The sequence below is a fragment of the Molothrus aeneus genome (assembly GCF_037042795.1).
Source record: "Molothrus aeneus isolate 106 chromosome Z unlocalized genomic scaffold, BPBGC_Maene_1.0 scaffold_55, whole genome shotgun sequence".
In the NCBI taxonomy this organism is placed as follows: Eukaryota; Metazoa; Chordata; class Aves; order Passeriformes; family Icteridae; genus Molothrus; species Molothrus aeneus.
Window position 1 is genome coordinate 641,395 of NW_027098762.1, and position 124,606 is coordinate 766,000.

The 124,606-nt window shown below is 44.4% G+C and overlaps 1 protein-coding gene across 1 annotated transcript; it reads left to right on the forward strand.

Annotated features, from left to right (window-relative positions):
* Positions 1–26,927: 26,927 nt before the first annotated feature.
* TCF4 (transcription factor 4) lies at positions 26,928–121,212 on the forward strand (the record flags this gene model as incomplete). Its single annotated transcript, XM_066569915.1, has 9 exons — positions 26,928–27,146; positions 28,743–28,815; positions 67,140–67,201; positions 68,708–68,804; positions 101,476–101,540; positions 104,856–104,982; positions 107,066–107,115; positions 119,207–119,312; positions 121,024–121,212. Coding segments are annotated over exons 1-9 (871 nt in total), but the record flags the coding sequence as incomplete, so codon positions are not given.
* Between the last annotated feature and the right edge of the window lie 3,394 nt (positions 121,213–124,606).

Sequence of the window (124,606 nt, forward strand, 5' to 3'; positions counted from 1 at the left end):
AGGCTTTTGACATTTAATCAAAGGGGGGTTCAGGTAGGGGCTGGCAGGAAAGCAGGTGGATCCTATTAGGCAGCGCCATGGTTAATTTATTTGGGAGTGATTGGCTGAGACGTGCAGCCAAGCTTTGACATCCCCGGTGTGTCTTGGTTCGCGTCCCGCTGCCGAGCCGGGGCGGCTGGCACCGCGGGGACACTGGGGACACTGGGGCACCCTGATGGGGACACCCTGCTGGGGACACTGGGGCACCCTCATGGGGACACCCTGGTGGGGACACTGGGGCACCCTGGTGGGGGCACCCTGATGGGGACACCCTGCTGGGGACACCCTGCTGGGGACACCCTGCTGGGGACACTGGGGCACCCTCATGGGGACACCCTGCTTGGGGACACCCTCATTGGGACACCCTGGTGGGGACACTGGGGCACCCTCATGGGGACACCCTGGTGGGGACACTGGGGCACCCTGGTGGGGACACTGGGGCACCCTCATGGGGACACCCTGGTGGGGACACTGGGGCACCCTGGTGGGGACACCGTGATGGGGACACTGGGGCACCGTGATGGGGACACCCTGATGGGGACACCCTGCTGGGGACACTGGGGCACCCTGATGGGGACAGTGGGGACACCCTGATGGGGACACCCTGATGGGGACACCCTGCTTGGGGACACTGGGACACCCTGCTGGGGACACCCTCATTGGGGGCACCCTGCTGGGGACACTCTGCTGGGGACACCCTGCTTAGGACACCCTCCTTGGGGACACCCTGCTGGGGACACCCTCCTATGGGATGGCACCCTTCTCTAGGATGGCACCTTGCTCGGGGACAGCACCTTCCTCTGGGATGGCATTCTCCTGTGGATGGCACCCTCCTTGGAGACACCTTCCACTGGGATGGCGCCTTCCTATGGGATGGCACCCTTGTAATGGGCACCCTCATAATGGGCACCCTCCTCGGGGGCGCCCTCTTGTGGGATGGCATCCCCTGTGGATGGCATCCTCCTGTGGATGGCACCTTCCACTGGGATGGCGCCTTCCTATGGGATGGCACCCTCATAATGGGCACCCTCGTAATGGGCATCCTCCTTGGGGGCGCCCTCCTTGGGGGCACCCTCCTGTGAGATGGCACCCTCTGTGGATGGCACCCACTATGGATGGCACCCTCCTATGGGATGGCATCCTCTGTGGATGGCACCCTCTGTAGATGGCACCCCCTGTGGATGGCACCCACTATGGATGGCACCCACTATGGATGGCACCCTCCTATGGGATGGCACCCTCTGTGGATGGCACCCCCTGTGGATGGCACCCGCTGTGGATGGCACTGTCCTATAGGATGGCACCCCTGGCATGGCGTGTGGCCCAGGCTGGTGCCAGGGCAGGAGGTTGTCCCCAGCCATCAGCTGCTCTGCACAACCCCTGTGGTTCCTGGCATTTCCTGGGGCAGGAGCTTTGCAGGGAACTCCTGAGAAATTTCTCTTTAGTGGGGTTTGTTCCACACTTTGGAATGACAAGGACAGAACAATCCCACATTTCCCTTTCCTCCCTCATTTCCAGCATCCAGCAGCACAAACCTATTGCCCCGCTCAGGGTAATTTGATTTTAGCTGCTGTGGCTTTTATTATTCAAGTTTTTCCGTTTTTCCTTCATTTCTAGCCCCAGGCTTTGCAAAACTCTCAGCTTTTTCCAAAGGATTCTGAATTTTTCCTTCCTGGAAATCCTGATTCGGGTGTTGCGATGAGATGATCTTTACGGCCCTTCCAACCCAAAGAATTCTGTGATTCTGTGTGGAAACAAAACACAGCTTGCATGGGGAGAAAATCCTTCAGCTCTTGCAAGGAGTTTGTTGTTCCCTGGCAAATATTTCCCGGAGGTTGGATGTGGGAAGGGGGGGAAGTTATTAATGCGTGTGGTTCAGCTCAAACTTTGCCTCCTCCTTCCCTCCCTTCTTTCAAAAGATGATATTGCTATTTTTTAGATGCAAACTCTGTGGAGAATATTGAATTTGGTACATTAAATACCAGAGATGAAGGTCTTAGTGCCTTTTAATGAAGAGGATAAATTCTCCCAACTCCATTTCCCTGTGTATCATCCCCAGTCCCCCTTTCCCAAGCCTTTCCCTTCATTTCCAAACTCCAAAGCTGCCAAGAAGTTTGTTAATCTCGGTGAAATGCTGTTCCTACTGTAAATATTAGTGAAGATCAACTAATCTGGGCTGGGAGAGGGCTCAGTGGCAGCCTCAGGGTATCCAGGCTGGATCTCTGCAATCCCAGCGGGGAAGCAGAATCCCAACCACACCGGAACCCCACACGATCCCCCGGGCAGCCCCACTGCTTTGTGCTCTGCTCCCCAGAACGAGCCAGGAGAGGGACACAGGTGAATCCAGGGATCCTTCCCGGGGATCTGGAGCTCTGGAGGATGGAGCACTGCAGCTTGTGCTGCTCCATGAAATATTCAGGAGCTGGGCTGGCAGAACATTGTCTGCGTTCGCAGCCAGAGCCGCCTGCGGTGCCGTGTTTGGGATGATGGGAGTTCCTGAGCTCCCAGCGTTTCCTGTGCTGCAGCACGGCACTGACAGGTGGCTGTGGCAGGGGATGGAAGGGGCTCTGCAGCACAGCGCTGCGGCCTTCTCCCGAAAACCCCGTCCCACAGACCCCAGACAGCACCTCCAAAAACCCCGTCCCTCAGATCCCACAGCCAGTGCTCCTGACTCCTGAAAACCCCGTCCCACAGACCCCAGCCAGCATCTCCAAAAACCCCGTCCCACAGATTCCCCAAAGCCAGTGCTCCTCACTCACAAAAACCCCGTCCCACAGACCCCAGCCAGCACCTCCAAAAACCCCGTCCCACAGATCCCACAGCCAGTGCTCCTCACTCACAAAAACCCCGTCCCACAGATCCCACAGCCAGTGCTCCTCACTCACAAAAACCCCGTCCCACAGATCCCACAGCCAGTGCTCCTCACTCACAAAAACCCCGTCCCACAGATCCCACAGCCAGTGCTCCTCACTCACAAAAACCCCGTCCCACAGATCCCACAGCCAGTGCTCCTCACTCACAAAAACCCCGTCCCACAGACCCCAGACAGCCCCTCCAAAAACCCCGTCCCACAGATCCCACAGCCAGTGCTCCTCACTCACAAAAACCCCGTCCCACAGACCCCAGCCAGCACCTCCAAAAACCCCGTCCCACAGATCCCAACCAGCATCTCCAAAAACCCATCCCACAGATCCCAGCCAGCACCTCCAAAAACCCCGTCCCACAGATCCCAGCCCCATCCCACAGATCCCAACCCCATCCCACAGATCCCAGCCCCATCCCACAGATCCCAACCCCATCCCACAGATCCCAGCCCCATCCCACAGATCCCAGCCCCATCCCACAGATCCCAACCCCATCCCACAGATCCCAGCCATTGCTCCTGACTCTGAATTCCAGTGCAGCTTCTTATGGCAAAGTCTTTGGCGGTTTATAACCAAATTTTCCCTTTTCCATGGAGAACTTTTCCCAAATATCCAAGCTAAACCTCTCCTGCTGCAGCTTGAGGCCGCTTCTTCTTGCCCTGGACTTCAGCAAGGATCTTTCCCTGCAGGAAAAGCCTCTCCAAGATTCTGGATATTCCATGATTCCCATAAGGATCAGCCCTGCATATTCCATGGTTCCAGAAGGATCAGCCCTGGGTATTCCATGATTCCTAGAGGGATCAGCCCAGAAGGATCAGCCCTGGATATTCCATGGTTCCCTGGATATTCCATGATCCCACAAGGATCAGCCCTGGATATTCCATGGTTCCCTGGATATTCCATGGCTCCCAGAAGGATCAGCCCTGGATATTCCATGGTTCCCTGGATATTCCATGATCCCAGAAGGATCAGCCCTGGATATTCCATGGTTCCAGAAGGATCAGCCCTGGATATTCCATGGTTCCCTGGATATTCCATGGCTCCCAGAAGGATCAGCCCTGGATATTCCATGGCTCCCAGATGGATCAGCCCTGGATATTCCATGGTTCCCTGGATATTCCATGATTCCAGAAGGATCAGCCCTGGATATTCCATGGTTCCCTGGATATTCCATGGCTCCCAGATGGATCAGCCCTGGATATTCCATGGTTCCCTGGATATTCCATGATTCCAGAAGGATCAGCCCTGGATATTCCATGGCTCCCAGAAGGATCAGCTCCCTGTGCTGCTGTTTTCCCCCCACACTGGGCACTCTCCCTGGCACAGGAGGATTTAGGGAAGCTGGCTGGAGCTCCCAGCCCTCTGGAAAAGGCACGTGCAGGATGCAGCCATCTGCAGGCTGCTGTAAAATCCCTGGAAAAGCGACAGAAGCACTTGGACAGGTGGGATGGCTCCATCCCCAGCCTGGGCAGCGCAGCAAATGGAGTCAGGGCCATAAAAGAGAAGGGTGGGATGGATGGATGGATGGATGGATGGATGCATGTGGAGGTTGCTTTTCATGGAATGTTGGCCTGCTAAAAGTGATTTTGGAAAGGGAAAATGGGGAGAATGTAAAATCCGTGGAGTTTGGGCCGTTTGTCAAAGCTGGAAATGTCTGAACAGAGCCCCAGCAAGGCAGAGTCTTCCAAAGCATCCGCTGGAGCACCTGGAGCTGCTCACTGCAAGGGAATCGGCTGCTGGCAGGGTCTGGGGGGCATTTCGGGGAAGGAAATGCTGAACTACCCACAGAAAACACAAACATCTCTGAGGCACGGGCCCAGCTAGCCCAGAGAAACTGTTCCAAGCCAGGCTAAAAAAGGATGAAAATCAGGCTGAGGCCTGGAATTGCCTCTAAATATTGCAGCTGAAGGCAGGGATGAAGCTCTCCATGAGATGATGCTCATTGTCCACGTGTTGCCATAGGACAGGACCCAGTGTGGAGCTGGGAATGAGGGTGGGCTCGGGGCCCTCTCCAAGTCCTTTCAGGCTATTTTTGGGCAGAAACCTTGGGAAGGTGACTGCAGAGCACCGGGGCGGGTGGCTGGACAGAGCCCTTGCCTCTCCCCATTTCCCTGCTGCGTTTGCCCATCCCAAAGCCATTCTCAGAGAGCTGCAGAGCACGCACAGGAGCTGGGGTGGCTCCAGTGCCTGGCTGGGACGGGGCTTGGAGCAGCCCAGACCGGTGCAAGGTGTCCCTGCTTCCGGCACAGCATGGGATTTAGGGTCCCTGGTGAAAAATGCTTGTATTTGATGATTGGCTTTGGGCAAATATTCCAATTCATATTGGATGTGTTGTGTTAGAAGGTGATGCTGTGTTCATTCTCTTAAATGTAGTTTTAGGTTATAACAAAATGTTCAAACAGAAACGATGCTATGGAGGGTGCTTTTCTGAAAGAAAGGACTTGCACAGGACACCTGAATCTTTCAGAGAAAAGGAATTTATTGCCCATTATCAGAAGAAACGAGGGCGCTGTCAGGATTGGGAGGAAGAAGCTGAGGATGCCCAGACAGAATCCTGTGTTTGAATGGAATTTATGCACCGTGGATGAGGTGTATGAATGTGCAACAGGCTGTTGTTTTTAAGGGTTAATCCTCTGTGAATTCCGGGCTCGTGCTGCCCAGAAAAGGCACCCAGACATCCATAACTCTTTGTCTTTATTGTCTCATATTGGCCTAATTCAAATTGTCCAAATTGTTGTTACTCCAATTGTATTCCTATTTTTCTAACCATTTGATTATTATGAAACTTTTCTAATTTTAAAACCAAGTGAGTGGCGTTTTTCACACCCTTAAACCCAAATCATTGAGGGATTCCCCAGTTCCACTAAACCATTCCATTGTGTTCAGAGCCTAAATTCCCAATGGTCACTTGGAAGTGAATCCCAGTGCCTCAGGAGGCTTTTAGGAATTCCCAAGGATTTGGTTTAATCAGTGATCTGCAGTAATTTAATATATTTGCAGTGCTCTCTTCTTTAATACTTAATGAGTGATGATTAGGTTTGTGTATCAGAGCTGAAATCTGCAAGTTAGGTGGCAATTAATGTTTGAAGTGCTCCGTAACTCCAGATATAATGATCCTATTTGCCAAGTAATTATGGAATGGATGTGCCTAATAAACAGCAACACTCCTGTGCTCACCTGAGGGGCTCCCCATGCAAAAACACAGGTACAGGGCGGGCTCTGCCCCCTCTTTTCCATCACCCCCACTTCCTCTCTGCTAACTCCAGGCTGGCCCGGGTGCTTCATTAGCAAAAAGAGCCATGACATAACCGAGGCAGGCAGCCCAAAGAAAACAGCCCCAGGAAGGCCACCAGGCCCAGGAAAATCAGGAATCAAATTCCACTCCCTGAATTCTTTACGATATTCCTCCTTGCCAAAGCCAAGCAAATATTCCACTTGCAAGCCCCAGCTCACAATGGCTCTTTCAGCTGCACATTTCACATGAATAAATATTCCAGGGGGATTTTAGTATTCCAAACCCAAGGTTACATGGAGTTTTCATGAGTCAAATACCCCGAGAGTGAGGCTGAACAAGGCATTTCCTCCCAGGCCATGGAGTTTAGGAGCAGCTGAACTCCTGCATAAACACAACCAAGTTAACTTGCTGTTATTTCCATTTCATTCCCACCTTTTGTCGCAATATTTTATTTATCCTTTGCAATATGATTATAAAATAGTGCCCACTGCTCCCTGTGAGTGTCTGCTGTCCCTGCACATATCCTGATTTTCAGCAGTTAGCAGAGCTGCCATCCCTAAGGATCATCCCCTATTTAAACATTTCAGTTAAAGACTGGCATGGGTCTCAGAATCAGGGCCACGTCCTGGTTTTCTTCTTGGAAAAGCAGGATAATATTTGCCTGCACCACAGGAAGCTCCTGAGGGCTGACTCTGACCATGCACCAAGGAAACCACGGGATCAGTTTATTCTGGAGCCACAGAGCTCTCACAGCATTGATTTGGTCAGAGTAACAACTTCCAGCCTCCTCTGGGTGTAAAAACACGGCCTGAGCAGAAATTCCACCTGCTCCAGGCCTGACCACTCCTGAATGAGGGAAAGCCAAAGTGCTCCTGCCTTTGCAGTTGGCACAGGAGTGTTTTCCCTGCATCTCCATCCTCCGGGTAGGTATCCCAAAATAAATTCCTGGGTGCAGCTCCAGGCAGGAATTGACAGCATGAATCATGCCGGGCAAACGTCATCCCAGCCATGGGAACAGGGATATGTGGGAATTCAGAATACAGCTCAGCGAGGAACAGCAGCTCTGCCAAACCCTGGGCAGCTTCTCCTGGCCCTTGGTGCCTCCCTGCACCCAATTCCCAGCTGCAGTCACAGGGTGAGGAACAGCAAACCCTGGGCAGCTTCTCCTGGCCTTTGGTGCCTTCCTGCACCCAATTCCCAGCTGCAGCCACAGGGTGAGTGAGGAACAGCAGCTCCTCCAAACCCTGGGCAGCTTCTCCTGGCCTTTGGTGCCTCCCTGCACCCAATTCCCAGCTGCAGACACAGGACAGAGCTGCTGGGCTGGCAGGGACCTCAAGGAACTTCTCCCTGCCATCAGAGGGACACTTTCCACTATTCCAAGCTGGCCTTGAATAATTCCAGGGCTGGAGCAGCCACAGTTTCTGTGGGCAGCAGGAGAGATGCAGGAATGGCTTCCCCCTCAGTGGGAACACGTGGCAGAGCAGCCACCTTGGAAGGTTTTATTTGGGGAAGCCTGGAGAGTTGATCCAACCTGCACAGACACCCTTGGGAGCAAAGAGAGACGAAGCAGGAGACACCTGCCAGAGGAGCAGCTTGTGGCCCATGGGATCACCAGGCTGGGAGCAGTGAGGCAGCTCCAAAGCCAGGGAATGGATCTTTGTCCCGTGTGTGCTGAAACCCCCAGAACAAGGGTCACAATGCCAGGTGCTCCAGAGCCACCCAGCTGCCATCTGCTCCTGCCCAGAGCCCTCTGAGCACCTCAGGAAAGCAGCACGGGATCCTGAGGCAGGTTTAGCTCCATGCTGCCACATCTGGGAGCGGTCCCAACTCTCCCCTTCCCCCTCGCCGAGGTTTTCACCTACTTGGCTGTGTCCCAGAAAGAGCCTGCACACAAGTGAGAGACCCTGGAGCTCGAATCCTCCCTAAAGCTGGCAGCAGCACTAAGATTAGAGAGCGAGAAGTGTGAGGGAGCTGAAAGCCTGTGAATCCTGCTAAGGATAGAAAGGCACGAGTAGGAGGCAGCCAGAGCCCATCCCAAGAAAGCTGAAGTTGAGCACTGAAGTTGGATGGGATTTCGGGATAGGCAAGGTAGTGCCTGGCAGGCAGGGATGTGCTGCTGGGATCTGATAGCCTGCTCCCAAAATAGGCATTTCCTGTGGCAGGGAGCTCAGGGAGAGTCCTGGCTGCCCTGGAGCTCAGGCACACACGTTATCCTGGTTATCTTAATTGATATTGAATTTGCCTTCTATATTTATATTCATATTTATATAATTATAGTGTATATTATATTCTATCTTTATATATAATTATATATTATATATAATATACACTATATTTCTATTTTATTTATATTTTAATATATTATGTATTATATAATAATATATAATATATATTATATATTTATATTCATAACTATATCTATATTTCTATATAATCATATATAATATATTTATATTTTATTTACATATTCTATATTCATATATTATAAGCTATATATAATTATTTCTATTTCTAGTTCTAGTTCTATTTATATTTATATTGATTCCTGGGCCTGCTACTGCCTGTCCTGGCTGGGAGCCCAAATCCAGGTGAGATGTGGCCCTGCAGGTGCTCCAAGCTGCTCCTGGGGGCACAGGCTGCCCCAAGGGAACGCTCCCAGGGAAGGGATACAAATGTTCATGTATCAGAACGTGCTACTCTAACAGCCCCAAATTACTGCAGCAGGGAGGGATAGAGACACAAATTGTGGGGAAAAATCAAATTTCCAGCAGAGCGCCTTGGACTTGGAAATATTTTGAATGTTGGAATGAGGTTAGATAAAATATTGCAGTGGAAAGCAATACAAGGAACCCCTTCCCCAGGAGAATGCCAGGGTGTTTTTGGAATATCTGAGGGCTGCTGCTGGCGGCCCTTGGGAAGGGCTCCCAGGGAAGCTGCGCTCCTCCTGCTCCCGCTGAACTCGGGCAGGGTTTGACTCCAATGGAGCAGAGTTCGGTTAATGCCGAGTGTTTGGAAAGCCCCATTCCCAGTTGCCAGGCTGCCTCCTCGGAGATCTCCCCATCATTAGTTTAATGCAGCCATCAGTGCCTGCAATGGCAGCCGAGGGATCGGACGCTGCCTTTGGAAACGGGCTCCGCTTCGTTGTGTGCCGTGTAAAGCTTGTTCTGTGAACCTTGCTGTGACTCGCCGAAACCCCACTCAGCAGTGCTGCAACTCCCCTTTCCAGCCCTGAGCAGGAGCTGGGCCTCACTGAGGGCCCCCCAATCCTTCCCCAGCGGTATTGTTTGCAAAACGTTGGATAAAATATAAATGATGCTTTCAATTGAAACCAAACCTCACACTGTTCCCAGCTTTAATAACAGTTTTGACAGATGAGATTTCCATCATCTGTTTTTGTCTTTGTCAAGGCTCCTCCAATAAATGCTCTAAACTAACAGATGTGACTATAAAGGCTGAGGCATCAGGAGCTGAGCTTTGTCAAGTGCTACCAGAGATAAATTAATTCCTAGTTTAAGCTTCCACTGAGCACTGGAACGTCCCTTTCCCTTGCTTTTGGGGCCTGACCTTGTGTAGGTTCCGCACCCAGAGACAAAAAGATCCTGGGAAACCACAACAGGTACAATTACAGTGATTGGGGCACCAAGTAAAGCACCAGTTTAGCCAGGGTAACAAACTGGGAGCCAGAAACCTGATATCCATCCAAAGGGAACCTTTCCCAGCTCTGTTGGAATTCACAGCGCTTCCAAAATACAGGTGAATTATCTGAATGCTAAAGTAGCTTTTAGGTGAGACGTGGAGATCCTGCAGCCTGATTTCCTCCCTGTGATCTCTTTATTCCCTTCCCTTACCAACCCCACATCAATTTAGGGCCATTTGGGTGCTGGAGCAACAGGTAAGCCGTGGTGTTTCTAGCAGCAATTAGAATTTCCAGTGGGAGGAGGAAAACACATCCATTGTTTCATTTGTGTCTCCAGATTTTACTCTACTACACCAAATAATAAATAAGACATAATTGGGTCTGGCCTCCTGACTCCCACTCTTGCAAAGACATGAATAAATGAATTAATCACAGCCACCAGGGTGAGGAGAGCGAAATCCACAGGGGAAAAAAGGGCGGACGGAATAAAAGTCCCGATGTCAGAAAAATTCCAGGATAAAGTTATTTGGGAGTATTGATTTGATAAGTGCAAACTTAACTAAGACTCGGGCAGAGAGACGCGGCTCCTCGGAGAGCGCGGCTGTCAGGGGTGGAGCAAGGAGGAATCCTCCAGCTGGGGAGCCCGGGACGGGCGCGGGGATTGCTGGAAGAGCCCTCCAGGCTCGCTTTTATTTGATGTCTCCTGCCAGAGGGCCAGGGACTCCCCTGGAATAACTGCTCGCTATGGGCCCGGCTCCGAGCCTCTCTCCAAACTCCGAGCTCCGTTCATTAAATCCCTCCTTCTATGGAGCCATAAATGGATCCAGATAAGGGCTCTAAAGCTATCCCATAGGATCCTTGTGCTTGGAACTGATGGAACATTAGTGTCAGGCAAGACTATTATTTGAGTCTCAATATAATTAATAAAGCTTTTCTCTCCCCCCCAGGAACGCGCTAAATCTCCGAGTCTTGTTTGCGTTCGGCGCGAGATTTCCCTACCTCGCACGGCAAAAAAAAAGATGAAAAAGCCTTTAAATATTTAACAGTCGAAACCCGACATAAATTGGAGATTTGAATAAAAAATCAGCCCAAGTATATTTGTATGAAACTGGTGAACAGAAGGAATACACATGCTCCGAGGAATAGATTTTATGCCAAACATCAATCAATCCCGGCTCCGAAGCCTATTTATAATACTGTGGGGGTTCTGGACGGTTGCACTTCACACTGGGAGGACCAATCCATGACATTATCTGGTGAACAATTGAAAGCTTTTACAAATAATTAAAACTCTGCTTGGAAATGGGGATCTTGCCGCAGCTTTTGTGGCCACGCACCGGCTTGTGGCGATGGCGGAGTGTAAATAATGAGTAGTTAATGTCGGATTTGCTCCACCATCCTCTGCCTGACGGGGCTCTCTCCCTGCTTATTGATTTTTTGGGCACAAATGGGGATTTATTTCCAGTTTTACCTTCCCTGTCCCGTCAGCTCTGTCCAGGACAGCGGGCGTAGGTGGGATTTTGGGAGGAAATTTTGGGTGGGGATCCCTGGCTGGCTTGGACGGGGTTTGGAGCACCCTGGGACAGCAGAAGGTGACAGGGGGTGGAATGAGACACTTTAAGGTCCCTTCGGAGCCAAACCAGGCTGGGACTGCACGGGTGCTCGGTGGCAGCAGGGGGAGCTCAGACATCCCATTTGGCTCTCTCCAAATGTCATTCCTTAAGACCTTCTGAGCAATTAAACCAAATTTAGCAGGAATCAATCATACAGACGCGAGGGTGGGAAATAATGAAGATGGATGTTGTTTAAAGCCTTCCAAGAGTTCCTGCCGGAGCTAGATATCATCCTGAGCAGGATTAGATTATCCAAGTGACCTTAGAAGTGTTCAAGTGTCCTCCCAAGCCCCGCCGGTCCCTTTGCCCCTGCTCTGGTCTGTTTTGCCCAAGGTGAGTCCTTCCCTGGAGCGCTGCTGGCATGCCTGGGATGCACGGAGGCAGAGAGGAATCCCTGCCAGAGCAGGAGGAACACTCTGTTCTCCCAGCTCTCCTTCTACAAGCAAAAGAAATCTCTGCTTTGAGACTGAAAATCCTGCTCAAAATCCCTCTTCCCAGGTGTGGGGCCAATATATTTCATTTCCCCTAAAGTTCCCACTGGGCTCTGCCTCTCCTCCCAGGAAACAGGTGGGTTTCGAACCTTCTGAAGACACCAAAGTGCTTCTTTACAAAGTGACTTGCAAAGCAAAAATATGAAAAAAAAAAAAAAAAAAGAGAGATTTTTTTTTCCCCTATTCCCCAGGGATTTTTGAGCATATGAAGCACAAAAATAATCACAGAAATGACGCAAAGGAAGAAAAAACCCAAGGATTTAGTCGGAGTCAGCAATCCAAAGGCAGCTCCCTGCTGCTGCTGCTTCACCCCCACGACACAGACCGGATTTAAGGACTCTTCTGCTGAGCAGCAGCCAAAGCCAAGACCTCAAATCCCTGGGAGCTGCTGGGAGGCGGGAAGGTGATGCTGCTGAGGAAGAACAAGGCTTGTTTTAATTAATTAAAGAGAAGGAGTGGTGTAGCTGTGAGGGCACTGCCACATCCCAGTGCACCTTCCTCCACGGGTCCCCGCGTGCTCTGCTCTCTCTTGGACACACACAGCCCTGAAAGCCAACACGTGTTTTCCAGACAAAGCAGCCAGGTCTGCAACTGGGGGATGGCTGTGTCATCTCCAGCTGTTTCCCTCCTCTGCTGGAGCTTAAAGAAGTAAATATTGAAATAAAACCCCCTGGGCTCTCCTAAACCAATCCAGATCCGTTTGTCCCACCTCTGGGAAGACACGTGGAGCATCATGTAAATCCCTTGGCGCTTCGCTTATCTCCTCCCAGGGCTTGAAACCGGGTTGTGCTCCAAAAATCGGAATTTTCATCAGGAAATCTTTAAATGGGGAGCAGCAGGCAGGATTCCAGGCAGGGTCTGTGAGCCGAGGTCCTTGTGTTTTCCCCCTCCTCGGCTCCTGCCCACAGCCAGGGTGTGCTGGGAGTGCCTGGAGGAGAAGCAGGGCTCGGTGGCCAGGCCCAGGTTTGGGTTCCAGGCCATTTTTACACGGGATTTTCACAGAGCTTTTGGCTTCAGGTGCACGCTGCACATTTCCCAGGGGATTTGGTTGTTTTGTGTGGAGCTGAAACAAAAGTGGCAGAAAATCAGCTGAGCTTCTGCGCTCTCACTACTGTGGTGGGAAAGGAGGAAACTGGTTTTTCCTTGGGAGGAATGCTGCTGCTCTTCCCTAATTTCTCTAATGACATTTGATATTATGGTGATGAGTGCCTTGGAAAATACATATGATAATCATTATAATCAAGCACATGTGTCTGGAGAGTGTAATAGGTACATTCTAGAAATTAGAAAATAAACATGTGTTAAGGAACGACTTTTAATATTAATTTCCATTTTTAGAAAGCCAGGCCCCAGATCCAACTGGGGATTAAGCAGCCAAAAGGGGATTTTCTAGAATCCTGGTTTTGCAGGCCGGGTTGGGCTGGGAGGGACCTTACAGCTCTGCAGAGGTGAATGTTCCTTTCCAAGCCACCCCATTCCATGATTCTGGGATCCCATGGCTTTGGAATGAGGAGAACAGCAGCACTGGAAGGTGCAGAGTGACTCCTGAGAAGCAGAAATAACACAGCAGCCAGGCCCTGGGCTTATTTGGCATCCTGAACTGGGGAATGGAACCATTCCCAAAATGCCAACCCTGGTTTTGTACCAAAAAAAAAAAAATTTGTACAAAAAAATAATTGACCAGGGAAAGAAAATCCCAAATTCTGGTTTGCTGCAGCAGTGTGCTGAATCCACTCAAACATCATCTGAAAATGAGGATTGATCTCCCATCCCCTCACATTTCCCTCTTGGATCTCCTCTAAAGTCCTCTGACTTCAACTCCAAATTGTAACTTTGCCCAAAATGTAGAGAGCAAAATTCACAACCAATAGCAAAGAAATCTCTTCACTTTCCCACAAGCTAAAGGTCCTTGCTTTGTACAACAACTCTGAGCAGTTTTCCAGGCAAATATTTCATGGAATGCTCCAAACCAGCACCTCTAAAGGTGCTTGAGGGACTTCCAAGGGCCCTCCTGCCACCCTGCCCTGGAATCACACAATCCAGGAATGCTTGGGCTCAAAAGGGACCTCAAAGATGAACTCATTCACACTGGACCGGAGTGCCTCTCCCATGGAAGCCTCTGCCACTGCACAGCCTATTGATTTAGGGAGTCATCAATGGATATCGTGTGCCTATAGCAGGACCAGGACGAGCAGGAATCATTCCATGACTCTGGGATCCCACTACAATTCACTAATATCCATGACTCTGGGATCCCAGTACAATTCCCTAATATCCATGATTTTGGGATCCCAGTACAATTCCCTAATATCCATGACTCTGGGATCCCAGTACAATTCACTAATATCCATGACTCTGGGATCCCAGTACAATTCACTAATATCCATGACTCTGGGATCCCACTACAATTCACTAATATCCATGACTCTGGGATCCCAGTACAATTCACTAATATCCATGACTCTGGGATCCCAGTACAATTCACTAATATCCATGACTCTGGGATCCCGGTACAATTCACTAATATCCATGACTCTGGGATCCCAGTACAATTCACTAATATCCATGACTCTGGGATCCCACTACAATTCACTAATTTCCATGACTCTGGGATCCCAGTACAATTCACTAATATCCATGACTCTGGGATCCCAGGTATTATTCATTAATATCCATGACTCTGGGATCCCACTACAATTCACTAATTTCCATGACTCTGGGATCCCAGTACAATTCACTAATATCCATGACTCTGGGATCCCAGGTATTATTCACTAATATCCATGACTCTGGGATCCCAGGTATTATTCATTAATATCCATGACTCTGGGATCCCAGGTATTATTCACTAATATCCATGACTCTGGGATCCCAGTACAATTCACTAATATCCATGACTCTGGGATCCCAGTACAATTCACTAATATCCATGACTCTGGGATCCCAGGTATTATTCATTAATATCCATGACTCTGGGATCCCACTACAATTCACTAATTTCCATGACTCTGGGATCCCAGTACAATTCACTAATTTCCATGACTCTGGGATCCCACTACAATTCACTAATATCCATGACTCTGGGATCCCAGTACAATTCACTAATATCCATGATTCTGGGATCCCAGTACAATTCACTAATATCCATGACTCTGGGATCCCAGTACAATTCACTAATATCCATGACTCTGGGATCCCAGGTATTATTCACTAATATCCATGACTCTGGGATCCCAGTACAATTCACTAATATCCATGACTCTGGGATCCCAGTACAATTCACTAATATCCATGACTCTGGGATCCCAGGTATTATTCATTAATATCCATGACTCTGGGATCCCACTACAATTCACTAATTTCCATGACTCTGGGATCCCACTACAATTCACTAATATCCATGACTCTGGGATCCCACTACAATTCACTAATTTCCATGACTCTGGGATCCCAGTACAATTCACTAATATCCATGACTCTGGGATCCCAGGTACAATTCACTAATTTCCATGACTCTGGGATCCCAAGGCTTTAGAACAAGGTGAACAGCAGCACTGGAAGGTGCAGAGTGACCCCTGAGAAGCAGAATTAACACAGCAGCCAGGCCCTGGGTTTATCTGGCCTCCTGAACTGGGGAATGGAACCATTCCCAAAATCCTAGCTGGGGAATGGAGCTGTTCCCAAAATGTCAGCCCTTGAGTGGAGTGCCTCTGCCACTGCACAGCCTATTGATTTTAGGAGTCATCAATGGATATTGTGTGCCTATAGCACTACCAGGACAAGCAGGAGGTGCACAGAGTCATTTGCCTGTTGTCCCATGCTGTGCCCTATGGGAAGCCACTGATTCCTACACTTGGAGCAGGGACAATGCAACTTAATCAGAGTGACAGGAAACAGGCAGCAATTACAGTGTGCAGCTACATCTGCTGGGTTCCACTTCACTGAAGGAAGAGTTATCTCAATTTTAATGTACAGCCCTTTTTCATGTTTCATTTAACCTCTGCTGTATTATTAACCACATCAAAATATAACGACGGTCGTTAGGAAAAAACCGAGAACCGAGAACATTTGGGAAAATTTGGACTCTTCCCCCGTTATCTGTAATTTAACGCTCTCGGTTTTACTTTCGTGCCCCATTCCACAGTCTCATTTAACTGAGAGGTTTGTTTGCTTTAAATACCAAGCACAGCCCCGACGCTGCTTCCTCCAAACTGCACGGCAAAACAATTCCCCATGCACCGGAAGCAAGATGTGACCTGCTGATATTCCTTGGCCTTAATTGCCACGCTGCAATGAAGTTTGCTCCTTTGCCCAAATTGTGTCTCTAACCTCGAAAAATTCTCATTGTTAGGGTTTCCCTGGAAAAGCAATCACTGGGAATTCGTCAGAATCTGAGGAAAACTGGGAGAAGGGCTGGGACCGGGTTTCCCTCCTGGGGAGCTCAGGGATGGAAAGCGCACCCCAGTCCTGTCCTCATTTTACCACCAGAGACAAAACATCACTTGGGAATCACTGGCATGGAAACAGGAGCAGGAATCCTGGGTGCAGGCTTTGGGGCACGGAAGGCTCTGGAAGGAATTCTGGAGTGGTTTGGGCTGGAAGGGATTTTAAGGATTGAACCCCCTACCGCAGGCAGGGACACGTTCCACGACGCCAGGCTGCTCCAAGCTGGCCTTGGGTCACTCATAGGAACGGGGCACAGGAAACACCAGCACTGGAGCGGATCACAGGGATGCATTTCTGCATTTCTTTCCCACTGCAAGGAAGTCTCAGGGCAAGCTCACACAGGAGCAGCTCAGCAGCAGTGCTGGGAATGTTCTACTTTATTTCAGAACCAGTCCCGGTGCATTTTCTCATGTGCCAATCTGAAATTCCTTCATCTGAGCGGACTCCCCTTCCCTGGAAGTGTCCCGGGGGTTGGAATAGGATGGTCCTTAAAACCCCTTCCAACCCAAAGCGTTCCTTAATAAACCAGGACAATCCCAGTAAGCTGTAGCCTAAATAAAACATATAAAAGGACTCGTGAGTGTGGAGAACAATGAAGAACCCACCCGGAGGGGGTAATCAGCATCTGAGGAGTCTTTAATCTAACAAGGACATCTTAAGTGAAGTTGCTGAAAAAAAGGTGCCGTGCAATTGCCAAACAGCTCCCCTGTACTGCGAGGATTCCTCTGAAGCACCGAGTGCTAATTGGAAGGAAGTTGGAAAGCTTTCTGCCAGGATCCTGTAATAAGCTTCATTAGGCCGTGGGACGGCGCTGAGCTGAATATTAATAAAAAGGCAGGCAAGGGAACCGGAGGGTGGGGAAACTGGGGAGCTCGGGCTGGGATACCGGGAGGGTGGGGAGGCCCCAGCACAGCTGTGGCATCCCTGGAAGTGCCCAAGGCCAGCTTGTGCCACCTGGGTTAGTGCAAGGAGGTGATATTGAAGTGCCCCAACCCGAGGCAGTGTGGGATTGTAGGGAATGTCTTGTCTAAATGTCATAGGAGAGTCTGCCCTGGTGCCATCCCATCCCCACACGCTTACAAGTGGCTGTGTGCCAATAAAAGGGAAACTGAGGAAAGAGCAGCTCGGCTGGAGGCGCTACAATAAAACAAAAATGGACATGAGAAATCCCATTCCCTTAGGATTTTGGCAATCACTTTTGGGATCACTTTTGGGAGTACAGGGCCTAAAGATGCTGTCGGTTTGGGCTCAAACACCTGTGAGTTGTGCTAAGAACTGAGCACAACTAAAAGACTCCTCCTGTTGAGCAAGCCCATGGATTAGCTATGAATTATCCTGTTTACATTTCATTTAGTTTGATTTTCTCTCTATTTCCTATTTTCTAAATTAGATAACCCTTGCTTGATTTAAGGTAATTCGCCTTTACTGACTATTACTTAAGGCTAAGCATTTGCAAAGCCATTCCGGGAGAGGAGGAAAATTAAACCGTGCAAATTTAGGGTTTGGAGAACAAAAGGAACGCAGGCATGGAAGGGAAGTGATGATGAATGGGGAGCTGGCAGCGCCTCAGCCCCAAGAGCTGCCTTTGACCGATGCCACGAGCTTTTCCAGACACTCTGGAGCTTCCTTTGTGCATCCTGTGCTTAAAAATTTGATGAGCCGAGCTCCTGGTGTATTTAGCACCAGTACAGCAACAGGGACCCATAAGCAGGAAAATGGAGTTGGATGATCCCCCCTTTTTCTTTGGGAGAGATTATGTGCTCTGATAATTTAACTGCCTGCTTTTATTTCCACGTTATATTGCAGTTGCATCTGGAAATCGGGAAATTCGGTTTGGAAACCAAAAGGGGGAGGAGGGAAGCGAGGAGGGAAGTGGGGAAAAACACAAGACGTGGGCAGCAAAGCCTCTCTGTGACACTGCACCCTGCAAACCTCTCCCAGATGAATGTGGGATCTCTCGAGGAGCTGCTAATCTATGCAAAGCAAATTGTTTTGGATTTGCCCGGCCCATCCCTGCCCACCCTGTCATTTGTAACTGCTGCCTGCGGTGACAGAAACTCTTCATCAAGCGCAGGGCTACGCGTGCACACACCTCAAACTCATTAAAAGCAGCCAGGTTTGGGAGGACACAGCACCTCGGTGCCCGATCCTGGGGGCTTTTCCCTGGGACAGCCCTGCCCATGGGTTCCTGGCCCTCTGCCGTGGGAGAAGGGCTTGGATCCGCTGGGCTGGGCCCTGCGCTGCCCTAGCACCCTCCTGCTGGAAATCAGGATGTTCCACCCCGCACACAGACAAATCCTGCTCAATCCAAATGTCTCTGAGAACAATTTTTGCCTGGAGAATGTTCCTTCATTCCCATCTGTGCAGATCACAGTTTGAAATGCTGCCTGCACTTTCCAAACCCTTGCTTCACCAGAAAAAAATAGCCAGAGCAAACTATATTGAAAAAAAAATAGAAAACAAGGAAAAATCCCAACCTATCAAATGAATATGGAATGAAAAATAATTTGTTTTGTTGCCAGAGCCAGTAAGGTGTCCCAGTTCCCAAACTGGAGTTCCACACATCCACAGCCCCGGGCATACCTCAGGAATGGCACTGAGTCCTCCAGTGGTATCGCTGCTTTCCCAAATAAATCTCGGGGCTGCCTTAAATTAATAAACTGTCACAGTTCCATTGTTTTCCCAGGGCCTTGCAGCTGCATTCTTTCACAGGTGCTTGGCAAATCCGAACGAGGCTGGTTTGGGGTTTCAGGATAGGACCAAATCCCTCTTCCAGCGGATTGCTGGGGAGTTATCCATGTGGAAAACATGGCTTTATTTCCTCTCCTTTACCTTCCCTGCTCTACCTCACTCCCCTTCCCCTGACCCTCACCTTCCTCGGCTGCCTGGGGATGAAATTCCAATCTCGGAATCCAGGAACGGTTTGGGTTGGAAGGGAGAGGCTTTCATGGACCGGCCCCGAGTGGCGGGAGGTGCCAGCTGGAGGCAGCTTGGCTGTGGATGGACTGGAACGAAGCTCAGGAATCCCAGATGTGTCCCCTGGAGCCTCAGACCAGGCCTGGAATGGCCCATCCTAGGGATCTCCTGGCTGCTGCACCTTTCCCAATGACAGGCACGGGGCCGTGGCCCTGCCAGGCGGGGACAGGACAGGAGGGCAGCTCGGTGACAGCTGAGTTTTCTTAGAAATGATCTCATTTATTACAGGGTTGGATAAATCCCTGACTCCTTTTTCCCTAATCTCTCATTTCTTTGCAACCCTTTCAGCTCCCTCTCTACAGACAGCACAATCAATGGAGCTGAGCAGGGCCCTAGAATTCCTGCTGGGGACCAGGAGCTTTTAGGGACAGCTCCACACATTTCCCTGGCTGCTTCCAAACTGCGCCTGGTATTTATTTATTACACGTAGTGCCTGATAAGGAGTGAGAACGTTGCTGAGGGAAGGGATCCTGTGTCTCCTGTGTGGGAGGCGGCCCAGAGACGCTGCACAAACGCGTCTGTGTCTCCCAGGCTCCACCCGGAATGGGGACTCCAGCACCTCCTGCGCAGCCCCGTCCGTGCAGAAATCCTGCCTGAAACTCCCGTGGCACAGCTTAAAGCCGTTACTTTGGAGAGGAATTTGTTTCCCTTCAAAACATTGAAACCAGTTTGCCATGAAAATGAGCTCAAGTCCTCATGTTCATTCCAAATAATCAACTTCTCCTGGACTTGGAAATGACATAACTGTGTGTCCAGTTCACAGGATTTAAATCCAACCTCAAACTCTTCACTAAGCACAAATACTTGTATTTTTTTGTGAAGTTAGATTATGTCCTAGGCTGCTCCCAGGAAAACAAAGGTTGGCATTTCTATGGTTTAATAAAAGGAGATTAATATGGAAGTGAAACAAATCTAGTGTTAGAAAAATGAGCAGAATCAAAATCCATTTAACTGAAACCTGCAGCTCTTTATATTGCAATCATAATGCACTTAGAGGAGCAGCTTCCCTAAAAACTGGCCCTGTCACCGATAGCCCTTTATTCTTCCCTCAGTGTTCCTTGTCAAGGAGCTGATTCAGGCAGCTAATTGGGACAATAACTAATCCAGCCACGTACTCCCCAATTATTTCCTTCTTCATCCCTCTCCTATTCTTATTCCCATGTATTTTTTACAGCAACTTTTAATTCAATTACAAGGACAAGCAACGGGACTCAGCCCGAGGGTCCCCAGCCACCGACGGGTCCAGGCTCAACAGCAAACAGTAATAACACAAATAAGATACGAAATCAGATATAAAAACATTTATAACAACGACAACAAATTTTTGCCAACAGTGGAGAGCCTTCAAAGAACACTCAAGAATGTAAAGAATACCACAGAGAGGAGTAAACTCTTAAATCCCATCAACTCTCCCAGAGGGTCGCTCCAAATGATATTCCCAGAGAAGCTGTGGATGCCCCGGCCCTGGAATTGTTCAGGGCTGGGCTGGAGGAGATTTGAAGCAAGGGATTTGAAGGATCATCCCCCCTGCCACACCTTCCACTGGCCCAGGTTGCTCCAAACATTTCTCCAGATTTACAAAATACCAACAATTCCTGCTGAAATCTCGATAAGAGATTGCGTTATTGTATTCTCTGTATTCCTGTCATCACCACCCATGGATTTCCATAATGACCTACATATGCCCATCACAAACATTGAAAATACATGGAAAATCTCTTTACATCCCCTGCACCTCTTGGCCTTTTCCCAAATCCACTGTTTTCTCCCTAATGGACTGCAGTATTCCATAACCATTAGTACAACAGAAAATGATGACATTTCACTTTAATTGAAATCAAACATCCTATTTCATTAGGGAATTAGAAAACAAACCAAATTTTAATCGGAATTCAGGCAAATACAGAAGAATATTTTCCCTCCTCCAGGAGTACCTTTCCACGGAAATCTGCAGTATTTCTGAGGCAATGAGCGAAACACTCTTTGCAAAGCTGTACAGAAATTAGCAAGTTTACATTCCCCTCTAAGCCAAACTAGCCTCATGTTGACACCATAACAAGGAAGCACAAAGAGAGAAACTGCATGACAATTACAAGGTTTTTCTTGCTCCATTTTCCCACTTGTTTATTTTCGGGAAGTGGAGAAACAAACACTTTGGTGACTTGGGGGTTTACCCTATAAAATTTATCAAGTTCAGCTATGTTCCACTTTGGTTTTATCCCAAAACCCAGTATGGCAGCTCCGGATCACATGGACTCATTCATGGCATCAGCTACTGCAGCTCCATAACATCCATCAACTTATTTTCACAATCACCCTGGTAGAATCGGGGAATGGTTTGGGATTCTAAGGACTGTCCAGTTCCATCCCCCTTGACCACTTGTCCACGCCCTATCCTAACTGGCCCTGGACACTTCCAGGGGAGGGGACTCTGATAAAATTTCCCAGGTCTGCTTCCTGTGAATTCTGAGGCAGCCAAAGCCCCCCTGCTCAGCCAATTGTCCATATGGAATTCCTGTGGCCTGCTGAAAACAGGACATATGGGGACAGTATAAAATCCAGAGGATTAAACCTGGAAAATTAATAATACCGGGGCCAGGGTGGCAGTTGGGTTAGCCCTTTTCCTACTTAATTTCCAAATAAAACCGCACAGCCCGTTATTAACCAAATCCATCATTAATTTGAAGGCAGCATCCCTGGAAGTGTCCAAAGCTAGGCTGGATGGGGCTTGGAGCATTCTGGTCCAGTGACAGACCCTTCCAACCCAAACCATTCCATGACTTTATATCATTCCCCCTCTCTTTGCTTTTCCCCATTCCCTTCTTTATTTTCATTTCCACCACCTGCTCGTGCACCAGGCCCACTGCGGGCTCAGCACTCCCAAAAAACATTTAAAAAATGTATATTTCAAACCTACCTTTTTTCGCGGGATGCTGAGGGCTGAGCGGGCTGAAAACCTTCGAGGGTCTGATCACGGCTGAGGCGCTGAAATCCCTCACAGAGTTTGCGGCTGCTGAGGGGGCTGGAGCCCCTCACGGCGCCTCAGCAATGGCGCCAAGGCGAAGGCGGGAAACTTTGCTGGGCCTCTGAGGGACCAGGTCTGGGCCAGAGCCCTAAGGAAGCCTGCCCGAAGTTTCAGCCCCTCACGGCGGAGGGGTGCGGGCTCCCTCACGATGGAGTCGCGGGATTCCCCTCACAGAGGAGTGGTGTGGGCTCCATCAGGGCGGAGTGGTGTGAGCTCCATCAGGGCGGAGTGGTGCGAATCCCCTCACGGCGGCGGAGTGGCGGGATCCCCCTCACAGAGGAGTGGTGTGAGCTCCCTCAGGGCGGAGAGGCGTGAGCTCCATCAGGGCGGAGTGGCGGGAACCCCCTCACGGCGGAATGGCTCGAGCTCCCTCATGGCAGCCTGGCGCGAGCTTCCTCAGGGCGGAGTGGCGGGAACTCCCTCACGGCAGCCGGGCGCGAGCTCCCTCACGATGGAGCGGCGCGAGCCCCCTCAGGGCAGCCTGGCACGAGCTCCCTCACGATGGAGCGGCACGTACTCCCTCAGGACGAGTGGCACGAGCTCCCTCACGCAGCCGGGCGCTAGCCCCCTCACGGCGGGGCGGCGCGAGCTCCCTCACGATGGAGCGGCACGAGCCCCCTCAGGGCAGCCTGGCGCGAGCTCCCTCACGATGGAGTGGCAGGAGCCCCCTCAGGACGAGGGGCACGAACCCCCTCAGGACAGCCTGGCACGAGCTCCCTCACGATGGAGTGGGCCGAGCTACCACAGGACGAGCGGCGCGAGCTCCCTCAGGCGGAGTGGCACGAGCCCCCTCACGATGGAGCGGCGCGAGCTCCCTCACGATGGAGTGGCACGAGCCCCCGCAGGACGAGCGGCGCGAGCTCCCTCAGGACGAGCGGCACGAGCCCCCTCAGGGCAGCCTGGCGCGAGCTCCCTCATGGCGGAGTGGCGGGAACTCCCTCACGGCAGCCTGGTGCGAGCCCCCTCACGATGGAGTGGCGGAAACTCCCTCCCTCAGAGCAGCCTGGCACGAGCTCCCTCAGGACGAGCGGCGCGAGCTCCCTCACGGCAGCCTGGCGCGAGCCCCCTCATGGCGGAGTGGCGGGATGGCGCCCCCTCACTCCAGGGCGCCCCCTCACGCTAGGGCGGAATGGCGTTAGCCCCCTCATGGCGACGAGGAGCGAGCCCCCCACGGCATCGGCTGAGGGCCGGGAGAGGAGAAACTCTTGGAGGATCTATGGGAGCCGAAACGCCCTCACAGAGTCTGATCATGGCAGAGAGTCGTGAAATCCATCGGGAGTCTGTGGGACCTGAAGCCCTGCAGGTAACTGCTGAGGCGGATGTAACCAGTTGTGGTTTGAGGGCACGTGAAACCCCTCACAGTGTTTGCTGTGTTCTGGGTGGGATGAGGGCGCCCTGGAAGCCCTCATGGTTCTGAAACCTCTCATGGGGTTTGCTTAGGGGACCAAACCCTTTGAGGGTAGTCTAAGGGGTCTGAAATCCTTCAAGGTGTTGTTTGCTGAGGGCTCTGAAGCCCTTCACAGGTCTGCTGAGGAGGATGGAAACCATCCTAGGTCTTGCTGAGGGTGCTGAAACCCCTTACGGGTGTGCTGAGTGTGCTGGAACCCCTCATGGGTGTGCTTAGGGTACTGAAATCCCTCATGGGTGTGCTGAGGGTGCTGGAACCCTTCACGGGGGTGCTGAGGGTGCTGGAACCCTTCACGGTGGTGCTGGAACCCCTCATGGGTGTGCTGAGGGTGCTGGAACCCCTCATGAGTGTGCTGAAGGTTCTGGCACCCTTCATGGGTGTGCTGAGGGTGCTGGAATCCCACATGGGTGTGCTGAGGGTATTGAAACCCCTCATGAGTGTGCTAAAGGTGCTGAAACCCCTCATGGGTGTGCTGGAGCCCCTCCCGGGTGTGCTGAGGGTGCTGAGAATTCTCCCGGGTGTGCTGAGGGTGCTGAGAATTCTCCCGGGTGTGCTGGAGCCCGTCTCTCCCGGGTGCGCTGAGGGTGCTGGAGCCCCTCCCGGGTGTGCTGGAACCCTCTCGGGTGTGCTGAGGGTGCTGGAGCCCCTCCCGGGTGTGCTGGAACCCTCCCGGGTGTGCTGGAGCCCCTCCCGGGTGTGCTGAGGGTTCTGAGAACCCTCCCGGGTGTGCTGGAGCCCCTCTCTCCCGGGTGTGCTGAGGGTGCTGAGAACCCTCCCGGGTGTGCTGGAACCCTCCCGGGTGTGCTGGAGCCCCTCTCTCCCGGGTGTGCTGAGGGTGCTGGAACCCTCCTGGGTGTGCTGAAGCCCCTCCCGGGTGTGCTGGAGCCCCTCCCGGGTGTGCTGGAGCCCGTCTCTCCCGGGTGTGCTGAGGCTGAGGCACGCAGCCGCTCCGGCCCGCTCATGGCCGAGCGCAGCCGGAGCCCCCCGGGCATTGCCGCGGGCCCGGCCCCGGCGGGCACCGATCCCCGGAGCTTGCGCGGGAGGGAGCACGTGAGGGGCGAGGGGCGGCGGGGCCCCTCCATCTTGTGAGCCCCGCCGCGCCGTCCCGCCCGCTTCCTCCCGCCCTCCTCCTCCTCCTCCTCCTCCTCCTCCTCCTCCTCCTCCTCGTCATTGTCTGCGAGCGGCGGCGGCGGCGCTTATAAGGCGGCGGGCATTGCCCGGATGTGAGCGGCGGGCGATGCGGCTGCCCGGGCGGGATGCGATCGGCCGCGGCTCGGCGGGGGAGGCCGCGCTGCTGAGCCGGAGGAGGCGGCGGGCGCTGCTCTAAACTTGGACCAAGTTGGGGAACGGGCGGCCCCGCGCTCCCCCGAGGGGGGAGTCGCCTGGGTTTTTTTTTCGGGATTTGGGTTTTTTGCTTTTGGCTTTTTTTAAGGAAGGACAAGGAGGGGGCAAGTCCCCGAGAGCCGCGGCGCTGCGAGCCCGTCACCATGTGTCTGTAAAAACAATAGGGCAAAAGTTGTCGGACCTTCTTTTTTTTCCTTTTGCTTTTTTTTTTTTTCCCTTGGTTTTGAATTTTTACATTTTTTAAATCTAATTTATATGATTTTTGTGGCCGGTGGCCGGGCCCCCCAAATCCCAACAAAGCCAGGTGTAGTGTGCCTGTAAAGCTGTGGAATAACCCGGAGCAGGACTGACACTTTCCCTACTTTTTGGTGGTCTTGGAGGGTCACATACGTGTGAGACAATAAAGCACTTTGGCAGAAGATTCCTCTCTTTTTATTTTGCTTATTTTTTTACTCCTTTTTTTTCCTTTCTTTTTCCCCCTTGGAATATTGTGAACATATTTGTGGCCATTTAAGGTAAAGTTCCAATTTGCTGTTAGACTAACTTGTCTGTGTTTTTTTTTTTTTTTTGCTTTCATTTTTATTTTTTGATTGAAATTGTCGATCCCGATGTGTTATTTAAAAAAAAAAAAAAAAAAAAGGAAAGAAAAGAAAAGAAAGTGCAAGTTCCGGGCTGTGTAAATCGATACATTGTATATACATTGCATAGATAAGATGTAACTACACGTGTGGGAAATACACCAAGGTGCAGACGCGGGGACTCGCCGCTGCTTTATTTCCTACCGGAAAATGAACTCCGAGGAGTTCTTTCTAGTGGTGTCCGGCCTGCGAGAGGAAAATGCGGAATAAAAGTGGCGGAGGGGATGAGGGAGGAAGGAAGGGCGAGGGGAGAGGGGAGGGGGGGGCTGGCAGCATCCCCAAAAACTTGCGCGTAAATCCAAGGGGCTGCTTCGCAAAGTTTGCAGCGATGCTCTGGGAAAATGGCAAAGCTGGGCGTTGGGAGTAAGGCGACCAAAACAAAGCGGGATTCTAGATAAAAAATCTAAAAAAACCCAAAAAGACGAAGGGAACGGGTAATCCAAAGGGGAAAAAAATATTGTTCCTTTCGGCCAAGTGCCCGCGTCACGTGCGTCCGCGGCCCCGTATAAACGCGCTTGGCCATGTGTGCGCGCGAGCTGGGCGAATCCAACGTGGAATCCTTGGAAAAGTGCGGCGGGAGCGGGCGGGAGCCGAGCGCGGAGCTCCATGAGCGGCGGCGGCGGCGGCGGCGGGTACGGAGGCGGCGCCGGGGCCGGCCGGGCTCCTCGGGCCGCCGCGCTGGGCTGGGCTCCGCGCCCCTTCCCTCTCCCCTCTTCCCTCGCTCGCCGGGCTCCCCTCCCCCCGGGCGCTGCCTCCGCACAGGCCCGAGCCGCTGCCGGCTTCTGCTCGGCCTCATCCCCCCCTCCGCTCCGCAAATTAGGAATCGGGGCTAATTGTCCCCCGCTGCCCCCCCCGCCCCCGGAACCTGCACTCCGCATCTCGCCGTGGCTTTTTTTTTGCTCCTCGCTCTTTGCCGTTTGTGCCTCCAAACGCTACTTTGCGTGGAAGAAGGAGAAGGGAAAAAGTTGGGAGCGGATGGCTGTAGTTTCTTCTCTGGGATCCTCATTCATTCCTCGCTGAACCTCCTGTTGCATAAATGATGCTCCGGGAGAGAGGCTTTGCCTTTTTTTTTCTCCTCCGGATTTGGGTTTAAGAGTGGATGTTGCCGGGTTTGGCTCGCCTCTTTGGAAATACAATATCGCTTTTTTTTTTTTTTTTTCCTCTTGTTGTTGTGTTTTTTGGGTGTTTTTTTTTTTTTTGCTGCCCCTCCATCTTTTTTTTTCCCTCCCTTCTTCTTCTCAACCACCCACTCCCCGACCCCCCCTTGAAAAAGCAAAATCCGACTGTGTTTCCTGCAAGGCTCGGGATTTCTGATTGCGGTTATTTCCATGTTTCTAGGTTTGTGTGATTTTGCTAAAATGCATCACCAACAGCGAATGGCTGCCTTAGGGACGGACAAAGAACTGAGTGATTTACTGGATTTCAGTGCGGTAAGAAACAACGGTGGAAATTAGCAACAGCTGTAAAAAAAAAAAAATTCTAGCTGCTCTGTTAACAAAAAGAAAATCCAGCCAAAAAAACCCTAAAGCAACAAAACCAACCCCAAACTGTGCTCTAAGTACATTGGGCAATTTTTAATCAGCAGCTAGAAGCATGGTAAATATTTTTTTCGCTTTAAAAAAAAAAAATCCAAACTGAGTATTTTTAGTCTTTCTGATTGTGTGTGATGGGAGATGCAGGCGCGTTCGCAGCTTGGTTTCATGTCTCGGACGGCTCAAATAATTCCTGCCAAAAGAAACGCCCCGAAAACTGACCATTTCTCATCATTCCATCGTACCGATATTGCACTTTTATCGTGCTTTCGATTTTCAAGCGTCGTTGGCACACGAACTAATTAATTGCTAATGACTCGCTGATATTCTCCTTTCGGTTCTTCCCTTGTTTCGATTTTGGCACATGGAAAGTGCAAAGAAATCCACGACCGTCTCAGTTTAAAGTTTTCCCTGAAATCTCCTATGGCTTCTGCTGGCATTAAAACTGCTGCAACCTTCTCCTCCCCGCCCTAGGCAGGACTCGGGAGTGATTTTCGAGGCAAAGAGGGATTTTTGTCCCCCTGGGCTGGTTTGGAGGCCGAACGTTGCGCCGGACGCGTGCACTTGTCTAGTTTTGTCAGGCTCCCCCTCCCCCTCCAGCCCCTTCCTTCCCCTCTCTCCCCATCCCCTCCCTTCCCCCCAATATGTCAGGAATATCTCTCTATCCACTTAGTTCTTTATTTTGGGCAGGAGCTTGTGCTGCGAGAGGCAGGTCTGCTCCTCAAGCCCCCCCCTTTCCCCTGTGTGCTCCAGGCTGGTGCTGCTGCTCCAGCCTCGGCTTCTGAGGGATGGCTTGGGGAAGTTTGGCCAGCAATCGTAGCCTGCGGCAGCTTCGCAGCCCCCTCTCTGCTTGTTGGTGCACTTTTCCCATTTGTTCCTTGGCTTTTTGCAGGCTCTGACTCAGGGAAGGTGCGTATTATCCACTAGACACGTCGGAGAAGGGAGAAACCAATTAGGGTCGAAATAAATGCTGGGAAGAGAGAGAGAGGAGTGCGAGAGGGAGGGAGAGGGGGCGAGGAGCGAGCCTGGCTTCCAATTGCTCGGTGGGAGAGACGGAATGAGAATTTAGGGCAGGTGGCACTTTGCATTATTATTATTTGGGTTCCCACATGCCAGGCAAATCCTGGAGCGGGATGGAAATGGACGTTGCTACGTTGATGACCAAGGTTGCGACCCATCCCAACTTTTTTTGCGCTTTCGCATCCCAAATTTTGTCGGCGCTTCCCGGCGAGGAGGAGAACGCTGCTGGGCTCAAAGGCTCCGGCAAGGGCAGATTGTTTGGGAAGCTAATGAGCCTGAGAAAAGCGGGATGCTGGTGCCGAGGGGCGCTGGGGGATGCGAGCGCTCCGGAATCAGCCTCTGCAGGGCTGTGGGGGCTGACGGTTCGGGGGAGAGGAACTCCGAAGGAATGTGCCAGCAACTTTGGACTGCCACTGCACTCGGGAATTGCTTGTTTTGCACTAGTAATGCTTCTTTGTTTGTTTTTTTTTATAGATGTTTTCACCTCCTGTGAGCAGCGGGAAAAATGGACCAACTTCCTTGGCAAGTGGACATTTTACTGGCTCAAGTATGTACCGTTTTTTGTTCCATCCGTAGCGAAAACGTTGGGATTTATTTATCCATAGGCATTACCTTTGTTGTGGTGCTTTAATCTCTCGTGGGGAGCAGATTCGTTCGGATTGCAGCGGAATTATTCCTAAGCGCCGGTTATTCTGATTCTGATTTTTATTATTATTATTATTATTGGTATTTCCACAAGCCTGGGAGGTTTTTAGAGCGTCGCCACACATTTCTGATTTTTTAAAAACCCCTGGACTTCGCCTCTGTTTAATCATTGCTTAAAATTGTTCTAGTTTTACAGTAGATTTATCTTTTTCTTTGAGTGATTTGAGCCCTGGAGAATTTTTTATTTCCAATTCCAAAGCCTCTCTTTGTCTGTCGGGGACTATAGTCAAAACCTCTTGTGTGCAAATTAATTTTGTGCATTAGAATTGAAGCAGAATTGAAGGCTGTTGCAGTTAAATAAATAAAACAAGTATCTGAGAATAAACACCAGGAAAAGAAAGTCTTTAGGATTAGAGAGGGCTGTTTGCTGCTGGAATATTTTTGGGAATTAAATTATTCAAGTGACTTTCTCTCGCTGCCTAAGGGCAGGGCGTTTTGGTTTTAGACGTGAGAGTGTTTTGGAAGACTTTGCTGCAGCTGAGGTGGCAGTGCCAGGGCTGGTGGGCATCTCCCGCGCTCCCTAAAAACAGCGGTGGGATGACAAAAGCGGCCTCGGAGCTCTCCGCAGTACACCATGTGTGGACAATAATTGTCTGGCAACCCAAGTTTCTAGAGGGGCTTTTATGTGCCTGGCAAATGAGGGCTCCCAGAGATCCCCAGTGCACGTTTCCTTGCTCTGGGGTGCAGCTGCTTTTCCGTGCCTCCGCGGCCAGGTAGGGAGTTGCGGTGTTTGCAATTCCCAGGCAATTCCACATGCCAGCACGCCGTGCAGGGAATTTGGGCAAGGCTTCCCTGAAATTCACAGAGAAACCTCTCTTTGCAGGGAGTTTCACACCTGATCTTTGCAGCTTTGCTCATTTCAAGACTCCTCTTTATTCGGTGTTTTATTAAATGCGCTGGGGCATCCTTTAGGTTTTTATTTCCAGAGCGGGATTTCGGCTTGGAAGTTTGGTCAGGTTTTCTTCAGATCAACCTCCACCTAAACTCCCATTTTGTGCCTTTTATTCTATCTAGGCTCTCTAAATAACAACCTGGGTTTCTTTTACCTTCCCAAACCTGCTCATATTGTGAGCTAGCAACTTGGAGAATTTTGCTGTTGGGCTGGGATAACTTTCCAAACATGAGCTATAGGTTTGAATCCCAGTTTTTGTCCTTTTCTGCCATAATTTTGGAAGTGATGAGGCCGGGTCTAGAATCTCCACTCTATTTGTTTTCACTGGAGAGGAGCGCGGAGTGGTTGTGCCAGACAAATCAATTTGTCATGCTCAGAGCCCAGTCCATGCAGCAAGCACCACTTGGGCTGACAGCAAATGACTCCAGAGTTATATTTAATAATTCCTCCTAAACCTCATCTCTGGAGTCATTGGGATCAGGAGGACAAATGGGAGCAGGGAGTGATTAAATTGTGTTAAAGAATCGAAAGGATCGGAGCAATTTTGGTAGCCAGGAGGGCGATTTCATGAGCTGCAGGAAGTTAGGAATGAGGAGATAAAACCCACTTCAAACAACACCTGAAGTGTGGCACGGACAGAATTCCCAGAGAATTCCCTGAAGCACCGGTGGCTGGAGGATGAAGGAAAGCTCGGCGGAGCGGCGGCGGTTGCGCGCACAATGGCAGCAAAGGGTGGTTCTGGAAAGGAAAATCGAGGCAATTTCCCACTTGCACTATCTATTGCTTGCTCATTAAACAGGGAATTGAAAATAAAGTTGGGGCTTCATTCCCCCTCTGCTCCCGGCTAAAGGGCGGGTTTGTGGCCTTGAGCGTGGACTTGGTGGCTATTGTTTGTCCAGGGCTTGGAAATTGGGGTTGGATCTGTGAATAAATACCTGGATGCTGCTCCCGTGGCAGGATTGAAGGCAGCTCCATGAATAACAGCGGACATAGGCTGTTATTCTAATTATGCAGATTGCTAACGGGGAATTGCAGGCAGCGGGCTGCATCCTGCTTTTCCTTCTGCAAGTTGTCCCTCTGAAGTTTGAGCTGACCTTTAAATATTCCTCTTTAAAACCAGATTTATGGAGATTGTCTGCCTTAAGCCCAAAGTTCTCTTCCAGAGGGGAGAAAAACGGAGATTAAAATAAAAACCAGGCGCCTCAAAGTAATCCCAAGCAGGGAAGTGAAACTAAGTGGACTTTAGGAAGTGTGGGAATAATTCCTGCTTAAAGTCATCCCCGTGGCTTTTTGCTCAGCTAATCCGTGATGCCGTGTTGTGATTTGCGACGTGCGAGGGAAAAGAAAGTAAAGCCCCGTTCCCTTTGAGTGTTGAATTCCACAAACATGGCTTCTCCCCATGTTCCAAAGCGGGGAGGGCTGCGAGGGAGAAAGGAATGTAACCTGAGCTCCAGCCGTGACATTCCCAGGGAGCATTTTTCACATGAAAGGCTTTTGTCAGGCCGGGAAAGGAGCAGGAGTTTCTGTTTGATGTTCGCAGGTGTTCGGCGCAGGGCACTGAAGCACGGCTGCAGCCTCTGACCTGCACTGGGAGAACTGGGGGAGACTGGAGGCATGGGGAAGCAAACTCCCCTGGAGCTGCCTCCAATTTAGATCGCATTTGGAAAGTGATTTAATAGCTGTTACTTCAATCGAACAATGCACATTCATTGGGGCTGAAGTGGGGGGTTGCTTTTTATTTTTCCTGCTTTGTTTGCCCTTTTTTTAGGACGCTTGCCAAAAACAAATTCATTTTCTCACGTCTACTAAAATTTTGGGTGGAGTTTGCCATCTCTTCCATAGTAAATGTATCTGAAATTGATCCCCATTTCAGTGTGAGGCACTATAAAATGAAGAGATGATCGCTGGGGATCACATTTTGGAGGAGCTTTTCCCCCAAGAATTCCCCGGGTCTGTCACATTTGACATATTTCACTTTTTTATCTGCTAATCAAAGCCCACATCTTCCTGATTCCCTTCAATTTTTGCTCCTTCTATTTAAAGGCTGGAATTTTACCTCCGTTTGGGAGCATCTGCTCTGGATTGCCCACTCTGTAGCTGTTTCAATAGCGTGTGGGTGGCAGCAGAATCAGAGGAAAGCGGAATTTTTATCATTGGCCATTCCCGTGGCCCAGAAAAAAAGGGAAAAAACCTCCAATCTTTGCCTGACCAAATCAAGCTAAGTCCCTTTAAAGGATTTAAATCCTCGCTTTTCATTTTGCCATTAGTTTGATTAGGGCTTGGCCTGCATTAGAGCAACAAATTAATACATCTCTAACGAGGGAATGGCAAATCCAGCACAGTTTCAATTCCTGCGTTTTGTATTCGGGGAGGAAATCGTAACGAATATTGCGGGGTTTTTTCAAGTACGGTCTGGGTTTGGAGAGTGGGAAAGCCGCAGGATTTTGTTCTTATTGTTTGATCATCCCAAAAAATGGAATTAGGAAGATGTTTTGGAGCTGCTCAGGTGAGGCACACCTGGGATGCCTGCGCGGATCCCGCTGCTCTCAGCAGGAGCAGCGAGTGTGCCAGGGAGGGCTTGGGAAACCAGGGCTGTGTTTGGTGCAGAAATACCATTCAGAAGAATAAGAAAGAGGGGAAAAAACCCCTCTAAAGGAGATTTTGGAGTAAAAACCTGGCTTAAAAAGGAAGCTGCTGCCGTTCCATGGGCGGCTCCCATTTTTCACGGGATATTCCAGGAAAGAGGGAGAAGGATGCTGGAGTTTGGGTGTTGGCTCTGTCTGCGTCTCCTCACATTGCCGCCTTTGCCAGGCAGAATTCCAGGCCTCTGGAATTCCATTCCCTATTTTCCAAGGCTAATATTTCAGAGATTCAGATATTTCAGTCTGGGAGCTCCCGTGGTCATTAAACAGATCAACCCAGCTCACTCATTCCCCTTGGATAATGGAGATGGAGATTTTTAGGGGCTTTTCTCCTCCTCTTTCCACGCTACCTTAAATATATTTAATAATTCAGAGTTCCCCGTCGGAGCGACTGGAGCCAAATGTCACTCGGTGTGGGGACACTCTGCCTGTCCTTGCCAAGTTTAGCAGGAACAGGAACGATGCCTCATTCCTGGGAACACGAATTTTCATCTCTCACCGCTTATTTCTTATGCTACTGCAAAAAGAAAGCGATTGAATTGGTTTTTTTTGAAGTTTAGCAGGAACAGGAACGATGGCTCCCATTATTCCCTGGCTCTCAGGGATCTGGGAACAAAATTAAACCAGGGAACTTAGGCCTGGCTTGGAGTTCAGGGACAAAAAACCCATGTGAGGTACAATTTGGCTTTTTCCCATTGGATTTGTACTCGTGCCACTCCCAAATTCATATGGATTTTTGTCAGAATTCTTTGGGAATTTCGTGGCCTGAAATCCCAAAGAACACAAAATAGGCAGAAATAATCCCGGGAACACCAAATTTTCACCTTTCACGACTTATTTTTGCAAAAAGAAAGTGATTTCAATTTTTTTGAAGTTTAGCAGGAACAGGAACGATGGCTCCCATTATTCCCTGGGTCTCAGGGATCTGGGAGCAAATTGTGGCCTGAATTGCCAAGGAAGGCGAAATAGGCACAAATAACACCAAATTTAATCTTTCACTACTTATTTTTTTTGCTACTGCAAAATGAAAGTGATTGAATTTTTTTATCTCCCTGCCATTATTTAAAGAGAATTTGGGCATTATTTGGATATTTTCCTTATGTAGGAAGTCAGAGGATTCAAGCCCCTGCTTTGGGATCCCTGGAATGTTGTGAGGAAGCTGCTTGAAGATTTATTTTTATAGGATCAGCAAATCTCGTTGCAGAATCGTAACGGGGAACAACTCAAATAGCGCAGGAGCAACTAAACACTGCACATATAGAACAGAATTAAGTTATGGAAGTTTGTGCTGTTAATTGCTGAAATCTCTCTGGAATCTTGGAGCACTACAAGCTGTCCTATAAACAGTTTTGCTTTGAGCTTCAAATGATTCCTTGAGCTTTTTTTTTTTTTCCCTTCATCTGCTCTGATAAACAAAGTCATTTTGGAAGCTTTACAGCTCAAACATTTACTCCTCGTGGTAAACTCCTTGTAGCTGGAAATTTGGGGCTCTGCAAATGGCAGGAAGAAGGGAGGACCCGTTGACCTGTGGTTTTCATGCTGGGATTTAAATCAGCCAACACCAGCGCTGTCATTTTATAAGGAGCGATTATGGCTTAAAGGTCTTTCCCCAAAATATCCCCAGCTCCCAGGGTGGTGGACACCAGGGAGAAAAGCTGGGATAACCTGGGAATGTTTCAGCTGATGTAGCACAGAGAATGAATATAGATGCAATAGGATGTGCCATCTGCCAGCGGCTACTGGAGGAGTTGCTGCTGCACCAGCTCCGTCCCGCTCCCTGCAATAATTGAATTTGCCCTTATTGATCGGGAAAAGCCCGTGCCAAATTTCCCCCTCCCGCAGCTGATGCCGTGTGCAGGGGCCTGCACCGATTTCTGCTTCTCTGGGAGGTGTCCTGTGCCCAAAATTCACCTCTGTGTCCTTCCGAGGTTTCCAGCCGGGAAATTCGGGCACAAATTCCCATCTCAGAGCTGTTTGCAGGGAAAGCTTCCTGGCAAAGCAGAGGAACGCCCAAAATTCTTAATCAATGCCCAAATTCTTAATTCATTGTTAAATTTTTGGTAAAGGCTGCTGTGGAATTTCTTTTCCTAACAAACTCTATTAGGAAAAGCCTGGGGAGAGGTTGGAGCGTCCACTCTTTCCTCCATGGTAAATGGCAGGCAGTGGAGCTTCATCCAGCCAGGCAGATGGAAAAGTGGGATCATTCTGGGTGCATTGTTGGTGTGAGAGCTTTGTGGCAATGGCCACCTCCTTCAAGACTACTCCTGCTAGTAATGGCAGTAGTAGCTGTGTCCCATTGTTGTGTGTGCTGGTGTGCATCCAGTTTGGAGCCGGCGCTGCCGGACTGCGGGCTCTGGACAATGCTCCACGGGATTGGGCACGGTGGGGTTCTCTCCCGTGCGCTCTACTCAGGGTTTACTCCGGCTCTGTGGCACAGCAGGAGCAGAGGAGGCAGGCTCCCGGGAGAGGGGAAGCGGCCATGGCAGGTGCCACGCAGGATGCGGCATTGACATTCGGGCACAAATTTCCATCTCAGGGCTGTCTGCAGGGAAACCTTCCTGGCAAAGCAGAGGGTCGGAATGCCCAAATAAATTCTTAATTCATTGCTAAATTTTTGGTAAAGGCTGCTGTGGAATTTCTTTTCCTAACAAACTCTATTAGGAAAAGCCTGGGGAGAGGTTGGAGCGTCCACTCCTTCCTCCATGGTAAATGGCAGGCAGTGGAGCTTCATCCAGCCAGGCAGATGGAAAAATGGGATCATTTGGGTGGATTCTGGGTGCATTATTGGTGTGAGAGCTTTGTGGCAATGGCCACCTCCTTCAAGACTACTCCTGCTAGTAATGGCAGTAGTAGCTGCGTCCCATTGTTGTGAGGGCTGGTGTGCATCCAGTTTGGAGCCGGCGCTGCAGGACTGCGGGCTCTGGATGGGATTGGGCACAGTGGGGTTCTCTCCCGTGTGCTTTACTCAGGGTTTACTCCGGCTCTGTGGCACAGCAGTGACCCTGGCACAGCAGCAGCAGAGGAGGCAGGCTCCCGGGAGAGGGGAAGCGGCGACGGCAGGTGCCATGCAGGATGCAGCCGGCATTGCTGGCAGCATTCCCGGCCTTCCTGCCCTGTGCCCAGCTTCCCGATGGCAGGGCAGGGCACTGCTGGCTGGCTGCGTGTGGCTGGGGATGGACAGGCTCCTTCTTTGTCATGCGTGTGCGTGACTCCCCGCGTCGTCATGTGTGACGGTCTGCCCTGTCACGCGTGTGCGGGGCTCCTTGCTTTATCCTCGGTGTGTGTGGCAGTTCTGTCTGCTGCTTTGTCATGTGTGCGTGTAGGGTCCCTTTGGGCACATGGATGTGTCTGTACAGGCACCTGCTTTGTCACACATGCGCGTCCCTTTGTCATGGGTGCGCATCTCTTATCACGTGTCTGTTACCTGCTCCATCCTATGCGTGCGTGTGTATCCTCCATGCTGTGTGTATCCTCCATGCTGTGTATGTATGTATGTGTGTGTATCCTCCATGCTGTGTGTGTGTATCCTCCATGCTATGTATGTGTGTCCTCCATGCTGTGTGTATCCTCCATGCTGTGTGTATCCTCCATGCTATGTATGTGTGTGTGTATCCTCCATGCTATGTGTGTGTATCCTCCATGCTACGTATGTGTATCCTCCATGCTATGTATGTGTGTCCTCCATGCTATGTATGTGTATCCTCCATGCTATGTATGTGTGTCCTCCATGCTGTGTGTATCCTCCATGCTATGTATGTGTGTCCTCCATGCTGTGTGTATCCTCCATGCTGTGTGTATGTGTGTCCTCCATGCTGTGTGTATCCTCCATGCTGTGTGTGTCCTCCATGCTGTGTGTATCCTCCATGCTGTGTATGTGTATCCTCCATGCTATGTATGTGTATCCTCCATGCTGTGTGTGTCCTCCATGCTATGTATGTGTGTGTGTATCCTCCATGCTGTGTATGTGTATCCTCCATGCTATGTGTGTGTATCCTCCATGCTGTGTATCCTCCGTGCTATGTACGTGTATCCTCCATGCTATGTGTACGTGTATCCTCCATGCTGTGTGTATGTGTGTCCTCCATGCTGTGTGTATCCTCCATGCTGTGTGTATCCTCCATGCTGTGTGTATCCTCCATGCTATGTGTGTGTGTGTGTATCCTCCATGCTGTGTGTATCCTCCATGCTGTGTGCATCCTCCATGCTGTGTGTATCCTCCATGCTATGTATGTGTGTATCCTCCATGCTATGTATGTGTGTGTGTGTGTATCCTCCATGCTATGTATGTGTATCCTCCATGCTGTGTGCATCCTCCATGCTGTGTGTATTCTCCATGCTGTGTGCATCCTCCATGCTATGTGTGTATCCTCCATGCTATGTGTGTATCCTCCATGCTATGTGTGTATCCTCCATGCTATGTACGTGTATCCTCCATGCTATGTATGTGTATCCTCCATGCTGTGTGTATGTGTGTATCCTCCATGCTGTGTGTATGTGTGTATCCTCCATGCTGTGTGTATCCTCCATGCTGTGTGTATCCTCCATGCTATGTGTGTATATCCTCCATGCTATGTATGTGTATCCTCCATGCTGTGTGTATGTGTATATCCTCCGTGCTATGTACGTGTATCCTCCATGCTATGTGTACGTGTATCCTCCATGCTGTGTGTATGTGTGTCCTCCATGCTGTGTGTATCCTCCATGCTGTGTGCATCCTCCATGCTGTGTGTATCCTCCATGCTATGTGTGCATCCTCCATGCTATGTATGTGTATCCTCCATGCTATGTATGTGTATCCTCCATGCTATGTATGTGTATCCTCCATGCTATGTATGTGTATCCTCCATGCTATGTATGTGTATCCTCCATGCTATGTATGTGTATCCTCCATGCTGTGTGTGTGTATCCTCCATGCTATGTATGTGTATCCTCCATGCTATGTATGTGTATCCTCCATGCTGTGTGTGTGTATCCTCCATGCTATGTATGTGTATCCTCCATGCTGTGTGTATCCTCCATGCTATGTGTGTATCCTCCATGCTATGTATGTGTATCCTCCATGCTGTGTGTATCCTCCATGCTGTGTGTATGTGTGTGTGTATCCTCCATGCTGTGTGTATCCTCCATGCTGTGTGTATGTGTGTATCCTCCATGCTATGTATGTGTATGTGTATCCTCCATGCTGTGTGTATCCTCCATGCTGTGTGTATCCTCCATGCTGTGTGTGTGTATCCTCCATGCTGTGTGTATCCTCCATGCTGTGTGTATGTGTGTATCCCCCACCCTATATGTGTGTGTGTGATCCATGATCCCAGCCCAGTTATGTTAGAGCCCCAAACCAAAACCCTGTGGGACATCATGGACACAGAGATCAGCATTTCTACCGGTCCACAAATGGCAAAAATCCCTGGGTTCATTCCTAGCCACAATCCCTAAAAAACCGGGATTGGGTTCTTTTTGTGCATCCTACATGTGTGTGCATCCTCCACCCCTCATGTGTGTGTGTCACCCCATACACCTCAAATTATGTTAAAACCCAAACCAAACCCTGTGGGACATCACGGACACAGAGATCAGCATTTCTGCCGAAAATCTCTGAAATCCCCGGGTTCATTCCTAGCCACAATCCCTAAAAAACAGGAATTGGGTTCTTTTTGTGCATCCTACATGTGTGTGCATCCTCCACCCCTCATGTGTGTGTGTCTCCCCATACACCCCAAGTTATGTTAAAAACCCAAACCAAACCCTGTGGGAGAATCAGCATTTCTGCTGGTCCACAAATGGCAAAAATCCCTGGGTTCATTCTTAGCCACAATCCCTAAAAAACAGGGATTGGGTTCTTTTTGTGCTGTTGTATCGAAAAATCAGATTGTTTTCCTGCCCGTGGTGCTCCTGAAATTTGGGATTGTGGGGTTAACGCGCTGTTCCGTTGCCTGTACATTTAAATGCGCTCGACCTATTTGATAAATAACTGCTCCCAAGCTTTGGTGATATTAAATCCAGCTAAATAAGATTCCCCATGGAATATCAAGGCTCTAATTGAATCTCAGGGGTTCTGGGCCCGTTCACAAACAGCCTTTGAGTTGTTTTTTGTTCCTGACGTCAGCCCAAGGCATGATTGAATTATGGCCTTGGACTGCAGGAGCACCTGCTCTGAAGAGTCCGGCAGCATTTCCAGGACAAACCTCGGCGGGAAGTTTGTGGCTGGAATACAAACTTCCAGCCTGTTTGACGGAGGAGAGGCTGAAATATTTGGGATTGATGAAATTACCCAGAGCAGACTCGTTTCTTTGGGATTTCAGGAACAAAGAGAGCCAGGGAAGAGCTTGGGACAGAGCCAAGCGCTGTAATTCCGGTGGCACGGGGCTGTTTGGGTGGATTTTGGGAATGGCTGGGAGCACAGTCTGTCTCTGCTGAGACTTCCATAGGGCACAACCTCATTTTAATCCTGTTTTAAGGGACGAGCGACAGCAGGTATTTTGGGAGAGGCCACATCAGAGATGGAAGTGGCCCGAGAGCCTGACAGCAGCAGCATGGCCTGGGTTGCTGCAGCTTTTCCTGCTTTTCCCAGCTCAGTTATTTCCCTTGGATTGTGCACAGGAGGATGTGTGAGGGCCCGAGCAGAGCCCGGGCCATTCTTTATTCGGCGGGCTCCGAGTTGTCAGCGAGCGTCGCCTCACTTGGGTTTGCTGTCCCTAATCCCTTTGTTGATTTTATACTCTTTGGAAACATCCACTTACTTAGGAAATCCTGGGTCTTGTTGGATAAACAGAGGAAAATTCCCATTCCTAAAATTAGCTCTTTTGTAAACACCACAAATTAGAGAATTAATTTATGAAGCAGAACGTTACCGAATGGACATCGGGCTTTGCCCTCTCCTAAAGTTCTCATTTCTATTTCATAAATTATTTTGTTTTATTTATATACTATATTTTCTTGGGGTTTTATTCCATGTATTTTCCCCACTTTTCCTGCATGGATTTGTGTTTCCACGCTGGAATCTCTGCCTTATGGAAGCCATTGGACATCGGGCTTTTCCCCCTCCTAAAGCCCTCAATTATATTTATAATATAGATATAAATTTTTTATATAAATTATAAAATTATCAATATAATTTTTAAATCTTATTTATATACTATTATTTTTTCTTTTATTCCATATATTTTCCCCATTTTCCCTGCATGGATTCATTTTTCCATGCTGGAATCTCTGCCTTATGGAAGCCATTGGACATCAGGCTTTTTCCCTCTCTTAAGGTCCTCAATTATATTTATATATAAATTTTTAATCTTATTTATATACTATTATTTTTTCTTTTATTCCATATATTTTCACTATTTTTCCTGCATAGATTCATTTTTCCATGCTGGAATCTCTGCCCTATGGAAGCCATTGGACATCGGGCTTTTTCCTCTCCTAAAGTCCTCAATTCTATTCCATAATATATATATAAATTATAAAATTATCAATATAAATTTTAAATCTTATTTATATACCACATATTTGGTGTTTTTATTTCATATATTTCCCCCACTTTTCCTGCATAGATTCATTTTTCCACACTGGAATCTCTGCCTTATGGAAGCCAATGGACATCAGGCTTTTCCCTAAGGTCCTCAATTATATTTATATATAAAGTTTTAATCTTATTTATATACTTTTTTTTTGTTTTATTCCATATATTTTCACCATTTTTCCTGCCTGGATTCATTTTTCCACGCTGGAATCTCTGCCTTATGGAAGAGATTGGACATCGGGCTTTTCCCTCTCCTAAGGTCCTCATTTATATTTATATATACATTTTAAACTTATTTATTTTTAATTATTTATTTATTTATTATAATCTTATTTTTAATCTTATTACTACCGTATTTTTTTTGTTGTTTCTATTCCATATATTTTCCCCACTTTTCCTGCATGGATTTATTTTTCCATGCTGGAATCTCTGCCCTATGGAAGCCATTGGACATCAGGCTTTTTCCTCTCTTAAGGCCGTCAATTCTATTCCATAAATTTGTTTGGTTTATTTATATACTATATTTTTTTTATTTCTATTCCATATATTTCCCCCATTTTTCCTGCATGGATTCATTTTTCCATGGTGCCTTATGGAAGCCATTGGACATCGGGCTTTTCCCTCTCTTAAGGTCCTCAATTATATTCCATAAATTTGTTTGTTTTATTTATATACTATATTTTCTTGGGGTTTTATTCCATGTATTTTCCCCACTTTTCCTGCATGGATTTGTGTTTCCACACTGGAATCTCTGCCCTATGGAAGCCATTGGACATCGGGCTTTTCCCTCTCCTAAAGCCCTCAATTCTATTTATAATATATATATAAATTTTTATATAAATTATAAAATGATCAATATAAATTTTAAATCTTATTTATATATCACATATTTGTTTGTTTTATTGCATATATTTCCCCCACTTTTCCTGCATGGATTCATTTTTCCACGCTGGAATCTCTGCCTTATGAAAGCCATTGGACATCGGGCTTTTCCCTCTCTTAAGGTCCTCAATTATATTTATATATAAATTTTTAATCTTATTTATATACTATATTTTTTGGGGTTTTATTCCATGTATTTTCCCCACTTTTCCTGCATGGATTCATTTTTCCATGCTGGAATCTCTGCCTTATGGAAGCCATTGGACATCGGGCTTTTCCCTCTCCTAAAGCCCTCAATTATATTTATAATATATATATAAATTATAACATTATCAATATAAATTTTAAATCTTATTTATATATCACATATTTGTTGGTTTTATTGCATATATTTCCCCCACTTTTCCTGCACGGATTCATTTTTCCATGCTGGAATCTCTGCCTTATGGAAGCCATTGGCCATCGGGCTTTTCCCTCTCCTAAGGTCCTCATTTATATTCCATGAATTTGTTTGTTTTATCTCTATGCCACATATTTTTTGGTTCTATTCCACATACATTTCCCCATCTTTCCTGCCTGGATTCCTGTTTCCAGGCTGGAATCCCTGCCTTATGGAAGCCATGGTAATTAGCAGCGGCGCCGGCGCTCGCTCGCTGGCGGAGCTCTGACGAAAAGCTTTGGTCAGTGTGGAGCGGCGATGCTGCCCGTGGCTGGAGCGCACAGCAAACCCTGGGAACGTGCTGCTAAAATAGGAAATTCAAATCAGAATTTCACCTGGACAGAAAGGCAGAGCTTGGATTTCATCCGGCTCCATCGCACAGGTGCTGCTCCCCTGGCACCAACCTCCAACCACGGAATTATTGGCATTAAATTGGCCTTTTCTTTCAGCCACACGCCCAATTCAGCTGAAGCACCAGGATTTGTCCCACTGAAAATCAATTCCTCGATAATGTGCACAAAGTGACTCGTTTAGGACGGGAAAACGGGAAAAGCCCTTCGTTATCTGAGCACTGCGGCGCTTCTGGGGGGCAAAATTGGGGACAAAATGGAGTTTTTTTGCAGCACAAAGGCAGAATTGAAAGCTTTGCCACTGCTTTGTGAGTGTGGTATGGGGCACTGGTGAAACACATTCCAAAACCAGGGACGCTCCTGTGTCCAGCCCGTGGATGGGACTCAGGCAGCGGCGCCAGCCCCTTTAGTTTCAACCTTCTCTTGTCTTGTCTAAGGTGCATACAAAGTTCTTTTTTGAACATTTAGGAGGGGAGAAAGGAAGTGAAACCCCTGTAAGTCCAAACTGAGCAGATAAAGTCATTTTTATTTGCATTTTTCCACTCCCGGAATCCCCCTCCCTGCAAATGCTTGTAGCCATCAAACCGCAGTATCTGACTAGAAGGGGAGGATGAGTTTTATTAAATATTCTATTGAAAGTTTACATCGAGATAAAACTGGTTTCTAGCATCTTTTGAAGTGTGAAATCATTCCTGTGGCTCTCGGGTACAATTGTGATGTCGATAAACAGGGCAGGCCCTAATGGAGAGTTGTTCTTTCCTTAATCCAAAAGAGCAGGAGCTTAAATAGAAAGTGCAGGATTATAAAAGAAGCAGCTTTATTTCTTTTTGATTTTTTTAAAAGAGAAAGTTGTTTCCTCTTATTCAGCACAGCGCCAGAAAAATCAACCCGTGATGGTGTCCAGAGGGGTGGGATGGAGCTGTGTGTTCACTGGAATCGCTTTGGAATTTTATGAATAATATTTACAAGGATATTGATAATATTTACAAGGATATTGATAATAATATTTACAGGAATATTATTAACAATATTTACAAGGTTGTTTTGCTGGTTTAAGCCCCTTTCTGTCGGCAAGACCCGGCTCAGGAGAGAATTGCAATAATCTGTCGAGCAGGACCCCGTTTGCTCAGAATTCGGTTGGAAAAGGGCAAAAAAAAGCTGAATAAGGCCAGGAACGGATTCAGGCAGGGATTGGAGGCACAGCAGTGTTCCCGTGCTGGGAGAGGGAAGGGAAGAAAAGAAGGAAAGGAAGGGAAGGGAGCTGCTGGCTCGTGTCACAGATGGCACCCATCTCCCTCAAACAAGGCATCTGAATAAGATAAGGCAGCTTTATCTCCCTTGAAGATAAGGGTTTAAGGTGATAAGGGTTTAAGGTGTCTCTTTCAAGGGATCTTTCTTCATCCCCCTTGTACAACCAGCTCGGGGAGGGCGGCCCTGCGTTGAGGTGCTGCAGTCAAACGGGATCGATCCCATCCCGTCACGCTGACATCCCCATTTTGTGCAAGTCCCTGTTGGTTTTTAGATCTTCACAATGAAATCCCCATTTTGTGGAATTCTCTGTTGGTTTTTAGATCTTCACAATGAAATCCCCATTTTGTGGAATTCTCTGTTGGTTTTTAGATCTTCACAATGAAATCCCCATTTTGTGGAATTCTCTGTTGGTTTTTAGATCTTCACAATGAAATCCCCATTTTGTGCAAGTCCCTCTTGGTTTTTAGATTCCTGCTGAAATCCCCATTTTGTGCAAGTCCCTGTTGGTTTTTAGATTCCCAATGAAATCCCCATTTTGTGCAAGTCCCTCTTGGTTTTTAGACCCTCCCAATGAAATCCCCATTTTGTGCAAGTCCCTGTTGGTTTTTAGATTCCCAATGAAATCCCCATTTTGTGGAATTCTCTGCTGGTTTTTAGATTCCCAATGAAATCCCCATTTTGTGCAAGTCCCTGTTGGTTTTTAGATTCCCAATGAAATCCTCATTTTGTGGAATTCTCTGTTGGTTTTTAGATTCCCAATGAAATCCCCATTTTGTGCAAGTCCCTGTTGGTTTTTAGATTCCCAATGAAATCCCCATTTTGTGCAAGTCCCTGTTGGTTTTTAGATTCCCAATGAAATCCCCATTTTGTGCAAGTCCCTGCTGGTTTTTAGATTCCCGCTGAAATCCCCATTTTGTGGAATTCTCTGTTGGTTTTTAGATTCCCAATGAAATCCCCATTTTGTGCAAGTCCCTCTTGGTTTTTAGATTCCCAATGAAATCCCCATTTTGTGCAAGTCCCTGTTGGTTTTTAGATTCCCAATGAAATCCTCATTTTGTGGAATTCTCTGTTGGTTTTTAGATTCCCAATGAAATCCCCATTTTGTGCGAGTCCCTGTTGGTTTTTAGACCCTCCCAATGAAATCCCCATTTTGTGGAAGTCCCTGCTGGTTTTTAGACCCTTAAACTCTCATGCTGTCTCTGCAGAATGAGGAGCCCACCTGCTACAGCCCAGCCTGTGGCGTTTTCTGTTCTTATTTATGGATTTCTTCCATTTCTCCCATTTACTAAAGACTGCCACGGCGCTCGGCGTTGTGCTTTTGCGAGGGTTAATTGGTTCCAGTTGCAGAATTAATTGATTTCGTTTGGCTCCCAAGGAGGAGATGTGAAATGGAGGCTCTTCCAAGGGTGACACTTCCCAGGAGAGGCAAACACCTCCTCTCCCCTTCCTGCCAGGTACAATTCTCCTTTGCACCTAACGAAAGGGAATATTTGCCACCTCACTGTTTCATCTCATCCTAGAAAATTCCTTCCAAGACTCTGCACTCCTCAACATCCCCAGCATTAACAGCTTTGGCTTTGCTTCCAAGGCAGTGACTAATAGCAACAGATTCCAACTCGTTATTCCGACACTTTTGACTCAGTCCCAAATTCTGCTCTCCCAAAATCATTGTGACAACTTCTTTTTCCAGCTTGAAAAGGGATCTTTAGAGGACTTGCAGGAAAAACTTCTCGTTTAGTGGTGCTTATGTATGGAATTACCAAAAATTTGGGCAGCTTGCTGCCGAATCCTGCATTTAGGAATTTTTTGAAATTCCAACAAAGATCTACTTCTCTTTGTCATTAGAGGCAGCTAATTAATAAATAGCATGGAGAATGCTGTGTGGGCACTGCAGCTTGGGAACTTTGATTTCCTTTCCTTGAGTCCTGGCATGGTTTGGGTTGGGAGGGACTTGACCACTACCCCAGGTTGTTTTCTGGGAATAAGCTGTGCTCCAGCTCCACAACTTCCTCATCTCCTTCCCTTTTATCCATCAATGGCAGATGAAATCTCTCATTTCCTGGTTGAAGCCTCCTTGAAGCACACATGCCATAATTTGGCTCATTCAGTGCTTGTGTTCCATGGATTGGGGAGAGGGGAAGGATGAATATGGATGAGTAGAAGGGCTGGGAGTGGTTTCAGCGCTTCTCCTGTTCCGTTTGTCAGGCTCCATGGAAAGCTGGAGCTTGCCCAAAGAACCACTTTTTGTCCTCTTCCCTTAGGATTTTACTGGGATATTTACAGGGATTAAAAAGTTGGTTCCTTCCAGCATTTTGAAGTGATTTAAAAATGGTTTCCTCCATTAATTTGTAAGGATGTGGTAAACATTTTTCCCTTTAAAAAAAAAAAATTCCCTGCCATCTTTCTCACCAGTGCGTGTTCCTCATTTCCTTGGCCTACAGTTAAATATAAACATCTTTAAAAAAACCAGGGATATATTCCCACACACCACATTATCCCGATCCGACGTAAGCATCTGTGCTCGTAAGTGCACTTCATTTCACCTAATTAAGTTATTTAGTCATTTACACATTAACGATGTACTACAGATTCCACTCTGACAGGAGCGTGTGTAATTACAGCCCGGTTCCCCGTGTGGGGCAGGATGGTCCTGACCCCAAAGCCCAGAAACGTGAGGGGTTGGTGAGCACACACCCAGGCAATGGCCCCAGTACCTTCTCCCAGCATGGAGCTCTTCTGGGTGAGCCAAAGGCCAAGCACCCTTCCCTAATTGCTGCTTTCCAAGGCTGGAATTCCTGAAATTAATTAGGTTTGTGAAGGCACAGCTATACTCCCTGCATTTTGGTGCTTTCTCGGTGGAAACCGATCTTCCACAGCTTTGGTGTCCATCCATTGCCTCCTCCACCATCCTGCATTTTGGTGCTTTCTCGGTGGAAACCGATCTTCCAAAGTTTGGTGTCCATCCATTGCCTCCTCCACCATCCTGCATTTTGGTGCTCTCTTGGTGGAAACCGATCTTCCACAGCTTTGGTGTCCATCCATTGCTTCCTCCACCATCCTGCATTTTGGTGCTCTCTCGATGGAAACCGATCTTCCACAGCTTTGGTGTCCATCCATTGCTTCCTCCAGCATCCTGCATTTTGGTGCTTTCTCAATGGAAACCGATCTTCCACAGCTTTGGTTTCCATCCATTGCTTCCTCCAGCATCCTGCATTTTGGTGCTCTCTTGGTGGAAACCGATCTTCCACAGCTTTGGTGTCCATCCATTGCTTCCTCCAGCATCCTGCATTTTGGTGCTTTCTCGATGGAAACCGATCTTCCACAGCTTTGGTTTCCATCCATTGCTTCCTTCACCATCCTGCATTTTGGTGCTTTCTTGGTGGAAACCGATCTTCCACAGCTTTGGTGTCCATCCATTGCCTCCTCCAGCATCCTGCATTTTGGTGCTTTCTCGATGGAAACCGATCTTCCACAGCTTTGGTCTCCATCCATTGCTTCCTCCACCATCCTGCATTTTGGTGCTTTCTCGATGGAAACCGATCTTCCACAGCTTTGGTCTCCATCCATTGCTTCCTTCACCATCCTGCATTTTGGTGCTTTCTCAATGGAAACCGATCTTCCAAAGTTTGGTGTCCATCCATTGCCTCCTCCACCATCCTGCATTTTGGTGCTTTCTCGGTGGAAACTGATCTTCCACAGCTTTGGTGTCCATCCATTGCTTCCTCCAGCATCCTGCATTTTGGTGCTTTCTCAATGGAAACCGATCTTCCACAGCTTTGGTGTCCATCCATTGCTTCCTTCACCATCCTGCATTTTGGTGCTTTCTCAATGGAAACCGATCTTCCACAGCTTTGGTGTCCATCCATTGCCTCCTCCACCATGACAGCTCCTCCTCAGTGGTGTTGGATTCTCCCCTGGGAGGGTGGGCAGGCCCTGGCACAGGGTGCCTGTCCCGGGACCTCTGGCTGAGCTGAGTGATCCTGGGCAGGATGGGCTTGAAGGTCCTTCCGACCCAACAATTCCATGACTCCACTGGATGGGCTTTGTCCTTCCAACCCATTCCATGACTCCACTGGATGGGCTTGAAGGTCCTTCCGACCCAACCCATTCCATGATTCCACCAAAGATGAGTTCCAGCGGCTCTGCCAGAGGAAGGATCTTCTCCTGCCCTTCTGACACGCTGAATTCCACGCGTGTTCAGCGCTGGAGTTGGCTGTGACTCTCGGAAATTCCGTGGATCGGCGCCAGCTCCAGCTCCTCCCTGCCGCCGTGCAAAGTCAGCGCTATTTAAAGCTCTCAGTTCACAGAGGAAACACCTCTAACCTTCTTCCAACGTGGCAATGAGATGGCAACCTACTTCTGGAGCTTCTCCAGCTTTTCCCATGCTTCCATCAGGGAAGTTCTCCAGGGACTGAAATAGTGCAGACGTTGGATGTTGTCACTTGGCTTCAAAGAGACGCTGGCGATGACATCTTAGAGCATCACAGGACTGGAGGTTCTCCTGCTTTCATTCCCGTCCTTTTGGGAATGAAGGGGGAAGAACCTCGGAATGAAACGGGAAACGTCCTCCTTAAGCTGGAATTTCTAGATCTGTGTACAATTCACATTTTCCTTGGCCTGGGCAGCTCTGAGAGGGTTGGAGAGGAGTTTTTGCCCCTGAATCCCTGGTAGTGTCCACGATCAGGGCTTGGAGCAACCTGGAATGGTGGATCAAAAATAGCTATGGATGGGTATGGGAATATGGAAATAAATCTGGAAGCAATGGGAGCAGCAAGAAGGATAAAGCAGGTGCTTGTTTGAGATCTTGCTCTGCTTTGAACTCCTTTATTGGAGCTCCAAACGTGAGGAGCAACTTTCCCAGCTTCTTGTCACACTACCCAAAGGGAAACATCCCCGATGGAAAAGCAGAGAGCCTAAGTAGATCTCTTTGGTCTCACAGGCAGCCCATTAATTTGCTGAAATTAAATATTATCTTTAAATATTGCAAGGTTAAATGTCCACTGATAATGGATTTAGACGGCCATTAAGGTCTAATTGCTCCCTAATGGAGTTGGCCAAAGACATTTATTTGATAGAACTTCTTGAAAAGGGACTAAAAGCACCGGGAGGGTTTTTTCCACTGGTCTTTTTTTTCATATCCACGGAGGAGATTAAATTCCATTTTCATTTAATGCTGTGGGACCTGGTCTGGAGAATCACAAAATCCCAGGATCGCTGAGGTTGGAAAAGACCTCCAAGGTGGTTGAGTCCAACCTGTGACCGACTGTCAAACAGGAAAAATTCCAGAATGGGAGCATGATCCATAACAGGAGGAATTTCCCCATTCTAGGCTGCAAATCCCATTCCATGGAAGTTTCCTGCTGTTTGCAGGACTTTTTTCTGGCAGGAAGGAGATAAATATCCGTATTTCCTTGGCTAGTGCCTCGTGTTTCAAGCCTGGAAGGACCTGAAGCACGAGGAGATGTTATCCTGTAAATGGGATGTTTTTCTTTTCCAGCGATGTTTAATGAGATCCTATCAAGGAAAAGACTTCCTTAAAAGAAAGGAAAATGTTTCTGTCCCTGTCACGGTTTTATAGCAGCAATTAAAACATCTCTGGGACATGGTCCTGCCTGGCTTTTGCCTCCTCCATGCAATTCGTGGCAGGGCAATAACCAATCAGCAGAATTTTGTTTCCTTTGCCCTGCTCTGAGTCTCCCGAGAGCAAACAAGAACCAGGGATTTGGAATGAATTTGGAAGTTGTATTTTAGAAAGATTTGGTCTCTCAGCTTTGTGCAATCTGATTTTTCTTTAGGGTAAAATCTGGGTTTGGTGGGTTTTGTCTCTCAGGGTTGTGCTGTATGAGCAGGGCCTCCTTATTCCATGTTTCCTGCTCAAAATATTGGGATCATAAATATTTTCCTCGTGCAGGAGGAGTTTTTAGTGTAATCCATGTGGAGCCATCAAACCTGTCTGACCACACTGAGACCCTTGGCTTCTCCTCAGGCTCTGGGAATTTCCTGTTCCATGGGGAAAATTAATGAACTATTAATTAATCCTTGCCCATTCTTGCCATGTTTGATGCCTTTACCGTATCCATTTTTGTGCTTTATCATTGGCTTGATGAGGCAAGGAAGGAAAACAGACTGGGAAAAAAAAAAATCCAACCAAACAAATGGAAGGATTTATTTTTTTCCAAGAGGAAATCAAGGAATGGGTTTGTTTGTGAGCGCTTTGGATGGATTTGGGGATATTCCCAGTGTGCAGCAGGGCAAAGGAAATCTGTGATTTCCATGGCTGCCTCCACATTCTGCTCCAGTCACGCAGAGGAGTGGGGCAAGGAGCAAATAGGAAATCCTTGTTTTTCACAAAAAAAGGTGTTTTGTATTCCAAAGTTTGGGAGTCCAGGAATTGAAATTGTTTTTTCCATCTTTGCCCAAGGAAAGCCATCTTTTTTTTTTTAACCATTTCCTGGGAATCTGCAGTGATTCTTTTTTACCGTAAATTGAGGAAACAAATTGGATGCCAGTAAAACAGGGGGTTTAATTTATTTATTTCTTTGGAAAATCGATGCCAGGGTGGGCTGGCTCTGAACTCCGAGCTCCTGGGAGGGAGCAGAGGCGAAACAAAGAGGAGAATCCTTCCCCAGGAGCTTCAAACGGGAATTCTAAAGCAAGGCAGAACAGATGGACGGACAGATTGGGGAGCCCGGGAAAACAAAGAGCCGGTATTGTCAGGCAGGAATGGCTGCATTCCGCTCATCCCGACCAGGCTGGCACTGGCAGCGGGCACAGCGCACCCAGGCTGGGGCTGGACATGGGCACAGCTCATCCCGACCAGGCTGGGACATGGGCACAGCTCATCCTGGCCTGGTACTGGCACTGACAGCAGGCACAGCTCATCCGGACTGGGGCTGGACATGGGCACAGCTCATCCTGACTGGGGCTGGGACATGGGCACAGCTCATCCTGACCCGGGGTTGGGACATGGGCACAGCTCATCCCGACCAGGCTGGGACATGGGCACAGCTCATCCCGACCAGGCTGGGGCTGGGACATGGGCACAGCTCATCCCGACCAGGCTGGGACATGGGCACAGCTCATCCCGACCAGGCTGGGGCTGGGACATGGGCACAGCTCATCCCGACCAGGCTGGGACATGGGCACAGCTCATCCCGACCAGGCTGGGGCTGGGACATGGGCACAGCTCACCCAGACTGGCACTGGGACATGGGCACAGCTCATCCTGACCCGGGGCTGGGACATGGGCACAGCTCACCCAGACTGGCACTGGGACATGGGCACAGCTCATCCCGACCCGGGGCTGGGACATGGGCACAGCGCACCCCAGCTGGGGCTGGGACATGGGCACAGCTCATCCCGACCAGGCTGGGACATGGGCACAGCTCATCCTGACCAGGCTGGGGCTGGGACATGGGCACAGCTCACCCAGGCTGGCACTGGGACATGGGCACAGCTCACCACGGCTGGGGCTGGGACATGGGCACAGCTCATCCTTACCAGGCTGGGGCTGGGAGTGGGCACAGCTCATCCTGACTGGGGCTGGCAGTGCCCATGGCTCTGGAACACTGGCACACAGGGAGGGAGCGTGGGCACCAGCATTCCCCCTGGCTTTGGAGCTCGGAGAGGCTGGAGACACTGAGCATTTGGGCAGAGGTGGCACAAGAAATGAGAGGGTGGATGGCACCCCTGGAAGCCGAGCCGTGCCTCTGGGGTTTCAGCAGGAACTGGAAACGCTGCTCCAGGGGGCTCTCATTTTGTGCTCAGGTCCTATAAACCAATTTTTGTCCTGTTCCGTCTCTCAGGAATGGTGGTGGCATTGCAGATGCTCCCCCCGGGCCGTGCTGAGGTTCCTGGAGTGGAGCTGTGCTCGCTGCGCTGTGATTACCTCTCTCCTCCCATTGAAATCCCCAATTGCTCTCATCAGCCGCCATTGGCACTTCCTATGGAACCCTGCAAATGTTCCTGTGGCTCCTCTCCGCAGGGACAATGGATAAAATGAGCTGCGATGGGAGGAGGGCGGTGTTTGAGGCTCGGGCTGTGCAGCTGCTGCTGCTGCTGCTGCTGCTGCTGCTGGAATGCTGAATAGCCTGGGATTCACAGCATTCACCCGCTAAACTCCGGATAAAACCACTCCAAGGGCTCCAGCATTCTCCTTTTCCACTCCCTTTTCTTCCTTGGACAGTGCCCTGCTTGTGTCAGGAGCTGGGCAATGGGTTGGGATGGCAGGGATTTGATGGGCACCCCATTGGATAGAAAATCCCAATGGTTTGGGATGGCAGGGATTTGATGGTCGCCCCATTGGATAGAAAATCCCAATGGTTTGGGATGGCAGGGATTTGATGGTCGCCCCGTTGGATAGAAAATCCCAATGGTTTGGGATGGTTTGATGGTCGCCCCATTGGATGGAAAATCCCAATGGTTTCGGTCTGCAGGGATTTGATGGTCGCCCCATTGGATAGAAAATCCCAATGGTTTGGGATGGTTTGATGGTCGCCCCATTGGATAGAAAATCCCAATGGTTTGGGATGGTTTGATGGTCGCCCCATTGGATAGAAAATCCCAATGGTTTGGGATGGTTTGATGGTCGCCCCATTGGATAGAAAATCCCAATGGTTTGGGATGGTTTGATGGTCGCCCCATTGGATAGAAAATCCCAATGGTTTGGGATGGCAGGGATTTGATGGTCGCCCCATTGGATAGAAAATCCCAATGGTTTGGGATGGTTTGATGGTCGCCCCATTGGATGGAAAATCCCAATGGTTTGGGATGGTTTGATGGTCGCCCCATTGGATAGAAAATCCCAATGGTTTGGGATGGCAGGGATTTGATGGTCGCCCCATTGGATAGAAAATCCCAATGGTTTGGGTCTGCAGGGATTTGATGGTCGCCCCATTGGATAGAAAATCCCAATGGTTTGGGATGGCAGGGATTTGATGGTCGCCCCATTGGATAGAAAATCCCAATGGTTTGGGATGGCAGGGATTTGATGGTCGCCCCATTGCAATCCCTGCCAAAACCTGGGACAAACCCCATCCAGCCTGGCCTTGGACACTTGGTTGTTGCTTTTCCTTGACTTTTTCCCTCCTCCTCCTCCTCCTGCTCTGATTGATGGAAGTGCTCCCTGGGAGTTGTTTCTTGCCATCCTTGAGAAAAGCACAAAATGTTAGAATGGTGTTAAATCTATTTTTGACAGGAAGGCTGGAAATGTAAAGCCAGGGCCGATCTGCTGGAGGGAATGATGGAGGCAGGATTGTTAAATCCCGGGAAATCGCTAATTTATTGATTTTCTCACCTAATTTTGATTTCTGCAAAGCCCAGCGAATGGCTGAGAGCTGATTTGCATCTCACAGGAACTGGAGATTTTGCAAGGAAATCAAATCCATCCCTCCCGTTCTTCCTTTGGAATTGAAAAGGGGCTTCTTAAGGGTTCAACTTCCAGCCATTTTTGGGAGGAGCAGGAGCCAGGATCTCAGCAGGTTTTGCTTTTTCCCTGCAGAACGGGTTGGGGATGGATCCAGGGTGAGGTGACAGCGAGGTGACATCGCACGGTCCGCACTTCTACAGACGCGAATAAGAGCCTGGACTAGAAATGTGCTTTTGGTTTTTCCTCCTTTTTCTTTTTTGGGAACACCCACCTCTAAGTGCATCTTGCTGTCTGTGTGCAAGAAGTGATTGAATCGAGGTTTTCATGCTGGGCTGGCTCCATCCAGGATTTGCAGACTGGGAAACTCGAACAGGCTTTTGGGAAGCACGGAGCTCGTTTGTTGGATGTTGGATGTTTGTTGGGTGGTGTCTGGAACATTCTGGAATAGTGGGAGGTGTCGGGATTCTGCCATTATTGGGAATCCACTTGTGGAAATCCATACTAAAGGCTGACCTGCCCCTTTCAATCCCTCTCAGAGGTTTGCTTTTAAACCTGAAAGCCAGGGGAAAGAGCAACAAATGAAATCAGTGGTAAAAGTGACCGAAAACTCCGCTCGCTCCCACTTGATTCATCTCTGAAACAAGCTGGAGACTTGGGAATTTTCCCAAAGTGCCATGGCAACATCCAGCTCTGTTTTGCAGCTTAGGAAATGTATTTTTGGAACTCCTGACTCACCCCCTTGAATATTTCTGCTGGACTAGGAGAATGTGTTTCCTTCTGCTTTCGTGCCACCATTCAGCAGGAAAAGAGGAGAAAAGAGGGAGCGGTTCCCTCCTGCTTTGCATCATGTGGGGATGGACATCCAGGCTGTGGCTGCTGAGTCCAGAACGGGCTGGAGAGCGGGCAGGGAAAGCCAAAAGTGCAATAAACGCAGGAGAATATTGTCAAAATACATTTAAAAAAATGTGGGCCAGAAGGAGGGAGGGAGCGGCTTTCCTGGCACTCTTTGGCAATCATGGAACGGTTTGGGTGGAAGGGATTTGAAGGTGGAAGAGATTTGAAGGTGGAGGGGATTTGAAGGTGGAAGGGATTTGAAGGTGGAAGGGATTTGAAGGTGGAAGACATTTGAAGGTGGAAGGGATTTGAAGGTGGAAGAGATTTGAAGGTGGAAGGGATTTGAAGGTGGAAGGGATTTGAGGGGTCCCCCAGGTTGTTCCAAACCCCAGAAATGCTCTCAGGGCTGGAGCTCCTGCGCTCTGGGGGATCCACAGCAGGAAAATGCAGCACCAAGGAGAATTCTGACGGAAAGCTGGCCCGGCCTGGAGTTTTTGTCTGAGCAGAATTCAAATTGCTTTTCTCCCCGGCGCTCCTGGTAAATGCAGTCAGGAGTATCTCAGTAGTAAACACCGAGTACTTCAACTGCCTTTTTGCCTCGTTTATTTTCCCTGCAAAGTCTTCCCTCTCCGTCGAAAGTCAAGGAAAAAAACAACTTCAGGAAGGCTGAATTTTGATTCAGAAGGAGCCGCTGAGCCAACAGCATTTTATAGCTGCTTCCACTTTAATTTGGGAAGCAGCCTATTTAAATATGCTAATGATATGCATAGCCATTGGAACGGAATCCAGGCTATAAACTTCCCACAGAGAGCAGGAAAGCTGCGGCTGCCTCCCGACGTGTTTGCCAACTCCTTTATTAGGAGTTTGCTGGCAAATCCTCCTGGCCAAAGGTCACGGCAAAGGGAGCTGCAGGTATCCACCGGGGTTATTCCCGACACTCCAGATTATTTGCTGGATTTTTTCAGGCTTTGCCGGAGGCTCCGGGAATTTTGGATGAAAGGATTCATTAGCACCGAGCAAGGGGGATCACACAAAAATTTGCTTTCTTAAAGGGGGAGAATCCCTCGTTAATGAACTGCAAGGAAGGCCAAAAGGATCAATATTTGCACTCTGATCAATTTGCTCTAAAATTGTCTTTATTTTCTCAGCACTTTATGGAGAAATCTTGTCATGAGCTGCCAAAGTGAGGAGCCTGCCCAGATTTGGCACCCAATTATTTTCCAGGGGTAATTAACTAACAGGGAACTGGATCCCTGCATTTCCATATTCTAGATTTAAAGGAATTTTATCTCCGTGGAAGCGGGAACGAATCCGTTTATTTCCATCCATAAACTCCCGGCTCCACAACCCAACCGGTCAAATTCCCAAATTTGATTTTCCCATGGGGATTTCCATGATTCCAAGTATTCCTGTATACCTTACACTGGATTTCTGGCAAGGAGTAAGAGATTTTCTGGGTTTACTTCCAGGCAAAAATGACAGCAGGGATGAGAATTTTGATGGAATTCTGGAGAGAAAGTCAGGATTGGCTTTGGAAGCAAAGTGGTTGGAGAAGAGACAGTGATTGTTGGACTTTGTGACAGGAAGTCATGGAGAATTTCCTGAAAGGACTCAAACGGATTTGCCTTGTGCTTGGAGATTTGGGACTGCTGAGATATTTATAGGAAAAATCCAAGGCCTTGGATGTGCTTTCCATTTGCCAGATTTCCTATAAAAAATAAATACACAGCCAGCTCAGGGCAAAAAAAACCATCCTGGGCTGGGCTGGGCTTCACTTTGGGCTGAGCTGTTGGTTTCTTTTGCCCGATTCCTGGTTTTTGCAGAAACTGGGAATGGGTAGAACCTAGGAGAGGTTGGGGCAAAGGAGAAATGGAGCTGCCGTGGGATTCCTGGGGGTTTCGGGGGGAAGATGTCGACGTTTCTCGGGGCTGATTTGGATTTGATTTGCACAGGAATTGATCAAGAGCAGCTTCACAAATATAATTCCTCCCATTTGGGATGGGCTTCCTGAAACTCAAGGCTCAGCCGATCCTATCCTATTTCATTTTCCAGTAAATTCAGGGTTGTTTTTATCCAAATCCCTCAAGTTTTGCCACGCTATGTTTCACCAATTAATGGAAACCATATTAATTCTTATTAATTCTCCTCTGCACACAATGGCTTTTGTTTGCCTCCCAGTTGTGCTGTGTGGGAACTTCCTTCCAAGCTGCAAAACCTCGGGGATTTGGGGTTTCTTTGCCCATCCCAGAGGAATTCCTGTGGAGCGGAACCTCCTGAGCTGCTGAGGGGAGGAACCTGAGCGCCCTGGAGGCCAAGGAAGGCAGGAAATTCCAAATAATTCCCTGGTTCTGTGAGAGCCCTGCTGGTTCTGTGGGATCCCTGAAAAAATCCCCAAAAAATCCCGAAAAATCCTGAAAAAACTCCCAAAAAATCCCCCAAAAATCCTGAAAAATCCCCCAAAATTCCTGAAAGAATCCCCAAAAAATCCCCCCAAAATCCTGAAAGAATCCCAAAAAAATCCCCCCAAAATCCCGAAAGAATCCCAAAAAAATCCCCAAAAAAATCCCCCCAAAATTAAAAAAAAAAAATCCCCCAAAAATCCCCCCAAAAATCCCCAAAAACATCCCAAAAAATCCCTGGTTCTGTGGGGTCCCTGCTGGTTCTGTGGCATCCCTGAAAAAATCCCCCAAAAATCCCGAAAGAATCCCCAAAAAATCCCCCCAAAATTAAAAGAAAAAAATCCCAGAAAAATCCCCAAAAATAACCCAAAAAATCCCTGGTTCTGTGGGATCCCTGCTGGTTCTGTAAGATCCCTGAAAAAATCCTGAAAAATCCCCCCAAAAAACCCCCCAAAAAAATCCCCAAAAATCCCCTCAAAATCCCGAAAGAATCCCCAAAAAATCCCCCAAAAATTAAAAAAAAATCCCCCAAAAATCCTCCCAAAAATCCCAAAAAATCCCTGGTTCTGTGGGGTCCCTGCTGGCTCTGTGAGATCCCTGAAAAAATCCTGAAAAATCCGCCCAAACAATCCCCAAAAAAATCCCCAAAAATCCCCTCAAAATCTCGAAAGAACCCCCAAAAAATCCCCCAAAAATTAAAAAAAAAATCCCAGAAAAATCCCCCCCAAAATCCCAAAAATATCCCAAAAATATCCCAAAAATATCCCAAAAATATCTCTGTGGGGTCCCTGCTGGTTCTGTGGGATCCCTGAGCTCTGTGGGATCTCTGCTGTTTCTATGGGATCCCTGCTGTTTCTATGGGATCTCTGTGGGATCCCTGCTGGTTCTATGGGATCCCTGAGCTCTGTGGGATCCCTGCTGGCTCTGTGGGATCCCTGCTGTTTCTATGGGATCTCTGTGGGATCCCTGCTGGTTCTATGGGATCTCTGTGGGATCCCTGAGCTCTGTGGGATCCCTGAGTTCTGTGGGATCTCCATGGGTTCCCTGCTGTTTCTATGGGATCCCCGCTGGCTCTGTGGGATCCCTGAGCTCTGTGGGATCCCTGAGCTCTGTGGGATCTCTGTGGGATCCCTGAGCTCTGTGGGATCTCTATGGGTTCCCTGCTGTTTCCATGGGATCCCCGCTGGCTCTGTGGGGTCCCTGTGGGATCCCTGCTGTTTCCATGGGATCCCCGCTGGCTCTGTGGGATCCCTGAGCTCTGTGGGATCTCTATGGGTTCCCTGCTGTTTCCGTGGGATCCCCTCTGCCTCTGTGGGATCCCTGAGCTCTGTGGGATCTCTATGGGTTCCCTGCTGTTTCCATGGGATCCCCGCTGGCTCTGTGGGATCCCTGAGCTCTGTGGGGTCCCTGTGGGTTCCCTGCTGTTTCTATGGGATCCCCCTGGCTCTGTGGGATCCCTGAGCTCTGTGGGATCTCTATGGGTTCCCTGAGCTCTGTGGGATCTCTATGGGTTCCCTGCTGTTTCCATGGGATCCCCCTGGCTCTGTGGGATCCCTGAGCTCTGTGGGGTCCCTGTGGGATCCCTGAGCTCTGTGGGATCTCTATGGGTTCCCTGCTGTTTCCATGGGATCCCCGCTGGCTCTGTGGGGTCCCTGAGCTCTGTGGGTCCCTGTGGGATCCCCGCTGCTGTCCCACCCGTTCCCAGTGCTCTGTGGGATCCCTGAGCTCTGTGGGGTCCCTGAGCTCTGTGGGGTCCCTGAGGGATCCCTGAGCTCTGTGGGATCTCTATGGGTTCCCTGCTGTTTCCATGGGATCCCTGAGCTCTGTGGGATCCCTGAGCTCTGTGGGATCCCCGCTGGCTCTATGGGATCCCTGAGCTCTGTGGGATCTCCATGGGTTCCCTGCTGTTTCCATGGGATCCCCGCTGGCTCTGTGGGGTCCCTGAGCTCTGTGGGTCCCTGTGGGATCCCCGCTGCTGTCCCACCCGTTCCCAGTGCTCTGTGGGATCCCTGAGCTCTGTGGGATCTCTATGGGATCCCCGCTGCTGTCCCACCCGTTCCCAGTGCTCTGTGGCGTTTGGGGCCCTCACAAACAGGAAAGCAGGAGCGCTCGGAGGAAGGAAGGCCCCAAAGGCTCGGAAATGAGGCGCGTCCTGCGGCTCTGGTGCTCCCAGGGGACACAGCCAGCCTGGCCGGGGCAGGAGAGATCGGGGGATTGTTTGGGGATTTTTCGGGGATTGTTTGGGGATTTTTCGGGGATTTTTCGGGGATTTTTGGGGATTGTTTGGGGATTTTTTTGGGATTTTTTTGGGATTTTTTTGGGATTTTTCTGGGATTTTTCTAGGATATTTTGGGGAATATTATTGATATACGCTTTATATTTCATAAATATAAATGGTATTTCTGTATATAATATAGAAATAGTAAATGAATAATATTCCCAAATACGATTATATTCTAATATTTGGGAATATTATTTATATACTATTTCTATTTTATATAAATCTTATATACATTTCTCGAAATTTTATATATATATAAAAATTATATATTTTATAAAGATAGAAATGATATATTTTATTATATATAAATGATATCTATTCTATAAATATATAAGTTACGGATATTATACAAATATATAATGTATTTATGTATTTATGTACTTTATGTATTTATGTAATTATATATTTATATAGAAATATATATTTTTATACACTTAATATCAATTTTATTTATATTTATATAAACAGAGACCAGGCAGAGCTACAGAATATTATAATTATATTAATATGTATTATTTATATATTGTTTATATTTTTAATAGAAAGTTTTTATATATTTCTATAAGGTTTATACAAATATATAAATTATATATTACATCATATACAAAAGACATAAATGTAAAAATGATACATTATACAAAAAAATAAAAAATTTATATTATAAAAATTTATGTATAATTTATAAAATAAATTTTTAAAAATTCTATTATATAAATTAAAAATTTATATTATATAAATATATAAGCTATATGTTATATGAACTTATAAAATGCATATTTTATATGAATATATGAATTGTATATGTTAAATAAATCTCTAAATTATAAATTATATAAATATATAAATTATATATGATATAAATATATTGATTATATATTTTATATAAATATATATTTCTATCTAAACATATCTTTATATAAACTTTATATAATTTTTATTTCTATTTACATAAATTTTATTTCTATATTATTATGTATTTGTATATTATATTTATATTATTAGATATATATTATTAAAAGGTTCTCCTCAATGGATGCACCCAAGATGGACCAATCCTGGGTTTTCCTCCAAGGAAAATCCTGGGTTTTCCTCCAAGGAAATTCCTGCCTTTCCTGGCTTTTCCTCCAAGGAAAATCCTGGCTTTTCCTCCAAGGAAATTCCTGCCTTTCCTGGCTTTTCCTCCAAGGAAAATCCTGGGTTTTCATCCAAGGAAATTCCTGCCTTTCCTGGCTTTTCCTCCAAGGAAAATCCTGGGTTTTCATCCAAGGAAATTCCTGCCTTTCCTGGGTTTTCCTCCAAGGAAAATCCTGGGTTTTCATCCAAGGAAATTCCTGCCTTTCCTGCCTTTTCCTCCAAGGAAAATCCTGGGTTTTCCTCCAAGGAAATTCCTGCCTTTCCTGGGTTTTCATCCTAGGAAATTCCTGCCTTTCCTGGGTTTTCCTCCAAGGAAAATCCTGGGTTTTCATCCTAGGAAAATCCTGGGTTTTCATCCAAGGAAATTCCTGCCTTTCCTGGGTTTTCATCCTAGGAAATTCCTGGGTTTTCATCCAAGGAAATTCCTGCCTTTCCTCAGTTTCCCTCCAAGGAAATTCCTGCCTTTCCTGCCTTTTCCTCCAAGGAAACTTTCCCGGCTTTTCCTCCAAGGAAATTCCTGCCTTTCCTCAGTTTCCCTCCAAGGAAATTCCCGCCTTTCCTGGGTTTTCCTCCAAGGAAATCCTGGGTTTTCCTCCAAGGAAATTCCTGCCTTTCCTCAGTTTCCCTCCAAGGAAATTCCTGCCTTTCCTGGCTTTTCCTCCAAGGAAACTTTCCTGGCTTTTCCTCCAAGGAAATTCCTGCCTTTCCTGGCTTTTCCTTCAAGGAAATCCTGGGTTTTCATCCAAGGAAATTCCTGCCTTTCCTCAGTTTCCCTCCAAGGAAATTCCTGCCTTTCCTGGCTTTTCCCCCAAGGAAACTCTCCTGGGTTCCCCTGGCTCTGCTGGGATTTGCTCCTTGGGGTCACTCCAGGCCCACGCTGCCCTTTGCTGCGGGCCCTTTGGAGCAAGCGGAGAGTGATAAAAAGAGCCTTTCATGAGGCACAAAGAAACCACGAGAGGCACAAATTTATGGTGGGGTTTGGGTTTTAAAGACACCCCTGGAGTGAACGGTGGGGTTTGGAATAGTTCCCAATTAATGCTGACACGACATTCCTGCAGCAGGGCTCTGGGATGGTTTGGGCTGGAAGGACCCGAAGGAAAATCCCATTCCAAGGGCAGGGAACCCCTTCCACTGGCCCAGGTTGCTCCAAGGTTTAGCTGCCCGTGTGAATGAAACCGGTCTTAGGTGTCTGGCCTGAATTAAAATTGTTTTATGTGGGGGTAGAAGTGACTCAAGACTGGAATAAAATAGCAGCTGGGATAGAAAAAAAACCCCTTCCAGCTGCTTCCATGCTGTTTGTCCCTTTTCATTAAAGCCATCCCTCTTTGTTTACCCGTTTCTAAACAAAGCTAATTAAATCCTCGGGCCTCTCCAGTCCTGCATTTGTGGAAATCCCCTCCAACAACTGCCAAGGCCTTGCTGGGAGAGGGACCTGGAGGGACAGAACCCAGGGAGGGTCTGAACCAGAACCCACCGGACGGGGCTGGGTGGGGTTTTGGGCAGGAATTCCTCCCTCCCTGGACCCTGGAGCGTCCCAGGACAGGGCTTGGAGCAGTCCCTGCATCGAAACTGTTGCAGGATTTTAGGATTTTCCGGAGGGAAACGCATTGAAGCTCTCGCCTGGGCGTGGCGTCCGTGCCCGCCCCTGCGCCGCCTCCTCACATTCCTGTTCCAGCTGGACGGGGAGGGCTGGAAATGGGGAACAGAGCCCTTCAAACACCCCAAAACCGAAATCAGGAGGGAGCAAAGCCCCTCATTCCTTGCAAAGGCAAAGCTTTCCCTGCCATATGTTTGGAGTGGAGCTGCTGTCCCAAATGCCAAGACGTGTTGAAGGCTAGCTGGGTGTTTGGGGATGATTGTCCCATATTTACAGCTTTCCAAGTTGCATTGTTGTCGAAAGTCTGCTGTGGGCTGGAAATATGTTCTGAAGCTGGGTAAAAATATCCCAATTACCATATTCCAAAGGACAACAATTGCCACGCTCGGATGCCTTGGGAAGGAGCAGCTCGGGCTGTAAACAGGATGTGCCGGGCCCCAGGCACGGGGGGAGCGCGGCAGGGACAAATCCCGGGCTCGGGGCGGCTGGAGCAGCTCCCTCAGGGCATGAGGGACAAATCCTGGGCTGCAGGGACAAATCCTGGGCTCGGGGCGGCTGGAGCAGCTCCCTCAGGGCATGAGGGACAAATCCTGGGCTCCAGGGACAAATCCTGGGCTGCAGGGACAAATCCTGGGCTCCAGGGACAAATCCTGGGCTGCAGGGACAAATCCTGGGCTGCAGGGTCAAATCCTGGGCTCGGGGCGGCTGGAGCAGCTCCTTCAGGGCATGAGGGACAAATGCTGGGCTCCAGGGTCAAATCCTGGGCTGCAGGGACAAATCCTGGGCTCCAGGGACAAATCCTGGGCTGCAGGGTCAAATCCTGGGCTGCAGGGACAAATCCTGGGCTGCAGGGACAAATCCTGGGCTGCAGGGTCAAATCCTGGGCTCGGGGCGGCTGGAGCAGCTCCCTCAGGGCATGAGGGACAAATCCTGGGCTCCAGGGACAAATCCTGGGCTCCAGGGTCAAATCCTGGGCTGCAGGGACAAATCCTGGGCTGCAGGGACAAATCCTGGGCTGCAGGGACAAATCCTGGGCTCCAGGGACAAATCCTGGGCTCCAGGGACAAATCCTGGGCTCGGGGCGGCTGGAGCAGCTCCCTCAGGGCATGAGGGTCAAATCCTGGGCTCCAGGGTCAAATCCTGGGCTGCAGGGACAAATCCTGGGCTCCAGGGACAAATCCTGGGCATGAGGGAAAAATCCCGGGCTTGGGGCGGCTGGAGCAGCTCCCGCAGGGCATGAGGGACAAATGCTGGGCTGCAGGGACAAATCCTGGGCTCGGGGCTCGGTGCAGCTCCCTCAAGGCATGAGGGACAAATCCTGGGCTCCAGGGACAAATCCTGGGCTCGGGGCTGCCTGGAGCAGCTCCGTCAGGGCATGAGGGACAAATGCTGGGCTCCAGGGACAAATCCTGGGCTCAGGGCGGCTGGAGCAGCTCCTTCAGGGCATGAGGGACAAATCCTGGGCTCGGGGCTGCCTGGAGCAGCTCCCTGAGGGCACTGAGGGACAAATCCGAGCCCAGCTCCCTCCCAGCCCTGCCCGGGGCTCGGTGCAGCTCCCTCGGCTCGGTGAGACCTTCCCCGGGCTCGGCAGGAAAGCCCCCCCTTCATCTTCCCTGAGGCTGAAGAGGATTTACCTCCAGACAGGGTGAGTGGAGAGTTCCCACCTCTGTTTGCTCCTACTGAGCTCGGGCTGGGCTCGCAATGCAGACAGGGATGAATATTCCAGGGAGATGGGGCTGAATTTATCCTTCCGTGGTGCAGGGGATGTCATTTATTCCTTTCACAAGACACTTGTAAGGATAATTTAGTTCCTAATGACCCGTCGGCTGAAAAAACACAGAATGTGCTCCGAGAGAGACGGGGCCTCTCTCCCAGCTGGAATTCCAGAGGTGTTCTCTGATGAGGAGATGACTTGAGGCACGATCAAGTGACCAAACCTGTCCCGTGGCCAGCCACGGGTGCATTTCCATCGTTAGGATCTCCAGTTTTAATGAGTCCCCTCAGCAAGGAGCTGCTGCCTTGTGGGAACAGGCTGGAGCTCTGGAAGTTTCTGCAGAGCATATGGGCAGCTTGAAAGGGAGCAGATGCTGCTGGAGCAAAGGGCAGAGCTCAGAGGTAGGAGATGAAGGAACCTTCAAGGGCCCCTCGCTCCGTGAGTTTTCCGCACAAAATCAAACAGAAGCGATCCCTGGCAGAGCCTTCAAGGGCTGCAGGGAGAGGGAAACTTTTCCAGAAGTGCCAGAAAATTCCTCAGGCTTCCATTGCAGGAAATGAGTTCAGGGAAAATGCCCAGGGAAGGGCAAGGAGCAGATGTGTGGGCGTGGAGGTTGGAAGAGCTTTTGCAGATCCTTTTGGATATAACCTTGGGACAGTTCGTGGGTGTCCAAGGCCTCGGGCAGGGCTTGGAGAAACCTGCTCTGCTGGAAGGAGTGCAATGGGATCATCCCTGAGATCCCAAATCATTCTGGGACTGGTGACCGTTGGGTGTCCACCGTTGTCTGTGACATCCCAGTGAGCTCCACGGGCTGGGAGGAGATTCCTGGAGGTTCCTGATATTGAGAGCAAACCATTGTGGGACTGGTGACTGTTGGATATTCACCATTGTCTGTGACATCCCAGTGAGCTCCTCAGGCTGGGAGGAGATTCCTGGAGGTTCCTGATATTTACAACAAACCATTGTGGGACTGGTGACTGTTGGGTGTCCACCATTGTCTGTGACATCCCAGTGAGCTCCTCAGGCTGGGAGGAGATTCCTGGAGGTTCCTGATATTGAGAGCAAACCATTGTGGCACTGGTGACTCCATTGGGTGTCCACCATTGTCTGTGACATCCCAGTGAGCTCCACGGGCTGGGAGGAGATTCCTGGAGGTTCCTGATATTGAGAGCAAACCATTGTGGGACTGGTGACTCCATTGGGTGTGCACCATTGTCTGTGACATCCCAGTGAGCTCCTCAGGCTGGGAGGAGATTCCTGGAGGTTCCTGACATCGAGAGCAAACCATTGTGGGACTGGTGACTGTTGGGTGTCCACCATTGTCTGTGACATCCCAGTGAGCTCCTCAGGCTGGGAGGAGATTCCTGGAGGTTCCTTTGGCTGACATTGAGAGCAAACCATTGTGGCACTGGTGACTCCATTGGGTGTCCACCATTGTCTGTGACATCCCAGTGAGCTCCTCAGGCTGGGAGGAGATTCCTGGAGGTTCCTGATATTTACAACAAACCATTGTGGGACTGGTGACTGTTGGGTGTCCACCATTGTCTGTGACATCCCAGTGAGCTCCTCAGGCTGGGAGGAGATTCCTGGAGGTTCCTGACATCGAGAGCAAACCATTGTGGGACTGGTGACCGTTGGGTGTCCACCATTGTCTGTGACATCCCAGTGAGCTCCACGGGCTGGGAGGAGATTCCTGGAGGTTCCTGATATTTACAACAAACCATTGTGGGACTGGTGACTCCATTGGGTGTCCACCATTGTCTGTGACATCCCAGTGAGCTCCACGGGCTGGGAGGAGATTCCTGGAGGTTCCTGATATTTACAACAAACCACTGTGGGACTGTTGGGTTTTCACCATTGTCAGCCCTACCTGCGTGTGTCCCCAGCAAAGCAATCCCAGTGTCCTGGCTGTGCTTTGTGTGTCCCACAGTGATGAATTAATCCGTGTGATGAATTAATTTGGCATTCACGGGCACGTCAGACTTTTCTATCCTCATTTCAGCCTTTCTGTCCAAAGCACAATTAGTTGGGAGACTCTTGGAGCAAGGGAATAAATGACATTATTCCAAGTTGGAATTGTGCAGTGAAATGATTTTCTCTTCCACATCCAGGAGTGTTTTGTTTGTAGCATCATCCCAGTTTTTATCCCAGAACATTCTGATGTTCCCGTACAGCTCCTGTTTTCACGGGCTCCCCAAAGAGCAGAAATTTGGGAATTTATTTATTCTCCAAACCAAAGGCTAAAATAAGAAAATCCCCTTTGACTCTTGGGGTCGGGAGCTCACTGAGCCATCCCAGTAGCAACAATTTCTGGGCTGGAAGGGTTTGAAGGAGCAGGGACACCTGCCACCGCTCCAGGCTGGAAATCCATGGACCTGCTGGAATTCTGGGATGCAGCAGCCCTGAGCATGGCCTGGATAAATAAACCATGTGTGGCTGCTGGGACAGTGTGGGCAAGGATGAGCTCACCCCCAGCAGCACAATGGGATTCTTTGTTGGGAACAGTTCAGGTTTGTTTCCGCTGCTGCCGCTTCAGAGCGGGGTCTCCAACTCTCCGTGGATATTTGTGGAAATTCAGGCAGAAAATGAAATGCCATGTTTCATTGCAAAAGTGAATTTTTCAAGTGTTTGAGGCCTTCATCCCGTCCTTCTTCCACATCACCTCCCTGCCTGTTGTTTTGGGCTTTTCTTCTCATGTCCTGATGATATTTAGAGCAAAACCTTCAAAAAAAGATTGGATCAATGGATGTGCATTTGAAATTTTCCACTCCTTTAGCTTATCAAATATCCAGGTTTCTTCTTCCCTTGATCTTCCTCTTTAATCCTCCTTCTGTATTTTGTTGAGCTGGGTTTTTTCATGTAGTTTTTCAAGCTAATACTCGGATAAATCCAACTTCTTTTGAAGAGCAAAACAGCAGGAAAGGTCTCAATCCACCAACCAGGCCTGTTGAAATTAATTGGGATTAGCAGGCCCAGTTTAGGGGCTTTTGGGAAGTGCAATAGGACCACAACCAGCAGCCTCACATCTCCCCCACCCTCCTCGGACTGACACAAAATTCCCGCAGATCCTGGGGGAATTTAGGGATCATTTCGCTCCAGGTGGCCCCAAAAAGCTGGGAGTCTTCTGGGCTGGATGGGGCTGGGAGCAGAGCTGAGCCATGAGATGATCCTTAGGCTCCTCCTCACCCATCCCTGGTGATCCTTTAAACCCAAATCCTTCATCCCGGATTTCCTGGGGCCAATTCCCAAATCTGCCCATGACAAGGGGATTCAGGGATCTGGCGATTCTGGGATCCTGAGGCTCCTCCTCACCCATCCCTGGTGATCCTTTAAACCCAAATCCTTCATCCCGGATTTCCTGGGGCCAATTCCCAAATCTGCCCATGACAAGGTCTCTTCCAACCTTGACCTTGTGAAGTTCTCCATATATCCCAGCTGGAAATTGAGGATGTTGCAAAAGTTCTGCTTTTTCCCGCAGCTTTTTTCTGGATCCTCTCCTTTCCCTCTGGAGCTCAGCTGGAGTTGGAAGCAGGAACTGGAGGATCCAGGTTCCTCCAGAGCTGCATTTTGGGGCTTTTCCTGGGCACCATTGAGGCTGGAGCCTCCTTCTCCTCCCATGGCCAAAGATTGTTTTAATGAGAACTAAAGGGCCTTTTTCCAATTACCAGGGAATAACTGGATTCAGTTCCTGGCTTATGTCAACCTGCTTGGATTTGATTAGGGACAAAGAAATGGATTCATCCGTCAGGGTTACTTCATTAGGGCTCCTCAGTGATGCTTCACAGAGGGGCGGCGGCGCTCGGCACTTTTGGGGTGAAATCCCAGGAAAATTGGGGTGGAACTGCTGAAGATCGAGTCCCGTCTCTTTCTGAAGGAGGCCAGGGATTTTTGGGGTGCTGGGGGGGAATCCCTCCCCAGGGAGCTGCCCCACTCTGGACAATCCCTAAAATAATCCCTTTAATTCCAGAATCACTCCAAGTGGACACCAGGCCCTTCTGTGCTGGGTTTGGGATCTCTCCTCCCCACCCAAACCCAGGAGTTATTGATTAAAAAAGCCCCATCCCATCATTCTGAGCAGGGGCTCCCCAGAGTTAATTGTCTGTTACATAACACAACTGATTTTTAAAAAATCTGCCTAATTAACCTAATGGAATGGTTGATCGGATCTGTCAGGTAAATGATCCACAGTTTCATTCCCTTTTTTTTTTTTTTTTTTTCCTGGAGCTTAATTAAATATTTACCTCCGAGTGTCTCGTGCTATTAACGTGTTCATCTATTATGGGAGAGAATAGGAATCCTAATTGGGGGAAAGAATTAAAGTGTCAGGTTTGGAATCTTGGAAATTCCCCCGATTTAGTCTCAGCACCCTTCTCCAGCTGAAATTCCCACTGATCCTAAAACCTGGATGGGTTTGATTTAAAGAGATTTAAGCAGGGAAGAGGGACAGGGCTTGCAGCAACCCAGGACAGCTGATCCTTGAAATCCCTTCCATCCCATAAAAACTGGAGGAGCGATTCTGGTAAAACCACATCAGCTCTGTCCTGCTGGCAGTGTCCGCCAGTCCCTGCTTGCTGCTGGACACTCGGAGAAGATGGGATGCCAAGATTCCCAAATTCCATCACTTTGGAGGCAGGCAGGCAGGAGTTGTGCTGCCGCTCGAACCTCAGCGTTCCTGAGGGTCCAGCTCCATCCCCGCCGTGAATTTCAATGAGTTCATTTCAGCCCCGGGGTCAGGAGCCACTTCCTGGCCTCGGCTCCTCACGCCTGCTTCTTAATTAAAGGCACCAGGAGATTAATTTGAAGCATTAATTTCTCACAAAAGGCGGGAATGATTTGCCACGAAGCCTAAAGAACTTTTTTGTCCCCAGATGTAGAAGACAGAACTAGCTCAGGGTCCTGGGGGAATGCAGGACATCCGAGTCCATCCAGGGTAAGTGAATTTCATCTTTATCCCCTGCAGATGGAAATGTGCAGTCCTGTGGGCTCAGGAATCCGCATTCTCATTAAAATGGCTCCTCTCAATGTTTCCATTTCAAACCCCAGCCTGCCACTGCCTTTCAGATGCTCCAGAAGGTCCCTTCCAAGCCAGAGCATTCCACGATTTCTGTGCATATTAATGAAGCAATTACTGAGGGGGTTTGGCAGCCCCCCACCCCAAAGCGCAGCTGGCGCAGAGGCTGCTCCCCAGGTGCATTTTTAGGGATTTTTGGTAGGATTTGGAGGTGCTGGGATTTCATTGCCTGCCCATTCCATGCCCAGGATCCTCACCAGAGCAGCTCAAACCCTTCTCTTTGTCCGTGGAAAATTGGGGGGATTTTGGCACATCCCCTGAGTGCTCCGGGCTGGAACTGGGCACAGCCACATCCCACGGTCCCTGCTCAGGAGCAGAATTCCCTGTGGGCTCCCTCTGGCTCGGCATTCTCTGGGATTTAGGAGCCAGCTGGGCTCAGTCAGTTCAATTGTGCCTGTGGACAGTTATCCACATTTTTTTGACACTTTGGGATGGAGATGGCTTGGTGGGAAGAGCAGATTTTCCAGCAGCACAGCTGGATCCTCCCGAGTGCTGGCAGCTCCTGCTCCCAACTGGAACATCCCAGTTCTGCCCTCCCTCCATGGCTCAGCACCACTTTATTCCTAAAACACACAGAGCAGAAAGCGCCTTCCTCGTGCCCCTTATTTAAATTTGTTTGAATTGTTTCCCAATTAACTTGAAGGACAGTGAGGAAGAGCAGGATCTTCATCCCCTCCTCACCCTCCATCCACGTCCCTTCCCCGGGAGCTCTCATTTCCCCGTTCCTGCCTCCAAGGAAGGAATCCCAGCACCTTTTCTTCTTTCCTGCTTTGCATCCCTGACGTCATCCCAGCTTCCATCTGTCAGTTTGATTTTCCTGCCCTTTTTTTTTCCCCTTGACACTTGTATTGCTTCCGAGGGAAAAATGTTTTGAAAAGGAAATCGGGCAATTGGCACACACCGATTATTTCTGCCTCCAAAGCCCTGAATGAAAGTGGGGAGATAGAAAGAAAAGGAGCACGAGCCTGAGAAGGATTGGGGAATTTTAAATCGAGGCCGGGCATTAAGTCGAGGAATTATTCCACAAACAACCTGACCTCGCTTTTTCCTGCTGGAATGGAATTCCCCCAGCGGGAGACCTCCTTCCTCCAGAGGCTTTTTTCCTTGCTTTAAGCAGGAGGACTCTTCCCAGAGGGTTTTTTTTGCTGATTTACCCCACACAGGATTTCAGGAACATCACCCAGCTCTCCAGTCAGGACTCTCTCTTTTTTTTTTTTTTTTTCTAATGAACAGAACTTGGAAACGGCACTAAAAATGTGTCGCTCCAGCCAATCAGCAGGGAAAAAACCCCAAGGGAATGATGGTTTTTAGAGCAGCCTTCAAATTGAGGTGTAAAATTGTGTTTTTTCCCCCGTTTCTTGCCAGAACTATGGAGATGGGACTCACTATGACCACATGGCGAGCAGAGACCTCGGCTCACATGACAATCTCTCTCCTCCCTTTGTCAATTCCAGAATACAAAGTAAGAACATGGAATTTCCTCCCTCACTGGGGTGGGGCAACTGGGATCAATGGATTAGGAATAAAATTCCAGGGCCTCCCAAGTCCTCATCCTCATTTTTTTGGGCTTGGTTTGACGGTAAATACAGGGATTTGTTTCAGTTTTCCATGCTGTGATATTTAGTATTTCATATCCATTTTGCTTATATTTTATTGATGTTCTGTACCTCTAACTGTGGATTCGTGATGCAAAATCAGATTGGACACGCTTGGAATGGGTTTTGAAAGCTTTTTGAAATCCTAATCGATAAATCCCAAAGGGAGCAGAGAAATAGAAGGTGGGGGACACTGGGAATGTTGTTTGGAGTGGGAGGGAGGTGTCCAACCATTCATCAGAAGCGTTGATGGTCCTGGAGATCTTTTCCAACTGGAACGATCCCAGGATTCTGTGCTAGAGGTTTATGAGGGAGCCATTGCTCCCTTCTTTAATTATGAGTTTGCTAAAGTAAATACATGATGTCAAAATAGTGGCAATGCTCAGGCTGGCTCCGTCCAGGAGCTTCCAAGGAAAACACGGAGCTGTGGCTGCCGCACATCATTCCACAGCTCTAATGCACATCGCTCATCCCGGGGCATTGGGAAAGAGCTGTTGGAGCTTGCGGCAGTTTGAGAAAGCCTGGGAGAAGCCAAGGAAAGCATGGAAATTCCAACGCTGCCTGCTGCACTCAGGCAGGGAGCAGCAGGGCATGTGTCTGTCCCTCCTGTGCCTCCCCGCACTCCAGAAAATCCAGAAAATCCGTGAAAACACAGCTGGAGGCTCCCTGGGAAGGTGGTGAGGAGCCAGGGCTCCAAAGTTCCTGGAGGAGTTTGGGAAGGGCCTGATGTGGCTGCCAGGTCCAGCTCCATGGCCTAGGAGGGACTTTCCCAGCTGTGGGGTGGGGGCAGCGCCGGCCAGGGCCTGGGCTGGGACACCATGGGGCCGTGTGGGAATGGGAATGACAATGGCAGTGACAATGGCGGTGGCAGTGACAATGGCAATGACAGTGGGAATGGCAATGGCAATTGAAATGAGAATGGCAGTGACAATGGCAGTGACAATGGCAATGGAATGGCAATGGGAATGGTAATGGCAATGGAATGGCAATGGTATGGCAATGGGAATGGTAATGGGAATGGAATGGCAGTGGGAATGGCAATGGGAATGGCAGTGACAACAGTAGTGGCAATGGTAGTGACAATGGTAATGGCAATGGCAATGGCAGTGACAATGGCAATGGGAATGGCAGTGACAATGGCAGTGGGAACAGGAATGGCAATGCTAATGGTGGTGCGTGTGGCAATAGCAATTGAAATCGCAATGGGAATGGCAATGGCAGTGACAACAGCAGTGACAATGGCAATGGCAATGGGAATTACAATGGCAATGGCGGTGACAATGGCAATGGCAGTGACAATGGCAATGGCGGTGACAATGGCAATGGCGGTGGCAATTGAACTGGCAATGGAAATGGAAATGGCAAATGAAATGGCAGTGACAGTGACAATGGCAGCGGCAGTGGCGGTGACAATGGCAATGGCAATGGTAATGGCAGTGTGAGTGGCAATAGCAGTAGCAGTGGCAGTGACTGGCAGTGGCGGTGACAATGGCAATGTCAGTGACAATGGCAATGGCAATGGAATGGCAATGGGAATAGTAGTGGCACTGGAAATGGTAATGGAGTGGCAGTGGGCATGGCAATGGCAGTGACAACAATAGTGGCAATGGTAGTGGAAATGGTAATGGCAGTGACAATGACAATGGCAGTGGGCATGGCAATGGCAATAGCAATTGAAATGGCAATGGCAACGGGAGTGACAATGGTCATGGCAGTGACAATGGCAATGGCAATGGCAGTGGCAGTGGCAATGGGAATGGTCATGGCAATGGCAGTGACAACGGCAGTGAGAATGGCAGTGACAATGGCAATGGCACTGGCAGTGGGAACGGGAACGGGAATGACAATGACAATGGCAATGGCAATGATAATGGCAATGGCAATGATAATGGCAGTGACAATGGCAATTGAAACGGCAATGGCAGCGGGCATGGGAATGGCAGTGGCAGTGACAACGGCAGTGGCAATGGCAATGGCAGTGACAATGACAATGGCACTGGGAATAGGAATGGCAGTGGCAATGGCAATGGCAGTGGGAATGTCAATGGGAATTACAATGGGAAATACAATGGCAATGGCAATGGCAGTGACAATGGCAATGGGAACAGCAATGGCAAAGGGAATGGAATGTTAATGGCAATGGCAATGGCAATGGGAACGCCAATGGCAATGGCAATGGCAGTGACAAGGGTAGTGGCAATGATAGTGACAATGACAATGGCCATGGCAATTGAAACGGCAGTGGCAGTGGCAATGATAGTGACAATGGCCATGGCAATTGAAACGGCAGTGGCAGTGGCAATGGCAGTGGGAACGGCAATGGCAATGGGAACACCAATGGCAATGGCAATGGCAATGGCAATGGCAGTGACAAGGGTAGTGGCAGTGATAGTGACAATGGCCATGGCAATGGAAACGGCAGTGGCAGTGGCAATGGCAGTGACAATGGCCATGGCAATTGAAACGGCAGTGGCAGTGGCAATGGCAGTGACAATGAGAATGGCAATGGCAATGGCAGTGGCAATGGCAATGGCAGTGGAATGTAATGGCAATGGCAATGGCAGTGACAATGGCCATGGCAATTGAAACGGCAGTGGCAGTGGCAATGGCAGTGACAATGAGAATGGCAATGGCAATGGCAGTGGCAATGGCAGTGGAATGTAATGGCAATGGCCATGGCAATTGAAACGGCAGTGGCAGTGGCAATGGCAGTGACAATGAGAATGGCAATGGCAATGGCAGTGGCAATGGCAGTGGAATGTAATGGCAATGGCAATGGCAATTGAAACGGCAGTGGCAGTGGCAATGGCAGTGACAATGAGAATGGCAATGGCAATGGCAGTGGCAATGGCAGTGGAATGTAATGGCAATGGCAATGGCAATTGAAACGGCAGTGGCAGTGGCTATGGCAGTGGCAATGGCAGTGGCAATGGCCATGGCAATTGAAACGGCAGTGGCAGTGGCAGTGGCAGTGACGATGGAATGTAATGGCAGTGGCAATGGCAGTGACGATGGCCATGGCAATTGAAGTGGCAGTGGCAGTGGCAATGGCAGTGACAATGAGAATGGCAATTGAAACGGCAGTGGCAGTGGCAATGGCAGTGACAATGAGAATGGCAATGGCAATGGCAATTGAAACGGCAGTGGCAGTGGCAATGGCAGTGGAATGTAATGGCAATGGCAATGGCAGTGACGATGGCCATGGCAATTGAAATGGCAGTGGCAATGGCAGTGACAATGGCCATGGCAATTGAAGTGGCAGTGACAATGGCAGTGACGATGGCACCGGCAGTGACAGTTGCAATGGCACTGGAACGCATTCACGCTGATGGAATTACTGAGTGTGAAAAAGAGAATGCTGCCTCCAGCCAAGGCCACCGCCAGTCCTGTCCCCAAGCGCAGCCGGTGGCGCTTGTCACCGCCACTGCCGTTCCCAGGTGTCCCCTCTGGCAAGGCTCTGGTCCCACTCGTCCCCTTCCAGCAAGGAGAAGGCTCCTGTACAGCCCCGTGGAACCTGGTGGAACCTTCTCCTGCCAGGAGGAGCCCCAGGAACTTTGGGACACCGGGGTGACCCCTCCAAGGCAGCAGATCCACGGATCTGTGACGCCATCCAACCTCTGGGTGCCACTGATAACGTGCTGAGCCCTGGGAGTATTCTGCTCTTCCCAGTTCCACACCTCCCTGCCTTTGCTGAGCAGGAATATTGCAGAAATCCTTTTACATTTGCAACGGGATTTTCCCATTTCATCCCCGCGGCTTTGATTCTGTTCCCGTTATTACGAGGAGAACTGGAATTTTTTGCAGATTAGTGAAGTTTACCCAACACAGCATTCAAAAGCTTTCAATTGCTAAACTGTAAACATTTCGGATCAAATTTTCCATGCTGTGGATGTGACTCAGCCCGCTCGGTATTTTTTGAACCTTCTGCAGCAACGATTTCAACGTTTCCTCAAATGGGATTACATTGCAGCCTGGCAGGTTTGGGGTTTTCTCCTTTAGTGTCTGCCACGGCGGGAACATCAATTCCTTTTCACACCACCTCTGTCACGGCAGCTGCCAAAAGGGAATCGGGACGGGAATCGGGAGGGGAACGGCCAAAACTGTCCAGGGATTTTAGGGATCAACCTTGGAGCAACTTTGTGCTGCTTTTTTAATGACGGAGGCAGGGAATTGTTTGGGATGGGAGGGATTTTTAGCATCATCCCAGTCCATCCTTGGAGAAATCCCAAACCCCAACCGCACACGATTTCCTGAAAGGTGCATAAATGAAACGAAACCAGGAAATCAAACCAGCCACAATATTGATGTAAAAATTCCCATTGCCAGTCAGGAGTTAATGGATTTGGAAGCGCTGCCAGTCAGGATTCCCGGAAAAAAGAAAGGAGCAATGACAAGGACATCTCCATTTCTTTGGGCAGCAGCAGCAGCAGATGTATAAATAGAACCTGTCCACTCTGGCAGTGCCTGGGCAGGACGGGAGCCTTGAAATGCCAGTTTGTCCTCCCCGCTCCGCAGGCAAGTTTGCATTCCTTGGGTTTGGATTTCAACGGCTCGCAGCGTTTCCAAAGGGTTCTTCTGTGGGACAAGCTGGAGTCATCGTCATCATCATCATCGTCATCATCGTCATCATCGTCATCATCATCGTCATCATCGTCATCATCTCTGGGGGCAGGGGAGCACCTCCTGTCCCTAATCCCAGAGTCCTGTCCCTAATCCCAGAGTCCTGTCCCTAATCCTGGGCTCCTGTCCCTAATCCTGGGCTCCTGTCCCTAATCCCAGACTCCTGTCCCTAATCCCAGAGTCCTGTCCCTAATCCCAGAGTCCTGTCCTTAATCCTGGGCTCCTGTCCTTAATTCTGGGCTCCTGTCCCTAATCCCAGAGTCCTGTCCCTAATCCCAGAGTCCTGTCCTTAATTCTGGGCTCCTATCCCTAATCCCAGAGTCCTGTCCTTAATTCTGGGCTCCTATCCCTAATCCCAGAGTCCTGTCCTTAATTCTGGGCTCCTATCCCTAATCCCAGAGTCCTGTCCTTAATTCTGGGCTCCTGTCCCTAATCCCAGAGTCCTGTCCCTAATCCCAGAGTCCTGTCCTTAATTCTGGGCTCCTGTCCCTAATCCCCAATTCTTGTCCATAATTCTGGGCTCCTGTCCCTAATGCCAGAGTCCTGTCCCTAATGCCAGAGTCCTGTCCTTAATCCCAAAGTCCTGTCCCTAATTCTGGGCTCCTGTCCCTAATCCCCGATTCTTGTCCCTAATTCTGGGCTCCTGTCCCTAATCCCAGAGTCCTGTCCTTAATTCTGGGCTCTTGCCCATAATTTCAGACTCCTGTTCTTAATTCTGAGTTCCTGCCCCTAATCCCAGAGTCCTGTCCCTAATTCTGGGCTCCTGTCCCTAATCCCAGAGTCCTGTCCCCAATCCCAGACTCCTGCCCTTAATTCTGGGCTCCTGTCCCTAATCCCCGATTCTTGTCCCTAATTCTGGGCTCCTGTTCCTAATCCCAGATTCTTGTCCATAATTCTGGACTCCTGCCCATAATTCTGGGCTCCTGTCCCTAATCCCAGAGTCCTGTTCTTAATCCCAGAGTCTTGTCCCTAATCCCAGAGTCTTGTCCCTAATTCTGGACTCCTGTCCTTAATTCCAGATTTCTGTTCTTAATTCTGGGCTCTTGTCCATAAACCTGGGCTCCTGTTCATAATCCCAGAGTCCTGTCCATAATTTTGGGCTCCTGTCCATAATCCCAAAATCCTGCCCATAATTTTGGATTCCTGTCCATAATCCCAGAGTCCTGTCCATAATTTTGTCATCCTGTTCATAATCCCAAACTCCTGCCCATAATTTCAGACTCCTGTCCTTAACTCTGGGCTCCTGTCCCTAATCCCAAACTCCTGTCCCTAATCCCAAACTCCTGCCCATAATTTCAGACTCCTGTCCTTAACTCTGGGCTCCTGCCCATAATCCCAAACTCCTGCCCATAATTTCCAGTCTCCAGTTTGTACCTCCAGCACAGAAAATCAGCTTTTCCAGTAAAATCCAGTTCAAAACTCCTTCCCCTTCCATGGATTCTTGGAGTTTGGCTTTTCAAGAAGTTTTTGTTGCTGTTCTATCAGAGGCAGAGGGAATTTAGAGAAACTTGCTGCAAATATTCAATTTGTACCTTTGGGAAGTGGAATAAAACGAATTTTAAAATTCCTTCCAACAGAAAACGATTCAAAATAATTGTAAAAAAAAAAAAAGCAGCACAAAGAAATGGAAATGAAATCAAAACCACCCCCCAAAAAAAGGTTGAATTGGGGTTTTTGGGGGCTTTTTTGGCTGAAGTGGCTGCAGATCTTTCACGAGTGCATCACCCCAAAGGTCTGGAGGGGGGACACGAGCGGCTGCGGGCAGAAATTTGCATTCCAGCTGGAAAATGGACATGTGGGAAAATCTGGGAAACAAAACCCAATTTGGTGAATTAGTGGGTCATTTCCATAGGCACTCACGCTCCGTTAGGCAGGCAAAAACAAAGGGTTTGTTATGCTCCTAGTTAAAGCCCAGAGTGTCCAACAAAAAGGGAATTTAATTAAGGAGAATTCACAGCCCGGCCCTGAAGTCTGAACTTCTCAGCGTGGAATTAAAGGAGGAGTTTAGATAAATAAAATCAACTTTTTGGGGCGGCTTTGGGTGGGAAAAGAAAAAGAAAAAAAAAGGCCGGGCAGGGAGGAGGCGGTGGAGGCTGCTTAAAAATCCCTGCAGGTTTTGCCCTGCATGCAGGACAAAAGGGGAGATTTTAGTGCCATAGGAAAAGGCAGGGAAAAATGGAATTTTGGAGGGCAGGGGACGCAGGAATTGGGGTTTGGGACTGGAGGATGGGGACACAGGGATTGTCACCTAATGGGGATACAGGAATTGGGGTTTGGGACTGGAGGATGGGGACACAGGGATTGGGGTTTGGGACTGGAGGATGGGGACACAGGGATTGGGGTTTGGGACTGGAGGATGGGGACACAGGGATTGGGGTTTGGGACTGGAGGATGGGGACACGGGGATTGTCACCTAATGGGGATACAGGGATTGGGGTTTGGGACTGGAGGATGGGGACACAGGAATTGTCCCATGATGGGGACACAGGGATTGTCCCCATGGTGAGGACACAGGAGTTGGGGTTTGGGACTGGAGGATGGGGACACAGGGATTATCACCGAATGGGGACACAGGAATTGGGGTTTGGGACTGGAGGATGGGGACACAGGAATTGGGGTTTGGGACTGGAGGATGGGGACACGGGGATTGTCCCATGATGGGGACACAGGGATTGTCCCCAAGGTGAGGGCACAGGGATTGTCCCCATAATGGGGACACAGGGATTGTCCCCAGGGTGAGGACACAGGAGTTGTCCCCTAATGGGGACGCAGGAATTGGGGTTTGGGACTGGAGGATGGGGACACAGGGATTGTCCCCCTGGATGGGGACACAGGGATTGTCCCCTAATGGGGACACAGGGACTGTCCCCATGGTGAGGACACAGGATTTGGGATTTGGGACTGGAGGATGGGGACACAGGGATTATCCCCTAATGGGGACACAGGAATTGTCCCCCTGGATGGGGACACAGGGATTGTCCCATGATGGGGATACAGGGATTGTCCCCATGGTGGGGACACAGGGATTGTCCCCTGATGGGGACACAGGGATTGTCCCCCTCGATGGGGACATAGGGATTGGGATTTGGGACTGGAGGATGAGGACACAGGAATTGTCCCCTAATGGGGACACAGGAATTGTCCCCAGGGCTGGCAGGATGACAAAAATTTTTTGGGAGAAAAATTGGGAATTTTTGGAGTAAAATTTGGATTTTTAAGGGAATTTTTGAGGATTTTTTCAGAATTTTTAGGGGGATTTTTGGTAGAATTTTTGGGACTTTTTGGGGAATTTTTTCTGGATTTTTAGAATTTTTTTTTGAAAAATGTTGGGGTTTTTTATAAAATTGTTGGGGATTTTTTTTAAATTTTTCTGGGATTTTTTTGGGATTTTTTTTGTGTTTTGAGGTTTTGGGATTTGGGGGTTTGGGATTTTGGGCATTTGGGATTTGGGTTTTGGGTGTTTGGGATTTTGGGGATTTGGGCATTTGGGATTTTGGGATTTGGGATTTTGGGGATTTGGGCATTTGGGATTTGGGTTTTGGGGGGAATTTTTGAGGACTTTTGGAGGGAAAATTGGGAATTTTGGGGGGAAATTTTGCAATTTTGGGGGATTTTTTGAGGTTTTTTAGGGAAAAAATTGAGATTTTTTTTTGAATTCTTGGGATTTTTTTTGGATTTTTTTTTGAAGGTTTTTGGAAAAATTTTGGTGGTTTGGGGGAATTTTTTGGGGTTTTTTTTGAATTTTTGGGGATTTTTTTGAATTTTTCTTTGAATTTTGGGGGATTTTTTTCCTGGAATTGGTTGGGATTTTGGAGGACTTTTAGAGGGAAAATTGGGAAAAAATCCAAAACCCCAAAATTTTCAAAAAAACTTCAAACAATCCAAAAAAATCCAAAAAATTCCAAAAAATTCCAAAAAAATTCTCAATTTTCTCCCCAATGATGAGGACGCAGGAATTGTCCCCTGGGCTGGCAGGATGAGGACATTTTTTTTACCCCAAATTTTTTACAATTTTTACAATTTTTACCCCAAAAATTCCCAAATTTTGGGGGAATTTTTGGGGTAAAATTTGGATTTTTAAGGGAATTTTGTGGGATTTTTTCAGAAAATTTTTGGGGATTTTTGTAGAATTTTTTGGATTTTTTTGAAGTTTTTTTTTTAAATTTTGGGGTTTTTTGGGGAATTTTTTGGGATTTTTGGGGGATTTTTTTGGCATTTTTGGGGGATTTTTTTGGCATTTTTGGGGATTTTTTCTGAGTTTTTTTGGGGGGTTTTGGGGTTTTAGTGTTTGGGGATTTGGGGGAATTTTTGAGGACTTTTGGAGGGAAAATTGGGAATTTTTGGGGGAATTTTTGGAGGTTTTTTAAGGGAGAAAATGGAGAATTTTTTTTTTTGAATTTGGGATATTTTGGGGAAGTTTTTGGGTTTTTCAACCCAATCCTTCAGGGTTTATCCCAGGAATCCCATGGAGGAACCCGGGGCAGAACTTCCCAAGGTTCTTGAGGTGCTCCTCAGGGATGATTCTCCCTCTCCCGTGGATAATGGGGCTGGGATTTGGGATTTCAAAGGAATTTATGGGATTCCTGTGCCCAGGGGATTGTCCTACAGGAATTATGGGATCACAGCCAGGGGAGGGACGAGTTCCCCAATGCTGGAACCGTTTGTGGGATCATGGACAGGAAAGGGAACGGCTCCCCATGGTGGGAAGAATTTGTAGGATTACAGGGAGGGTTTATGGGATCACAGGATGGGTTTATGGGGTCCCAGTGTTTGTGGGGTCACAGGATGGGTTTGTGGGATCACAGGAAGAGTTTATGGGATCACAGGAAGGGTTTGTGGGATCATGGACAGGAAAGGGAACGGCTCCCCATGGTGGGAAGAATTTGTAGGATTACAGGGAGGGTTTATGGGATCATGGACAGGCAAGGGACCTGTCCACGATCCCATCCCGTGTTCCCATGGCAGGAAGGGTTTGTGGGGTCACAGGAAGGGTTTGTGGGGTCACAGGAAGGGTTTATGGGATCATGGCCAGGGTTTATGGGATCACGGCCAGGGTTTGTGGGATCATGGCCAGGTTTTGTGGGGTCACGGCCAGGTTTTGTGGGGTCACGGCCAGGGATGTGCTCTCCATGGCAGGAATGGTTTATGGGATCACAGGATGGGTTTGTGGGATCACAGGAAGGGCTTATGGGATCATGGACAGGAAAGGGAACGGCTCCCCATGGCAGAAAGAATTTATGGGATCACAGGAAGGGTTTATGCGATCATGGCCAGGTTTTGTGGGGTCATGGCCAGGGTTTGTAGGATCACAGCCAGGGACGTGCTCTCCATGGTGAGAAGCGTTTGTAGGATCACAGACAGGAAAGGGACGAGCTCCCATTTGCAGGATGGGTTTGTGGGGTCCCAGGATGGGTTTGTGGGGTCACAGGGTGGGTTTGTGGGGTCACAGGGTTTGTGGGGTCCCAGGATGGGTTTGTGGGGCCACAGGATGGATTTATGGGGTCACAGGATGGATTTATGGGGTCACAGATAGGGACATGCTCTCCATGGCCAGGGAAGGGTTTGTGGGATCATGGCCAGGTTTTGTAGGATCACAGACAGGGACGTGCTCCCAAATGGAGGAAGGGTTTATGGGATCACAGGAAGGGTTTGTGGGGTCCCAGGATGGGTTTATGGGATCACAGGATGGGTTTATGGGGTCCCAGTGTTTGTGGGGTCCCAGGATGGGTTTGTGGGGTCCCAAGCAGCACAGGGACAGTGTCCTGCAGCCCATGCCAGGCTGGCCCCGCTCTCAGCGCTGGCGGCGCAGCCCCGTGTGTGGCAGAGCTGGAAGGGTTTATGGGATCACAGGATGGGTTTGTGGGGTCACAGGGTGGGTTTATGGGGTCCCAGTGTTTATGGGGTCCCAGGGTGGGTTTGTGGGGTCCCAAACAGCACAGGGACAGGGTCCCACACCCCATGCCAGGCTGTCCCCACTCTCAGCGCTGGCAGCGCGGCCCCGTGTGTGGCAGAGCTGGAAGGGTTTATGGGATCACAGGATGGGTTTGTGGGGTCACAGGGTGGGTTTATGGGGTCCCAGTGTTTATGGGGTCCCAGGGTGGGTTTATGGGGTCCCAAACAGCAGAGATGGGGTCCCACACCCCATGCCAGGCTGGCCCCACTCTCAGCGCTGGCGGCGCGGCCCCGTGTGTGGCAGAGCTGGAAGGGTTTGTGGGATGGGTTTATGGGGTCCCAGTGTTTATGGGGTCCCAGGGTGGGTTTGTGGGGTCCCAAACAGCACAGGGACAGGGTCCCACACCCCATGCCAGGCTCTGGGGCTGGCCCCACTCTCGGCGCTGGCGGCGCGGCCCCGTGTGTGGCAGAGCTGGAAGGGTTTGTGGGATGGGTTTATGGGGTTCCAGTGTTTATGGGGTCCCAGGGTGGGTTTGTGGGGTCACAAACAGCAGAGATGGGGTCCCACACCCCATGCCAGGCTGTCCCTGCGCTCAGCAGTGGCGGCGCAGCCCCGTGTGTGGCAGAGCTGAAGGGTTTGCGGGGTCACAGGATGGGTTTATGGGGTTCCAGTGTTTATGGGGTCCCAGGGTGGGTTTGTGGGGTCCCAAACAGCACAGGGACAGGGTCCCACACCCCATGCCAGGCTGTCCCCGCTCTCGGCGCTGGCGGCGCGGCCCCGTGTGTGGCAGACTGTGAAATGGGGCCGATGGCGCGCGGCTGCGGCGCACCTGGGCCCTTGGCTGTGATTGATTGGGCTGCTCATGTGGAATGGGCCCATCTGCTCCCCAGGCGCCAACAACAACTCCCGAAACTTGCGGCAACAACTCCATTGTTCCTCGGAAATCCAACAAAAATGGAAAATTGCAATATTCCTATTTCATGGGAATCCTCAGTGGCCATTCTGAACGCTTCCGGTGTCGTTTGCGCTGAGCTTGTAGGGGTTGTAAAGGGAAAAATGGAATTTTTCAAGGTGAGGAATCCAGTGGTTCAGAAATAGGAGAGTAAAAATATGTGTGTAAACATAAATGTGAATATTGAGGTATGGGTGTGTGCATAGAAAATAGAAATATAACTATAGAAAATAGAAATATGACCATAGAAAATAGAAATATGACTATGGAAAATAGAAATATAACTATAGAGAATAGAGATATAACCATAGAAAATAGAAATATAACCATAGAAAATAGAAATATAACTATGGAAAATAGAAATATAACTATAGAGAATAGAGATATAACCATAGAAAATAGAAATATAACTGTAGAAAATAGAAATATAACTATGGAAAATAGAAATATAACTATAGAGAATAGAGATATAACCATAGAAAATAGAAATATAACTGTAGAAAATAGAAATATAACCATAGAAAATAGAAATATGACTATAGAAAATAGAAATATGACCATAGAAAATAGAAATATAACCATAGAAAATAGAAATATAACTATAGAAAATAGAAATATAACCATAGAAAATAGAAATATAATCATAGAAAATAGAAATATGACCATAGAAAATAGAAATATAACTATAGAAAATATAAATATGACCATAGAAAATAGAAATATGACTATAGAAAATAGAAATAGAACTATAGAAAATAGAAATATAACCATAGAAAATAGAAATATAATCATAGAAAATACAAATATGACTATAGAAAATATAAATATAATCATAGAAAATACAAATAGAACCATAGAAAATCCATATAAAACCATAGAACATACATATATAATTATAGATAATACCTATATAAACATATAAAATAAATATATAACTATAGAAAATATAAATTTAAGCATAGAAAATGCAAATATAACGATATAAAATACAAATAGAACCATATGTACAAACGTGGATATATGCATGCATGTATAGAAAATACAATTTAACCATAGAAAATCCATAGAGAACCATAGAAAATCCATATATAACTATAGAAAATATGTATATGAACATATAAAATAAATATATAACTATAGAAAATACAAATATAACTGTATATACAAACGTGGATATATGCATGCATATATAGAAAATATAATTTAACCATAGAAAATCCATATAGAACAATAGAAAATACAAATATAATTATAGATAATACATATATGAACATATAAAATAAATATATAACTATAGAAAATATAAATACAAACATATCAAATAAATATAAAACCATAGAAAATACAAATTTAACCATAGAAAATCCATATAGAACCATACAAAATCCATATATAATTATAGAAAATACATATAAAAACATATAAAACACAAATATAACCATAGAAAATACGTATATAAGTATATAAAATACAAATATAGCCATATATAAAAATGTGGATATATGCATACATATATAGAAAATATAATTCAACCATAGAAAATCCATGTAGAACCATACAAAATCCATATATAACTATAGAAAATATATATATAAACACATAAAATAAATATATAACCATAGAAAATATAAATATAATGATATAAAATACAAATAGAACCATATATATAAAATACAAATATAAGGATAGAAAATAAATATATAACCATAGAAAATCCATTATAACGATATAAAATAAATATATAACCATAGAAAATAAATATATAACCATATAAAATACATACATAACCGTATAAAATTCAAATATAAGGATATAAAATAAATATATAACCATAGAAAATAAATATATGACCATATAAAATCCATATAGAACCATATAAAATCCATATATAACCACATAAAATAAATATATATCCATATAAAATCCATATAGAACCATATAAAATTCAAATATAAGGATATAAAATAAATATATAACCATAGAAAATAAATATATAACCATAGAAAATCCATATAGAAGCATACAAAATCCATCTATATGACGATATAAAATAAATATATAAGCATAGAAAATATAATTAAAGTCATAATAATTTGGATAATTTAACCCTTGGAAACAATAACCTGTTGCATATTTATAGAATTCATACATGATGAATAAATTCTATTGAAACACAGGATTTCTCTATATTTTATATATATATAATATATATAATTACATAGATCTCTATATTATACATATATACCCCTATATTATATACCTATATTATAGAAATATCTATATTATATATCTCTATGTTATAGAAATATATAGCTATAGTAGACCTATCTTTATAATTCCAAAAAAATCACCAAAAAATCCCTAAAAATTCCCCCCAAATCAGCCAAAAAAATCCCTAAAAATTCGCACAAAAATCTCCCATAAATCCCTAAAAAATTCCGAAAAATCGCAAGAAAACCACCAGAAAATCCCTAAAAATTCCCCTAAAAATTCCCCAAAAATCACCCCAAAAATCCCTTAAAATTATATTGTATATATCTCTATATTTTATATTTATATCTATATTATAGATATCTCTCTATTATATATATCTATATAATATATATATCTATATTATATATATATCTATCTCTTTATATTATATATGTGTATATATATATAATAGAATTAATCCAGCATTACTTTTTAATCAATACATGGAATATTAAATATTTACAAAAAGCCAACCTGATATATTATAATATATATAATATATTTATCACTCTATAATATATATAGGTCTATATTATATATGTCTATATAATATATTTTTTATTTATTTATATTATATTTATGTATCTATATTTAATAGAATTAATCCAGCATTACTTTCTAACTCAACACATGGAATATTAAATATTTACAAAAAGCCAAGCTGATATATTATAATATAATTATAATATAATAAATATCTCTATATTATATATATCTACATATAATATATATCTATATTATATATATATATAGATATATATATCTATATTTAAGAGAATTAATCCAGCATTACTTTCCAACACAACACATATAAAATTCATTTGAATATTTGCAAAAAGCCAAGCATATATATGATCATATATATATATTATATATATATATCTATTATATATTTATTTATATTTCTATATTTTAGATAGAAATATAAAATATTTGATAGAATTAATCCAGCATCACTTTCTAACACAACACATAGAAGATTCATTTGAATATTTGCAAAAACCCAAGCACAAATATTACAATATATTTGTATATATTATATATATATTATATATATATTATAATACATAGGCCTGGCTTTTTGCAAATATATAATATAATATATATATATATATATATATATATATATATATATATATATATATATATATATATATATATATATATATATATATATATATATATATATATATAATATATATACATTTTTTGCAAATATATAATATAATATATATATAACATATAAAACATTATATAATATATATATTTTTGCAAATATATAATATTATATATAATATGTAAACACATTATATATAACATATTTTTGCAAATACAGAATATAATACATATATAATATATAAATACACGTAATATATATAAAACATATAAACACATTATATATATATAAAAATAAATTTTTTGCAAATATATATAATATATATAATATATGGACACAATATATAATAGATATTTCTGCAAATGTACAATATAATACATATATAGATATATATAAACAGATAATAAATATATTTTTGCCAATATATAATATTTTATATATATATAACATATAAGCACATTAAATTTATTATTTCTATATTTTTGCCAATATAGCTAATATTATATTTATAACATATAAACACATAATATATTTACATTTTTGCAAATATATAATATAATATATATATATATAACATATAAACACATAATATTTATAATTTATATATTTTTGTGAACATATATCATATTATATATATAATATATAAACACATTATATAACATTTTTGCAAATATATAATATAATATATATAACATATAAACACATTATATATAATGTATTTTGACAAATATGCAATACAATACATATATAGCATCTATAAACACATAATATATAACTTTTTGCTAATCTAAAATATTAAATATATAACATATAAACACATAATATATTATATATATTATATATTATATATGAACACATAAGATGCATAATATATCTTTTTACAAATATACAATATAATGCAAATATATAATATATATAATCACATAATATATACATTTTTGCAAATCTATATTATTATATATATAATATATAAACACATTATATATAATATATTGTGACAAATATACAATATAATCCATATATAGAATATATAAAAACACATAATATATATATATTGCAAATCTATATTATCATATATATAATATATAAACACATTATATATAATATATTTTGACAAATATACAATCTAATACATATATAGAATATATATAAACATATATACATTTTTGCAAATCTAAATATTAAATACATAATATATAAACCCATTATATATATATAATATATTTTTGCAGACATACAATATAATCCATCTATGGCATATATATAAACACATAATATATATAATATATAAATTTTTGCAAATCTATAATATTAAATATATAATATATAAACCCATAATATATATATAATATATATTTTTGCTGATCTACAACCTGATCCATCTATAGCACATATATGAACACATCTATTTTTACAAATCCAGGACAGAAATATATGATATATAATATATAATATATGATATATAATATATAATATATAATATATAATATATAATATATAATATATAATATATAATATATAATATATAATATATATACATAAACACGTCTCCTATTTTTCGAATATTTCCCAAATTCCGATCGCCGAACGCACGAATTTTCCCCACTTCCCCGGCACTTTGGGAGGCACCGAAAGCGACTTTTACTGCAGCGAGGAGTTTTCTTGTACCCGAGCCAATACTTAATTAAAACCGCTGACATCATGGTGTTATAATTAAGCGTGGCATTAATTAAGCTGGAATAACGATTTCCAAGAAAAAATAAAAAAAAGAAAAGGAAATTCAAAATTCCCAGATAATGGGAGATGAAGCAGGGAGAAATTGATGGGAAAACTTTCAGGGGATTGGGCGGCGAGCGCGGGGAAATTTGGGGGAATCTTTGCGGTTTTTGGGCTTTTTTGGCTTTTTTCGCCCAAATTTGCTGATGGGCTGCTGGCATTCTGCTGGCTAATTATGCATCGGAGAGCTTCGACAGCTGCATTCATCATCATAAAATGTAATAATTAATGACATTCCAACAAAGCAAAATATGCAAATGAGCGCTCATTAGCATTTTCATATTCAGCTTTGATAATGCTTTTGCTGACAAGGTTGTAATTAATGAAAATTCATGTCGCAGGCAGGAGATTGGATCGGTTTCATTCCGCTCACAATTCCCAAATGCTCGCGTGATGGAAAATGGGAGCCTCTGCCAACTTTTGCAGGGGAAGAGAAAAACAAAATAAACACGCACGAAAAGCACCAGATGCAAATGGAGGGGAGGGAGGCGTTAACTCCTTGCGGTCCTCAGCACCGCCCGGAAAAGCAGCCGGAAAATCCCAAAACGTGGGGGAAAATCGACGTTTTCACCCCAAAAAAACGACCCGAAAACCAGAAGGGAAAATGGGGAAAATGGGGAAAATAGAGCCAAAAACCAGCCGGGAAAATGGGAAAATAATGGGGAAAAATCGACATTTTCACCCCAAAAAACCGACCCGAAAACCAGAAGGGAAAATGGGGGAAAATGGGGAAAATAGAGCCGAAAAAGAGCTGGGAAAATGGGGGAAAATGGGAAAAATCGACCCTAAACCAGCTGGGAAAATGGGGAAAAATGGGGAAAAATCGACATTTTCACCCCAAAAAACGACCCGAAAAACAGCCGGGAAAATGGGGAAAAATGGGGAAAATAGAGCCGAAAAACAGCCGGGAAAATGGGAAAATAATGGGGAAAAATCGACCCAAAACCAGCTGGGAAAATGGGGGAAAATGGGGAAAATCGAGCCAAAAAACAGCCGGGAAAATGGGAAAATAATGGGGAAAAATCGACCCGAAAACCAGAAGGGAAAATGGGGAAAATCGAGCCAAAAAACAGCCGGGAAAATGGGAAAATAATGGGGAAAAATCGACATTTTCACCCAAAAAAACCAACCCAAAAAAGAGACGGGAAAATGGCCAAAAATGGGGAAAATCGACATTTTCACCCAAAAAAGCAACCCGAAAAACAGAAGGGAAAATGGCAAAAAATGGGGAAAATCGAGCCAAAAACCAGCTGGGAAAATGGGGGAAAATGGGAAAAATCGACCCAAAACCAGCTGGGAAAATGGGGAAAAATCGACATTTTCACCCAAAAAAACGACCCGAAAAACAGCCGGGAAAATGGGGAAAAATGGGGAAAAAACGACCCAAAAAAGAGACGGGAAAATGGGAAAATAATGGGGAAAAATCGACATTTTCACCCAAAAAACCCAACCTGAAAAACAGCCAGGAAAATGGGAAAAAATGGGGAAAAATCAACCCAAAACCAGCTGGGAAAATGGCAAAAAATGGGGGAAATTGACATTTTCATCCTGAAAAAATCAACCCAAAAATGGCCAGGAAAATGGCAAAAATGGGGAAAAATCGACCCAAAACCAGCAAGGAAAATGGGGAAAAATGGGGAAAATCAACCCAAAAAACAGCCGGGAAAATGGCAAAAAATGGGGGAAAATCGACCCAAAAAACAGCCGGCAAAATGGGCAAAAAATGGGGAAAATCGACATTTTCACCCCAAAAAACCGACCCGAAAAACAGAAGGGAAAATGGGGGAAATGGGGAAAAATCGACCCAAAAAACAGACGGGAAAATGGGGAAAAATGGGGAAAAATTGACCCAAAAAAGAGCCGGGAAAATGGGGAAAAATGGGGGAAAATCGAACTTTTCACCCTGAAAAAATCGACCCGAAAAACTCCAAAAAAAACCCCATAAAAAAGAAGAAAAATAGGGAAAAAAGGAAAAAAATGCACAAAAAAAGACAAAAAAACCCCAAAAAACCCAAAAACCAAAACCATTTTAAAAAACCCCCAAAAAATAAAAAAAAACCCCAAAAAAATAAAAAAAGGGAAAAAAGGAAAAAACGCCCAAAAAATCCAAAAACCAAAAAAATCTAAAAAAACCCCCAAAAAATTAAAAAAAGGGAAAAAAGAAAAAACTCCCCAAAAAGACAAAACCGAAAAAATCTAAAAAACCAAAAAAACCAAAAAAGGGGGAAAATGAAAAAAAGGCCAAAAAAGCCAAAAAACCCCAAAAATCCAAAAACCTCAAAAAAATCTAAAAAAACCCCCCAAAAATAAAAAAAAAAACAAAAGAAAGAGGCAAAAAAGGAAAAAAAACCCCCAAAATAAAAAAAAAAGAAAATCACCCCAAAAATCCAACCCCCCCAAAAAAACCCGAAAAATTAAAAAAAAATCTTTAAAAATTCCCAGCAAAATCCCCAAAAATTCCCTAAAAAATCCCAAATATTCCCCCCCAAAAATCCCCCAAAAATCCTCAAATATCTCAAAAAAATCCCCAAAAATCCCCAAAAATCCCCCCCAAAATCCCCAAAAAATCCCAGAAAAATCCGCCCCAAATTAAAAAAAAGAATCCAATAAAATGCCCCCAAAATTCCCCCAAAAATCCCCCAAAAATTCCCCCAAAAAATCCCCAAAAAATCCCCCAAAAAATCCCAGGAAAAAAAAATCCGAAAAAATCCCAGAAAAATAAAAAAAAATCCAAAAAAATTCTCCCAAAATCCCCACAAAAATCCTGAACAAATCCCCAAAAATCCCCAAAAAATCCCCAAAAAATCCCCCCAAAAATTCCCAAAAAATCCCCAAAAAATCCCCCCAAAATTGCAATATATCCCAGAAAATCCCAAAAAAATCCCCAAAAAATTTTTGGGATTTTTTGGGGATTTTTGGGGGAATTTTTGAGGGGATTTTCTGGGATTTTTTGGGAATTTTGGGGGGATTTTCTGGGATTTTTTTGGGGAATTTTCTGGGATTTTTGGGCATTTTTTGGGGATTTTTTGGGGATTTTCTGGGATTTTGGGGGGATTTTTTTTGAAATATTTTGGGATTTTCTGGGATTTTGGGGGGATTTTTTTGAGATATTTTGGGATTTTCTGGGATTTTGGGGGGATTTTTTTTTGAGATATTTTGGGATTTTCTGGGGATTTTTTAAAAATTTTTTGGGATTTTGTGGGGATTTTTTGGGATTTTTGGGGGATTTTTGTGGGGATTTTTCTGGGATTTTTTGGGGATTTTTGTGGGGATTTTTCTGGGATTTTTTGGGGATTTTTGGGGCATTTTTGGGGTGGATTTTTGGGGGATTTTTTGGAGATATTTTGGGATTTTCTGGGCATTTTTGGGGGGATTTTTTGGGCATTTTTGGGGGGATTTTTTGGGGATTTTTTGGGGATTTGGGAATGGTCATTGGTGCCATCTCTGGTGGCTCTGGGAATGGCTCTGATGCCATCTCTGGTGCCTTTGGTGCCATCCCTGGGAATGTCATTGGTGCCATCACTGGTGCCATTGGTGCCATCCCTGGGAATGTCATTGGTGCCATCACTGGTGCCATTGGTGCCATCTCTGGGGATGCCATTGGTGCCATCACTGGTGCCATTGGTGCCATCTCTGGGGATGCCATTGGTGCCATCTCTGGGAATGGTCATTGGTCCCATCACTGGTGTCATTGGTGCCATCTCTGGTGGCTCTGGGAATGGCTCTGATGCCATCTCTGGTGCCTTTGGTGCCATCCCTGGGAATGTCATTGGTGCCATCACTGGTGCCATTGGTTCCATCTCTGGTGCCTTTGGTGCCATCCCTGGGAATGCCATTGGTCCCATCACTGGTGCCATTGGTGCCATCCCTGGGAATGGTCATTGGTGCCATCCCTGGGAATGCCATTGGTGCCATCTCTGGGGATGCCATTGGTCCCATCACTGGTGTCATTGGTGCCATCCCTGGGAATGCCATTGGTCCCATCACTGGTGTCATTGGTGCCATCCCTGGGAATGCCATTGGTCCCATCACTGGTGTCATTGGTGCCATCTCTGGGAATGTCATTGGTCCCATCACTGGTGTCATTGGTGCCATCTCTGGGAATGTCATTGGTCCCATCACTGGTGTCATTGGTGCCATCTCTGGGAATGCCATTGGTGCCATCGCTGGTGTCATTGGTGCCATCCCTGGGAATGCCATTGCTGCCATCTCTGGGGATGCCATTGGTGCCATCACTGGTGTCATTGGTGCCATCTCTGGGAATGTCATTGGTCCCATCACTGGTGTCATTGGTGCCATCTCTGGGAATGCCATTGGTGCCATCGCTGGTGTCATTGGTGCCATCCCTGGGAATGCCATTGCTGCCATCTCTGGGGATGCCATTGGTGCCATCGCTGGTGTCATTGGTGCCATCCCTGGGGATGCCATTGGTGCCATCTCTGGGGATGCCATTGGTGCCATCCCTGGTGGCTCTGGGAACACCGTTGGCACCATCTTTGGTGGCTCTGGTGCCATGTCTGGTGGCTTTGGTGCCATCCCTGGGAATGGCTTTGGTGCCATCTCTGGTGGCTCTGGGGATGCCATTGGTGCCATCTCTGGTGGCTCTGGGGATGCCATTGGCGCCGTCTTTGGTGGCTCTGGTGCCATTGGTGCCATCTCTGTGAATGCCATTGGCGCCATCTCTCGTGGCTTTGGGAACGCCATTGGTGCCATCTCTGGTGGCTCTGGGGATGCCATTGGTGCCATCTCTGGTGGCTCTGGGGATGCCATTGGTGCCGTCTTTGGTGGCTCTGGTGCCATTGGTGCCATCTCTGTGAATGCCATTGGCGCCATCTCTCGTGGCTTTGGGAACGCCATTGGTGCCATCTCTGGTGGCTCTGGGGATGCCATTGGTGCCATCTCTGGTGGCTCTGGGGATGCCATTGGTGCCGTCTTTGGTGGCTCTGGTGCCATCTCTGGTATCTTTGGTGCCATCCCTGGGAATGCCATTGGCGCCATCCCTGGTGCCATTGGTGCCATCTCTGGGAATGTCATTGGCGCCATCTCTGGTGGCTTTGGAAATGGCTCTGATGCCATCTCTGGTGGCTCTGGTGCCATCCCTGGTGGCTCTGGGAACACCATTGGTGCCATCTCTGGTGGCTTTGGGAATGGCCATTGGTGCCATCCTTGGTGGCTTTGGTGCCATCTCTGGGAATGTCATTGGCGCCATCTCTGGTGCCATTGGGGCCATCCCTGGTGGCTCTGGCAATGCCATTGCTGCCATCCCTGGTGGCTCTGCTGCCATCTCTGGTGCTTTGGTGCCATCCCTGGTGGCTCTGGGAATGTCATTGGTGCCATCTCTGTGAATGCCATTGGCGCCGTCTTTGGTGCCATTGCTGCCATCCCTGGTGCCATTGGTGCCATCCCTGGTGCCATTGGTGCCATCTCTGGTGCCATTGCTGCCATCTCTGGTGGCTCTGGGAATGGCTCTGATGCCATCTCTGGTGGCTTTGGTGCCATCTCTGTTAATGCCATTGGTGCCATCCCTGGTGCCATTGGTGCCACTCTGGAAATGCCATTGGTGCTGTCTTTGGTGCCATTGGTGCCATCTCTGGTGGCTCTGGGAATGCCATTGGTGCCATCTCTGGGAGCGGCCATTGGTGCCATCCCCGGTGGCTTTGGGAACACCATTGGTGCCATCTCTGGGAATGCCATTGGTGCCATCGCCGGTGCTTTGGTGCCATCTCTGGTGACTCTGGAAATGCCGTTGGTGCCATCTCTGGTGCCATTGGCGCCATCTCTGGTGGCTCTGGGAACGCCTTTGGTGCCACCCCTGATGGCTTTGGTGCCATCTCTGGAAATGCCATTGCTGCCATCCTTGGTGCCATTGGTTCCATTGGTGCCATCTCTGGTGATGCCTTTGGTGCCATCTCTGGGAATGGCCATTGCTGCCATCTCTGGTGCCATTGGTGCCATTGGTGCCGTCCCTGGGAATGTCATTGGTGCCATGTCTGGTATCTTTGGTGCCATCTCTGTGAATGTCATTGGTGCCATCTCTGGTGGCTTTGGGAACGCCATTGGTGCCATCCCTGGTGCCATTGGTGCCATCCCTGGTGCCATTGGTGCCATCCCTGGTGCCATCTCTGGTGCCATTGGTGCCATCTCTGGTGGCTCTGGTGCCATCCCTGGAAATGCCATTGGTGCCATCCCTGGTGCCATCCCTGGCGCCATTGGTGCCATCCCTGGTGGCTTTGGGAATGGCCATTGGTGCCATCCCTGGTGCCATTGGTGCCATCTCTGGGAATGTCATTGGTGCCATTGCTGCCATCCCTGGTGCCATTGGTGCCATCTCTGGTGGCTCTGGTGCCATTGCTGCCATCCCTGGTGCCATTGCTGCCATCCCTGGTGCCATCTCTGGTGCTTTGATGCCATTGGTGCCATCCCTGGTGCCATCCCTGGTACCATTGGTGCCATCCCTGGTGCCATCCCTGGTGGCTTTGGTGTCATTGCTGCCATCCCTGGTACCATTGGTGCCATCCCTGGTGCCATCCCTGGTGCCATCCCTGGTGCCATCCCTGGTGCCATTGGTGCCCTCCCTGGCGCCATTGCTGCCATCCCTGGTGCCATCCCTGGCGCCATCCCTGGTGCCATTGGTGTCATTGGTGCCATCCCTGGTGGCTTTGATGCCATTGCTGCCATCCCTGGTGCCATTGGTGCCATCCCTGGTGCCATTGGTGCCATCCCTGGTGCCATCCCTGGTGCCATTGGTGCCCTCCCTGGTGCCATTGGTGCCATTGCTGCCCTCCCTGGTGCCGTCGGTGCCCCCGGTGTCCCCTCCCCCCCAGGTGTCCCCAGCGGTGGCCGCAGCTCCCAGGGTGCCCCAGATGGCTCCCAAGGTTGGGGCAATTTGGGGCAATTTGGGGCAATTTGGGGCAATTTGGGGCTTTTCAGAACCTTGGGAATTGAAAATGGGTCCAAAATTGGGATTGGGGACAGGGAATGAAGAAATAGAAATAAAGACAAAGAATTAATGATAATAATAATAATCAGGAATTAATAATTAATTAATAATCATTAATTAATAATTAATAATTGATAATTAATAATTAATTAATAAATAGAATCATAAATAATAAGCGCAAATAATAAATACAAGTATAACTAATAAATAGGAATCAATCCATATGAGTACTAATTAATAAAGATAATTAATGGAGTAATAAATAAGTGTAAATAATAAATACAAATATAAATAATTATTATAAATCAATCAATAAATATGAATAATAAATATCAATCTAATTAATAAATGATATCATAAATTAGTGGAAATAATAAACCCAAATATTATTAATAAATAAAAATCAATCAATAAATATGAATAAAAATTAATAAATAGAATTAATAAATAGAATCGGTAATAATAAATACAAATATAAATAATAAATAGAAATCAATCAAAATGAATAATGATTAATATATATCATTAATAAATAGAATCAGAAATAATAACTGCAAGTAATAAATACAAATAAAAATAATAAAAATCAATCAATAAATATGAATAATAATTAATAAATATTATTAATAAATAGAATCGTTAATAATAAACACAAATATAAATAATAAATAGAAATCAATCAATATGAATAACAAATATAAATATCATTAATAAATAGAATTATAAATAATAAGTGTAAATAATAAATAGAAATATAAATAATAAATAGAAATCAATCTATCAATATGAATAATAATTAATAAATATAATTAATAAATAGAGTCATAAAGAAGTGTAAATAATAAATACAAATATTAATAATAAACATAAACCAATAAATATAAATAATAATAAAAACAATTAATAGACTCATAAAATAGTGTAAGTAATGAATACAAATATAAACAATAAATATAATAATAAATAATAATAAATAATAATCGATAATAATAAATAATAATGATAAATATAGATTGAATCAATCAATATGAATAATAAATATAAATATCATTAATAAACAGAATTATAAATAATTAGTGTAAATAATAAATAAAATTATTATTATTATTATTATTATTATTATTATTATTATTATTATTATTATTATTATTATTATTATTATTATTATATTGAATCAATCAATCAATATGAATAATAAATATAAATACCATTAATAAATAGAATCATAAATAATTAGTGTTAATAATAATAATAATAATAATAATAATAATAATAATAATAATAATAATAATAATAATAATAATAATAATAATAATAATAAAGATTGAATCTATCAATCAATATGAATAATAAACAATAAATATCATTAATAAATAGAATTATAAATAATAAATATAAGCAATCAATAAACATAAATAATAAAGAATTAAAAGAAATAAATAATAAATATTAACTAATACACAATTAATAGAAAGAATGAATAATCAATAGAGTTATTCATATATCTATAAATAATAAATAGAAATGAAAATTAAGAAATAAAATTATAAATAATGAATATAAACAGAATTAATAAATTAATAGAAATTAATAAATATATACAATATATAAAAATAAATATTAATAAAATATTAATATTTTATTAATAAATACAAACATAAATAAAAAATAAAATAAATAAATAAATATCAATAATAAATAATTAATCTAGATAAATAATAGATTAGAAATAATAAATAATAATTACTACAAATAATAAAGAATAAATAGAATTATCAATATAATTCACAATAATAAATATTAATATTTAATGAAAAATAAATAAAATTATAATGATTATTATTAGAATTAATAAATGGAAACAAAAAATAGAAATAATTAATTAATTAGAAATAAATAGAAATATTAATTAATGGAAATATAAATAATCAATTCAAACCAATCAATAACTCTAAATAATAATTAATAAATAGAAATAATAAATACAATTCCAATTAATAAATATCAATACAATTAATAAATAAAATTCCAAATAATAAATATCAATAGAATTAATAGATACAAATAGAAATAATAAATAACAATATATCTAATAAATATATAATAACTAAGAAATATCAGTAATAAAAAATAAATATTAATAATAAATGTAATTAGAGACAATAAATAGAAATATCAGTAATAAATATAATTATTGATAATGAATATTAATAATAAATATTAATAAATGAAAAATAAATAATAAATATAAATCAATACGTAATAAATATAATAAATAGGAATAATAATAATTAATAAATGCAATTGTTAATAATAAATTTAAATCAATAAGTAATAAATAATAAATATTAATAAAAGTAGAAATCTATTTAATAAATGTACTAATAAATAATTAATAGAAATAATAATCATTAATAAATGCAATTATTAATACTAAATAGAAATTAATAAGTAATAAGTAATAAATATTAATATTAACTAGACATTTATTTAATGAATTTACCCATAAATAATAAATAGAAATAATAATCATTAATAAATGCAATTATTAATAATAAATTTAAATCAATAATTAATAAATGTTAATTACTAATAAAATAGAGATCTATTTAATAAATGTACTAATAAATAATAAAGAGAAATAATAAATGCAAACGGAAAGTTGGGAATTCTGGGATCCCAGCCCCGAAATTTGGGAATTTGGGGGAATTTTTGGGGAATTTTTGGGGAATTTTTGGGGATTTTTTAGGGAATTTTGGCGGAATTTTGGGGGATTTTTGTGGGATTTTGAGGGATTTTTTTGGAATTTTTTTGGGAATTTTTGGGGAATTTTTTGGGAATTTCTGAGAATTTTTTGGGGAATATTTTGGGAATTTTTAGGGATTTTTTGGGAATTTTTAGGGATTTTTGGGGGATTTTTTTTGGAATTTTTAGGGATTTTTTGGGGGATTTTTTGGGAAATTTTAATCCAGAAATTGAGGGGTTCAGGGACCCAGAGATGGAATCATTAATAATCCAATTAATAATCTCCTGAATAATGCCAAGGAATCACAGCAATGCTCATTAAAATTCGAATTAATAACCTTGATTAATAATTAATTAATGAGGAATAGATTCGAAATAGGGTTAGGAATGGAATCCGGGGGCGGCCATTAATAATTAATAGGAATAATTGATGGAAATGTATTCATTTCTTGAAATTTATTTATTTATTTAAAGATAGAATTATTTATTTATCAATGTATTTATTTTATTGAAAGGTATCTCTATTAAAATATTTCATGATTGATTGATTTAAATGTGGATTAATGAATAATATTAATTAATAATATTAGTTAAAAATATTGATATGGAGGAATATAACCTGGATATTATTATTATTATTATTATTATTATTATTATTATTATTATTATTATTATTATTATTATTATTATTATTATTAGTATTGGGGGCCATTAGTTAATAATAGGAGAATTTAATTTTAAGTCCTTTATTTATTTTTTTCAATTAATTAATTAATTAATTAAAATTAATTCGTTCATTTAAATATTAATTTTTTATTTATTCATTTAAATATGGATATTAATAATGATCGGATCCAGCTTGATAAGATTTAATAATAATTAATAAGCAATAATAAACAATAAAGATAAATAATAAACAATTAATAATTAATAATTAATAATTAATAATTAATAATTATTAATTATCGGATCCAGTTGATCCAGCCTGATAATATTTAATAATAATTAATTTATAATAAACAATAAAGAATAAATAAAATTAATAAATAAAATAGTAAAAATAAATAACTAAAAATTAAAAGTTAATAAATAATAAATATAATAATAAATAATAAATAATAAATAATAAGTAATAAGTAATAAATAATTATTAATAATCGGATCCAGCTGATCCAGCCTGATAATATTTAATAATAATTTATAAATAATAAACAATGAGCAATAAATATAATTAATTAAGAGAAATAATAAATGAGAAATGAGAAATGATAAATAAATAATGAGAAATAGTAAATAATAATAAATAATAAATAATAAATAATAAATAATAAATAATAAATAATAAATAATAAATAATAATCGGATCCAGGGGATCCAGGCTGATAATATTTAATTATAATTAATAAATAATAAACAATAAATAATCAATCTAATTAATCAATAAAAATTTAAAAAATAAAAATAAAATAATAAATAATAAATAAATATTAAATAATAATCGGATCCAGCTGATCCAGCCTGATAATATTTAATAATAATTAATTTATAATAAACAATAAACAATAAATAAAATTAATAAAGAAAATAATAAAAATAAATAAATAAATAAAAACTAAAAGTTAATAAATAATAAATATAATTAATCAATAATCAATAATCAATAATCAATAATCAATAATAATCGGATCCAGGCTGATAATATTTAATAATAATTAATAAATAATATTTTATAAATAATAATAAACAATAAATCTAATTAATCAATAAAAATAAAAATAAATAATAAATAAATATAAAAATAATAATCGGATCCAGGTGATCCAGCCTTGGAATAATAAATAATAAATAATAAATAATAGAAATTATATAAGTAATAACTAATAATCAATGAATATAAATAGAAGATAATAAATAATCTGCTGAGCCCAAAAAAGAAATTTGAAAAATTCCTAAAAAATCCCCCCAAAAAATCCTAAAAAATCCCCCAAAAATCCCCAAAAATGAAGATTTTTTGACGGTGAAAATGGAGATTTTTTGGGAAAAAAATTCCCCAAAAATTCCCCAAAAAATCCCCCAAAATCCCCACCAAAAATCGATTTTTTGGGGGAAAAAAAAGAGATTTATTTGGGGAAAAAATCCCCCCAAAAAATCCCCCAAAAAATTTTAAAAAATCAGCAGAAAATTCCCCAAAATTCCCAAAAAATCCCAAAAAAAATCCCCAAAAATCCCCCCAAAAATGCCAAAAAATTCCCCAAAAATCCTCAAAAAATCCCCCAAAATTACCCTAAAAATAAAAGAAATAACCCCAAAAATCCCCAAAAAAATAAAAAAAAAATCCCCAAAAATCCTCAAAAAATCCTAAAAAAATCCCCCAAAATAAAAGAAATCCCTCAAAAAATCCCCCCCAAAAATCCCCAAAAAATCCCCAAAAATTCCCCAAAAAATCTCAAAAAAAATCCCCCCAAAAAATCCCCCAAAAATAAAAGAAATCCCTCAAAAAATCCCCCAAAAAATCCTCAAAAATTCCCCCAAAATTCCCCCCAAAAATCCCCAAAAAATCCCCCCAAAGAAGGAGATTTTTGGGGAAAAAAGGAGATTTTTTGGGAAAAAAAGGAGATTTTTTTTGGGGAAAAAAGGAGATTTTTTGGGAATAAAAATGGGGATTTTTTGGGTGAAAAAAGGAGATTTTTTAAGGGAAAAAAAGGAGGTTTTTTGGGGAAAAAAGGAGATTTATTGGGAAAAAATGAGGATTTTTAAGGGAAAAAAAAGTAGATTTTGGGGGGAAGAAAAGGAGATTTTTTTGGGGGAAAAATGAGGATTTTTTTGGGTAAAAAATGAGGAATTTTTGGGTAAAAATAGGAGATTTATGGGTAAAAAAAAGAGATTTATTTGGGAAAAAAATGAGGATTTCTTGGGAAAAAAAGGACCTAAATTGCCCCAGAAATGCCCCAAAAATCCCGAAGCCAAATTATATCTTGAGTATAGAAATAATTAAATATATATTTAAATAGATTTAAAAATGTAAATATATAAAAATTATTCTGGCTTTTTGGTTTTTTATATAATAAAATAGAATGGACTCAAATAAAAGAGTGAAATTAAATATAATAAGAAAAGAATGAAATAAAATAATAGAAAAGAGCAAAATAAAGTAAAATAAATATAAAAAATAAATAGGAAATGTAAGAAATCCCGTCCAGTCCAGTCCAATCAAACCCAGTGCAATCGAACCCAGCCCAATCCAATCCATCCCGGTCCAATCAAACCCAGTCCAATGCAATCCATCGCAATCCAATCCAATCCATCCCAGTCCAATCCAATCCAATCCAATCCATCCCAGTCCAATCCAATCCAATCCAATCCAATCCAATCCAATCCAATCCAATCCATCCCAGCCCAATCCAATCCAATCCAATCCAATCCATCCCAGTCCAATCCAATCCATCCCAGTCCAATCCATCCCAGTCCAATCCAATCCATCCCAGTCCAATCCAATCCATCCCAATCCATCCCAGTCCAATCCAATCCAATCCAATCCAATCCAATCCATCCCAGTCCAATCCAGTCCAATCCAATCCAATCCAATCCAATCCAATCCAATCCAATCCAATCCAATCCAATCCAATCCAATCCATCCCAGTCCAATCCAATCCAATCCAATCCAATCCAATCCATCCCAATCCATCCCAGTCCAATCCAATCCAATCCAATCCAATCCAATCCAATCCAATCCAATCCAATCCAATCCAATCCATCCCAGTCCAATCCAATCCAATCCAATCCATCCCAATCCATCCCAGTCCAATCCAATCCAATCCAATCCAATCCAATCCATCCCAGTCCAATCCAGTCCAATCCAATCCATCCCAATCCAATCAAACCCAGTCCAATCCAATCCAATCCATCCCAATCCAATCCATCCCAGTCCAATCCAATCCAATCCAATCCAGTCCAATCCAATCCAATCCATCCCAATCCAATCCAATCCAATCCAATCCATCCCAGTCCAATCCAGTCCAATCCAATCCATCCCAGTCCAATCAAACCCAGTCCAATCCAATCCATCCCAGTCCAATCCATCCCAGTCCAATCCATCCCAGTCCAATCAAACCCAGTCCAATCCAATCCATCCCAGTCCAATCCATCCCAGTCCAATCCAATCCATCCCAGTCCAATCCAATCCATCCCAGTCCATCCCAGTCCAGTCCAATCCAATCCAATCCAATCCATCCCAGTCCAATCCAATCCAATCCAATCCATCCCAATCCAATCCAATCCAATCCAATCCATCCCAGTCCAATCAAACCCAGTCCAATCCAATCCATCCCAGTCCAATCCAATCCATCCCAGTCCAATCCATCCCAGTCCAATCCAATCCATCCCAATCCAATCCAATCCATCCCAATCCATCCCAATCCAGTCCGATCCAATCCAATCCAATCCAATCCAATCCAATCCATCCCAGTCCAATCCATCCCAATCCAATCCAATCCAATCCAATCCAATCCAATCCAATCCAATCCAATCCATCCCAGTCCAATCCAATCCAATCCAATCCAATCCAATCCAATCCAATCCAATCCATCCCAGTCCAATCCAATCCATCCCAGTCCAATCCAATCCATCCCAATCCAATCCAATCCAATCCAATCCAATCCAATCCAATCTATCCCAGTCCAATCCAATCCATCCCAGTCCAATCCAATCCAGTCCAATCCAATCCAATCCAATCCATCCCAGTCCAATCCAATCCAATCCATCCCAGTCCAATCCATCCCAGTCCAATCCAATCCATCCCAATCCAATCCAATCCAATCCAATCCATCCCAGTCCAATCCATCCCAGTCCAATCCAATCCAATCCAATCCAATCCAATCCAATCCAATCCAATCCAATCCAATCCAATCCAATCCAATCCATCCCAATCCAATCCAATCCAATCCAATCCAATCCAATCCAATCCAATCCAATCCAATCCAATCCAATCCATCCCAGTCCAATCCAATCCAATCCAATCCAATCCAATCCAATCCAATCCATCCCAGTCCAATCCATCCCAGTCCAATCCAATCCAATCCAATCCAATCCAATCCAATCCATCCCAATCCAATCCAATCCAATCCAATCCAATCCAATCCAATCCAATCCAATCCAATCCAATCCAATCCATCCCAGTCCAATCCAATCCAATCCAATCCAATCCAATCCAATCCAATCCATCCCAGTCCAATCCAATCCAATCCAATCCATCCCAGTCCAGTCCAATCCAATCCATCCCAATCCAATCCAATCCAATCCAATCCATCCCAGTCCAATCCAATCCATCCCAGTCCAATCCAATCCATCCCAGTCCAATCCAATCCATCCCAGTCCATCCCAATCCAATCCAATCCATCCCAGTCCAATCCAATCCATCCCAGTCTAATCCAATCCATCCCAGTCCAATCAAACCCAGTCCACACCAATCGAGCACAATAAATTCATAATGAAAGGATAGGAAAGGAAAGGAAAATAATATTTTATTAGATAATTTCTTTTAAATTAATTAATTAATTACTTACTTTAATTATTTATTTATTTCTATTTCCTCCCAATTTTTCTTCCATCCCAAAAATTCCCCCTTTTTCCCAGGCCTTGGGCGACGAAAAATTCCCGATTAAAATCTCATTTATTTCCCATTTTAAATTATTTTTAATACTTTTATTGTTTTTTAATTTATTTTATATTATTTTAAAATTATTTTTATTATTTTAATTATTTATTTATTTAAATTTTTATTTGTTTTTAAGTATTTAATTATTTAAAGTAGAATTTTTTCGTGTAAATTATTTATTCATATTTTAATAATATATTTTTATTTACTATTTATATAGTTATTAATTTATTAAAATAAATTTAATTATTTATTTATTTATTTATTTATAAATTTTATTTATTTATCAATTTTATTTATTAATTGATTTTCCAGGCCTTGGGAGCTGTGAATTCCCAATTTAAAAAATCTCATTTATTTCTAATAATTTCCAATTTTTATTGGGAATTATTTCCAATGATTCCAATTCCATTTATTATATTTTTAGTATATATTTCTTTATGTTATAATATATGCTAAATATTAAATATTTATTAATGCTATCGATTTATTTATTGTGCCTAGATGATATTTTATTTCTTATTTAATATTTCCTTTATGAATGGGGATTTTTTTTCCATTGATTTATGGTTTTTTTTCTGTTTTTCAGGTAAAACAGAACGAGGTTCCTACTCCTCATATGCTCGAGATTCCAACCTCCAGGGCTGCCACCAGGTGAGGGGAAAAAACCTCAAAAAATCCCCAAAAAATCCCAAAAAATATCCCCCAAAAAATCCCTAAAAAAGCCAAAATTTCCTCAAAAAATCCCCCCAAAATTAAAAAAAAAAAATCCCAAAAAATCCCACCAAAAATTCCAAAAAATCCTCAAAAAAATTCCCCAAAATTCTAAAAAAATCCCCCCAACATCCCCGCAAGAGAACCCCAAAAACCCCCAAAAAATCTCAAAAAAAATCCACAAAAAATCCTAAAAAAATCCCCCAAAAAATCCCCCCCAAAATATTTTAAAGAATGCCAAAAAAAAAACCCAAAATCCCAAAAAAATCCCACTAAAAATTCCAAAAAAATTTTAAAAAATTCCCCCAAACCAAAAAAAAAAAAAAAATTCCACAAAAAAATCCCCAAAAATCCCCAAAAATCCCTAAAAATTCCCCCAAAAATCTCCAAAAAATCCGAAATTCCCAAATTCCCAAACCCCCCCCAAAAATCCCCAAAATTCCCCTAAAAATCTCCAAATATCCCCCAAAAATTCCCCTAAAAATAAAAAAAAATCCCCCCAAAATTCCCCTAAAAATCCCAAAAAATCCCCAAAAAATTTCCCCAAAAATCCCCAAAAAATTCCCCCAAAAATTCCAAAGAAATCTCAAAAAATCCCCCGAAAAAATCCTAAAAAAATTTCCCCAAAAATCCCAAAAATTCCCAAAAATTTCTCCGAAAAATCCCCAAACCCCAAATCCAAAATCCCAAAACTCCAAATCCAAAAACCTCAAAACCCCCCAAAAAATCCCAAAAAAACCCCCAAAAATTCCCCCAAAAATCCCCAAAAAATCCCCAAAAAATTCCCCCAAAAATCCCAAAAAATTCCCAAAAATCCCCAAAATTTGGGATTTCAGGATTTGAAGTTTAGGGATTTTTTGGGAATTTTTAGGGGATTTTTGGGAGATTTTTTGGGGAATTTTTTGGGAATTTTTGGGGGATTTTTTTTTATTTTTGGGGATTTTTCGGGGATTTTTTTGGATTTTTTTTTAATTTTGGGGGATATTTTTGGGGATTTTTTGGGAGAATTTTGGGGAAATTTTGGGAAAAAATTTGGGATTTTTTGGGGAATTTTTTTGGAGTTTTTGGGGAGTTTTGAGGGATTTTGGGGGGATTTTTTGTGAGAATTTTGGAGAATTTTTGGGCGAAATTTTGGGATTTTTTGGGGCTCTTTTGGGGATTTTTTGGGACAATTTTGGGAAGAAAATTTGGGAAGTTTTTTTTTAATTTTTGGGGATTTTTTGGGATTTTTTTGGATAACTTTTGGGGTTTTTTAGGGAAATATTTGGGATTTTTTCCGTGCGCTTTTTCCCCCGGTGCCGAATGGGTTAAACCCCGACCCTAATTAGCCTGTTTAAGAGCTCATTTGCATATGCGCTCATTTGCATATGAATGGCAGTCTGTTCTGAGCGCTCGCTGATCAGAATTTCGATTAAGGGCAAAACCATTTCCCACTAATTGGGGTTTTTTGGGGTTTTTTGGGGTTTTTTTGGGGTTTTTGGGGTTTTTGGGGTTTTTTGGGGTTTTTTGGGGGGCATTTGAAATCTGGTGTTCGGATTTGGGGGATTTGAGTTTTGGGGTTTTGGGATTGGTGTTTTGGGGTTTTTGGGGTTTTGGGATTGGAGTTTTGGAGTTTTGGGGTTTTGGGGTTTTGGGGTTTTTGGGGTTTGAGTTTTGGGGATTTGGGATTGGAGTTTTTGGGGTTTGGGGGGTTTTGGGATTGGAGTTTGGGGATCTGAGTTTGGAGGATTCCAAAGTGGAGAATCCAAGTTTGGGGGATCAGAGTTTGGGCATTGGGGTCGGGATTGGGATTGGGATTGGGGTTGGGGTTGGGGTCAGGATTGGGGTCAGGATTGGGATCAGAATTGGGGTCAGGATTGGGATGGGATTGGAATCAGGATTGGGGTCAGGATCGGGATCGGGATGGGATTGGGATTGGGGTTGGGGTTGGGGTCAGGATTGGGGTCAGGATTGGGATCAGGATTGGGGTCAGGATTGGGATGGGATTGGAATCAGGATTGGGGTCAGGATCGGGATCGGGATGGGATTGGGATTGGGGTTGGGGTTGGGGTCAGGATTGGGGTCAGGATTGGGATCAGAATTGGGGTCAGGATTGGGATGGGATTGGAATCAGGATTGGGGTCAGGATCGGGATCGGGATGGGATTGGGATTGGGGTTGGGGTTGGGGTCAGGATTGGGGTCAGGATTGGGATCAGAATTGGGGTCAGGATTGGGATGGGATTGGAATCAGGATTGGGGTCAGGATCGGGATCGGGATGGGATTGGGATTGGGGTTGGGGTTGGGGTCAGGATTGGGGTCAGGATTGGGATCAGAATTGGGGTCAGGATTGGGATGGGATTGGAATCAGGATTGGGGTCAGGATCGGGATCGGGATGGGATTGGGATTGGGGTTGGGGTTGGGGTTGGGATCAGGGTTGGGATTGGGATTGCGATGGGATTGGGATCAGGATTGGGATGGGATTGGATCGGGACTGGGATTGGGGTCAGGATTGGGATTGGGGTTGGGGTCGGGATTGGGATTGGGGTCAGGATTGGGATTGGGATCAGAGTTTGGGCATTGGGATTAGGGTCAGGATTGGGATCAGGATTTGGGATGGGATTGGGGTCGAGATTGGGGTTGGGGTTGGACCAGGATTGGGATTGGGGTCAGGATTGGGATTGGGGTCAGGATTAGGGTCAGGATTGGAATCAGAATTGGGATCAAGATTAGGACTGGGATAGAATTGGGATAGGGTTGGGATTGGGCTCAGGATTGGGCTCAGGATTGGGATTGGGATCAGGATTGGGGTTAGGATCAGGATCAGGATTAGGATCGGGATTAGGACCGGGATCAGGATTAGGATCAGGATTAGGATTAAATGCGATTGCCCACAGCAGAGCCTGCTGGGAGGGGAGCTGGATCTGGCCACGGATTGGGGTCAGGATTGGGGTCAGGATTGGGATCAGAATTGGGGTCAGGATCGGGATGGGATTGGGGTCAGGATTGGGATCAGGATCGGGATCAGGATCAGGATTAGGATCGGGATTAGGATCGGGATCAGGATCGGGATTAGGATCGGGATTAGGACCGGGATTAGGATCAGGATTAGGATTAGGATTAAATGCGGTTGCCCACAGCAGAGCCTGCTGGGAGGGGAGCTGGATCTGGCCATGGATTGGGGTCAGGATTGGGGTCAGGATTGGGGTCAGGATCGGGATTAGGATCGGGATAAGGATCAGGACCGGGATTAGGATTAAATGCGGTTGCCCACAGCAGAGCCTGCTGGGAGGGGAGCTGGATCTGGCCACGCCCGGGGCGCTGTCCCCCAGCAAGCCGGGATCCCAGTTCTACCAGTACGGGGGCAGCGCCCGCCGGAGACCCCTGCACGGCTCCTCCATGGGTGAGTGACCCCAAAAACCCCAAAAATCCCATCCAGAAATCCCAGAAATCCCGGAAATCCTATAAAAATCCCAGAAATCCCATAAAAATCCCCGAAATCCCATAAAAATCCCAGAAATCCTATAAAAAAATCCCCAAAAAATCCTCAAATCCCAAAACCCCAAATCCCAAAATCCCACCCCACCCCCAAAAACATCCCCAAAAAATCCTCCCAAAAATTCCCCAAAAATGCCATAAAAATCCCCCCCAAAATCCCAAAAAAATCTCCCCAAAAATCCCACAAAAATCCCCCCCCAAAAACCTTTTATAATTCCATTTCAATCCTATTAAAATCCCCAAAAAATCCTATAAAAATCCCCCCAAGAATCCCAAAAGAAATCCCAAAAAAGTCCCCAGAAACCCCATTAAAATCCTATAAAAATCCCCAAAACCCTCCAAAGAATCCCTTTAAAACCCCATCCAACCCCATAAAACCCCATTAAAATCCTACAAAACCCCATTAAAATCCCACCAACCCTATAGAAATCCTATAAAAACCCCATCAAACCCCATCCAAACCCATCAAAATCCTATAGAACCCCATTAAAATCCCACCAACCCTATAAAACCCCATCAAAATCCCCCCAACCCTATAAAAACCCCATTAAAATCCTATAAAAATCCCCAAACCCCCCCGAAAGAATCCCCTTAAAACCCCATTAAAATCCCATAAAAATCCCATTAAAACCCCATTAAAATCCCATAAAACCCCATCAAACCCCCATAAAACCCCATTAAAACCCCATAAAAATCCTATTAAAACCCCATTAAAATCCCATAAAAATCCCATTAAAACCCCATTAAAATCCCATAAAACCCCATCAAAGCCCCATAAAACCCCATTAAAACCCCATAAAATCCCATTAAAACCCCATCAAACCCCCATCAAACCCCATCAAACCCCCATCAAACCCCATCAAAACCCCATAAAAATCCCATTAAAACCCCATTAAAATCCCATAAAATCCCATCAAAACCCCATAAAACCCCATCAAAACCCCATAAAAATCCCCCAAAACCCCATCAAACCCCATCAAAATCCTATAGAACCCCATCAAAATCCCGCCAGCCCTATAGAAATCCTATCCAACCCCATCCAACCCCATCCAAATCCTATAGAACCCCATCCAAACCCCGCCAGCCCTATAGAAACCCTATAGAAGCCCTATAGAAACCCCATCAAACCCCATCCAACCCCATCAAAATCCTATAAAACCCCATTAAAATCCCGCCAGCCCTATAGAAACCCTATAGAAACCCCATCCAACCCCATTAAAATCCCGCCAGCCCTATAGAAACCCTATAGAAACCCCATCCAACCCCATTAAAACCCCGCCAGCCCTATAGAAGCCCTATAGAAGCCCTATAGAAGCCCTATAGAAACCCTATAGAAGCCCTATAGAAACCCCATCAAACCCCATCCAACCCCATCAAAATCCTATAAAACCCCATTAAAATCCTGCCAGCCCTATAGAAATCCTATAGAAATCCTATAAAAGCCCCATCCAACCCTGTCCAACCCCGTCCAACCCCATCAAAATCCTATAAAACCCCATTAAAATCCCACCAACCCTATAGAAATCCTATAGAAACCCCATCAAACCCCGTCCAACCCCATCAAAATCCTATAGAACCCCATTAAAATCCCGCCAGCCCTATAGAAATCCTATAGAAACCCCATCCAACCCCATTAAAACCCCGCCAGCCCTATAGAAGCCCTATAGAAACCCCATCCAACCCCATCCAACCCCATAAAAATCCCCCCAACCCTATAAAACCCCATTAAAACCCCGCCAGCCCTATAGAAACCCTATAGAAACCCTATAGAAACCCTATCAAACCCCATCAAAATCCTATAAAACCCCATTAAAATCCCGCCAGCCCTATAGAAACCCTATCAAACCCCATCAAACCCCATTAAAACCCCGCCAACCCTATAAAACCCCATCAAAAAGCCCCAACCCTATAGAAGCCCTATAGAAACCCTATAACAGCCCCCAGACGCGCCCCGGCGGTTCCTGATCGCCCGTGTCCGTTCCTTCCAGAAGTTCAGACAAAGAAAGTGCGCAAGGTGCCCCCGGGGCTGCCGTCCTCCGTGAGTGCGGGCCATGGGTGGGCTTTGAATGGGGTTTGAATGGGGTTTGTATGGGGTTTTGTGGGGTTTGTATGGGGTTTTGTGGGGTTTTTACAGGGGATTATGGGGTTTCTATAGGGTTTTAATGGTGTCTTAATGGGGTTTGAATGGGGTTTGTATGGGGTTCTTATAGGGGTTTTAATGGGTTTTAATGGGGTTTGTATGGGGTTTGTATGGGGTTTGTATGGGGTTTGTATGGGGTTTTGTGGGGTTTATAGGGGTTTAAAGGGTTTGATGGGGTTCTTATAGGGGTTTTATGGGGTTTTTATAGGGTTTTATGGGGTTTGAATGGGGTTTGTATGGGGTTTAATGGGGTTTAAAGGGTTTTATGGGGTTCTTATAGGGGTTTTAATGGGTTTTATGGGGTTTTTATAGGGTTTGAATGGGGTTTGAATGGGGTTTAATGGGGTTTATAGGGGTTTAAAGGGTTTGATGGGGTTCTTATAGGGGTTTTATGGGGTTTTTATAGGGGATTATGGGGTTTTAATGGGGTTTTTATGGGGTTTGTATGGGGTTTTGTGGGGTTTTTATGGGGTTTTAATGGATTTTATAGGGGTTTAAAGGGTTTTATGGGGTTCTTATAGGGGTTTTATGGGGTTTTTATAGGGTTTTATAGGGTTTGTATGGGGTTTGTATGGGGTTTGTATGGGGTTTGTATGGGGTTTTGTGGGGTTTATAGGGGTTTTAATGGGTTTGATGGGGGTTTTATAGGGTTTTAATGGGTTTTTATAGGGTTTTAATGGGGTTTTTATAGGGCTTTAATGGGGTTTTAATGGGGTTTTATGGGGTTTTAATGGGGTTTTTGTGGGGTTTGTGGGGTTTCGGTGGGGTTTCGGTGGGGTTTGGGTGGGGTTTGTGGGGGGTTTGTGGGGTTTGGGTGGGGTTTTTATGGGGTTTTAATGGATTTTATAGGGGTTTAAAGGGTTTTATGGGGTTCTTATAGGGCTTTTAATGGGTTTTATGGGGTTTTTATAGGGGATTATGGGGTTTTTATAGGGTTTTAATGGTGTCTTAATGGGGTTTTAATGGATTTTATAGGGGTTTAAAGGGTTTTATGGGGTTCTTATAGGGGTTTTAATGGGTTTTATGGGGTTTTTATAGGGCTTTATGGGGTTTTAATGGGGTTTGTATGGGGTTTAATGGGGTTTATAGGGGTTTAAAGGGTTTTATGGGGTTTTTAGAGGGGTTTTAATGGGTTTTATAGCGTTTTATAGGGTTTTTATAGGGGATTATGGGGGTTTATAGGGGTTTTTATAGGGGTTTTAATGGGGTTTTTATAGGATTTTTATAGGGTTTTAATGGGGGTTTTTAAGGGGTTTTTATAGGGGTGTTAATGGGTTTTTATAGGGGTTTTATAGGGGTTTTTATGGGGTTTTTATGGGGTTTTATGGGGTTTTTATAGGGTTTTATAGGGTTTTAATGGGGTTTTCATTGGGGTTTTTATGGGGTTTTATGGGGTTTTTACAGGGGATTATGGGGTTTCTATAGGGTTTTAATGGTGTCTTAATGGGGTTTGTATGGGGTTTGTATGGGGTTTGTATGGGGTTTGTATGGGGTTTTGTGGGGTTTGTATGGGGTTTAATGGGTTTTATGGGGTTCTTATAGGGGTTTTATGGGGTTTTAATGGGGTTTTTATAGGGTTTTATAGGGTTTGAATGGGGTTTTGTGGGGTTTGTGTGGGGGGTTTATGGGGTTCTTATAGGGGTTTTATGGGGTTTTTATAGGGTTTTATGGGGTTTTTATAGGGTTTTATAGGGTTTGAATGGGGTTTTTATGGGGTTTTGTGGGGTTTAATGGGGTTTATAGGGGTTTAAAGGGTTTTATGGGGTTTTTATAGAGGTTTTAATGGGTTTGATGGGGTTTTAATGGGGTTTTATGGGGTTTTTATAGGGGATTATGGGGTTTCTATAGGGTTTTAATGGTGTCTTAATGGGGTTTTAATGGATTTTATAAGGGTTTAAAGGGTTTTATGGGGTTTTAATGGAGTTTTATGGGGGATTATGGGGTTTTTATAGGGTTTTAATGGGGTTTTATAGGGGTTTAAAGGGTTTTATGGGGGTTTTATAGGGGTTTTAATGGGTTTTATGGGGTTTTTATAGGGGTTTTAATGGGTTTTATGGGGGTTTTATAGGGTTTTTATAGGGGATTATGGGGTTTTTATAGGGTTTTAATGGGGTTTTATGGGGTTTTAATGGGGTTTTTATGGGGTTTTTATAGGGGTTTTGTGGGGTTTGTGTGGGGTTTGGGGGGGGTTTGGGTGGGGTTTGGGTGGGGTTTTTAAGGGTTTTATGGGGTTTTTATAGGGGTTTTAATGGGGTTTTTATGGGGTTTAATGGGGTTATAGGGGTTTAAAGGGGTTTGATGGGGTTTTTATAGGGGTTTTATGGGGTTTTTATAGGGGGTTTTTAATGCGGTTTTATGGGGTTTTTATAGGGGTTTTGTGGGGTTTGTGTGGGGTTTTGGTGGGGTTTGGGTGGGGTTTGGGTGGGGTTTTAATGGATTTTAAAGGGGGTTTAATGGGTTTTATGGGGTTTTAATGGGATCTTTAATGGGATATTTGGAGGATTTTTATAGGGGTCTAATGGGGTTTTATGGGATTTTTATACGGTTTTATGGGGTTTTTATAGGGTTTTAATGGGGTTTGGGTTTTATGGGGTTTTAATGGGGTTTTTGTGGGGTTTATGGGGTTTTTATGGGGTTTTAATGGATTTTATAGGGGTTTTTATAGGGGTTTAATGGGATCTTTAATGCATCTTAATGGGATATATGGAGGATTTTTTATAGCGGTCTAATGGGGTTTTAATGGGGTTTTTATGGGGTCTTAATGGGGCTTTAATGGGGTTTTTAATGGTGTTTTATGGGATTTTTAATGGGGTTTTTATGGGGTTTTTATAGGGGTGTTAATGGGTTTTTATGGGGTTTTATAGGGGTGTTAATGGGTTTTATAGGGGTTTTATAGGGGTTTTTGTGGGGTTTTAATAGGGGTTTTAATGGGGTTTTTATGGGATTTTTATAGGGGTTTTAGTGGGGTTTTTATGGGGTTTTTATAGGGGTTTTTATGGGGGTTTTATGGGGTTTTTATGGGGTTTTAATGGGGTTTTTGTGGGGTTTTATGGGGTCTTAATGGGGTTTTTAATGGGGTTTTATGGGATTTTTAATGGGGTTTTTGTGGGGTTTTATGGGATTTTTATAGGGTTTTATGGGGTTTTAATGGGATTTTTAATGGGATTTTTAATGGGTTTTAATGGGATTTTTGGAGGGTTTTAATGGGATTTTTTGGGGGTTTTAATAGGATTTTTATAGGATTTTTATGGCATTTTTTGGCATTTTTTGGGGATATTTGGGGGATTTTTATGGGATTTTTCAGGGATTTTTTGGTGATTTAAATGGATTTTTATAGGATTTATAATGGGATTTTTATAGGAATTTAATGGGATTTAAATGAGATTTTTATGGGAATTTAATGGGATTTAAATGAGATTTTTCTGGGATTTTTTGGGGATTTTTTTAGGATTTTTCTGGGATTTTTAGGGGATATTTGATACGCCCTCATTTGCATATCATTGTGATATTGATACGCCCTCATTTGCATATCATGCTGATACTGAGAGCACCTGACAGCATCTTATTCAGATATCAACAACCTTATTTGCATATCATTATAATATCAGTACGGTCTCGTTTGCATAGAATTTTGGTATCAATGCAGCCTCATTTGCATAGAAATGTGATATCGATACGCCCTCATTTGCATATCGTTCTGATATCAATAGCGCTTCATTTGAATATCAATTTGATATCGATAATTCATTATTTGCATATCATAGTGCCTCATTTGCATAGGACTCATATTGATTGTCTTATTTGCATATCATCATGATATCGATGCTACCTAATTTGCATATAATATTGATATTGGCACCGTCTTATTTGCATATCAATCTGATATCGATCATGCCTAATTTGCATATGATTCAGATATCTATGCAGTCTCATTTGCATATAATTCTGATACCACCAGCCTCATTTGCATAACATCCTGCTAGCGATGTGGCCTCATTTGCATATCAATCTGGTATCGATACAGCCTTATTTGCATATCATTCAGCTATCGACAACCTCATTTGCATATTATTCAGCTATTGATAGAGTGCAATTTGCATATAATTTTAATATCTATGCAACCCACCAATCTGATATCACACAGCCTCATTTGCATACCATTCTATTGATATCGCCTAATTTGCATATCATTCTGATACCCATACAGCCTAATTTGCATAAGAAATTGATATTGATCCGACCTCATTTGCATATCGAGATCGGCCCTGCCTCATTTGAATGGAATTCTGCTCTCGCTAACGCCTCATTTGCATACAATTCTTTGATTGGCACGGCCTCATTTGCATAGAATTTGGGCATTGATCGCCCCTCATTTGCATATTGCTCTGATATCGACCGCCCCTCATTTGCATACATTAGGCAAACTCAGGAGGGAAAATTTGGGGATTTTTAGGGAATTTTGGGGAATTTTTTGGGAATTTTTGGGGAATTTTGGGAATTTTTTGGGGAATTTTTTGGGAATTTTAAAGGGGATTTTTTAGGGATTTATGGAAGAATTTTTGGGGATTTTTTGGGAATTTTTGGGGATTTTTTGGGGAATTTTTTGGGAATTTTAAAGGGAATTTTTAGGGATTTATGGAGGAATTTTTTGGAGATTTTTTTTTATTTTTTGGGGAATTTTTGGGGAATTTTTTGGGGGATTTTTGGGGAAATTTTTTGGAATTTTTAAGGGAATTTTGGGTGATTTTTGGGGGGATTTTTTAATTTTATTTTTGGGGGATTAATGAAAGATTTTTTTGGGATTTTTTGGGGATTTTGGGGGGATTTTTTTGGGATTTTTTTGGGATTTTTATGGGGATTTTAATAGGATTTTTATGGGATTTTTATGGGATTTTGGGGGGGATTTTTATGGGATATTTATAGGATTTTTTAAAGATTTTTTTGGGGATTTTTCCGATTTTTTTTCGGATTTTTGGGATTTTTTCGCAATTTTTGGGGGATTTTTTGGGGAATTTTTAGGGATTTTTAAAGGATTTTTTTAGGATTTTTTAAGGATTTTTGGGGATTTTTTCGGGATTTATGGCCGATTTTTTGGGGGATTTTTTCGGGCTTTTGGGAACCAAATTTTCCATTAAAAATGCGCCGAACTTGGCTTGAACTGGGCCCGGGCGCCCTCGTGTGGCCACCGAGGGAATTGCAGGAAAAAATCCTTAAAAAATTTGGGAATTTTGGGGAAAATTGGGAAAAATTTTGGGGGAAAATGAGGAAAAAAAAGAGAATTTTATGGGATTTTAATGGGAATTTTAGGGGATTTTTAGGGGATTTTTTCTGGAATTTATTGGGAATTTCAAGGGAATTTATTGGGGATTTTTTGGGAATTTTATTGGATTTTTTAATACGGTTTTTATAGGAATTTAATGGGAATTTTTGGGGTTTTTTCTATTTTTATGGCAATTTTTTGGGATTTTTTTAGGGAATTTTTTGGGATTTTTTTAGGGAATTTTTTGGGATTTTTATGGGATTTTAATGGGAATTTTAATGGGATTTTTATGGGATTTTTAATGGGATTTTTAATGGAATTTTTATGGAATTTTAATGAGAATGTTTGGGGAAATTAATGGGATTTTTATAGGAATTTAATGGGATTTTAAAAACTATTTTTATGGGAATTTTTGGGGATTTTAATGGGATTTTAATGGGATTTTTATGGAATTTTAATGAGAATGTTTGGGGAAATTAATGGGATTTTTATAGGAATTTAATGGGATTTTAAAAAATATTTTATGGGAATTTTTGGGGATTTTAATGGGATTTTAATGGGATTTTTGGGGGATTTTTTGCAGATTTTTTAGGATTTTTATAGGATTTTTTATGGGGTTTTAATGGGAATTTTAATGGGATTTTAATGGGATTTTTAATGGGATTTTTATAGGATTTTAATGGGATTTTGGGGGGGTTTTATGGGATTTTTTGGGGGGGGGTTTATGGGATTTTTATGGGATTTTTAACTGGATTTTTTGGGAATTTTGGGGGGATTTTTATGGGAATTTTTTAGGGATTTTTAAATGGGATTTTTTTGGGTTTTTAATGGGATTTTAATGGGAAATTATGGGAATATTTGGGGATTTTTATGGGAATTTTTGGGGATTTTAATGGGAATTTTTTAGGTATTTTTATGGGAATTTTTGGGGGGATTTTTATGGGAATTTTTTAGGGATTTTTAATGGGAATTTTTTAGGGATTTTTGGGGTTTTTTTCCCCATTTTTCCCCTTCGCAACCATTCCCAAAAAATCCAATTTGGAGCCTCAGCAGCAGGGCTGCTTTGCATTTTTATTTAGCAACTAACAGATGCATACATTTGCATATTAATGAGTTGCAGAGGAAATCATGCATACATAATTAACTCCTGCCTGCCTTTCGTGGTTTTGATGGATGGAGGTGGAAAAATCCTCTAAAAAATGATGAAAAAAAAACCCCAAAAATTTGGGATTTTCCTGAAAAATATTCCAGGAAATTCTTGGTCAAAGATTTGGGGGAAAATGAGGGCAAAAAAGGAAAATTTGGGGATTTTTAGGGGTTTTTAAAGGGATTTTTTGGGATTTCTTTTGATTTTTAGGGGATTTTTTAGGGATTTTTTTTTATTTTTTGGGGAATTTTTAGGGATTTTTGGGGAATTTTTTAGGGATTTTTGGGGGAAGTTTTAGGGGATTTTTGGGTGATTTTTTTGGAATTTTTTTAGGAATTTTTAGGGGATTTTTTAGGGATTTTTGGGGGGGATTTTTAAGGGAATTGTTGGGGGGCTTTTTAGGGGATTTTTTAGGGATTTTTAGGGGATTTTTTAGGGATTTTTGGATTTTTTGGGGGGAGTTTTAGGGATTTTTTTGTGATATTTTTTTGTGATTTTTTGGGGGGGACTTTTAGGGAATTTTTAGGGATTTATGGGATTTTTTTTGGGAATTATTTGGGATTTTTTTGAGAATTTGTTTTTAATATTTAGGGATTTATGGGGGATTTTAAAGGGATTTTTAATGGACTTTTTATGGATTTTTTGGGAATTTTTTAGGGATTTTTGGGGATTTTTTAGGGCATTTTTTCGGGATGTTTCAGGAGATTTTGGGGGGAATTTTTGGGGATTTATGGGAGAGTTTTGGCGGATATTTGGGGATTTTTTAGGGATTTATGGGAGATTTTTAGGGACTTTTGGTCATTTTTAGGGAATTTTTGGAGATTTTTTCGGGACGTTTTGGGGAATTTCGGGGCCTTTTTTTGGGGAATTTTAGGGACTTATGGGGAATTATTTGGGGATTTTTTAGGAACTTTTGGGGGGAATTTGGGGGGAATTTGAGGGAATTTTTAGGGATTCGCCGTCGGAGCCGAATGGGTTCGGAGCCGCTCGGATTTGAGCCGAAGCCGAGCGGGTCCGAACCCGGAACTCGAACCTGATTGGTTCCAAAGCCGAACTGGAACCTGATTGGTTCCGAACCCGAACTGGAACCTGATTGGCTCCGAACGGGAGCGGCTCTGAAGCCGAACCCGAACAGGTCCGAACCCGGAACTCGAATCTGATTGGCTCCAAACCCGAACTGGAACCTGATTGGCTCCGATCCCAAGCGGCTCCGAAGCCGAACCCGATTGGCTCCGAACCCGAACGGTTCCGAACCCCAACGGTTCCGAACTCGAACCCGATTGGCTCCGAAGCCGAACGGCCCCGAACTCGAACCCGATTGGCTCCGAAGCCGAACGGTTCCAAACTCGAACCCGATTGGCTCCGAACCCCAACGGTTCCGAACTCGAACCTGATTGGCTCCGAAGCCGAACGGCCCCGAAGCCGAACCCGAGCAGTTCCGAACTGGTTCGGCTCCGAGGCCGAGCGGCTCCCATGGCGCCTTTGCCGAGTTCTGCCGAAGGTTTCCGATCTTTGCCGAAGGTTTCCGATCTCCGTGCGCCCTCGTGTGCTGCCGCGTGAATTGCAAGGGGATTTTCCCGCCTTTTTTTGGGGTTTTTCCCGCCTTTTTTGGGGGTGTTTGGGGAAAATCAATCAATCAATCAATCAATCAATCAATCAATCAATCAATCAATCAATCAATCAATCAATATTAATATTCCAAAAAATTCCCCCAAAATTCCAATTTTTCCTTCATTTTTTCTCCAATTTCCCCCCAATTTTCCCCCAATTTTCCCCCAAATTTTCCCAAAAATATCTCAATTTTCCTCCAATTTTCCCCAATTTTCCCCCATTTTAATTCCGATTTTTGCCCAAATTTTCCCCAATTTTTGCCCAATTTTTCCCCATTTTCTTCCCATTTGTTCCCCCATTTTATTTTCATTTTCTCCCATTTTTCCCCCATTTTTCTCCAATTTTCCCCCAAAAAATCCAATTTTTTCCCCCAATAAATTCAATTTTTCCCCATTTTCCCCCAATTTCCTCCATTTTTTCCCCCAAAAAATCCAATTTTTTACCATTTTTCCCCCAAAAAATTCAATTTTTTCCCCATTTTTCCCCCAATTTCCCCCCACTTTAATTCTGATTTTTTGCCCAATTTTTGCCCAATTTTCCCCCATTTCCCCCCCATTTTTTCTCCGATTTTCCCCCAATTTTCACCCAATTTTCTCCACATTTTGCCCATATTTTCCCCCATTTTTGGGTTAAATTCCCCAATTTTGGGTTCAATTTTTGCATTTTTGGCCCTGCCAGGTTTACGCTCCGTCCGCCAGCCCGGCTGAGTTCAGCCACGACTCCCCCCCAAAATTCCAATTTTTCCCCCTTTTTTCCCCAATATTTGCCCAATTTTCCCCCAATTTAATTCCAATTTTTGCCCAATTTTTGCCCAATTTTCCTCCATTTTAATTCCCATGTTCCCCCAATTTTCCCCCAATTTTCCCCATTTTTTTTGATTTTTTCTCCAATTTTTCTCCAATTTTTCCCCAATTTTCCCCCAAATTCACCCAATTTTCTCCCAATTTTCCCCATTTCTTCTCCAGTTTTCCCCCAATTTCCCCCCATTATTTCCCCAATTTCCCCCATTTTTCCCTCAAAAATCCAATTTTTTTACCATTTTTCCCCTAAAAAATTCAATTTTTTCCCCCAATTTTCATTCTGATTTTTGCCCAATTTTCCCCCATTTTTCCCCCAAAAATTCCCCAAAAAATCCAATTTTTTTCCCATTTTTCCCCCCAAAAATTCAATTTTTTCCCCCATATTTTCCCCCCATTTTTTCTCTGATTTTCACCAAATTTTCACCCCATTTTCCCCACATTTTCCCCATATTTTCCCCCAATTTTGGGTTCAATTTCCCCATTTTTGGCCCTGCCAGGTTTACGCTCCGTCCGCCAGCCCGGCCGAGTTCAGCCGCGACTCCCCCCCAAAATTCCAATTTCCCCCCATTTTAATTCTGATTTTTGCCCAATTTTCCCCCAATTTTCCCCATTTTAATTCCGATTTTTTGCCCAAATTTTTTGCCCAATTTTTCCCCATTTTAACTCTGATTTTTCCCCAATTTTTGCTGATTTTTTCCCCCATTTTCCCCCAATTTTCCCCCATTTTAATTCAGATTTTCCCCCAATTTTCCCCATTTTTTCCCCCAATTTTCCCCCATTTTAATTCCAATTTTGCCCAATTTCCCCCATTTTGCCCCAAATTTCCCCCAATTCTCCCCAATTTTCCACCCATTTTTTCCCCCAATTTTTCCCAATTTTTTCCACAATTTTCCCCAATTTCCCCCGTTTTTCCCAAAAAATTCCCCAAAAAATCCAATTTTTTACCATTTTCCCCCCAATTTTTCCCCATTTTAATTCCAATTTTTCCCCCATTTTTGCCCAATTTTCCCCCATTTTTTCCCAAAAAAATCCAATTTTTTTCCCATTTCCGCCCCCAAAAATTCAATTTTTTCCCCCATTTTTTCTCCGATTTTCACCAAATTTTCACCCCATTTTCTCCACATTTTCCCCCACATTTCCCCCATATTTTCCCCCAATTTTGGGTTCAATTTCCCCATTTTTGGCCCTGCCAGGTTTACGCTCCGTCCGCCAGCCCGGCCGAGTTCAGCCACGACTCCCCCCCAAAATTCCAATTTTCCCCAATTTTAATTCTGATTTTCCCCCAATTTTTGCCCAATTTTCCCCGATTTTTCCCCCAAAAATCCCCCCCAAAAATCCAATTTTTTTACCTTTTTTTTCCCCCAAAAAATTCCAATTTTTCCCTCCAATTTTTCTCCATTTTATTTTCATTTTCCCCCATTTTCCCCCAAATTTCCCCCAATTTCCCCCCAATTTTCCCCATTTTATTTCCGATTTTTTGCCAAATTTTCCCCATTTTAATTCCGATTTACCCCAAATTTTTCCCCAATTTTTGCCCAATTTTTCCCCTTTTAATTCCAATTTTTCCCCAATTTTTTCCCAATTTTCCCCCCATTTTTCCCCCAAAAATTCCCCAAAAATCCAATTTTTTTCCCATTTTTCCCCCCAAAAATTCAATTTTTTCCCCCATTTTTCCCCCATTTTTTCTCTGATTTTCACCAAATTTTCACCCCATTTTCCCCACATTTTCCCCATATTTTCCCCCAATTTTGGGTTCAATTTTCGCATTTTTGGCCCTGCCAGGTTTACGCTCCGTCCGCCAGCCCGGCCGAGTTCAGCCGCGACTCCCCCCCAAAATTCCAATTTCCCCCCATTTTAATTCTGATTTTTGCCCAATTTTCCCCCAATTTTCCCCATTTTAACTCCGATTTTTTGCCCAAATTTTTGCCCAATTTTTCCCCATTTTAACTCTGATTTTTCCCCAATTTTGCTGATTTTTTCCCCCATTTTCCCCCAATTTTCTCCCATTTTAATTCAGATTTTCCCCCAATTTTCCCCATTTTTTCCCCCAATTTTCCCCATTTTAATTCCAATTTTGCCCAATTTCCCCCATTTTGCCCCAAATTTCCCCCAATTCTCCCCAATTTTCCACCCATTTTTTCCCCAATTTTTCCCAATTTTTTCCACAATTTTCCCCAATTTCCCCCCGTTTTTCCCAAAAAATTCCCCAAAAAATCCCAATTTTTTTACCATTTTCCCCCAATTTTTCCCCATTTTAATTCCAATTTTTCCCCCAATTTTGCCCAATTTTCCCCCATTTTTTCCCAAAAAAATCCAATTTTTTTCCCATTTCCGCCCCCAAAAATTCAATTTTTTCCCCCATTTTTCCCCCATTTTTTCTCCGATTTTCCCCCAATTTTCAACCCAATTTTCTCCACATTTTCCCCCATATTTCCCCATATTTTCCCCATTTTTGGGTTCAATTTCCCCATTTTTGGCCCTGCCAGGTTTTACCGCTCCGTCCGCCAGCCCGGCTGAGTTCAGCCGTGACTCCCCTCCAAAATTCCAATTTTCCCCCCTTTTTTCCCCAATATTTGCCCAATTTCCCCCATTTTAATTCCAATTTTTACCCAATTTTTGCCCAATTTTCCCCCAATTTAATTCCAATTTTGCCCAATTTTGCCCAATTTTCCTCCATTTTATTCCCATGTTCCCCAATTTTCCCCCAATTTTCCCCATTTTTTTTGATTTTTTTCTCCAATTTTTCTCCCAATTTTTCCCCAATTTTCCCCCAATTTCCCCCAATTTTCTCCCAATTTTCCCCCATTTCTTCTCCAATTTTCCCCCAATTTCCCCCCATTATTTCCCCAATTTCCCCCATTTTTCCCTCAAAAATCCAATTTTTAACCATTTTTCCCCTAAAAAATTCAATTTTTTCCCCCAATTTTCCGCCATTTTAATTCTGATTTTTGCCCAAATTTTTTTCCCCCAATTTTCCCCCATTTTTCCCCCAAAAATTCCCAAAAAAATTCAATTTTTTTCCCTTTTTCCCCCCATATTTTCCCCATTTTTTCTCCGATTTTCCCCCAATTTTCACCCAATTTTCTCCACATTTTGCCCCATATTTTCCCCCATTTTTGGGTTAAATTCCCCCAATTTTGGGTTCAATTTCCCCATTTTTGGCCCTGCCAGGTTTACGCTCCGTCCGCCAGCCCGGCCGAGTTCAGCCGCGACTCCCCCGGATTCCCCGGCTCCAAAGGCGCCTCCAGCACTTTCCCCTCCTCCTTCTTCATGCAAGGTCAGCAATTGCCCAAAATCCCCCGAATTTACCCCCAAAATCCAAAATTCCCAATTCTGGGGGCGTTTTGGAGCAAAAAAAAGCAAAAAAATCGGGGGGGTTTTGGTAAAAAATGGGGGTTTGAGGGCGAAAAATTGGAGTTTTTGGGGGGAAATGGGGAAAAAATGGGGGAAAAAATGGAATTTTTTGGGGGAAAATTGGGGGGAAAAGGGGAATTTTTGGTAAAAAATTGGGGAAAATTGGAGAAAAATGGGGGAAAATTGTGGAAAAAATGGGGGAAAATTTGGGGGGAAATTGGGGAAAGAATTGGGGGAAAATTGGGGGGAAAAGGGAATTTTGGGGGGGGGAAAATTGGGTAAAAATGGGAATTTTTGGGGAAAAATAGAGAAGAAAATGGGGAAAATTGGGGGGAAAATTGGGGGAAAATAGGGAAAAAATTGGGGAAAAATTGGGGAAAAATGGGGAAAAATAGGGGGAAAAATGGGAATTTTTGGGGAAAATATGGGGAAAAATTTGGGGGAAAATTGGGGGAAAATTGGAATTTTTGGGGGGCAAAAATTGGGGGGAAATGGGGGAAAAATGCAGTAAAAATTTGGGACAAATGGGGGGAAAATTGGGGAAAAATTGGGGAAAAAAAGGGGAATTTTTGGGGAAAAATAGAGAAGAAAATGGGAAATTGGGGGAAAATTGGGGGAAAATTGGGGGGAAAATTGGGGAAAAATGGGGAAAATTTGGGGGAAAAAGGGAATTTTGGGGGGAAAAAATTGGGAGAAATAAGGAAAAAATTGGGGGAAAATGGGGAAAAATAGGGAGAAAATTCTGGGAAAATTTGGTAAAAATTGGAGAAAAGTGGGGGAAAAATAGGGGGGGAAAAAATGGAATTTTTGGGGAAAAATTGGGAAAAGATGGGGGGAAAATTGGGGGAAAAATAGGGGAAAACGGGAATTTTTGGGAAAATTGGGGGAAAAAAGGAATTTTTGGGAAAAAAAAAGCAAAAAATTGGGGGCAAATGAGAAGAAAATTCAGTGAAAATTTGGTGAAAATTTTAAAAAATTCCAAATTTTGATTGAAAACCCCAAAATTTTAGACAAAAAAATTTTTAAAAATTCCAAATTTTTGACAGAAACCTCCAAAAGTTTAGACAAAAAAATTCAAAAAAAATCAGAATTTTGACCGAAAAACCCAAAATTATGGAGAAAAAATTGTAAAAAATTCGAATTTTTGACAGAAAACCCCAAAATTTTAGAGAAAAAAAAATTTTAAAAAATTTGATTTTTTGATGGAAAAGTCCCAAATTTAGACAAACAAAATTCTAAAAATTTCGAATTTTTGACTGAAAATTTCCCAGATTTTAAAGAAAAAAAATTTTAAAAAATTCGGATTTTTGCCAAAAAACCCCCAAAATTTTAGAGGAAAAAAATTGTAAAAAATTCAAATTTTTGTGAAAAAACCGCAAAATTTTGGCCCCAAAAAAATCCCAAATTTTGGACCAAAACCTGCTGAAAATTCCCCAAATATTGACCTGAAAAATCCAAAAAAATTTGAATTTTTGCGGCTGAAAAATTGGATTTTTCGGCGCTAAACCCGCGAATTTTGGCTGAAAAAAAAGGGATTTTTTCCCCCAAAAAATTGAAATTTGAGGGAATAAACGGGGCTGGGTTTTGGGTGGATTTGGGCCGAATTTGGGGAATTTTGGGGGTTTTTTTTGCAGATGGGCACCACAGCAGCGACCCCTGGAGCTCGGCCAGCGGGATGGGCCAGGCCGGGTACTCGGCAATGCTGGGGAACTCCTCCCATGGCCACCTGGGCCAGGCCGGCAGCTACTGCAGCCTGCACCCCCACGAGAGGCTGGTGAGAGAAGAAAAACCCACGAAATTACCCCAAAATAATATTTACAATTGTTTCCCAAAACATCCCATTTTTTTCCCCCAAAAATCCGATTTCCCCCAAAAAATCCCATTTTTCCCAATTTTTCCCATTTTTCCCAATTTTTCCCCAATTTTCCCCCCAAAATTCCTCAAAAAATCCAATTTTTTTACCATTTTCCCCCCCAAAAAATCCCATTTTTTCCCCAATTTTTCCCCAATTTTTCCCCATTTTTTCCCCAAAAATTCCCAAAATAATCCAATTTTTCCCCAATTTTTCCCCCAAATTTCCACAAAAAATCCAATTTTTTTTACCATTTTTCCCCAATTTTCCCCCAATTTTTCCCCAATTTTCCCCCAAAAAATTCCTCAAAAAACCCAATTTTTTTGCCATTTTTTCCTCAATTTTTCCCATTTTTTCCCCAATTTTTCCCCATTTTCCCCCAATTTTTCCAATTTTTTTGCAATTTTTCCCTCAAATTTCCACCCAATTTTTCCCCAATTTTCCCCCAAAAATTTCTCCAAAAAATCCAATTTTTTTACCATTTTTCCCCAATTTTTCCCTAATTTTCCCCAAAAAATCCAATTTGTTCCCACAAAAAATCCGATTTTTTGACCATTTTTTCCCCAATTTTCTCCAATTTTCCCCAAAATTTCCCCCAATTTTTCTCCAATTTTTCCCCAATTTTCCCCAATTTTTCCTCAATTTTTTCCCAATTTCCCCCAATGCTGGGAACTCCTCCCCACGGCCACCTGGGCCAGGCCGCAGCTACTGCAGCCTGCACCCCCACGAGAGGCTGGTGAGACCCAAAATTCCCAAAAATAACCCAAAAAATAAAATTTAAAAAATTCCCATTTTTTCCCCCCAAAAATTCGATTTTTTTACCATTTTTCGGCAAAAAAATCCCATTTTTTGACCATTTTTTCCCCTAAAAAATCCGATTTTTCCCCCCAAAAAAATCCAATTTTTTCTACAATTTTGTCCCAAAAAAATCCCATTTTTAACCAAATTTTCCCCCCCAAAAAAATTCAAATTGTTCCCACAAAAAATCCAATTTTTTGACCATTATTCCCGCCAAAATATCGAATTTTTTCCCCAATTTTTCCCCCATTTTTCCCCCAAAAAAATCCAAATTTTTCCCCCAAAATTCCAATTTTATTACCAATTTTTGACCAATTTTCCCCCAATTTTTCCACATTTTCCCCCAAAAATCCGATTTTTTTTACCATTTTTTCCTCCCAAAAATTCGATTTTTTACCATTTTTTCCCCAAAAAATCGAATTTTTACCCAAAGTTTCCCCTTTTCTTTCCCATTTTCTCCCCAATTTTTCCCATTTTTACCCCCAAAAAATCCAATTTTTTCCCCCAAAATTCCAATTTTTACCAACTTTTACCATTTTTTCCCAATTTTCCCCATTTTCTCCCCAATTTTTTCCCCAAAAATTCCCCAATTTTCCCCCATTTTTTCACCATTTTTCCCCCAAAAAATCCGATTGTTTCCCGCAAAAAAATTCCATTTTTTTGCCATTTTTCCCCCAAAAATTCGATTTTTTTCCCCCAATTTTCCCCCAATTTTCCCCAAAAATCCAAATTTTTCCCCCAAAAAATTCGATTTTTTCCCCCTTTTTTCCCCAAAAAACCAAATTTTTCCTCCAATTTTTCCCCAATCGTTCCCCAAATATTTCCCCCAATCTTTCCTCCAAATTTTCCCCAATGTCCCCACAAATTTTCCCCCAATTATACCCAATTTTCCCCTAAAAAATTCCCAAAAAATCCATTTTTTACCATTTTTCCCCATTTCCCCCATTTCCCCCCAATTTTTCCCTATTTTCCCAAATTTTCCCCAATTTCCCCCCAATTTCCCCGAAAAATCCCAAAAAAATCGAATTTTTCCCCCATTTTTCCCCCAATTTCCCCAATTTTACCCATTTTTCCCTAAAAAACTCCAAAAAATCCAATTTTTTACCATTTTCCCCATTTCCCCCAATTTTCCCCAATTTTTCCCCCAATTTACCCCCAATTTCCCCAAATTTTTCCCTCAATTTCCCCTCAATTTCCCCCCAAAAATTCCCAAAAAAATCCAATTTTTTACCATTTTTCCCCATTTTTTCCCCAATTTCTCCCCAATTTCCCCCAAATTTTCCCCAATTTCCCCCATTTTCACCAAATTTTCCCTCTATTTCCCCATTTCCCCATTTCCCCTAAAAACTCCCAAAAAATCCAATTTTTTTACCATTTTCCCCCATTTTCCCCCAATTTTTTTCACAATTTTCCCTCAATTTTCCCCAAAATTTCCACCCCAATTTCCCCCAATTTTCCCCCAATTTTTCCCTCAATTTTCCCCAAATTTTCCCCATTTTTCCCCCAATTTTCCCCCAATTTCCCCAAATTTTTCCCTCAATTTCCCCCCAATTTCCCCTAAAAAATTCCAAAAAAAATCCAATTTTTTTACCATTTTCCCCCCAATTTCCCCCCAATTTTTCCCCATTTTCCCCCCAATTCCCCCCCCCAATTTCCCCCCAATTTCCCCTAAAAAATTCCCCAAAAAATCCAATTTTTTTACCATTTTTTCCCCAATTTCCCCCCAATTTTCCCGAAATTTTCCCCCCAAATTCCCCCAATTTTTCCCCCATTTTGCCCCCATTTCCCCCCTTTTTTTCCCCAATTTTTCCCCTATTTTCCCCAAATTTTTCCCTCAATTTCCCCCCAATTTCCCCTAAAAAATTCCCCAAAAAATCCATTTTTTTTACCATTTTTTCCCCAATTTTTCCCCCATTTCCCCCCATTTTTTCCCCAATTTTCCCCCAATTTTCCCCCATTTCCCCCATTTTTCCCCCGATTTCCCCCCAATTTTCCCCACATTTTTCCCTCAATTTCCCCCCAATTTTCCCCGAAAAAATTCCCAAAATAATCGAATTTTTCCCCCATTTTTCCCCCAAATTTTCCCCCAATTATACCCAATTTTCCCCTAAAAAATTCCCAAAAAATCCAATTTTTTTTACCATTTTTCCCCATTTTCCCCCATTTTCCCCCCAATTTTTCCCCTATTTTCCCCCAAATTTTCCCCAATTTCCCCCCAATTTTCCCCGAAAAAATTCCCAAAAAAATCGAATTTTTCCCCCATTTTTCCCCCAATTTCCCCCCAATTTTACCCAATTTTTCCCTAAAAAACTCCCAAAAAATCCAATTTTTTTACCATTTTCCCCCAATTTTCCCCCAATTTTCCCCCAATTTTTCCCCCAATTTCCCCCCAATTTTCCCCAAATTTTTCCCTCAATTTCCCCTCAATTTCCCCCCAAAAATTCCCAAAAAAATCCAATTTTTTTAACCATTTTTTCCCCATTTTTTCCCCAATTTCTCCCCAATTTCCCCCAAATTTTCCCCAATTTCCCCCCAATTTTCACCAAATTTTTCCCTCTATTTTCCCC